General features: G+C 33.8%; 3 protein-coding genes and 2 long non-coding RNA genes across 10 annotated transcripts in view; all 5 read left to right on the top strand.

The window, feature by feature from the left end:
• LOC142223119 (uncharacterized) overlaps positions 1-473 on the top strand; it is a 33,869-nt gene extending 33,396 nt beyond the window's left edge. For both annotated transcript variants that reach the window (XR_012718581.1, XR_012718580.1), the window contains one exon: positions 1-473. This exon is cut by the window's left edge and continues 381 nt beyond it. This is a non-coding gene — a long non-coding RNA (uncharacterized LOC142223119).
• Positions 474-1,595: 1,122 nt separating this feature from the next.
• On the top strand, positions 1,596-26,003 carry Etl1 (SWI/SNF-related, matrix-associated actin-dependent regulator of chromatin, subfamily a, containing DEAD/H box 1). 2 transcript variants are annotated; one of them, XM_075295475.1, is made up of 8 exons: positions 1,604-1,736; positions 1,813-1,916; positions 1,972-2,135; positions 2,192-3,156; positions 3,213-3,480; positions 24,340-24,486; positions 24,554-24,853; positions 24,919-26,003. In XM_075295475.1, the coding sequence occupies exons 2-8, from the start codon at positions 1,820-1,822 to the stop codon at positions 25,546-25,548; spliced, it is 2,571 nt and encodes an 856-aa protein (XP_075151590.1). In that variant the 5' UTR covers positions 1,604-1,736; positions 1,813-1,819; the 3' UTR covers positions 25,549-26,003. The 2 variants fall into 2 exon arrangements, with proteins under 2 accessions (XP_075151589.1, XP_075151590.1); XM_075295474.1 differs by having other exon boundaries at positions 1,596-1,916.
• A 27,988-nt stretch (positions 26,004-53,991) lies between these two features.
• LOC142224717 (tyrosine-protein phosphatase 69D-like) lies at positions 53,992-74,274 on the top strand. The gene is made up of 2 exons (XM_075294504.1): positions 53,992-55,650; positions 74,209-74,274. Exons 1-2 carry the CDS (start codon positions 54,130-54,132, stop codon positions 74,272-74,274), a joined length of 1,587 nt encoding a protein of 528 aa, XP_075150619.1. The 5' UTR covers positions 53,992-54,129.
• Positions 59,686-105,641, top strand: LOC142225669 (uncharacterized). Of its 4 annotated transcripts, none has more exons than XM_075295481.1 (8): positions 59,686-59,950; positions 66,045-67,335; positions 73,981-74,477; positions 74,540-74,645; positions 81,426-81,742; positions 81,805-82,338; positions 104,169-104,381; positions 104,449-105,641. In XM_075295481.1, the coding sequence occupies exons 3-8, from the start codon at positions 74,322-74,324 to the stop codon at positions 104,671-104,673; spliced, it is 1,551 nt and encodes a 516-aa protein (XP_075151596.1). In that variant the 5' UTR covers positions 59,686-59,950; positions 66,045-67,335; positions 73,981-74,321; the 3' UTR covers positions 104,674-105,641. The 4 variants fall into 4 exon arrangements, with proteins under 4 accessions (XP_075151596.1, XP_075151599.1, XP_075151598.1 ...); XM_075295484.1 differs by having other exon boundaries at positions 65,790-67,335; XM_075295483.1 differs by having other exon boundaries at positions 65,735-67,335.
• On the top strand, positions 90,623-90,967 carry LOC142226019 (uncharacterized). Its single transcript, XR_012719573.1, has 2 exons — positions 90,623-90,714; positions 90,778-90,967. It is a non-coding gene; the product is annotated as an uncharacterized LOC142226019 (long non-coding RNA).
• Positions 105,642-144,179: the final 38,538 nt, after the last annotated feature.

Here is a 144,179-nt window from a genome sequence, read left to right as displayed (position 1 = left end):
GTTGGAAGAAATACAAAAATTTAAATATTTTTGACACAAGAGTGAAATTAGTCCAAAACGCTAACTATAATTGATAATTCAAAACAAAAAGTGAAATAAAACGTAATGGAAATCACAAAACTCGACTGCTTTGCAGAAAACTAAAATCATTGGATGTTATATTCTTGGAAGATGTTGACCGGTGAAAAAATGATGAAGGAAACAACAAAGAAAATATTCCAGAAAACTTGCAAAGTGCAACCAATTAAAAAAGTGCAACAATTCCTATATCAAGAACTTCTGGATGAAAATGTGCATTACATCAATTTACATTCCGTCATCAGTTTGATATTTTGTCAATTCCTCTTGATAGAATCTATTCTAACACGCAGGCCAGCAAATTCCTCGATATTAATTATTTCAAATTGCCAACATATTAATTAATAATTAATTAATTAATTAATAGTTATGTGACACCGACATTATGGAGGAAATGGAATTATACATGTAAAAAAGTTTAAGATATTTAAAGTTGTATTGATCGTTTTAGTTATTAATACGTTTAATAAGAAAATTATGTTTTAATTGGTATTATATTATTATTTTTATATATTATTAATGTTATTTTTAATATTATTATATTTTTAACGAAAAAAATTAATAAAATGTACAAAATCCCTAGAAATTTAGTGTTGACTTTCAGTTAGAACTGGGATTGACTTTCATGCAAATTGTGGTTAGAAAATATTCGCAACAATGTTAATTTTTAATTTGCCTCACATTGAAAACTTTTTGAGAAATTATTGAATAGCGATACATTTCAATTTGAGGATTACAATTGAGAGATTATTTCTATTGTGTTGAATTTTACTGTTGAGGGTAATGTCTGTTTTTTGTTGAGAACGCGATTTTCTCAACAATTTCTCAACTTGAATATTACCCTAATCCTTTGAAAAAATGTTTGAAAAATTATTGAATTTTAGTATTTTTCAAACGTTTGTGTTTATTGGGTGGTTTCACCCAAAAATCTTCATACAACTTCATTGTTTGTTTATGCTTCTTCTTATTTTTTCATGTTGCCATCACATTTGTTCGTGCAGCGTAAGGGCAAAACTTTAACGAACACACAACAAATAGACGAACCTCTGTCGTAGTGTTTATCCGACCGTCTAAGGTCCGCTTAAGATTCTTTACAAACACCGACATTCCGTCCGGAATAACTGATAGTCTGTAAAGCGCATAAAGGTATTCACTACCATATTCTGTGTATAAATCGTTGTTTTTAAGCACGGAAAATATAAATTTCATGAAATATTCTGTCTGTCCGTCTTATATTAATTCAGCTTTTGTCGTCTCTTTGTTACCGTGTTATTTTTAGCATCGTCGCTATCTTCACGCAGGTGTGTTCCACCAACTGATGGAAAGATGCAGTACTCGAACGGAGTCATTGTAAGTAAAAGACAATTCGTACGAATAAAAGTATGGTGTGAACGGCACAATACCTAGAACAATCAACAATTGCACAACAAATTCTCTCATCTGAGCGGGCACTTAGAAACATGTCAAAGTTGTAGGTATTTAAGATAAAAGCGTTGAAAATATTCATAATTCCTGCAGTTTACAACACCGCCCGTCGCATCAATACCGACTAGGAGCGGGATTCGCGATAGAAAGAAAAAACGGAGTGCGCTGGTAGAAATTGTGCATAAATATTTGCGAAGTAACATTTTCAATGAGATAAACATCTTGAAAATATTGTGAATATTGATACACAAACTTCTACTTCACATTAAGTAAGTTTTTTTTTCTCACTATTATTAATTTTTGCTCAAGTGGGAAGATGTCGGAATCCGATGTAGTAAAACCCTCCGCTAGCCTAAGTGACTTGCGGCAGTTTCGAATCAATAAAGCTGCAGCAGCTGGACAAGCAAAGACAGGTAAAAACCAAGACATTTGTTATAGGACCGTGCAATTAATGTGTACTTTCCATAGAACGCGTTCCTGGGAAGAAACGTATACAGGTTATGGCAGATAGTGATAGTGACAGTGCTGATATGGGCAATTCCCCAAAGAAAACCAAGGTTGAATTGAGCGTTAAGGAAAAAGAAGAGCGTTTCTTGGCCGTTGCCAAAATATCAACAGAGTACGATACAATGGTAAGTAATATTTGTAGGGTTGTAGTGGTCGACAGACTAACAAATTTGTATTTAAGGATATACAAGACGCATTAGTTAGATGCAACTGGACGGTATCAGAAGCTGTGGTCTATCTTAGAGAGAAATGTACACCTAAAACGTCAACATCGAACAAATCAGCACTAATTGCTACACCTGTTCCTGTTGCAAACGCAAGTTCTACGCCAAACAAACCAGCTTCTGTGACTAATGGAACCTCAAAGCATAGCACGAAGAGTAAGAAGTCGCATCATTCAGACTCTGAAGCAGATGACTCTGCTGATGAGGCATATGGTAAGGACCAGGTGTACGATAGTGACGATAGCGATACAGAAGGTTCAAAAGAAATGACAGGCCAGAGAAAAAAAGTGTTTGAGTTCATGAACACTGCCTCACTGATAGAATTGCAAACCGTAAAATCACTGTCCGAAAAAAAAGCCAGTTTAATTGTTGACTTGCGACCGTTCAAGGATTGGGCTGATCTTCGTCAAAAGCTAGTATCCAATAAAGCTTTATCCGCAGAACTGCTAAATAATGCGCAGGAACTTATCAACAAACAAAACAATGTTGCAACCATTTTGGCAAAATGTAACAAATTGGTTCAGAGGCTGGAGGCTGCCATAGAGGCGGGAGCAGGTATTGTGGAGCAGCCAAAAATACTCAATGACAAATTTAAGCTGGCCGACTATCAGCTTATAGGTCTTAATTGGCTGACCGTCATGAATAAGCAGCAGATGAATGGAATTTTAGCTGATGAAATGGGATTGGGAAAGACAATACAGGTTATTGCATTCCTAGCATATCTGAAGGAAAACAGACTTTCAAAAGCTGCCCATTTGATTGTAGTACCATCTTCCACATTAGATAATTGGGCTGCCGAAATTGCCAGATGGTGTCCAAGTCTAATTGTTGAGAAATACCACGGTTCACAAGAAGAAAGAAGGCGTATGCGCATCAGATTCGCGAAAGAGGGATTCACTGGGTTTGATGTTCTTTTAACAACGTAAGCTTTTCATTCGTTTCCTTATTCAATAACTGACTGTTTCATTATCCTTTCAGTTATCACATCGTATCAAGTACACCCGAAGAACGTAAAATGTTTCGTGTTAGTAAATTGCATTATGTGATTTTTGATGAGGCCCACATGTTGAAAAATATGACTACACAACGCTACGCAAATTTGATAACTATAAATGCTGAAATGCGTATTCTGCTTACGGGTACACCATTACAAAATAATCTTCTTGAGTTGATGTCGCTGCTCTGCTTTGTCATGCCAAGTTTTTTTGGAAAAAATGTTGAGGATATTAAAAGTTTGTTTGCTAAGGTGAGTTTCATAATCAATTTTCCCAATGTTGGGTTAAAACTAAAATTGTTTCCACGATAACTTTATTTCTATCCTGACATTTGATAGTTTGAAATCTGAAATATAAATAAGAGATAGTTGTCAGTTCTAAAACACATTTTAATTCACTTAACGTCAGTAATTTTAACTTCCGGTAGCATACATGCAACATTTCAGATTACCAGATAACATTCAACCGCTTCAAAACATTGATAATTTCTCTGTTCAGAACGTCTTAAAATCTTCCAAATAAGACATTTTGCCCATATTGAAACTATTTAACGTCAACAAAGAGATAGTATGCAGCATATTAGAGTAATATTCAAACAACCAATTTATCAATAACTGTAGAACCAATAATGAAGATGCTGGAGGATATTTTTAATTTAAAGACATTTCGCAGTTTGTCCCTCATCTTCTGTTAAGATCATCTTAAGCAACAGATTACAGAAGGTTAAGAGTAGTTTAATTAAAATGTACATTTCATAAAAATATGAATGCGAGTTTCGTTTGGCATAACACACGGATTTCTCTGATTCAAAGTTTTTTTTTCCTGGAAGTCGAATGCGTTTTGTTCTTAGAGACAGGAGATTCAACTTTAAATTAATTTTGTAATTTATATAATAATAATCAATCAGTATCCACAAGGACTACAAATTGATAGAAAATTTGGTTATATTTAAAAAAAAAAAAAAAACTATTTGTAGTGATTGGGAACAAAACCTTAATTTTATTGAAATAGTCCTTAAATTCGACAGTTCGGAAACTTCTTAGCCTAGCTCAAAAAGCCCGGTATAAACAGAAAAAGTTAAGAGTTTTGGAAACATCCATCTCTGCTATGAACACATGTTAAATTTTATTTCTCTTGTAATAGCAAAATGAAACGCTCCAACTTAGAAGGAATTGATAAAACGTTTTAACGTAATTCGAAAAAAAATTTTCAATGACTGACAATAAAAGCTTTTTCCAGAACAAACTGATATTTTTAAACTCTAATTGTATGCTAACTTGATTGAAAACAAGGTATTTCAACACCCCCTCTCAATCAACTAGCTCATTTCGCATATTCATGTATTTACTAGCATCCGTTGACTTCGTAAAAATATCAGCCAGTTGTTTTTCAGTGGTGATGTGTTCTACGGAAGTAGTTCCGTTTATAATGTGGTCCCTTATAAAATGGTGTTTCACATCAATGTGCTTCACACGTTTACTTTCTAAATTATTTGCCATGCCGATACAACCGTAGTTATCTCTTCATATATGCTGACTCTGTAACATAATGTGCATCTATTTCCATAAGATCTTGCATAACGCCCCGCATTCACACAGCTTCTGCTGTTGCCATACTGAGTGCCACATATTCTGCTTCAGATGATGAAGTTGCGACAGTTTGCTGTTTCTTGCTGCACCAGGCGACTGTACAACCAAACACTTTGAATATATATCCACTTACAGATTTTCTGTCTAGGGTTTCTGATGCCCAATCCCCATCTGCGTACCCAATAATCGGCTCAGATTCCAAATTTGTGGACGACTCACCAGGAGATATTTCGCATTCGGTCACAGCGTCATATTCTTACCCCCCTTGCTCGTGACATATTATAATATTAGTGTCGTCAGTTTTTAATTCTTGCAACCCAAATGGGTAACACTCTTCGTCAAATTTAACGTCACGTGCCACGACAACTTTTCTATTTTCGATGTCCCACAATCGGTAACCATTGGGAGCATTACCAACCATAGTCATTTTCTTCCCTTTTGGATCTAATTTCTTTCTTTTTACATCTGGCACCCAAACATATGCCTTGTATCCAAAAAATCTTATTTTTTATAAATTGGGCTTTTTACCATGCCATATTTCTGCGGGAGTTACTTTATTATCAAGAGCTCGAGTAGTTAATAATGTAGACATCTGATAGAGCAGCTTCATTCCATAAATACTTAGGGGAATTGGACTCTTATTAGCATTGATCTGATCTTTTCAGTTACTGTGCGATTAAATCTCTCAGAAACCCCGTTTTGTTGGGGTGTGTAGGCAACTGTGGGTTCTATCTGAATACCTTTTTCCTTGTACCATTTTTGTTGGTCTACAGCCAAATATTATCTACCTTGATCGATTGTAACCTTTGAAATTCTCAATTGGGGGAACAGACTTGAAGTCTATGAAGGAGACAAAATACTTGCAGCCATCCCATGAGCTGGGTGTGATAGGGCAGCATACATCAGAGTGAATTCTCTCAAGTAGTCTTGTTGACCTCTGTCTGGAATTATTAAATTGATCTCTACATTGTTTCGCCTCTGTACACACGTCACAAAAATTTAGTTCACGGGTAAGTACCCGTTCGTTTAGCATTTTCATATGTTTTAATTTTTCCATTCCAGATATCCCTATGTGACCTAGCCGTTTATGCCACAAGGTAACATCATTTGTGTTACATATCATTGCTGATTTTGAATCAAGGCTTATTGAGAGTTCATAGAGGTTTCCACGCAGATATGCAACTGCTATTTTGTCTTCCCCATTTTGAATAATGGCAGTATTATCCACAAATTTGACTACTAAACCCGCATTAGTTAGTTTTCGGACAGATAATAAATTATCTCTCAGATCTGGAGTGTATAAAACGTCTTTCGTATAGAATTTTACTCCTTTATTACTAATTCCTTTTATATCCCCTACATAATTTGCAATTATAGATTCACTATTTTTCGCTACATTTATTGTCACTTACTTCAACGTGCCGATCACAAAGTTTAGCTTCTTTGGGCATTAATCGTTCTTTTACGATATTCAGATTCAATTTCCCATTATCCATGTTTTGAAGAGCGGTTATCAAAGGGTCGTATTTTTCGGCAGTGTTAGAAACAGTTGAGCTAGCACATCTGCGTCTTCCATAGTAGCACCAGCCTATTTGAGTTGTCTCACCAAGTTTTCTCCATTATTCATACACAACATGGCTAGTTTCTTTCTTAAAAGCAATTGGTCTACCACAGACTTTTTGGCAAATGCCGCGTGCAGACTGTCCCACATATTCTTGGCACTTTCTTTATCGCGAACGAAGCTTAAACGATCCGAATGGACAAAGCTTACGATTCGGTCCATTGCTTTCTTATCCTTCTTCCTGGATTGCGTTAAGGCAGCTGCATAACTTGGAGGTATGCCGGTTAAAACATCCAATAAGCTTTGCGAGTCCAGGTGAATTTTCACACGGAACTGCCAATCATCAAATCTTTCCCCTCTGAATTGTGGTATACCGTAAGTTTCTTTTGCGTCGCCCATAACATCTTGTAATAGCAAAATGAAACGCTCCAAATTAGAAAGAATTGATAAGAAAACATTTTAAAGTAATTCGAATAAAATTTTTCAATGACTGACAATAAAAGCTTTTTCCAGAACAAACTGATACTTTTAAACTCTAATTGTATGCTAACTTGATAGAAAACAAAGTATTTCAACAGTTTCGATCTGGCAACTCCTTCATATAGAAACAGGTGTTCAAAAAAGACGCATCCGCAATTTTTTACAATGGAAAATTTGAAATGCGTGCCGTCATTAAATATTTACTAAAAAAATGTTTATCGGGACAAGAAATTCATAATGATATGGTGAATGTGTTAGGTGAAAGTGCTCCTTCATATGCAACAGTAAAAAATTGGGTTGCTGAATTTAAACGTGGTCGTACAAGCATTGAAGGTAGAGATGTGCACGTGAGTAATATTTTACTCACGCTCACGCACACTCACGACGGAAAAATCGTACTCACGCACACTCACGCACGATATTGTTTGGTAGGACTCACGCTCACGCACACTCACGAAAAGAAAATTTGTATTCACGCACACTCACGCACGAAAATGTCGTGACTCACGAAAAATACCGTGACTCACGAAAAATATCGTGACTCACGAAAAATGTCGTGACTCACGAACAATTTTTTGAGTAATTTACCTTAGCGACGTGTCTGCAAATATGAGCATTATTAAAATCGAGAGCGTTATTACACTCTTAACATCCCAGGTGTCACTAAAATTGTAAATGAATTTAACTTTTAAGCGTTTTATGTTGGTGAGCAGGATTATTTTCGTGAGCGTAAATCTTTACTCACGCACACTCACGAAGATAATATTTTCGTGACTCACGCTCACGCACGACATTTTGGTTTGTTAATCACGCTCACGCACACTCACGCCGTTGCCATGAGCGTGACTCACGACTCACGCGTGAGTCACGAAAATTTTCGTGAGTCACGACAATTTCGTGTCACGTGCACACCTCTAATTGAAGGTGAACCACGTAGTGGATGCCCAAAAACAGCAACAACAACAGAAATTGTAGCCAAAGTGCATGATATGGTATTCAATGATCGACGAATAAAAGTGCGTGAAATTGCTGATATAATGGGCATCTCAAATGATCGAGTCCATTTAATTTTGCATGAAGAACTACAGATGAAAAAGCTTTCTGCAAGATGGGTGCCGCATTTGTTAACAGTCGATCAAAAACGCATAAGAATGAACATTTCTCAAGCTTGTTTGGATCGTTTTAAGCGAAATAAAATTGATTTTAAGCGTCGTTTCATAACTGTTGATGAGACATGGATCTACCACTATACTCCAGAGACAAAAGAACAACCCAAACAATGGACTGAAGCTGGAGGAAGTGTCCCAAAGAAGGCAAAAACAATTCAATCGGCTGGTAAGGTTATGGCAACGTTTTTTTGGGACTTCAAAGGTATTTTATTGATTGACTATCTGCAAAAGGTTAAAACAATAAATTCAAAGTACTATTGCCACCTTTTGGACCAATTAAATGTACAAATTCGAGAAAAACGCCCTGGCTTATGTTACAACACAAAAAAATAATTTTTCATCAAGACAACGCACCAGCGCACAAGAGTGTTTTAACAATGGCTAAAATCAACGAATTAAAGTACTAGTTGCTTGACCACCCACCTTATTCTCCTGATTTAGCTCCCAGTGACTTTAATTGTTCCCAAATCTAAAAAAATTCCTTGGTGGCAAGCGTTTTGCCTCAAATGAAGATGCAATTACAGTTGTAAACCACTATTTTGAAGACCTTGAGGAAAACTATTTTAATCAAGGGAAAGAATTGCTAGAAAAGAGTTGGACTAAGTGTATTGATGTTTCAGGAGATTAGATTAAAAAATAAAAACATTTTTGAAAAACTAACTATTCTCTTTCATTTATAGGCTAAGAAGTTTCCGAACCGCCCTCGTATGTATGTCGTTTTAATAATTCTTTTAGGCGTTGCACATATGAAAAATCAGCAAATTCAGACAAAAATTATTTAGAAATATTCTCTTTATTTAGAAATATTCTCTTTAATGAGTTTTATTACACAATTTTTAGTGATTAAGAAAACATTCTACAAAATGACTTATAAAAGTGAGAACATTTTTGCATAACAAAAAGAGTCAATAATTACTCATGATTATAATTAATCCATAATTGAACATCAGTCGGATTCAAAAAATAGTCATTCAAATGATGCATTATCCTAAAACTCAAAGAATGTTTGGAGGGTTTCTTATGATTTTTGCCTTTTGTTTCCTTTTTGACATATATTTTGAATAGGGTATGTTATTCTGCTTTGAATAGGGTATGTTATTGACGTGTTTTGGAGGAAAACTTGTGTTTTGAACTTGTTTTTTAGTATGGAGAAAACGACTCGTTTTGAAGTGCTTATAAAGGGAAAACATTTCAAACCCCAAAACATGCTTGGTGAGAACACCGTATAAGTCTAGAATGATATTCTTAAAGTGATTCCCAAGCCACAAACAAATATAAGAACAATAAGAAAGACTATAACATGGTAAAACATATCGAAATAAAAGTATTCTCCCGGACGGCCAAGAAGTTAAATTTGGGGCCCACTAATTTATATAGTTTATATATTTACCTATGGGCGTCATATTGATATCGCCTACTACTTATCACGTGCAACCAAAAATTAATGTTTTTCCTTGAATTTGGAAAAATATCGCATTGGTGGCAATTTTGGTCCGATTTTGGAGATATGGCCCAAAATAAACTTATACACCCAGAAAAAAGTGTCTTCGAAATTAAAGGAAAAAATGTTCATCAATTTAGTTTAGCCATTTTATTTCCATTCAGTTAAATTTTTGTGTCAAATAATAAAATTTACTTGTTTCAGTAAAAAAATCCTAAACTGAAAGCAGTTAGGAATAGTTCATTAACTAGAATAAGGCATGTAATTTTACTAATACTGTTTTCTTCGCTGGGTATAAGAATTTACTACTGAACAAGAAAATTTTATTCACTGATAACAAAGCATTCGTAAAAATAAACAAAAAGCGAACTAAAACCAAGTTTCTTCAAATTTAGTAAAGTTTCTTATAAAATGATAAATTTATTTTATTTATTTATATTCCTACTATGAAGTATTCAATCCTTTCAAAACTTAAGGAAACACACTTATTAGAATATAGGAAAATTTCCTACATTTCTTTTATCTACCTGTAATCGATAACTGTCATCGATATGTTTGCGCGTGGGTTGTTTTTTAGTTGGAATCGCGTTGTTATGGTATACGGAGAGATTGTTAAAAAATAAATATAATATAATAAAAAACAAATAAAATATATAAAATATTTGTTATTTTAAATTAGTGAGAAAAATTTTCGATTTTTGAAAATTGGTTTATAAAAAAAGAAAACACCAATTCATTCGACTTCATTTTGGAATCTTCGATTATCAGGTAATATTCAGTGACGCTAACCTTTTGTGAAAAAATTGGTTTAAGATTTTTTGTTTATATTTGTAGGTATTGAAATTGTAAAAGGTGGACAAAATTGCTAGCGGCAACTTATTCAAAGTGAAAGGTACTAGAAGAAGAAAAAATGTATTTTAATATTTCAAGGTCAGTCGATGCTGTTGATTCTAAATAAATATATTTAATATATTAATAAAACATGTCTTTTATTGAAGAAAAAATTGCCTATATAAATAAATAAAATTCTATTTAAAAACGAAGATAAGCAGTTCTAATTTTGAAGTAAAAGGTTTACCACAAATATGTAAGATTTATCCAAATGAATGAGGAATGTTTAATAAAATCATTCCATATATGAATTCAATTCAGTTAAATTTTTTCATTCTGTAGTATAGTGGTACATAAATATAGGAGGATGTTAGTTAACTAATGTATGTAATGCATTCTACCTAATTTCTACGAAAATCATATCGTTCAAACAAATAAAAATGTCTTTGGCGCTATACGAAGTTCAATTTTCTTCACAATAAGTTCATTTTAACATAAAGAAGAGGTCACTTTTTTCTGGGTATACTCAGCAAAAACTAGGTAACCACATCTCATTACAATTTTCATTACCAGTTGTAAAAGTGTCATTACCCGTTGCATTACATTTCGGTGAGTTATAATGACTAACATACAATTACAATAATAAATACTTCCCGGTAATATTTGATGATTCTCAAAATGTAATCTCGCATAAATAATACTTAAACTGGCGCTTCTTTTTTTTATCGAACGGTCCCATCGCCCACTTTCCCTCCCCTTCCGACCTTGAGGGCCTCGTCCCCATGACGTAGGTTCAGCGTACACACCATGATCCGGACCATGGCGGGGTGGAGGCAGAGGGATTTGACCAGCTACAGAGAAGGACTCATCAGCCGGGTATATTAAAACACAATATCAAATATTAGGTTATTCAATAAAACTAATGTATTAGTTATCCAAATATGCTAAAATTCTAGACTTCATCATATCAATACTAAGGTTAGTGTCAACTAGATGATAGATTGAATTAAAAATAATGCACATCCTACGAATAGGCTCCGCAGAAGCATAATTCGAACGTTGAAAGTCAATGTAAAGAAACTGGTAATTCCTAGATGCCCTAAAAGGAACATTTATCCTAATCCTAAATATCAATTCCGATCATGGAATATCCCCACTAACTAAAGCCTCTTTGTAACATAAGGGTCCGAAAACTCCTTCGCCCAACGCTTTATGAATCCTAGAACCCCATACGCCTTACTCACCATCGAATCAATATGACCATTAAAATTAAGCCTACGATCCATAACAATGCCAAGATCAACAAAAGAATCAATCTCTTGCAATAACGAGCCCCGTATACTATACCGAACATCAATAGGCCTAGACCTAAAGAATCGCATAAACTTGCATTTCCTCAAGTTCAAATCCATCAGATTTATCCTACACCAATCATCAAAGCTATCCAAATCACCTTGTAATAAATGCACCTGATCAGAATTATCAAACGAGGAGAATAACTTAACGTCATCAGCATACATCAAAATCCTAGAGTTAACCACGGACTGAGGTAAATCGTTTATAAATAACAAAAATAAGACAGGCCCCAAATGACTACCCTGAGGCACACCTGATGGGATATCAAAGCGCCTTGAATAGGAATCACCAAAAGACACAATCTGCGTACGGCAATCAAGATACGACAAAATCCAAGCCAAAAGTGCACTGGCCAATCCAATCCTATCCAGCTTATATGACAAGAGCTTATGATTCACCCAGTCAAAAGCCTTACTAAAATCCGTATAAATAACATGAGTCTGATTCCCAACAACAAACTGATTAATAACATGAGAAGTAAATTCCACCAAGTTCGTAGTGTCGATAGGCCCTTACGAAAACCATGCTGGCAGGGATCCAGTATCGAAGAAATGACATGTGACAAAACATCAGTCACCATCTTTTCAAAAACCTTGGGAATAGCACTCAATTTTGCTATCCCCCTATAATTACCCACATCAAAGGGGCTCCCCGACTTATGAAGTGGTACGACAAAAGAGCTGCTCCATCTTAGAGGGAAATAACCGAACCTCAATGAACTATTAAATAACATCGACAATGGAGTAGAGAGACATTCGGAGCAAAACCTCAGAATTGTCCCAGGAATCCCATCTGGACCACCACTGGTGGACGCCTCAACCCCACGCAAATACCCAGACACAGACAGACTATCAAATAATGGAATTGCCACCCTATCAAGCGACCTAATAGAATAGGGATATGAACCATCAGCATCATAAGCACCCTTTCTATAAACAGATTCAAAATACCCCTCGAAACAGTCCGCAATGGACTGGTCTCCATAAAAGTTAACACCATCCCTCCGGATCTTCGAAGGCCTAGTCAAAGACTTACGTTTCATCCTAACAAATTCATAAAAAGACCTCGGGTTACTATGAATGTCACCTCTAACCTTATCAATGTAACGAACATAACACGCTCTTGATTCCTAGCGACGGAGTACCGAGCATAATCAAAATCAGATCCCGTCCTCTTATAACATCTAAAACATCTATTCCTATCATTCCTGAGTCTTGTCAACACAGGAGAATACCATGGCCGATTCCTAGGGAAATCCACCCTTCGCCTAGGAACAGTCCGCGACACAAAACCGTCCGAAACCTTGTAGAAATTCAACAAATCGAAATTCGTCTTCTTAAAACGTTGTGAAAATACTTCATCCCGAGCAGCAACCTTTTGAGATTCATGAGCAACATCCAAGAGCAAAGAGAGAAAGCAGGGTGATACCTATCCTCAGAATAAGAAACAGGATCACATCTGGACAAATCAAAATTTAAGGATCGCCTACAAAAACCAAATCAAGAATCTTCCCAAAGAAATTCAAAACTCCATTTATCTGACCCAAACCAGCATCAAGAAAAATATCCAAAAAAGTCGTCACCCATTCCGATCCACCAGAAGTAGTCAGTGGAGTCAACGCCTCCGTATCAGGCAAGTCGAGCCAAGACACCATAGGCAAATTAAAATCGCCCAAAACGACGATCCTGTCCGAATCATTCATTCCAGACATAATACTATTTATTGCCACAAAATGACGCTCATAGATAGAATACTCATAAGCCGGAGGAATATATGAGCATGTGACGAATAACCTAAATTACAGAACATCTACCTTTACCGTCAACATCGTCCAGAACAATTCGCTCAGATGGGAAGGTGTCAAGGACACCAATTAGCACTACACCAACAATCCTTCCTGAACACCAAGTAACGACCACAAAGAATCTCAGAATCATATACCGATGGCCTGAGCCAAGTCTCAGTCATAACCAAAACCGCAAACTCAAAATCAAAACTATCAGCATACAGCCTCGATAATTTTGTATTCAACCCTCTGACATTCTGATAAACAACAGAAAAAAAAGACACTCAGTTTTTTGGAGATGGAGGAGGCCTGCTAGGTAATCTAACTAAGTTATCAGACCGATCAACAAACTCCTTAACGAATGCCCTAGGAGGCCAAAAACGATTACAAAGCGTATCGAAGAGATCAGCATCGGCAATAATCTTAAATGAAGATCTATTCTCAGAGAACTGAGACTTCAACCTAATAGTCCTAAAACCCGATATACTATCGACCCTAGACCTAATATAACAATCAATGTCCTCAGCAGTCGTCTCCGGGGAAAACGAGAAACAAAAACTACCCTCTTTGAGGCAGCCATATTGAGTCTCTTCGAGCTTTTTCCCTTTGGTTGAGGCTGAGGGCAATCCGATAAAGTAGGCGTCGCGAAACTTATGAGAGACAAACCTGAATCAACCCCACGACCCCGCGAATAAACAAACAAGTTCCTGAAATATACTGTGTGCATACACCCTTTTATTTTAAAATATACAGAGACTTGTTGCGTAACGCATTTTATTGCTGGTATTTCTAACTGTTGCTGTTGCTGCTGTTCGCTGTTTTTGTTGTTACTTACAAAATGCCGGCTAAAAAGAACGTAATTTGTAGCACTTGTAATGAGCAAATTACTAAAACACATGGTTCTATTGCTTGTAAGATATGCTCCAGATGGATACATGCGTCGTGTGCGAGCTTAACTGAAAAAGAGCTATCGACATTTAAGTCCATAAAAGTACGTCGTTCATTTGTAGTGGATGTGAAAATAACCTTGCTGATAATCATGGCAATACATGTGTTGCAGATGACATTCGAAGCTTCAATAGGAAATTTGATGTATTCCAGGCTGAGCAAATATCTATAAAGGGTTCACTAGGTGAAATTAATTCTAAAATAGATACTTGTCTCAGCGAAATTAAAGCTGATATCACGAAATGCATAGAACGTATTACCAAGGTTGAGGCTTCCGTATGTTCGCAATATTCATCTTTAGAAATTGAGAATAACATTCTACATAAAAGATTGAATCGATCTGACTTTATTATTGGTGGACTTCCAGATGGTCTTAATGAACACCTTCCGTCATTGCTACACCCAGAAAAAAGTGACCACTTCTTTAAGTTCAAATTAACTCATTGTGAAGAAAGTTGAACTTCGTATAGGGCTAAAGACATTTTTATTTGTTTGAACGATGTGATTTTCGTAGAAATTAGGTAGAATACATTCCATATATTAGTTAACATCTTCCTGTATTTATGCACCACTATACTACAGAATGAAAAAAATTAACTGAATTGAATTCATATATGGAATGATTTTATTGAACTTTTTTCATTTATTTGGACAAATCTTACATATTTGTGGTAAACCTTTTATTTCAAAATTAGAACTTCTTACCATCGTTTTTAAATGCAGTTTTATTTATTTACATAGGCAATTTTTTCTCCAATAAAATACACGTTTCATTAATATATTAAATATATTTATTAAGAATCAACAGCATCGACTGGCCTTGAAATATTAGTTTATTATTCCACTATAACAATTTCCATGTAATGTCATCAACTGTAAAACGCATTTTTCTTCTTGTACCTTTCACTTTTAATAAGTTGCTGCGTAACGATTTTGTCCTCCTTTTTTTCAATACCTACAAATATAAAAAATCATAAACCAATTTTTTTACAAAAGGTTAGCGTCACTGTATGAATATTACCTGATGATTTAAGATTCCAAAATGAAGACGAATGAAGGGGTTGTTATTCTGTTGGTGTTTCCTTCCTTTATACACTATCACGAACATTAATAGACTTATTGTTTGTTATTTATGTTCAATAATTTAAAAAAAAAAAGAAATTTTCCCAATAAAATAAAATAACAAATATTTTATATATATATATATATATATATATATATATATATATATATATATATATATATATATATATATATATATATATATATATATATATATATATATATATATATATATATATATATATATATATATATATATATATATATATATATATATATATATATGTTCAATATATATATATATATATATATATATATATATATATATGTATATATATATATATATATATATATATATATATATATATATATATATATATATATATATATATATATATATATATATATATATATATATATATATATATATATATATATATATATATATATATATATATATATATATATATATATATATATATATATATATATATATATATATATATATATATATATATATATATATATATATATATATATATATATATATATATATATATATATATATATATATATATATATATATATATATATATATATATATATATATATATATATATATATATATATATATATATATATATATATATATATATATATATATATATATATATATATATATATATATATATATATATATATATATATATATATATATATATATATATATATATATATATATATATATATATATATATATATATATATATATATATATATATATATATATATATATATTTATTTATTATATTATTTTTAACAATCCCTCTGTATACCATAACAACGCGATTCCAACTAAAAAACAACCCACGCGCAAACATATCGATTACATCGATGACAGGTATCGATTACATGTAGATAAAAGAAATATAGGAAAATTTCCCATATTCTAACAAGTGTGTTTCCTTAAGTTTTGAAAGGATTGAATACTTCTTAGTACGAATGAAATAAAATATTTTTCTATACCAAGTGTTATTCGTATGTATGATAAGCTTTCTATAATAAAGGAAGTCAGTGTTATCGTTTTATAAGAAATTTTACTAAATTTGAGGAAACTTAATTTTAGTTCGGTTTTTGTTTATTTTTACGAATGCTGTTATCAGTGAATAAAATTTTCTTGTTCAGTAGTAAATTTTTATACCCAGCGAAGAAAACAGTATTAGTAAAATTCCATGCCTTTTTCTAGTTAATGAACTATTCCTAACTGCTTTCAATTTAAGATTTTTTTACTGAAACTAGAAAATTTTATTATTTCACACAAAAAATTAACTTAATGGAAATCAAATGGCTAAACTAAATTGATAAACATTTTTTCCTTTTCGAAGGCACTTTTTCTGGGTGTATAGGTGCTCGATTTTGTGTTACACTAGCCCAGCATGATATTAATCATGTATGCTACATAAATAAGAAAAGGAACATCCTTTTCAAACTAAATAATGTTTTTATTCGGGATACCATTATGAATGAATATTTCAAGGCCAGGTCGCTCAAAATATGCGATATTCTGCCCTCTTGCAGTGATGTGACACGTCGTGTTTACCTGAATGATCATTTTACCCCCTTGGCTGCCCGTCTTTATTCCGTGTGCTTGAAATTACGTCGCCAGAATGTAATTAGCAAATTAAAAATTCTAAATAGTGATGTAGTAAAGGCTAAGGTTGTTCTAATAGATGGTAAGGAGCTTTCTTGTGATATAAATGGATATACCAGCTTGCTTGGTAAAAACCCAAATGACATTGTACAGTGATGTGGTGATGTATATACATAAATCAATGAATTTGCACTTGTTTTCTTCTATTAGTATATTTATTTTGTACACTTTCTTTTCCTAATATTATGCGAAATTATTTGATCTCACTAGAATATTGTTCTTATTGAAATAATGATTTGATACGAATTAAGTTATGAAATAGGTAAATGAATTAATATGTATCTTGAGTATTTTGTATTCTCAACCTGATTCTTGGTTCCCCACCATTTTAAATTGATTTGAATATAACAATGTCTGATGATAACCTTGGTTCAATAGTGCACAACAACTCGTATATTACCATAATGTTAAGCCCATTTCAAGATTGTTTGAAGGTATCACATTGGAACTGCAGAAGTTTGAAGACTCCTGGGAAAATTTATGAGCTTAGGGATATTATAGGTAATAGTGCTCTCGATATATTTGCCGTTTCGGAGACATGTCTGTCCTCTGAAATTCCTGATAATGCGATGCCCATACCGGGATACAATCTCTCCAGGAATGATCACATACCTCCTAAAAGGGGAGGCGGTGTTGCTATTTATATGCGAAGAGGAATTAATTATAAAGTTGTCTGTAGAATTTCTGACTTGCAATGCGAGTCCCTCTTTATTGAAGTTAGATCTGCGGGCGTTATTTGGCGTTGTGTACCTTCCTACGGGTAATTTGGAAAAATTTGAAGAATCCCATAAGCAATTTTTTGCTGAATATTCAAATGTGGCAGTAGTTGCGGATTTTAATTGTAATCTTTTTAATTTTACAAAAGCTATTTCTGTTCGTTCTCTCTGCACGAGATATAATTTATCTATAGCTCATAATTCCAGACCAAGCCATTTTGATTTGAGCCGGAGATCAACTTTTTGATTGATTTATCCTTGTCGGTGATAATTCTATTATTCGCTATACAAATCAAGTACAATATCCGTCCGTGTCTGACCACGCTTTAATAATTGCTTCCTTGTCTCTTACTTGTCGGGACATACTGGAGTATATTGAGTACCACGATTTTAATCAGATTGATTGGAATGGGATACTAGCCTATTTGGATAACTACAATTTGGACCTGATTTACCGTTCTACTGATGTAGATACCAAATGTTCTTACGTATCTTTACTCTTGAGTGCACTTTTTTGCTTTCGTTCCTAAGGTCAGGAAGCAAGTGCGACACAATGGTGATGAATGGATGTATTCCAGGGAAGAAGCATTTGCAAGGTCATTGAGTGACTTGACATACTCTGCGTTCCAGGCTAACAGAATTGGGTAATCTACAGTAGGTAACCCAATAAGGTCATTAGGAGGGCATACTTTTGTAGGATATTTGGACGCATGGAGGCCTCGAACATGTGGAAAATTCTTAAGGATTCTGGGTGTATGGACAATGCTAGTGATTCTTGTGGATTTAATCCTGATACCGTGAATGACTATTTTGTGAACTCAAACATTGATTTTGGTGGTGGTCACTTAGAGAACTTCCTTGACTCTGAATCATATTTTTCGTTTATGTGCGTTGATGAATCTGAAATTATGGAGGCGTTAGTTAAAGTGAGATCTAGATCTGTAGGTATAAATGGTATTCCGGCGCACTTTATTAAAGTTATCTTTCCCTACATTTCTAGTGTAATGATAGATCTCGTGAGTTGCATAATAATGACTTCTGCCTTCCCTAGCTCTTGGAAATGTGCCCGGGTTGTGCCAATACCGAAAGGCAGAGCTGTAAATTGTGTTGAGGATCATAGACCGATATCGATTCTACCGGTGATTTCGAAAGTTGTGGAGCACATAATGAAGGATCAGACTCTGTCTTTTGTAAGATTAGCAATGCACTGTACGCTTTCCGACTAGGACTTAATACGACCCACTTGCTTTTGAAATTAACTGAATCTATTCGTACCCATATGAATTGTGGTCGACTGAGTGTTTTGGTGTCCTTAGACTTGTCGAAAGCTTTCAGTTCAATTAATTTTATTCGACTGGTGATGGAGTCAAACATTGATTTTGGTGGTGGTCACTTAGAGAACTTCCTTGACTCTGAATCATATTTTTCGTTTATGTGCGTTGATGAATCTGAAATTATGGAGGCGTTAGTTAAAGTGAGATCTAGATCTGTAGGTATAAATGGTATTCCGGCGCACTTTATTAAAGTTATCTTTCCCTACATTTCTAGTGTAATGATAGATCTCGTGAGTTGCATAATAATGACTTCTGCCTTCCCTAGCTCTTGGAAATGTGCCCGGGTTGTGCCAATACCGAAAGGCAGAGCTGTAAATTGTGTTGAGGATCATAGACCGATATCGATTCTACCGGTGATTTCGAAAGTTGTGGAGCACATAATGAAGGATCAGACTCTGTCTTTTGTAAGATTAGCAATGCACTGTACGCTTTCCGACTAGGACTTAATACGACCCACTTGCTTTTGAAATTAACTGAATCTATTCGTACCCATATGAATTGTGGTCGACTGAGTGTTTTGGTGTCCTTAGACTTGTCGAAAGCTTTCAATTCAATTAATTTTATTCGACTGGTGATGGAGTCAAACATTGATTTTGGTGGTGGTCACTTAGAGAACTTCCTTGACTCTGAATCATATTTTTCGTTTATGTGCGTTGATGAATCTGAAATTATGGAGGCGTTAGTTAAAGTGAGATCTAGATCTGTAGGTATAAATGGTATTCCGGCGCACTTTATTAAAGTTATCTTTCCCTACATTTCTAGTGTAATGATAGATCTCGTGAGTTGCATAATAATGACTTCTGCCTTCCCTAGCTCTTGGAAATGTGCCCGGGTTGTGCCAATACCGAAAGGCAGAGCTGTAAATTGTGTTGAGGATCATAGACCGATATCGATTCTACCGGTGATTTCGAAAGTTGTGGAGCACATAATGAAGGATCAGACTCTGTCTTTTGTAAGATTAGCAATGCACTGTACGCTTTCCGACTAGGACTTAATACGACCCACTTGCTTTTGAAATTAACTGAATCTATTCGTACCCATATGAATTGTGGTCGACTGAGTGTTTTGGTGTCCTTAGACTTGTCGAAAGCTTTCAATTCAATTAATTTTATTCGACTGGTGATGGAGTCAAACATTGATTTTGGTGGTGGTAACTTAGAGAACTTCCTTGACTCTGAATCATATTTTTCGTTTATGTGCGTTGATGAATCTGAAATTATGGAGGCGTTAGTTAAAGTGAGATCTAGATCTGTAGGTATAAATGGTATTCCGGCGCACTTTATTAAAGTTATCTTTCCCTACATTTCTAGTGTAATGATAGATCTCGTGAGTTGCATAATAATGACTTCTGCCTTCCCTAGCTCTTGGAAATGTGCCCGGGTTGTGCCAATACCGAAAGGCAGAGCTGTAAATTGTGTTGAGGATCATAGACCGATATCGATTCTACCGGTGATTTCGAAAGTTGTGGAGCACATAATGAAGGATCAGACTCTGTCTTTTGTAAGATTAGCAATGCACTGTACGCTTTCCGACTAGGACTTAATACGACCCACTTGCTTTTGAAATTAACTGAATCTATTCGTACCCATATGAATTGTGGTCGACTGAGTGTTTTGGTGTCCTTAGACTTGTCGAAAGCTTTCAATTCAATTAATTTTATTCGATTGGTGATGGAGTTAAAGGAGCAGTTTAATTTTTCCTTTTCGGCGTGTAGGTTTATACTCTCATATTTGGAAGGTAGAAGTCAATCTGTCAGTCTCAATGGCAGTGAATCCAATATCCGTCCGGTACTATCTGGGGTTCCCCAAGGGTCCGTTTTGGGGCCATTACTTTTTATACTTTACGTGGAACCTTCAAACATACACTTCTTCGAGAAACTGTGAAACATTTATGTTCGCCGACGATATTTTTCTACTATTTGAAGGCAATTCTTGCTACACTGACATTCTTGAGAGTGAAGTAAATTCCTGTTTGGACAGTTTTGCAGATTGGGCTTCTGAGAACTACCTCACTGTCAATTCGTCTAAATGTAAGGCCCTAATGTTTGGTAAGAAGCATCACAGATCATCAATGCCGAGTCTATTTCTGGGAAATGCGTCTATTGGGTTTGTAAATCGCCACATGTGCTTGGGGATTGTTCTAGACACTGAACTCTCTTTCAAGTATCATATTGACTGTTTATCTGGTAAGATATGGTCTTGCTTACGTAAATTGTTTGCGTCTAGGATATATCTTAATTTTGTCGTCAGGCGTATAGTTGCTCATGCCCTAATGATGTCCCAAGTTCTTTATGGTTTTGAGGTTTATTCGGGATGTATTAGGATGGTCCTAGACAGGGTTAAGCGTGTATTCAATGTGATTATCCGTTTTGTATACAAGGTACGTTGAAGGGTTCATATTTCGGAATTAGTGAGGAATTTTCTTGACTGTTCATTTAGAAACTTTGTTGATTACCGCAATTTATCCTTCTTTTATACTTTGATAACCAGTATCAGGTCGATTCCTCTCAGGAGTTCGTTTATTTTTTCGAGATCTATTAGGAATCCACAGATTTTTATTCCTAGAATTAGGAACAATATGTATGCTAGATCATTTTTGGTGAGAGTGGCTAGAAGTTGGAATGTTCTATCTTATGCTTTGAGAAATTTTTCCCATACTATTAATGTGTTCCGCTTGAAATTACTCCAAGCCTTTTCGGCTGAAGGTTTGTGATTTCAATATGATGATCTTGCATAGTTCTATATATATTTTTATTACCGTGGAGTTTCTGTGCTCGTGGACCACAAACTATAGGTATTGCCTTTTTATGATTTCTTGTTTACTTTTTTGTTTAATGGGTGGGGAGCCTTGTTCAGTATTGTTACGTTTTTATATTGAGGCGTATTTAATTACCCGATAATTACAACACAGTTCTTTTCAAATAACGACAATCTACAATTTATTTGTTTAACTGGTTGGTTTCACTTATTTGATCTACGATGTGTACTGTATAAACTTTAGCTTACGACTGACTTTTCAGCTCTCTCCGCTAGGGGTTTATATACCGAGATATGACGATTTCGAATGTTCTCGCTAATTGGCTTACGACCTTCTAGATTAATCTACACTATCTGGTACGCACATATTTATCGGCTTATGTTCATTGTCTTGGCTTATCTAGAACATTCTGTCGGGCGTTATTGTACAGGTGATATGGCACACATACTTTTAGGCTTATGCTCATTGTCTTGGCTAATAATCTAGTGCATTCTACTATCTGGTAGATGTCGTGCAGGCATAAAAGATTATGGTCATATTACTACAACTATAACAATAAGTAAAACAAAAGGCGTTACTTTTACAATGAACGAATTGATAACTAAGAACACAAAAGATGCTTGTGAAAGTACTAGAAAATGAAGAAATGACTAAAAAGTTATGACGTAATTTTATCGTTACAATTTGAAATTTAAATTAAAGGAAACTAATTTAAATAAACTTAAATCTAGAGATATCACATTCGTAAAAGTATTATAAGGTTTTTGTTTTTTTATTTGCTTTAGCTTTATTCTAGCTATTGAAGATATATCCAATAACTCAGATATTGTTGCTTATTGTAACATGTTGGTTTCATATTACAAATATATTCAATAAAATGAAAATGAAATGAAACGCAGATGGCTGTTAATAACTTAATAAAATATAAAAATTACATGAAAAAGAATATGTAATGTAACGGTAATTCAGAAGATTTTTCATTTAGGAGTATTCTTCATAAATATTTCATAATAATTGTGTTTTAAATACATAACCTTACCATATTATATATTAAATAAATACTTTATTAGGTATATTATAAAGTATTTCACGAATCCAACTCCCTTAGACAAACAATTTTTATTTCCATTTTAAGCGTGAATTTAGTTCGCGTTTAATTTTACTTAGATGAATATATTACCCCAAGTTCTAATATTCGGAATCGCAAGTCGAAAGAAATTACTTTTCTTATAAGAAAATAACAAGATACCCTCGGTCTTTAATCCAATTTCATTTCAAAAATCTGATTAAAGACAACTATATAATTTTTTGATTTTCTATTTCTACAAGATTCGTTCCTACTCAAGTATTGTTCATCTTACAGCATTTTGATCCAATGTAATCGGCGAGTGAAGTCATTATTTTCGAGATTATTGACTTATTGACTCTTGTAACCATACCAGAGTCAATAAGTGGTTATTTTACAAACTTTTGTATATCTACAAATAAGTCATTACATATTAGGTGAACATATGCTCTAAATGCACTACTTATTTCATGGCCGAAGGTATGCTTGGGGTGAAGTACTTTCCTCGTAGGACATGCGTATGTAAATGTAATCCGAAGCGATTTCAATTTATAAGTGGTTATTTCTTTTTGATTGGGATTACCTTCAAGATTACCGAGTAATGAGAGTTTTTGCTGGGATGACTTAAATATTTCTCAAGTCACTCAAAAGTACAATTAAAACAAAATCACCCTTATTACTGAAGTCGGCCTCCCCGTCGCTTTCGTCTGTCGCCTCTAATTGGTATTTCGTTCGTTGATATATTCTGCTATCGACGAAAATCGGCATTCCTAGTTTATATCATAGAAAGGAAACGTCACAATTAAAGTAAACGTGTTGATTTTCAATTCCATTTATTTTTAATAGAAGTCCTTCAAGGCCAATTTTTTTTAAAACTTAGATAACAATTGTGTGTTGTTCCAATTGCATGGGATTGATGTTGTTGTCCTCATGTAGATATCTAAATCATTTCTCGCCCCAAATTTGTTAATAATTTTGGTTTTTAAATTCAAGATTGGGTTACAAACAAACAGAATTTTAAACGAATTAAAATTCATTTTTGCATATCAGCTGATTGTTTTCCTTCACGATGATCCTTGGACCATTGATTCAGCTTCGTCGGAATTTTTATAGTTTTGGAAACTTACTGTCCTTGTATAGATATCCACATTTTTCCCGCGTCAAATTTAATTTTTTGTCTGGATTTTCAGTTTTAAAATTCAGAAATAAAATCATTTAAAGCTAAATACATATAGCAGCAGTTGTGAAAGAAAGATTGTGTGAAAATTAGTATTTTACAAAAATGCGTCCTATTTTTTTGCAGAAAAGTAAAGTCGAGAATGGAAACGAAGAAATGTCTCAATTCCAAGAGACTCAAGTGGAGAGAGCAAAACGTATTATGAAGCCGTTCGTTCTGAGAAGATTAAAGAAAGATGTCCTGAGTCATTTACCGAAGAAGCACACATATATTGTAAGTACTCAAAATAGTAATTAATAAAGCAAAATATATGTATTCTCTTTACATTGTTATATTGTAGAACAAAGTTCCCATGACAGAAATACAAAAGCGACATTACAACGACTTGGTTGGTTACTATTCCAGTAATCGAGCTGAAATTTGTAGTGGTGACAGAGCAGGAGTCTCAATAATGATGGAAATGCGTAAACTTGCGAATCATCCTCTTTTGGGACGTTACTATTTTGCTGATGATAAACTTCGAGAATTTTCGAAACGATTGGCCAGCGTTTCATCATATAAGAAAACAAATCCTCAATATATATTCGAAGAGCTTGCTGTGATGTCAGATTTCCAGGTGTGGCAATTGTGTAATAAACATGTAAGTATCGGATGTGGAAATATAGCTTTTAGTTTCTAGCCTTTTAAAATGGTATTTTATTTCAGGAGCTATTCGATGTCACTATACCTGACAAGCTTATCTGTGAATCTGGAAAATTTCAGGAAATGGATACCTTATTGCCCAAATTAAAGAAAGAGGGTCATCGTGTTTTGATATTCAGCCAATTTACTATGATGCTTGATATTGTTGAACGGTATCTGGATATACGCAAACATGGATACTGTCGCCTGGACGGATCCACGGCTGTGGAGGAGCGACAAGATATGATTAATGATTTCAACGCCGATTCTGATATATTCATATTCCTTTTGTCTACAAAAGCGGGTGGAGTAGGCATTAATTTAACCGCAGCTGATACATGTATCATCCACGATATCGATTTTAATCCTTATAACGACAAGCAAGCCGAAGACCGTTGTCATCGTATGGGTCAAACGAGACCAGTTAGCATATATCGCCTAATATCCGAAGGCACTATTGAAGAAGGCATGCTAATGGTAGCCGAAGAGAAACTAAAACTTGAACAGGACATCACGTCGTCCAATGAGAAAGGCGAAGTTCAGGAAACAAAATGCGTAGTGAGGCTTTTAACGATGGCTCTTGGTTTGGACAAAGACGAAGAGGAACTTCTAAATAAATCAATCAACAATTCTTTGACGTCACCATCCAAGTAAAATCATTTACTATTATTATTATTATTGCTACTGAACATATTAATTTTCAACATTTTGTATTGCTCTATTATTTATTGGTTTAAAGTCAAGTCCATTACATCCATCCACCCCCTCCATTGAACTTGTGTTGATCCGTTTTCGTTTATATATTTTTATAATTGTAATTTTTTTATGATTGAATACGTATGTTTCCAATTTGGCTGTATTGCTTTCAACGCATACTATTAGATTTCATATATACGATACATTGTTAGTATTTCCTCATACACACCTATATTTTTGCAAACACTAATTGGATATTCATCATCAATAAATATTAATGTTATCGGCTATTTTTTAATTATTCTAAATAATAATTCCACTACATGATTAAGATCGACATTTATTATAAATAAAGTATACTTAAATAGTTAAAAGGAATAAACGATATTTTCTAGATATTTCTTCAATGCTAACGTTGTAATTGTTTTATTGATCTAACGATAATCACAATTTTATCCATTCGCATTGATACTGAAACTCCAATCTTTCCAGGGAAATAGGAATAATTTTACAAATTTTTGATTTATTCGGTTTTTTATATAAATTCCTAAAAAAAATAAAAATGGAACAAAAATCACAGGTTTGGTTAGTTAAATATATTTCGAATAAAATGAGCTTTATTTCATTACAACTTTTGATTTTGTTCACGATTTACTGAATTGATATAAATTGCGATTTCCATAGAAAAGTAACATTTTCTAATGTGTAAGTGTTTGTATGTAATAAGTTAGTTTTTTATGGTTCTGTTGATGAAGAACTGAATGTTGTTTTTATGGTTTATACTAACGTATCATCTATAATACCATGAAGAGAAACCGGGCGTTTTTTCAATGGTTTGTACTTTTCCGGCGGAAAAGGGTCACTGTAAAAGATAATTTTTTTTTTTTTTGAAATTTGCCCTTTTTGCATCGATACGTTTTGAACCACTTAACTTACTACAGATCTAATTATAGACTATTGTTCGTCAACATCTATACCTTTCATTTAAGTATCAACAACGATATAATCCGACATTTCTAACTCAAGATATAAATTATTTAGTGAAACAAGAGCGAAAAATAAAAATAACGGGATATCTCAAAAAATGTTCCATAATTTTTTTTATTTTTTTTTTTTCGAATTCAGCAGATCAAAATACGTAAGAGAAGTCATCAAATGTACATGAAAAAAAAATATTTTGTAAACTAGTGAAATTGAATAATATGTAAAGTAATTGATTTGGACGAAAAACCAGCCTTCGTTGATATCAGGCTAAAATAAAAATATAAGTCCGACGTAAAGGAAAATGAAACACTGCTAATGTTGTCGATAGAATTCTTGTTGTGTCCTTGAAACCATATTCAATTAGTTATCACAGAAGTTGTTGTTGACTAGAAACAAGACATTGTGTGATCGTTCACCAATCAGAGAGCAATAGATTTCGACTTGTTTTTGCAGTAATATAGTAGCAAACCGAAATCGAAAAATAAGATTAAGGGATTGTAGCTATAAGAGAAGATGATGCACAGAGGTGGTAAAAAAATGGTTCAACTTGGAAGAAATTATTCTCGTATATAATTTTCATAGGAAATTAACATATAAGACCCAAATTGAATCTCGCCCACCCAGATCTTACTGGAGAATATGGAAATTTGCCCATTCTACAATAAATTTATTTTTTCTAGAAATAGTGAAGAAAAAATAGTGAATTTTCATTTTTGATGAAAAGTTTTGCTGGTTAATGTTTTAATCTTAATTAAATAAAATTAATTTAATAAAATGGGAACTGGTTTCTTCTATTTACATCAAGTTCTGGGGATATGGCATCTTCTTAATAACCCAGCATTTCAGTAGGATTGGAGAGGAGAGAGGAGTACCAACTGCTTACAAAACAACCGAATCAGCGCTGATTGTCGTGGGCGATGACCCGATTTAGAGCAGATTCTACACGGACGAAGAAGACTGTTTTTCATATGTTTGGATGTAAAAATTATATGTTTGGAACTCAAATTTTTAAACACAATATTTTTAAGTGCAAGCATATAATGTTCATAAACTAGCATAACATGTTTGGGACATATATGTTAATATGTTAGAACATATTATGTTTGGGACATAAAATGTTTATAAATATAATATGCTTGGATGCAAACATATATTAATTTAGATATAGACTATAAACATATATGTGTTTAGAGAGAGAGACATAAAGTAAAATAATGAAAGTAACCAATTGGCGCCTTAAAAATACTCGTTTATATACACAAAGAAAATTTCATTAAAGATTGGAAAAATACTATGTGTGAATATAAAGAAGTATAAATTTACAAAATAAGGATACTTTTAAGACACAATTCGCCTTTAAAATAAAGTTTTGAAAAACATGTCCTATTTTTTTTTAACGATTTTTGCTTTGTAGTCAAGATGCAAAAGTGCAACAAATTTAAAGACAATTTCATCAATTTTAAAGAATTTGTCTGAATTATTAAAGTCAAGTTGACCTTAGTCCAAAAATGTTTTCTTTCATGTTATAATACCCATTTTCAAGTCAAATCACTTAATTATAAGAACAACACGATTTCATTGAAAAGTTTATCGACTTTTGAACATGGAAAAAAACTTTATATTAGAGAAATGCGTCTTCTAAGCTAAGCAAAATTTGTATTCTTATTTTAGGGACATGAACTCTTTGGCCTCACGACAATATTTTTTTTTATCAGTATACTCTTTTTAGAGTTATGACAGTAAAATGAAAACAGGGGGGAAATGTGAAAAATTAAACAGTAAGATCTATAAAAACAAAGATTAGTTCCTCTTTAATAATGAGTAGTCCAAGAAGAGTTGATGGATTCTTTCGAAAATAAAAGCGGGCATTGAGTTCGAGTTTATTTCTCATTTTAGTGGCAAAACTCGAATCGGTAAAACCAAAATAACATTATAACTTTTTTCGGTAAATTGTTTTATAACATGGTGGGGATCCAAAGCAACAACATGGCCAGCAAAAAATTGTGCACACCAAAATAAATGTATGTGCTGGTTGTAAAATTACTGTTTAGAATTTAAATATAATGTGCTTTTGAATGGTTATCGTTAACCTTAGGATTCGATGGAAAAATATTTATATAAAGGGTGATACGGTCAAAAGTTGGTCAAGGGAAAACGCGTGTAAATCGGTGAAATCGTTTATTTAAAAAATCAAATTAAATTTTTTTTCAAGTTCAATTAGTATAAAATTCAGGAAAAATATTCAGTTAGGCTTTCGCTTTTCCAAATCCGAATTGCCGGGCCTCACGGTTGACACCTGCCATCCGATTTTGTACAGCCACCTTGCCCACCTTCTTCGCCGCAGAAAGCCAGTTTGCCTTGAACTGCTGCTCGTCCTTAGCAGTTTTTTTTGTCTTCTTTAGGTTCCGCTTGACAATAGCCCAGTATTTCTCAATTGGGTGGAGCTCTGGCGTGTTGGGAGGGTTCTTGTCCTTGGGAACCACCTGCACGTTGTTGGCGGCGTACCACTCCATGGCCTTTTTACCGTAATGGCAAGATGCCAATCCGTAATGGCAAGATGCCAAATCAGGAAAGGCAGCAGACGTTTATTCAAACACTCTTTCACGTAAATTTCTTGGTTGACAGTCCCGGAAGCTATGAAAATGCTGCTTTTCAAGCCACAGGTACAGATGGCTTGTGCTTGAAAATATCTGCTACCTTTCCCCTTCCTTTTGCCGTATAAAACTCCTGTTTCGGAAGCTGCTTGTAGTCGGCTTTGACGTAGGTTTCGTCGTCCATTACCACGCAGTCAAACTTCGTCAGCATCGTCGTGTACAGCCTCCGGGATCGCGCTTTGGCCGTCGTATTTTGTTTATCATCGCGATTTGGAGTCACGACCTTCTTGTAAGTCGATAGTCCGGCTCGTTTTTTGGCTCGATGCACGGTTGTAGACGATACACCCAGCTTATTTGCGGCATCTCGGAGAGAGAGGTTAGGGTTTCGCTTGAAACTACCGGAAACTCTCTTTGTCGTCTCAGCGACTTCCGGTTTTCGATTTCTCCCCGATTCAGACTTCCTGGCTGTCGACAAACGTTCCCCAAACACTTTAATTACATTTGTAACGGTTGATTTGGCAACTTTTAGCGATTTTGCCAGCTTTGCGTGCGAGTAGCTCGGATTTTCGCGATGCACGAGCAAAATTTTGATACGCTGCTCTTCTTGCTTGGACGGCATTTTGACAACTGAAGAGTGAATTCCAAAATCAAAATAGGAGCAACATTCTACACACACACCTTTAAAATGAGGGGTGTTCAGGGTTTTTAAATGCAAAATTGAAAGAAATACGTCAAGTTTATATTGACCAAATTTTGACCGTATCACCCTTTATATACTCGACTTCACGTTCTTCTTTTGTAAGAGTTTTTGAATTTCTTCGAAAATTTCAAACATGTATACAAAAACCTTTTTTTGTTAAAAATTTTTTATAAAAAAATAATATATGATTTGAACTCAATCCATTTCGGTTATATCAAGAACTGTTCTTTTCTGACTGTATGTCTTTTATAAGACACACTTTACAGTTTCGTAGTAAAAATTTAATATAATAGTATGTAATGTAATGTGGAATATATATAAAAAAATAAAAATAATAAAAAAATTGGTGTCTGTCCAAGCAGGGATCGAACCCAGGACCCTTGGCATGCAAGGCGGACGTACCAACCACTGATCCACGTCGCCAACAAATGTATGTTTAACAATGTTATGTTTGCAACGGCTCGTGGGCGCCGCAAGCTATGCTATATAAATATAACTTATAACGATAATTATCTCTTGATGATCATAACAGCTACGTAGCCTAGTGGATAGTGTGATTTTAAGGTAAAATTTAAAAAAAATTATAAAATTTAATAATTTCTTCTACAATGTTTGTATTACAGAAAAAGGTGCTAAGAACTAAAAAAACTCGTGGAAGTGAGAGAAACGTGAGGGAATATACAATTAGGCAGAATCTTCTTTGGGAGAAAATTCTTCTAAGCATATAATATTTTTGGGTTCAAAATGTTTCCAAACATATTATATGTTCACATAATAACATATAGTTTTTTGGAAGAAAACATACAATTTGGATGGAAAAATACATAATGTTTGGAACTTAGACTACCCAAACATATTATATTGTTTAGACCAATATGCTTTCAAACATATTATATATTGGAAGAAATCAAACATATAAATGTTTGGGCAATACCCAAAAATTTATATGCTTGAAGCAAAATGTATTTGGGAGTATATGTTACAGAAGCGATTATTTTTGAGGGTGTACATAGCGCTGATATAATTGCCCATTTTATAGCAATATTGCTCAGAAGTAATATATAAATTTGTATTTCCTATTTTTTAGCATTGTTGATGTGAAGGAAAATAGCATTACATTTCATGCATATATACTGCATGAATTGGTTTCAATAACGTAAACGAATGATCATAAACTAGTTTGATTACTCGTTTACGTTATTGCCACCGATTCATGAAGTGTGGATGCACTGCCTACTTTATTGTATACCAACAAGCGCAACTAAAATCTTACTGCTGACGTATTTTTTGCTGGGAAGGAAACAATAGCAAGCATAAATTAAACTCCATATGTATTCTGTAGTATTCCACACCCAGAAAAAAGTGACCCCTTCCTTAAATTAAGTTATTTGTTTCAACAATGTGATTTTCGTAGAGATTACGAAAAATGCATTCTATATATTGGTTAAAATTTCCACTATTTATGTACCACTACTACTACTATTTATGTACCACTACTACTACTATTTATGTACCACTACACTATTACAGAAAAAAAATTAACTGAATTGAATTCATATATGGAATGAATCTTACATTTTTGCGGTAAACCTACACAGAGAAAAAATTTACGAAAATTTTTCCAATTAAAATCCTAATTGAGTTTTAAAAAATATTCAATTAAAAATTTAATTGATTCAACAAATTTTTTAATTGAAATAAAAATCAATCACACAAATTAATAGTATCAATTAAGTTTTTAATTGGATCAATTAATTTTTTAATTGACTTTTTTTTTTTTTTTTTTTTTTTTTTTTTGGTTATTTTTAGATCTGTTCTAAAATGGGCTTTCAAGGTCTCTCAATATGCAAATAAAAAGACTTTATTTCATATTTACATCCGACGTTTCGTTGGTGATTTCCAACTTCTTCTGGGATGAATTTTTTATTGAAATCTGGCAACCATATTGTAAACAAAAAAAAATATAACATACAATTACTTCTATGTAGCGTATCATAAGCTAAACTCTAAACTTACATTTAGTCTTTTGTCATATTTTTTAAAATTAATTTTAAATTGTAAAAAGTAACGGCACAGGAACACCACGACATTAAACAAATATTTAAAATAATTTCAAAAATAATTACAAAACTAAATTAAAATATCACAGATGTTTTTCCTTATGACTACGATCATAGAAGATTGGACGTAAACTAAATAATAGCTAATGTATAGGCAGCATTAGTGTTATCTTTGTCTTCTTTTCTGTTTATTGCACATTGATCTCTTTGTTGTATTCTTAGACTCTCTAGAGTATAACGTTTATTCTCCTTTCTCTCTTTGTCTAAGATTTTGACACTCTCAAAGTCTGCTTTATGTCCCAACTCAATGCAGTGTTGTGCTAAAGCTGTTGTATGTCTGCCTTTTCTTATGTCTGCTTCATGTTCTGTTACTCTTGTCGCTAAGCTACGTTTAGTTGTCCCAACATAGTATTTGTTGCATGGTTGTTCATCATTGCCTATGCACTTGATTTCATATACAACATTGCTTTGTTGCGTTTTCTCTATTTTTGTTTTGGTTTGGGCGAATATCGTACTTAATGTTTTGTTGGGTTTGTGAGCGAATGTTGTTTGTTGGTCTTCTACTATTTCTTTTAGCATTGTTGTTTCTGTTAGCTTTGGGATATATGAAATGCTATAATATTTCATGGTGTTGCCAAGTGTTTTGTTATCATCCGTATTATTTCGGGATTTTTGTGTTTGTGTTGTAGACTTCTTAATTAAGTTATTTATAATATATTGTGGGAATGAGTTTTTAAGGAGAATATTTTCTACCTTTTTTAAATTGGCTGTCTGAAATTGTTGATCACTTAATTTTATTGATTTTTGGATTAGGCTCATTGCAGTATTTATCTTTTGTTTAAAAGGTTGGGTAGAATGAAAATTTATTATTCTTCCGGAAGCTATTGATTTTGTGTACCATTCTGTGGAAATTTTGTCGTTATTTCTATGTAGCTTTACGTCCAAATAAGGCAAGCAGTTGTTGGTTTCTTTTTCTATTGTAAATTGAAGTTTGTTGTGGTATTTGTTGAATGTTGCAAGTATTATATCTTCATCTTCTTTTTTAATTACCGCAAATAAGTCGTCCACATATTTAGTTATAAACTTTATTGTAATATTCCTTTCACTAATTTCTTTGATAGTTTCTGCTAACATATTATCCAAAACTATGTCGGCGATCGTTGGAGACAATGGGTTTCCCATTGGCATGCCATACGTTTGATAGTACAGAATTTCTCCATACTTAAAATAATTGTTGTCATTTAAACAAAATTGAAGTAGTTTTAAGAATTGATTATTTAATTTTTTAATTGATACTATCATTTCTGTGATTGAAGACATTTCAATTAAAAAATTAATTGGATCAATTAATTTCGTGATTGAATCAGAAAAATATTTTTTTGTGTGTATTACTTAAAAATTAGAACTTTTACGTTTTAAATACAGTTTTATTTATTTCTATAGCGCATATTTTGTTCAATAAAATACATGTTTTATGTAATATTATATTAAATATATTTTTTAAGAATTATACCACCATCGATTGGCCTTGAAAAATTAGTTAATTGTTCCACTATTTCCAATTACATGTAAAGTTACATTTTTCATCACATAAAGTAAAAAGTTGCTGTCAAACGATGTTGTCCTCCTTTTAAAAGTTCAGGCCCTTCAAATATAAGAACATCATAAACCAATGTTTTTTAACAAAAGGTTAGCGTCACTGAATGTTACCTGTTAATTGAAGATTCCAAAATGACAACGAATGAAGGGATTGTTATTCTTTTGGTGTTTTGGGATCGATTTATCTGAGGGCTATATATAACTAAAGGGTGATAAGGTCAAAATTTGGTCAAGGGAAAACGCGTGTAAATCGGTGAAATCGTTTATTTAAAAAATCAAATTAAATTTCTTTTTCAAGTTCAATTAGTATAAAATTCAGGAAAAATATTCAGTTAGGCTTTCGCTTTTCCAAATCCGAATTGCCGGGCCTCACGCTTGACACCTGCCATCAGATTTTGTACAGCCACCTTGTCCACCTTCTTCGCCGCAGAAAGCCAGTTTGCCTTGAACTGCTGCTCGTCCTTAGCAGTTTTTTTGTCTTCTTTAGTTTCCGCTTGACAATAGCCCAGTATTTCTCAATTGGGCGGAGCTCTGGCGTGTTGGGAGAGTTCTAGTCCTTGGGAATCACCTGCACGTTGTTGGCGGCGTACCACTCCATGGCCTTTTTACCGTAATGGCAAGATGCCAAATCCGGCCAAAACAGTACGGAACAACCGTGTTTCTTCAGGAAAGGCAGCAGACGTTTATTCAAACACTCTTTCACGTAAATTTCTTGGTTAACAGTCCCGGAAGCTTTGAAAATGCTGCTTTTCAAGCCACAGGTACAGATGGCTTGCCAAACCAGATATTTCTTTGCGAACTTTGACAGTTTTATGTGCTTGAAAATATCTGCTACCTTTCCCCTTCCTTTTGCCGTATAAAACTCCTGTCCCGGAAGCTGCTTGTAGTCGGCTTTGACGTAGGTTTCGTCGTCCATTACCACGCAGTCAAACTTCGTCAGCATCGTCGTGTACAGCCTCCGGGATCGCGCTTTGGCCGTCGTATTTTGTTTATCATCGCGATTTGGAGTCACGACCTTCTTGTAAGTCGATAGTCCGGCTCGTTTTTTGGCTCGATGCACGGTTGTAGACGATACACCCAGCTTATTTGCGGCATCTCGGAGAGAGAGGTTAGGGTTTCGCTTGAAACTACCGGCAACTCTCTTTGTCGTCTCAGCGGCTTCCGGTTTTCGATTTCCCCCCGATCCAGACTTCCTGGCTGTCGACAAACGTTCTCCAAACACTTTAATTACATTTGTAACGGTTGATTTGGCAACTTTTAGCGATTTTGCCAGCTTTGCGTGCGAGTAGCTCGGATTTTCGCGACGCGCGAGCAAAATTTTGATACGCTGCTCTTCTTGCGTGGACGGCATTTTGAAAACTGAAGAGTGAATTCCAAAATCAAAATAGGAGCAACATTCTACACACACACACCTTCAAAATGAGGGGTGTTCAGGTTTTTTAAATGCAAAATTGAAAGAAATACGTCAAGTTTATATTGACCAAATTTTGACCTTTATAGACCGATATGGACCTAGTTAGGCATAGTTGTTAACGGCCATATACTAGCACAATGTACCAAATTTCAACTGACTCGGATGAAATTTGCTCCTCCAAGAGGCTCCAAAACCAAATCTCGGGATCGGTTTATATGGGGGCTATATATGATTATGGAGCACTTTTGGCACGGTTGTTACATATCATATACTACCACCATGTACCAAATTTCAACCAGATTGGATGAATTTTGTTTCTCCATAAGGCACCGGAGGTCAAATCTGGGGATCGGTTTATATGGGGGCTATATATAGTTATGGACCGATAAGGACCACTTCTGACACGGTTGTAAGAGACCATATACTAACACCATGTTCCAAATTTCAACTGACCCGGATGAAATTTGCTCCTCCAAGAGGCTCCAAAACCAAATCTCGGTTTATATGGGAGCTATGTATAATTATGGACTGATATGAACCAATTCCTGCATGGTTGTTGGATACAATATACTAACATCACGTACCAAATTTCAACCGAATCGGATGAATTTTGCTTTCCAAGGGGCTCCTGAGGTCAAATCGAGGGATCGGTTTATATGGGGGCTATATAAAATTATGGACCGAAGTGGACCAATTTTTGCATGGTCGTTAGAGACCATATACTTACACCATGTACCAAATTTCTGCCGGATCGGATGAAATTTGCTTCTCTTAGAGGTTCCGCAAGCCAAATCGGGGATCGGTTTAATGGGGGCTATATATAATTATGGACCGATGTGTACCAATTTTTGCATGGTTGTTAGAGACCATATACTAACACCATGTACCAAATTTCACCCGGTTCGGGTGAAATTTGCTTCTCTTAGAGGATTCGCAAGCCAAATTTGGGGGTCCGTTTATATGGAGGCTATACGTAAAAGTGAACCGATATGGCCCATTTGCAATACCACCCGACTTATATCAATAACAACTACTTGTGTCAAGTTTCAAGTCGATAGCTTGTTCCGTTCGGAAGTTAGCGTGATTTCAACAGACGGACGGACGGATATGCTCAGATCGACTCAGAATTTCACTACGACCCAGAATATATATACTTTATGGGGTCTTAGAGCAATATTTCGATGTGTTGCAAACGGAATGACAAAGTTAATATACCCCCCATCCTATTGTGGAGGGTATAATTAACATGTAATAAAATATAATTTTTTAGCTCTTTATATTAGCTCGCCATGTTTGGAGGCATTTTATCAAATGGTGTAAGGAATTCAACTTTTCTTAGATAAACGTACCTCATAAAGTTTGTACCTGAAATAATTACGCTGAGGGGAAATATAACAAGTATATACGGCCGTAAGTTCGGCCAGGCCGAATCTTATGTACCCTCCACCATGGATTGCGTACACGGATGAAAAAGACTGTTTTTCATATGTTTGGCTATAAACATTATATGTTTGGAACACAAATTTTTAAACACAATATTTTTGAGTGCAAGCATATAATGTTCATAAACTAGCATAACATGTTTGGGACATATATGTTAATATGTTAGAACATATTATGTTTGGGACATAAAATGTTTGTAAATATAATATGCTTGGATGCAAACATATATTAATTTAGAAATAGCCTATAAACATATATGTGTTTAGTAGCTTGGAGCGCTATTTAACAGGGAGCGATATTGAATTAAGTTGGTGGTTGTTGCTTGTTATTACAAAATTAACATTTTATTTTTCCATGGGCAATTGATCAGCTACTTCTTTGATCCTTACAAACTGTGTGGTCCGCTGTTCGAATCCCCGTCCGGCAAAAGGTAAAATTAAAATAAAAAAATCATACAATTGAATAATTTCTTCTACAATGTTTGCATTACAGAAAAAGGTGCTAAGAACTAAAAAATCTCGTGGAAGTGAGAAAGATGTGGGGGAATATACAATTGGGCAGAAACAAAATTTTGAGCATTCAGGTCGAAAACCTATGTTGTTAGCACCTATATTACCTGTTTATTTTCATAATTCATTATGATTGTAAATAAATAAATAAATAAATAAAATTTTTAGCACAATATTGTTTGGGAGAATTTTTTTAAGCATATAATATTTTTGGGTGCAAAATGCTTCCAAACATATTATATGTTCACATAATAACATATTGTTTTTTGGAAGACAACATTATTGAATTTGGATGCAGAAATACAAAATGTTTATTATATATTGGAAGAGACCAAACATATAAATGTTTGGGCAATACCCAAAAATATATATGCTTGAAGCAAAATATGTTTGGGAGTATATGTTACAGAAGCGATTATTTGTGAGCGTGTAGAAACTTCTACGAAAGACTGTCATTCACAATCGAATTACTTGGGTTGTGGTATCTTAAAACTTCTTAACATCGTTTTCTAAATTGTGAGTTAGTCCATACGTGGTATATATTAGACAACAAAGTTATGTATAGTTAAGTCTACAAATAATTACGAATCGATGTGGACTTTTTGCACGGTACGTAGAGAACCAGAATTGAAATATGGGGGTCGCTTATATGGGGGCTATATACAATTATGAACTTGATATGGACCAATTTTTGTGTGATTGGAAATCGATTTATCTGAGGGATATATATAACTATAAACCGATATGGACCTAGTTAGGCATGGTTGTTAACGATCATATACTAGCACAATGTACCATTTCTACCCAATCGGATGATTTGGCTTGGTACATTGGCTCCTCCAAGAGACTCCAAAACCAAATCTCGGGATCGGTTTATATGGGGCTATATATGATTATGGACTGATATGGACCACTTTTGGCATGGTTGTTAAATATCATATACTATCACCACGCACCAAATTTCAAGCAGATCGGATGAATTTTGCTTCTCCAAAAGGCACCGTAGGTCAAATCTGGGGATCGGTTTATATGGGAACTATATATAATTATGGACTGATAGGAACCAATTCCTGCATGGTTGTTGGATACCATATACTAACATCACGTGCCAAATTTCAACCGAATGGGAAGGATTTTGTTCTTCCAACGGGCTCTGGAGGTAAAATCTGGGGATCGGTTTATATGGGTCCTATATATAATTATGGACCGATACCTACCAATTTTTGCATGGGAGTTTGAGGCCATATATTAACACCACGTACCAAATTTCAACTGAATCAGATGAATTTTGTTCTTCCAAGAGGCTCCGGAGGTCAAATCTGGTGATCGGTTTATATGGGGGCTATATATAATTATGGACCGATGTTGACCAATTTTTGCTAGGTTGTTAGAGACCATATACTAACATCATGTACCAAATTTCAGCCGGATCGGATGAAATTTGCTTCTCTTAGAGGCCTCGCAAGCCAAATTTGGGGGTCCGTTTATATGGGGGCTATACGTAAATGTGGACCGATATGGCCCATTTGCAATACCATCCGACCTACATCAATAACAACTACTTGTGCCAAGTTTCAAGTCGATAGCTTGTTTCGTTCGGAAGTTAGCGTGATTTCAACAGACGGGCGGACGGAATTTCACCACGACCCAGAATATATATACTTTATGGGGTCTTAGAGCAATATTTCGATGTGTTACAAACGGAATGACAAAGTTAATATACCCCCCATACTATGGTGGAGGGTATAAAAAGTTATCCAAATTCATTTGGGGTTACTCTGAAATTAAATATTTATTTTTTTACATTAAATAAAAACATTAAATTGGTTTCCAAAAATCTAATTAAAGAAATAATAATATGCATAAAAAAACTAAATATTCTGGTTAAAAGAATTTTAAAGAAAGCTTACCAATTCATAAAAATGTTTACAAATTGTTATTCTGAAATTAAATATTTGTTTTTTACATTAAAAATATTTAATTGGTTTCCAAAAATATTGATTATTGATTAAAGTAATACTAAAATATGGTATTAAAAACCTGTAATTTTGTAAAAAGGTCATAAAAACGTAAATATTCTAGTGAAAAGAAAGTAAATTTTTAAAAGAAAACTTACCACTTCTCTATTAAATTATACGCTGAGGAGAAATATAAAAATTTGCCCGAATCCATCTGGGGTTGCAACAAAGAAAAACATTAAACTGGTTTTAAACAAAAAAAAAAATAATTAGCAAATAATAATATACATAACAAATATTCTTTTTAAAGGAAACCCCTATTGTAGAAAGAATACTAACCAATTTATGATTAAACGATACGCTGAGGTGTAACAAAAAAAATTAAAAATTCATCTGGAGTTATTCTGAAATTGAATATTTATTGTTTACATTGAATAATAAAAATTAAATGAGATAAAACAATTCCAATATACTTTCCATTTCAGCATTTTTCCTAAATATTGAACATTCTTAATAACTTTTTTCTAAGCTACCGATCATCACTTCGCCATCGTTTATCTCATCGCTAAAATATTAATAACATTCATTTAAAAGGTTTAATAAAAAAACACCGATATATATCTCAAAAAACCAAAATATTCTATGCCTGTATATTACCTTGTTACATACCTGTTAAAAAGATGCAACAGCCCACGCCAACGCCAACTATACAACTGAAGCATGCCAAACAAAACCAAGAAAACCCAAAACATTCCTACAACAACAAAACACATGTGCCTTCAATGAAAACAACGCCTCATCCAGACAAATAAACCATTCGAGAGTAACAAACACACACAAACCACTGAAAGAACAAAAATAAAAACAACCCCACACACAGATATACACAACATCCCCATCACTCGCTACCATTTCTCATTATTGCATTGCATACTCTCACTCGCAAAAAAAAATCAAGTAGCATCATCTTTACATTAAACATATTCCACTTTACCAAGAAAGATCTCTGTACTATGAATTAGTTCATCGCATCCCAGCGGGAAAATTGCGAAGTACCGCAAAAATCATGCCTTCTTAACCCATAATTTTGGGATCCTTAACACCTTCCCATATGCCTTCTCCTATCATGCATGCTTAAATGCCTTGCACTTCCTTTCTAAAAAATGCCCGCAAACATTATTCTGTGCCTTCTTTGGGAATTGGAAAAACAAGGACCTACATTGTTGTTATAAGAATGAAAATTCAGTTTTTTTTATATAATCATCAAACAAACATTTGTATCAACATTTTTAACAGGACACGGTTTTAATCCGATTTGCCTCAAAATTAGAATTTGCTGTTATTTCGCAAGATGATTTATATTTAGATATAGTTGTTGATTTTAGTTCTAGAGCATGTAATGTGCTATTCTCATCCATTTGCCAGAAATTTGGAAATTGTTATCCCTCCCCGCCTTCCAATGTATTTAAAATAGAAAATATATTTTTTAACCCTCCACCATAGGAACAAAAAAATCAGAAAAGTGAAGTTTTGTATTCGAAACAGCATTTCTGACGATGTCTTAAAATTTACTTATTTTTGGAATTAAGTTGGACATATAGTTAGTTGTAGATCAATTTACCCACATATTCCCCATTGGTTTTACTTTATACGTTTGTTTTGATCGTGATATTTTTCTATTTGTCTTCTAACATATATTATTTGTTGTTGTTATAATACAGTTTTGTAATGTTGTTGTGAGAGCATACACACAGAATAATTTATTTGACTTCAAATCTTTTGAACTTTCCTTAAGGATTTCGTTATTGAATCTGAAATATTGTTTTTTTTTTAATATAAAGTCACTTTTGTGAAAGTTAACTAGCTCTAGATCTACACGGTTGAAAAAGACTGTTTTTCATATGTTTGGCTATAAACATTATATGTTTGGAACACAAATTTTTAAACACAATATTTTTGAGTGCAAGCATATAATGTTCATAAACTAGCATAACATGTTTGGGACATATATGTTAATATGTTAGAACATATTATGTTTGGGACATAAAATGTTTGTAAATATAATATGCTTGAATGCAAACATATATTAATTTAGAAATAGCCTATAAACATATATGTGTTTAGTAGCTTGGAGCGCTATTTAACAGGGAGCGATATTGAATTAAGTTGGTGGTTGTTGCTTGTTATTACAAAATTAACATTTTATTTTTCCTTGGGCAATTGATCAGCTACTTCTTTGATCCTTACAAACTGTGTGGTCCGCTGTTCGAATCCCCGTCCGGCAAAAGGTAAAATTAAAATAAAAAAAATCATAAAATTGAATAATTTCTTCTACAATGTTTGTATTACAGAAAAAGGTGCTAAGAACTAAAAAATCTCGTGGAAGTGAGAAAGATGTCGGGGAATATACAATTGGGCAGAAACAAAATTTTGAGCATTCAGGTCGAAAACCTATGTTGTTAGCACCTATATTACCTGTTTATTTTCATAATTCATTATGATTGTAAATATATAAATAAATAAGTAAAATTTTGAGCACAATATTGTTTGGGAGAATTTTTTTTAAGCATATAATATTTTTGGATGCAAAATGCTTCCAAACATATTATATGGTCACATAATAACATATTGTTTTTTGGAAGACAACATTATTGAATTTGGATGCAAAAATACAAAATGTTTGGAACTTAGACTACCCAAACATATATTGTTTAGACCAATATGCTTTCAAACATATTATATATTGGTAGAGATCAAACATATAAATGTTTGGGCAATACCCAAAAATATATATGCTTGAAGCAAAATATGTTTGGGAGTATATGTTACAGAAGCGATTTTTTGTGAGCGTGTAGGCTCTGTGAATTTAAAGCTAGGATACATGTCTCATTTATTGAATTTTCGTTCACGTTTTGCGATATATCAACACAGGTATACAGCTATAAATAAATTTCGAATAAAAAATACATTTTAATGCAACAAATGTTTTCGGATTTTCAAATAAATGTTTAACCAAAAATGCAAAATTCTCCAAATAAGTATTAGCCTATTTTGAAGTTTTTTTATCTTTAATACAAGGGTTCAATATCACAGTTAATTAAAAGATTATTCACTTAAATCATTTTTTTTTCTTCTTTATATTAAGTGAAATCGGCCTTACTTTAAGGTCTTATAACTTTGATATAGGCACGATCATTTCAAAGATTCGTGTACTAAATTTAAATAAAATAGATTTTAGTTTAAGATTATGAACTTTTTTCAATTATTGTTTGTTTGTATATGTGCAGTTTTATCTCTACATGGTCACTATAGTTTGTTCTCCCTTGTTTTTGAAAAATAAAATTAAAAAAAAAATAAAAAGTATAGCACTTGTTGCATTACATATCAGCCACCCTGTACATATGGGTAGGTATATATAACTCCGATCAGGTTTGAACTGAACATAGTAAAAGTGCTTGCCACTCAAAAAAATTTTTGTTCAAAATTTCAAAAAATTGGCTGAGTAATATGGGATATAAACTCAAATCGGACGATTAAATATACGGGCGCTATATATATACCTGACACGATCTCTTTGAAAATTGACAGAGATACTACTATTAACAAGAGCAAAAGTTTTGCCAAATTTCATGAAAATCGGTTGTTCCCTTGAATTAATACCAGTTTGGGGGTCAAATACCCCACTGTGCGACGGGATACTTTGTACAAGTAGCTACTATTTATGTAGGTCGGATGGTATTGCAAATGAGCTATATCGGACCACATTTAGGTGTAGCCCACGATCCTCTTGGAGGAGACAATTTTATCACATCCGTGGCCTGTAACAACCAGACAAAAATTAGTCCTAACCGATCCCCCGATTTTATTTCCTGCGCTTTCTGGAGATGAAAAATTCATTCGATCCAGTTGAAATGTGGTACGTGGTGTTAGTAACTAGCCTCTAACAACGATGCAAAAGTGGCCCATATCGTTCCAAAGATATATGTAGCCTCCATAAAAAGCAATTTCCATTATTTATTTATTATTTAATTTATTATAATTACAAATTACAATAAACTTATTTATACGGGCACTAGCAACTAGAGGCTATCTGCCTAAGCAATTTCCATATTTGGTTTCCTGCGCTTCTGCAGGGGCATATTTCATACGATCCAATCGAAATTGTAAATTTTTATGTTAACCGATCAAGAACTGATTTAGCTTATATAGGTATGTAATCTACCTCCATGTACATTAAGGCAATGTTAAGAGGTTTTAAGATACATTGTCTTTAGAACTTTCTTCGTAATACATGGTGGATGGTCCATAAGACTCGGCCTGCCTGACATTCCGGTCGTATTTACTTATTTTTATAGTGCGGTTAAATAAATAAACATAAATCTTTCTAAATAATTAATAATTAAATTAATAATAACAAAAATCTATAACTTTGCCTATGGTAGAATCTGTTCGAACCCATCAATGATCCCATACTCATTATTTGTTGCCTGCCAAGCTATTAATTTGCTTATGTCTAGTTACTCCTAACTTTGGCCTTCTAGAAGTCATTCTCTGTAACATATAAAAGATCCGATACCCATTATACGTTCACTTCCAACAGAAGGGAACGCGGAATGGCCTCACGTGTAGCTTAAGTTCACCTTTTGGTGCCCACATCACATAAATGTGTCGTAGGCCAGTGGATGAGTGTAGGACTACCAATAACGAGGACCCCGGTTCAAATCCCGACGGAGCAGAAAAATAAAAATACACTTGAGGTAAATATTAAAATCAAAAGAAGAAGATAAACTGTATAGGAAAAGTAAGTCAAATTAAATTCTAACGTAAAAGGTATGAGGGCAAATGTTCAGTTCATAGACAACCTTTCCTTCAAAATATTTATTTTTACACGCTTTCTTTTACGCCTTCCTGACCAGGCCTGTTTGAGGGCCTTCTTTGGAAGGCATGATTTTTGTACTTAGTATGAAGGCCTGATAACATGGCATCGACGACACCACCTCTAGAAGGCATACGAATAGAAGCGAGAGGCAAGGCCTTGGTCTCCAATCCAATCCAATGTTATTTTGAAATGAACACGTAATGCAGCGCCCAGGCCTTATAGCTACCCGGACAGCACTTCCATCATCGATTCCACGTCGCTTCCATTTCCCGCTGGGATCTGTCCACAATTTACTCTAAAACCAATACTCTTAAATGCATATCAGTATAAGAACGATGAAACGTTTAACTCAAAATTAGCAAAAACTTCATGAAATGATATCTCCCCATTTTTTTACGAAAATGTCTATAAATTTAATTACATGTGAACTAAAAATATTTCATTGAGAAATATTGTACCATCTATTATTAACTCTAGGAATTGCCCGTAAGAAATTGCTATCCGCTTTGCGTAAAAAATATTTTCTCATACAAAAACTCTTTATAGTAAATTGCACTTATTATTTTGAAAGTATTTTACATTTCATAAGTAGTTTTATAGTATGACTAAAGAATTTTTAACTAGCAGTTAAGAATTTTTTTAAGGAAATTTCCATCGTATTTTGTAGGCCATGAACTAAACCATACTTAAAATTTGTAAAGTTTCCTTTCGAGTAATTAATTTTCGTTGAATATACGAAAAATGAACTAAAATTCTGGAAAATTCTTGTAATAAATTATTGTAAAATCTGCTTAAATTTACGAGACACTTTTTTTTCTGTGCACGTTAATATATTTTATTGTAATTTTCAAACAGAAACTGAAAATTTTACTCACTAATTTATAACAAACAAATATTTTATTTGTATTTTTCCGACTTTTATAATTTTTTTTACAATCGCTAGATTTTATGACGCTCCGTATACCATAAAAACACGATTACAACTGAAAAAGCAACCCACGCGCAAACATATCGGACATATCGATTACAACGATTACCGGTAGATAAAAGAAATATAGGAAATTTTCCTATATTCTAACAAGTGTGTTTCCTTAAGTTTTGAAAGTATTGAATACATCCTAGTACGAGTGAACTAAAATATTTTTCTATGCTGGTCTTATTCATATATATGATAAGCATTCTATAATAAGGGAAGCCAGATTTATAACTTTATAAGATTTTTCTTTATTAAATTTGAGGAAATACGGATTTAGTTTGGTTTTTGTTCATTTTCATGAATCCGTTGTTATCTGCGAACAAAACTTTCTTGTTCAATTGTAATTTTGTATCACGATTAGTTAAATTCCATACCTTATTATAGTTAATAAACTATTTCTGTTTAGGATTTTTTACTCGAACAAGTAAAGTATATTATTTTACATAAAAATTTAACTATGTTCAATTGTTCCACTATATGTACCGCTATATTACAGAATAAAAATATAACTGAATTAATTTCATATATGGAATGATTTTTGTGAACATTTTTCATTCATGTGTTCAAAGATCTGCTTACTTATGTTTTTAAATACAGTTTCATTTATTTATATAGGCGCATAAGTTCTTCATTAAATGACATTTTTTTATTAATATATTACACTCAAAAAAAAGTGAACCCTCTATTTAACTAAAGCCAATTTAACTTTATTTTAGTTAATGGAATTGTTATGTTTGGAGAAAGTTTCCTGTACTCTAATAATTTTTTACTTACTTTAGTTAAATGAACTAAAAAACGGTAAGCATAAAGATTTACTAAATTCGTACGTCCCATAAAATAGTTCATTATTTCTGTGGATTTTTTATTTCAGCTTAAAACCATACATTGACTAAACTACAAGTGTGGCTTAACCAACAGAGGAAAAGAATGTTTGTCAAATTTATTTGGGCAAAGCCCTATAGACTGCAAGATGGTTGGATGGACGCACGTTTCGGAATTACCACATTCCTCATCAGCATCCTCTACTTGCAGCAAAAATATCAACCATTAATTCTATAAATTTGTAAATTTTACTACAAATGAGCCCATCTTGAACTTCGCATGACACTAAAGACATTTTTGCAATTTTGAACTCCAATTTTTTCCTTAAAACTAAAAAAAATTGTCTAACTAGTGAAAAAGTTAACTAACCCCAATTTTCATGAAGCTCCGTTAATGCTACGTTAGCTAACTAACTTTTAAACCGAACTATAGATGCCAGGTAGGAGCTTAACTGCTAGAAATTTTTCAGTTAAAGTTAACTGGAGAAAAGATATTTGCAATTTACTGTCTGTTAACTGGCAGTTAAAGCCTAACGGAGCTACATGAAAATGGCCGTAAGTCTAATAAATTTTCTTGAATTTGTCGAAAAATATTTACTTATTTTTGTGACATCGGCGTGATGTCAGCGTTTGTAATTCTGTTTAGTTAAAATTTTCTAAAAATAATCTAAATTTTCTAAAAGTAACGAAACTTTTTCTTCCTGGTGGGTTAACTGTTTTTTCAGTGTAAATATATTTATTAAGAATCAACACCATCTATTGGCCTTGAAATATTAGTTTATTATTCAACTATTTCCAATTTCCATGTAATGTTACTTTTTCTCAACTTTAAAAGTTAATTTTTGCAACTTCTACCTTCGACGTTTAATAAGCTGCTGCCTAACGATTTCGTCCTCCTTTTCCAATTTCATTCCATACAAATATAAGAAAATCCTAAACCAATTTTTTTGTCATAAAAGGTTAGGGGTACAGAATGTTACCTTACAATTGAAGATTCCACAATGAAGTCGAATGATGGGGTTGTTATTCTGTTGGTGTTTTCTTTCTAAATTTTTAGGTAGGAAGGTATGTTAGTTTCAAGCTATCAGGTGATTAGAATTTTTTCATTTGAGCAGAACTTTGATTGTCGGTATTTGCTTAATGACATAAGCGTAGCTAAAGGGGTTTTATGGGTTTGTCATTCCCCCTACCAAATACCATGCAGTATTTCTTCAAACTATGATTATATCACATTGAATTAAATATTCTGGTTTCTTCCCATCTACAAGAATTTATTTTTTGTCTTTTTGAGGTACCTTCACAATGAGCACACATTCTAGCTTTTAATTTTTCAATTTTTTATAACTTGTTTTTTTTTCGTACTTTTAATGGATTATTTTAACTTTTTTGTTTCAAATAGGTTAAAAACAGAGTAGGAATTCATAAAATGGTACAAATCATTTAAATTTTGTCGACAAAAATGCTAAATCCAATCTGAAAAAATTGTGAATTTTTGAAAATATTTGAGGTCAAACGTTTCCGACAAGCGTTAGAATCCATTAAAAATTATAAAAATTATTTATTTGACAAAATATCACAGAATTTTTTAATTTACATCCAAAACATTGAATTCGGATCACACGTAAAGAAGTGATGCAAATTCAGTGCAACGGCTGTTGAAATAGAGGACTTCCGTCCTATGACAAGCCCATGTTAATTTCATCGCTTCTGCACCCAGAAAAAAGTGACCCATTCTTTAAGTTAAAATGAACTCATTGTGAAGAAAGTTGAACTTCGTATAGCGCCAAAGACATTTTTATTTGTTTGAACGGTGTGATTTTCGTAGAAATTAGGAATAATGCATTCCATATATTAGTTAACATTTTCCTATATTTATATACCACTATACTACAGAATGAAAAAATTTAACTAATTTGAATTCATATATGGAATGATTTTATTGAAATTTTTTCATTCATTTCGACAAATCTTACACATTTGTGGTAAAACTTTTACTTCATAACTAGAACTGCTTACCTTCGTTTTTAAATACAATTTTATTTATTTCTATAAGCAATTTTATCTTCAATAAAAGACATGTTTTATTAATATATTGAATATATTTATTAAGAATCAACAGCATCGAATCTCTTTGAAATATTAGTTTATTATTCCACTATTTCCAATTTCCGTGTGATATTATCAACTGTAAAACACACTTTTTCTTCTTCTTGTACTTCTCACTTTTAATAAGTTGCTGCCTAACGATTTTGTCCTCCTTTTACAATTTCAATACCTACAAATATAAAAAATCATAAAACATTTTTGTTGCAAAAGGTTAGCGTCACTGAATATTACCTGATAATTGAAGATTCCAAAATGAAGACAAATGAAAGGGTTGTTATTCTGCTGGTGTTTTCTTTCTTTATACACTATCACGAACATTGATAGATTTATTTGAAAAAACGAAAATTTTTCTCACTAATTTAAAATAACAAATATTTTATATATTTTATTTGTTATTTATTATATTATTTTACCATATTATTTTTTAACAATCTCTCCGTATACCAAAACAACGCGATTCCAACTAAAAAAACAACCGACGCGCAAATATATCGATTACACCCACGCGCAAACACATCGATTACGATGACAGGTATCGATTACAGGTAGACAATAGAAATTTAGGAAAATTTCCTATATTCTAACAAGTGTGTTTCCTTACGTTTTGAAAGGATTGCATACTTCTTAGTACGAATGAACTAAAATATTTTTCTATGCCAAGTGTTGTTCGTATGTATGAAAAACTTTCTATTATAAAGGAAGTCGCAATTATCATTTTATAAGAAATTTTACTAATTTTGAGGAAACTTGGTTTTAGTTCGGTTTTTGTTTATTTTTACGAATGCTTTGTTATCGGTGAATAAAATTTTCTTTTTCAGTAGTAAATTCTTATACCCAGCGAAGAAAATAGTATGAGTAAAATTCCATGCCTTATTCTAGTTAATGAACTATTCCTAACTGCTTACAGTTTAGGATTTTTTTACTGAAACGAGTAAATTTTATTATTTTTCACAAAAATTTACCTTAATGGAAATAAAATGGATAAACTATATTGATGAAAATTTTTTCCTTTAGTTTCGAAGGCACTTTTTTCTGGGTGTGCGTCAATTTTGCACCACTTCCGGATCCAAAAAGAACATTTTCATTACTTTTTTGGCGACGCTTTTTTGCTAGCTACGCCAATGTTTAATTGACAATTGTGACAAATAAAAATAAAAAAAATAAAATTATTTTATACACTAAAAAAACAGTGAACCCTCCAGGAAGATATCACAAAAATAAGTAAATATTTTTTCGACAAATTCAAGAAAATTTATTAGACTTACGGCCATTTTCATGTAGCTCCGTTAGGCTTTAACTGCCAATTAACAGACAGTAAATTGCAAATATCTTTTCTCCAGTTAACTTTAACTGAAAAATTTCTAGCAGTTAAGCTTCTACCTGTCATATAGAATGTATAGACAAGATGACAGATATATCTATAGTTCGGTTTAAAAGTTAGTTAGCTAACGTAGCATTAACAGAGCTTCATGAAAATTGGGGTTAGTTAACTTTTTCACTAATTAGACAATTTTTTTTAGTTTTAAGGAAAAAATTGGAGTTCAAAATTGCAAAAATGTCTTTAGTGTCATACGAAGTTCAAGATGGGCTCATTTGTAGTAAAATTAACAAATTTAAAGAAATAATGGTTGATATTTTTGCTGCAAGTAGAGGATGCTGATGAGGAATGTGGTAATTCCGAAACGTGAAAATTTACTAGATATAATTAATTTTTTTCACTTGTTACAGAGAATTTTGTAGTTTGAAGGAAAAAGTTGGAGTTAAAAATTGCAAGAATGTCTTTAGTGACATACGAAGTTCATGATGGACGCTTTTGTAGTAAAATTTACAAACTTAAAGAAATAATGAACTATGTTGTGAGAAATACGAACACCCAGAGAAGGAATATGATCACCTCAACCATGTTTCGAGAGCAAAATGTTATTTTTGGACGGAAAACATTTAACATGTTTTCGGCAACCATGTTATTTTCTCAAAAGGCATATGTCTGACTTCGGCAATCATGTATATGTTTGCCGAGAAAACAACATTTTTGCGACAAAAATGTTCCATGGTCACCGTCCAAAAATAACATTTTGCTCTCGAAACATGGTTGAGGTGATCATATTCCTTCTCTGCGTGAATTTAGTAAATCTTTATGCTAGATTTGTGCACACAGAGAAGAGCTTGGTTGGAATTCGGTTGTAGCTAGGAACATTCTATATTTAGAAATATATGTAACTTGTTCATATAAATTTTCAGTATTTACATGTATTTGTTCGTACTTATAACCATTTGGTGAGATTTTCAACAGATTTTCTGTCGTGTTACAAGATAAATATAATTTTGATTCAAATTGGTTGATACAACCAACCGTAAAAACATTTCTTAACTATCAGTTAGTAGCCACCATTTTCATATAGTAGTTACAGCCTATAATAACTTTAGATTTCAATTTTCAAGTAAATCGGATAGAAATTGCAATGTCTCGATGATAAAGAACCCAATGCATGTACCGATATAGCCCATTTTCAAACTTGAACTGCCTGCAGACAAAAGAATTTCAACACGATAACTTCATTATTGAAGGCTGTAGTGTGATTACAAAAGACATTTGATCAATTGTTTTTTGATTTATACTATACATACATATATTTAAATAAAATAAAATATAATATAATATTTAATTGAGAAGAAATTGGTTTTTAATTTGGTCATGAGCACTATTAATTTCGGACAGCACAACCGAATGATGAAGGTACCAACCACCAATGTCGTCGGCTGACCCAACCAACACCATATGACATATTAGTTGTGTCGACCGAATCAGTCGGGTGGCACAACTGCCAACTGGTAGTTGCTACAACTGCCAAAATGAGGTTGCCAATAAATTCGATTGTCACAACCAATTTGTATTCTCAATTTGTATTCCGTAACACATTTCCTCATATTTTGAAGCATGCATGGATACATTTCCCGATTTCCTCTATTTCCCACTCTTTCAACAAGTGGAAATTTAATTCAATTTGACTGACAATCAAAGTTTCAATATGGCGACTGACATTTTTATTTTTTTATATACTAAAACTACCTTACTAAATCAGCCTAGGTTATTGATTTTGAATAATTTTCAAACACAAAAATTTACTTAGTCATTTAAAGAGACAAATATTTTATATATTTTATTCCAATATTTTGAAACAGTACCGACTACTATCTTATTTGTAAACAATCGCTAGATTTGTTTACCATAACAACACGATTCCAACTGAAAAAACAACCCACGCGCAAACCTATCGGAAACATTCCAGGTAGATAAAAGAAATATATAAAATGTTCCTTTATTCTAACAAGTGTATTTCCTTAACCCTTTCGACCCCGAATTTTTATAGGTATCGCTAATTTTTTTTTTACTTTTAATCATGTTGAAGTCATTTAAGAAGCGTCTAGCCAAAATTTCGGGTCGCCACGCCCATTCGTTTAGGCGGTAGAGAATGTTGCCTGTGGGCAACTTTGGGCAATTGTGACTACAAACTATTTTGTTTTGTAATGATAGACGTATTATGTTTTATTGGATTTTTGTTAAGTTTTTTTTGTTATTTTAGAGTAAATATATACTTAGATGCGCGCGTGAATTTCAATCACGCTCAAACACATTCACGAACAAATATTTGTACTCACGCATGCCACGTGGGTAAGAATTCACGGTCACGAAATAAAAAAATCATACTCGCACACGCTCACACATGAACAATGTTTATGTCTCACGCTTTCGCACGATTCACGACAATTTTCGTAATTCACGATAAATCTCGTAAGTCACGAATATTTTCGGAACACGACAATTTTCGTGGCTCAATAAAATTCTGGTAATTAACGAAATTTCTCGTGACTCACGCTATTGAAATTTTAAGCGTGATTAAATATGTAAAGGTGATTAAAATCCGTGAGCTTGAATTTAATCGTGAACGTGAATTTTTTCGTGGTTGTGACATTTTGTGCCTGTTTTACCGTGAGTGCGAATTTTATCGTGAATATGAATTTTATTGTTAAAGTGAATTTTATCTTGAGCCTGAGTTGGATCGTGAGCGTGGGTTGGATCGTGAAAGTAAATTTTTATCGGGAGCGTGATTTCGGAGAAAGTTTACTCACTCACAATCACGAACACAATTTGATTTTTACTCACACTCACGCGCCACACATTTTTCTTTAATCCCGTTCTCGCACATTCACGAGGTTTCGTTTAAATTTCATTCACGAGATTTCGTTTAAATTTCATTCACGGCTTCGCGTGAATAACGAAAATGTTTTTTTTTTTTTTTTTTTTTTTAACCCATGTCTATTTAACTGGCGGTGTAAAAAACCAAAGTATTATAAAGCCTCAATATTCGTGCTAATCCACTAGTATGTTGCCAAGAAGTGGCTTCCTCCCTTTTTACGATTCCTTCCAAATTCCCCACTGCACTGCAGATATGTTTTCCACATCATCGCCGCATTTCTCGTCACTGGGACATCCCAATTGAAGTTCAAAATTTGTTAAAAATCATTGTTTTTCAAACCTTTTTTCTCCAGGTCTTATGTTCAAAAATATGTAATTTTACTACCACAATTGCCCAAAGTTGCCCACAGGAAACTTTTCAATTTTAAAAATTTCCCATCTGTTGTTTTTTTGCAATTCTAAGATTTGACTTCCAGAAAAGTTTTATTTGACATGTACTACAATAGATTTAATAAAAACTTTCAACATTTTAGTTGTAATTTTTGAAAAAAGTCACATGTATAAAAACCTCTTTTTAAATTCGCAAATATGTTTTTCTTGAGGTACGTGCGTATTAATGAAAAAATTTTTTGCTAATTGACAACCAAATTAGCTGATTTTTCATTCAACTTGAAGAAAACACTTGTAGCTTTCGATACCGTTACAGTTTTATGAACAAAACCAAAAACAACGCTGACAGTGAGTCTCAAAACACAAAAAGTTGCCCACAGGCAACTTTAGGGTCGAAAGGGTTAAGTGTTAAAAGGATTGACTAGTTCTTAGTACGAGTGAACTAAAATATTTTTCTATGCAAAGTATTATTCATATATATATGACAAGCGTTCTATAATAAAGGAAGTCAGATTTATCATTTTATAAGAAATTTTGCTAAATTTGAGAAACCTCGGTTTTAGTTCGGATGGTGCCCATTTTTAGGAATGTTTTGTTATCAGTGTGTAAGACGTACAGTTGTAAATTCTTATACCAAGCGAAGAAATCAGTATTAGTAAAATTCCATGTCTTATTCTAGTTCTAGAACTATTCCTAACTGCTTTTAGTTAAGGATTTTTTTTTACTGAAACAAGTAATTTTTATTATTTCGCACGGAAAATTAACTTAATGCAAATAATAAGGTTAAACTAAATTGATGAACATTTTTTCCTTTCGTTTTGAAGGCACTTTATTCTTTCACTTTCTTTCATTAAAAAAAAACATCTAGTAGGTACATTAGTGGAATCATGTCCATGGAGATCCAATGGGAGATTTTTAAAATTCTTCTCAGAATATATTTGAAATAAAAAATATTATAAAATTATACATACACACAAAAAATTATCACCGAATTTTTTTCAATTAAACACTTAATTGAATTTGGAAGCGGATTCAATTAATATGTTAATTGATTCAATTAATTATTTAATCAAATCAGAATAAAATCCAATTAAAAAATGATTGATATTTATTCCGATTCCAATTAAAATATTAATTGATTCAATCAATTTGTTAATCAATCCGGAAATAATTTTCAATTACAAACGTGATTGAAAAATTGTCCGTTCCCAATTAAACATGTGATTGATTCAATCACATTTGTGATTGAAATTGAATAGTTTTGAGCGATGGAAAGAGCAAAACACGTGATGAAGGGATCAGTCTGTGGAAGTAACTCGTAACGAACGGTTGGGTTTTTGTTTTTCGCGTAAATTGAAAAACATGATTGGCGGCATTCTGTCTGCTGCGTTCGAAATGTGTGCATACATATTTTGAATACAATAACAAGTCAAACAAAAGGGTTGAAAAATAAAGTGTGCAACAACAATTAGCCATGCTTTAAAGGAATGCATTTGGAATTACCAGCGTTCGGTATTGTAAACATGGAACACAATCTACATTTATTGAAGGTAAGCAATTGTGAAATGTGAATAGAAAAATAATAATATATTTTTTTATTCATTTCCTTTAGTGATCAATTTTATATCGTCAAATTGGGCAATCCATCATTTTAATAAAAAATCGTCTATCAATCAAAAGATGGGTTATTGTATTAATCTTTTAAATTGCATTTCTGTTTTACCTGTCTTTTTTAGTTTGAACCCAAGTAGAACAGTGTATCAGACATTTCGGTCGCTATGTTTGCTAATTGAAATTATTGAATATTTTTGCAAAGTTTTACAGAAATGCTTATATTAAAACCACTTTTTAACGGAAAAATTGTGTAGAAAGTTCATTTTATGATATAAAATTTATAAAGTTGACAAAATGAGAGCGATTGAGACAGTTTTACGCAGGAGTGTGTTTTTTCTGACTTCAATAAATGTGATTTATCTTATTGTTTTTGTATTTGGTTGTGAATGTAAAAATTCTAACGTCGAAGGTCTGCTACCGGTCAAAGTTGGAGAAAATATTACAATTAATTGTTATTCAAGTTATAAAAATGTGACGTGGAAATTTAAGAACCAGATGATTGATTTAACAAAAAACAGATTGATAATTCGCAGTGTCAAAACAAATGATACGAATGAAATATCCGAAATGCAAGAAAGTTATCAAATGTCCTTGACTATTATTAATATACAACTGGAAGATGAAGGACTTTATACATGCGAAACCACAGATGATGTTGTACTTCATAAAGTTTTTATGCAACCTTATATAATGCCAAATATTGTTCATGCCAATGGGCAAAAGGTAAAGCAAAAAATTGGAAACCCAGTTAAATTGTATTGCGTAGTTGAATTATACCCACAAAATAATACACTACAAACGCAAATGAAATGGCTGAAGGATGAAAATTCTTTCAGCTTTTTGGACAAGTCTTCCAGCTACAACTTTATAAATTCGACTCATCTCAATTATACTTTGGAGCTAACAGAAGTGTACAAAAAAGAAAACGGTTCGTACGCCTGCGTTGTATACTTTACTTCCGGCGAAGAAGCAACAAGAACTAACATAGCCTTGTTGGTGATGGATGTACCAAAGGTTAGCATTGATTATGTTAAGGCAGTAGGTGCTACTAAAATTTATCTGAATTGGACCATTAACGACGGAAACGATCCCGTGCAAAAGTACTTTATACAGTACTTACAGAAAGGCAAACCTGATTTGACATACTATAAAGACGTGATTGGAGGTGGAAACACATCTTATGTCTTGGAACATTTTTTCCCAAATACAAGTTATTTTTTAAGAATGTCTGCAAAAAATAGCATTGGAGATGGAACTCCATTTCAGTATCCTTTCGAAGTACGTACTCTGGAGCAAGATCCCATTTTTATACCAAAAGTTAAAACGACAGGAAGCACGTCTTCAACTATAACAATTGGTTGGGATCCACCCCCAATAAACTTAATTCCATATGTTCAATACTATGAACTAGTTGTTTCGGAAGCAGGCGAAATTCCGAAAATAGTGGAAGAAGCAGTTTATCAACAGAATTCCCGTAATTTACCATATATGTTCGACAACCTAAAAACAGCTACCGAATATGAATTCAAAGTTCGAGCTTGTAGTGACTTGACGAAATTATGTGGGCCTTGGTCAGATATAGTTAATGGGACTACGATGGATGGTGTTTCGTCGAAACCAACTGATCTTAAAGTTGTTTGCATACATAACAACGTATCTAATATTAACACGGTTGACGTTGCATGGATGGATCCAGAAAAACCAAATGGTAAAGTAGTTTCATATCAAATTCAACTGGAAGGCACATCTTCTTATAATTACAATTACAATGAGAGCACCATTTCTAATGAGCAACAATACAAGCTCTACGTAATGGTAAAACATTTCATTCTTTTGGATTTAAAAATATACAAAATATCGGAAAATAATAAAAATATGTAACATATATTCTATTTATATTCTATATTCTACAGAATTTATAAAGTATCATCAATATGGTGTAATACCAAATATTACATTGCTTTGATATTATCTTTTCTCTGATTGGTTCAGATTTTAATGGACGATTTCAATGTGTGGACATTTTTAAATGAAATTGCTACTAAAACTAAATTAATCCGAGTCCCTTTTATGCCAAAAGGCTATAAAGGCAAATGAAGATTATAACTAAGGAACTAAGAATTCAGGTAATGTTTAACAAAAATTAACTTTTAATTAAAAAAAAAATAAGTTCTAATTATTCTGTTTACTTTCAGAGAAACTAATTTAGCTTACAGGTTGCTGACTTATTGGAAATCTAGGCACATCTACATATTAGAAAAAGCATGCTGATATGGTTATTATGATAAGAAAGATAATGCTTTATACAGTTTTTTTGTTATTTATAGTAATAAAACTAAATAAGATTTTGGGCGCAATATATATATTTTTTGATTGAAATTTATTGCCAATTTCAATTAATTATTTAATTGAATCAATCAAATAGTTGATTGATTTTTGTCGCGAAATTAATTAAAATTTTAATTGATTTAATTAAAACATTGATTGAATTTTATGTCAAAAAACAATCACTGTTTTAATTGATTCAATCACACAATTAATCGATTCCGTGACAAATGTCAATTAAATTTTTAATTGAAAATCGTGTTGGTTTTCAATCAAAATGGGTGATTGATACTATCATTTTCGTGATTGAAGACATTTCAATTAAAAAAATTATTGAATCCGCGAATTTCGTGATTGAAATAAAAAAAAATTTTTGTTTGTAATATCCACTTGCCAGTATAGCATTTAGTATTTAAGGTGGGTATTAAGTTCGAGTTTAGCTACTAAAATCGCCATTTTCACGATTACTTTCCTTTAATAATCCGTTTTAAAGAATATAACATTTATAAAAACTTGCTTTGGGCCATTCCCCATGATCAAATTTTCACAAAAAACGTATAATTTTATACTTTTCTTACTGATTTATTACGAAGTTAGTGCTCACCTTTAGGAATTGCTGTAACATAAAACAAGTAAGGAAAGTCTAAAGTCGGGCGGGGCCAACCATATTATACCCTGCACCCATAAGCGTAGGAAGGCCTCTGGGGAGGGGGCTTAGACCCCCCAGAAAAATTTTAGCCCCCCCCCCAGAATTTGAAAACCTATTTCCGATTTTACATTTTTCTAAAAATTAAACAAGTATATACAACCGCACAAAGTTCCGCTAAAGACTTTCATGCACAATCGAATTACTTTGGCTGTGGTAGCAGTTGCCGATGGCAATGTTTGAAATCTGATATTTATAAAATAAATCTGTGGTTTAACTTTTGATTTAGTTGAATAACTAAAGCTCCTTTATTATTTTGTTTAGTCTGGTTTTGTCAATTTAATTAAAAAAATAGTAATTGATACTATTCTTTCATAAATTAATATCTTAATAATGCCGCAAAAAAGCATAGCCAAAAAGAATTGAAAATGTTCTTTTTGGGCCCGGAAGTGGTGCAAAATTGACGGAGAAACGATGAATGTAATATGAAATTGTCATAGAACGAATGTCCACCGTTTCAGCAGCCGTTGCAATGAATTTGCATCACTTCTTAAGTTGTGATCCAAATTCAGTGTTTTGAATGTGAATTAAAAATGTTTGGTATATTTTCCCAAATAATAAATTTTTATATTTTTTTGTGATTTTTAATGCATTCTAACGCTTGTTTGAAACGTTTTCCCTCGAATATTTTCAAAAATTCTATAAAAATTTCTATTATGAATTTAGCATTTTTGTGGCAAAATTTGAATAATTTGTACCATTTTATTTATTCTTACTTTTTTTTTAAAAGAAAACAAAAAATTACGCATTAAAATATGAAAAAAATTAAGTAAACAACTTCCTGTGTAGTTAAAATAATTAACATCTTTGTGAGGACATTTTTGGAAGTGCTTTTAAAGTTGTGCCTTCAGAACAACTCCTATTTTTTTTGCTGGGAAAAGTGTGGAACTACTTTTAGTTGCTTTATTATAAATTAATTGTCGAGTTATTTTTGATGCCTATATTGTTATTCATTTTTATGAAATAAAACATTAATTGAACCTATAAGTTCAGTCTACAAATTTTCAGCTAGGGGGGCTATAGCCCCCCCTAGGAAAATTGTCTAGCTACGCTAATGCCTGCACCAGGGAACCACCCTGGTGCAATTGTTAGCATGTCCCCCTTGGATACACAGGGTCGTGGGTTCAAACCCAGTTTCGACCAAACATCAAAAAGTTTTTCAGTGGTGGTTATCGAACCTCATTAATGCTGGTGACATTTCTGAGTATTTCAAAGCTTCTCTAAGTGGTTTCACTACAATGTGGAACGCTGTTCGGACTCGACGTTAAGCCCTTGTCATTGAGCTTAACATAGAATCGGGCAGCACTCAGTGATAAGAGAGAAGTTCACCACGGTGGTATTACAATGGACTGAATAGTCTGAGTAAGAATGAGATATCGTGCTGTCACTATACCTAACCTATACCAAGCACCACTTTGTGGATTCATATTTTCCAGTTTGTTGCGTTATATATATAAAGGTTTATATTCCCCAAACTTTTTTAAACTCCTACAAAATCTCATGGCTTAAAATTTAAATCGGCTAATGCCCTGAGGCGAAGCACAATGTTAGTAACAAAATATGGAAAATTTTAAATCTACGGCCATTTTTATGCAATTACGCAAATTTGCATTTATGATTTATCAGTCGATAGATACATATGTATTAGTGGTATAGGAAAATTTGATTTTGGATCATTTTTACATTAGCACAAGGAAAATAGGGTTATTTTGGCTATGTTAACCCAATTCGGAAAAACATCAATGTGGGAGTTATGTCTAAATCTGAACCGATTCCAATCAAATTTAGCACACTTGACGATACTATTAATTGTACTCCTTGTGTGGTGTTGCCTGCGCACCGCACCTGAAGTGGTCGTCATCATATTTAATAAAATTTTTCTTTGTGCATTTCCATTTCCGTTTATGGTATGTATGATATTTCTGTAAATCGGTGAATAGTGTTCTGCATTGGTTTCGTAAGCACAACAAAATTAAGATAATTAGAATAACGTTTATATTGTAAGTGCTACAATAAAATATGTATTTGTTTGTAGTTGTAGATGTAAAAACCTTGACTTAAAAACCTTGACATTAACATAAAATGCTATAATTTTATTTTGTGTAACGCTTCAATGTCGATATAAATACAAAACTGTCAATTTAAGAACAAAATTTATAATTTTATGTGAGTTTTTTTCCAGTGCATAATCGCACAATAAATGAAATAAACAATGGCAACACTGACAAGAAAATTACGCTCGCTTTGAGAGAACATTTCTGTCTGATGAATGTTCGTCTTCATAAGAATATCGGTGATTGCAGAGTGTGACAACAACAAACATAGCAAAAGAACTGGCGAATGACTCATGAATGATTACTTCATTCAAAACAAAAAAATATTATTTAGAATCTTGGGCAAAAAACAAAACCAACTACAGGAGACCACACACACGACCATTGCCATGGAAAGAGCTAACTAGTTAGGGAGAGACAAACCTACATATGTACATAGTACACAAATGTATCTATGTACGTACATATGAACAACGAGACTAGACCAACATACCCAGCAACGATCTATCTCGTGTACTGTGGATAAATAAAAATGATCAAATCGCGTTGAATAGCAAAGCGGAGAGGGATACCCTAGCAAACTTAAATTGCAATATCTCCGACAAATAACTGAAGAAAAATTAATGCAAACAAATAAAAATTATATTCTCTTACACACGAACAAAAGAGAAATGTCCACATGAAAATGTGAGCCTAGTGAACTGAAAGATCCATTGCCTTCGTTGAAGCATTGCGAAACAATTGACAAAATTTCTAATTCAGTCTATCTCTGATCGCCCAATGATTAAATTTAAATAATTTTAAGTACGAAGAGTTTTTCATGACAAAAAACACAAAAGACGTTCAATTGGTCTTTCTTCAAAACGACCACCAACAAAAAAGAACTGAAACAAAAATTATATAGAAACGAAGGAATCTGTATAAGTATTCAAAAAGAATTAACAAAAAAAAAAAAACGAATATTAAAGTTTACGAAACGAATTACGTCAATTTTTTTATCATGAAACGGTTAAATAGTTAAAAATAAACGGTAGGCACAAATGTTCGCTAAAAAGCCTGATATGGGGAAAATAAATAAAAAAATGTTGACCAATATATATATATATAGTATATCTGTGAAAACTTTTTTCAAATAAACGTAGTGCAAATTAAACATACATATTGACATATGTGATCACATTTGTGGTTAATATCTAAAATTATGGATATGAATTATTAAAAAAAGATACAAACATAATAAAATTGTGAATCACTATAATAATATTGAAATGGATATTAACACAATTCTTATTAAAATTTTTAAAATACAATACATTCGCAGGTTCATGTGCAGATAGAGGCTTACAGTAGATGTATACGAATATATCACCATACATACAGTCTACCTATAATGTCTTCGTATATCAAAAATATGTACATAAATATTAGAAAAATTTATAAAGATTTCATTATAAACCATGAAGTTTAAAAAAGAATAACAACAAAAAAGTGAATTTGTAAAGTTGGTGTAGTTTCGAAAAAATCCTAACCTTTGCGATAAACTACTAAGTGTTATACACTCATATTAAAAGTCGGAAAATTATAGCAGTTATGGTAGCTCTTACTACAACTTTTGGATTCGTAAATTGTTTACACTGTAAACAGTTTCTCAACTACTTATTAAGAAACCAAACGTTATTTAGAGCTCTCTAACTTTAAGACTAAAACTTAACACATGCGATCAGCAAATAATTTTAAAAAATCCGATTTTTGAGGAAAAAGAAGATATGATCTTAACGTACTGTTTTCATTACACCGAAAGGTTAAAGTGGCACACTATTCAGTCCAAAGTCAACTGAAAGAATTTTATTCATAACAATGAGGAAATACTTTACAATTGTAATCGAAATTGAGAATATAGACTGCACAGAAATAAAATGAACTAAATTATATTCCATTTTGTGAGATGTTCATAACCTGGTGTTGAAAAAACGAGAATTGACGGCCATTTTTGGATTTTATACTGCTATTTACCAAATACTTCCTTCTTATAAAAGAAAAAATGAACTAAAAGAACTAAATCAAAAAAAAAAATCATTGACGCCAAATCATTACCATATTAACCGCCGTAGTGCATTCTTACTATTTTTTAGAAGTGTACGAAAAATCAACGAAAATTTCAAAAGCAGATTTAATTAGATTAGATTTTACTAAATTCGAATAAGAGCACCCTCAAAAAAAAATCGCTTCTGTAACATATACCCCAAACACATTTTGCTTCAATCATATATTTTTATACCCTGCTCCACACTGTGGAACAGGGTATTATAAGTTAGTGCATATGTTTGCAACACCCAGAAGGAGACGAGATAGACGCATGGTGTCTTTGGCAAAAATGCTCAGGGTGGGCTCTTGAGTCGATATAGCGATGTTCGTCTGTCCGTGAACACATTTTTGTAATCAAAGTCTAGGTCGCAGTTTTAGTCCAATCGACTTCAAATTTGGCAAAAGTGTGTGTTTTGGCTCAGAATAGATCCCTATTGATTTTGAAAGAAATCGGTTCAGGTTCAGATTCGCCCGATATGGACTTATATGGCCCCAGAAGCCAGAGTTTTACCCTAATTTACTTAAAATTTTGCACAAGAAGAACAATTAGTACTATAGTCAAGTGTGCCAAATTTTATTGAAATCGGTTCAGATTTAGATATAGCTCCCATATATATCTTTCGCCCGATATAGACTAATACGGTCCCAGAAGCCAGAGTTTTACCCCAATTTGGTTGAAATTTTGCACAGGGAGTAGAATTAGCATTGGTTCAGATTTAGATATAGCTCTCATATGTTGCTTTCGCCCGATTTACACTCATATGACCACAGAGGCTAATTTTGTGCTCCGATTTAGTTGAAATTTTGCACAGGGAGTAGAATTAGCATTGTCGCTATGCGTGCAAGATTTGGTTGAAATAGGTTCAGATTTAGATATAGCTCCAATATATAGCTTTCGGCCGATTTACACTCATATGACCACAGAGGCCAATTTTTGGTCCGATCTAGTTGAAATTTTGCACAGGGAGTAGAATTAGCATTGTAGCTATGCGTGCCAAATTTGGTTGAAATTGGTTCAGATTTAGATATATCTCCCATATATAGCTTTCGCCCGATTTACACTCATATGACCACAGAGGCCAATTTTTGGTCCGATTTAGTTGAAATTTTGCACAGGGAGTAGAATTAGCATTGTAGCTATGCGTGCCAAATTTGGTTGAAATTGGTTCAGATTTAGATATATCTCCCATATATAGCTTTCGCCCGATTTACACTCATATGACCACAGAGGCCAATTTTTAACTCCGATTTAGTTGAAATTTTGCACAGGGAGTAGAATAAGCATTGTTGCTATGCCTGCCAAATTTGGTTGAAATCGGTTCAGATTTAGATATAGCTCCCATATATATGTTTTTCTGATTTCGACAAAAATGGTCAAAATACCAACATTTTCCTTGTAAAATCGCCACTGCTTAGTCGAAAAGTTGTAAAAATGACTCTAATTTTCCTAAACTTCTAATACATACATATCGAGCGATAAATCATAAATAAACTTTTGCGAAGTTTCCTTAAAATTGCTTCAGATTTAAACGTTTCCCATATTTTTTTACTAACATTGTGTTCCACCCTAGTGCATTAGCTGACTTAAATTTTGAGTCTATAGATTTTGTAGAAGTCTATCAAATTCTTCCAGATCGAGTGTACTTGGGACAAACCTTTATATATAGCCCCCAACACATTTGACGGATGTGCTATGGTATCGAAAATTTAGATCTACAAAGTGGTGCAGGGTATAATATAGTCGGCACCGTCCGACTTTAGACTTTCCTTACTTGTTCAGGATGAAAAAGACTACAACATATTAAAATAATGGGTGTAAAAATTATATGTTTGGAAGTCGAATTTTTAGCACATTATTTTTAAATACAAGCATATAATGTTCATAAACTAGAATAACATGTTTGCGATATATATGTTAGAACATATTATGTTTGGGACATAACATTTAATATGTGTAGACATAACATTTTGTGTGTTGGGACATAACATTTAATATATTAACATAGAAATTGCCTGTGTTTAGAAAGAGAGACTGAGAGAGTATACTGGAAGTAAAAACATGGAAGTAATTAAAGAATATCAGGGCACATAAATATATGTTAGTAATATCTAAATTCGATAAATTTGTCTTCATTTCAATTGCCTTCGTCCGGTGTAGATCTCAGACGAAAAATAGGTTTCGGCCAAAAATCGATAATTAGGTTCCGCGTCAAGTGACCGATTAACCGAAGCCGAAGCGTTTTCATTAATTTATTTCATATCGAATTGTCCCAGTGTTAAATTTGTCTCAGTCAAAACACCCAGTACAAATAAAACGTAAAAAATTATAAAAAATCCATGTTTGTCATTATAATAGCAAACTACTGAATTTTGGATACTAAAAATCAGTTAGTTCTAAAAGAATATTATAAGACATGGGCTGATTTACATTTTATTGTTATATTTATGCCTTTGTTGAATAAAATATGCTAATATGTTTAATTACAAATTTCAGGCTTTTTACCGAACATCGATTTGGCCCTAAAAAAACCGCTTCGGTCGGGCTCTCATCCGGTATCAAAATTTTATGTAGATATGATATAAATACGTGCTCTATTTTACAAACAAAAACGTGAAAGATGAATAGCTTGGGTTGGATCAAGAAGAAGGTCATTCTGAAAAAAACTGTTGTTTGGCTTCAATCACTAAATTAATTGATGCAATTTATTTATTAATTGGATAATTTGCTTCAATTATAGAAAAGATAATATATTTAACAAAAAATAAAACTTGTTTATTGTAATTAAATTATTCTAAGTTATATCAAAAAATCGTACACAAATATAACGTAAATGTCTGGTATAATTATATATACTGAAATATACTAAAGTACATTAATTCAAAATTAAATGGATCAAATTACACTTGTTTAAAAATCCTATTGCAATTTAGCTATTATTCAATTTAAGAGAAACAAAGTAAAGTATGCATAGTCAATCAAATTAACATTTACCCTACGGGAAATGGAACAACCACAGGACCGGTACAGGACTAGTCCCTGGTGTGTATGGGCCAGTCCCAGTTCTGGTCAAAATGTATGGAAGGGACCGGCCACTTTAATATGGGTTTGTCATTGACGGGGTAAATTTACACATTAGAACACGTCTTGGACTCATTGCAAAGGATATGTCCTGGGACAATTTAGCAGGAACACTCCATAGACAGGTTCTCAGGACCCACACTCGGACAAACTCTTAGAAAACTGTTTCAGTTTGGGCATCCGAATTGCATTTGAACATTTGAAATATGTCGAACAATAGGTTATTCAGATAATTTTGTTTGACCAAATGTGTAGATCCGAAAAGATATTAATATCAAGCGAGTACGGAAATCAATAAATTACGACTATTGAAAAATTGCAACTAACTGGAGCACCGGTACCAGTTCTGTGATGGGTCCGTCAGTGGCAATTTGCACCAATTTCCCGTAGGTTAATGCTAATTTAATATTACTAATAACATTCTCTGAAGTAAGTGGCTAAAGCGCAAATATTTTAATGATTCATATCTCTTAAAATCGTTAATGGCTCGTCTCGAAGACAAATTATAAACAACAAATATCCTTAAGCCCATAGGCTTGAGAACGTACTGTAGATAACAGATTTAGGAAACTCAGGAAAAACGCATATTGATGTGCATTTGTTTTCTTATAGGCAATTGTTGTTCAAAAGAGGTGGCGTTTTTTTCTAAAGTTGTGTTTACACTGAAAAAAAAGCATGCCCGGTTCCAAAGATTTTGTCTTTATTTTAAAATTTTTGGTATTGATTCCGAGCCAAAGAAGCGGAGAATACAAGTAAGGATACTTTTAAGACACAATTCTCTTTTAAATTTGGGTTTTGTGTACTTGCTTCTAGGAAGCAAATTTTAATTTTTCGCTTTTTCAGCTTTTTTTTCTTCATATGCTATCAAAGTCCTTTAAAAACGAGTTAACGACAACTTTATTTTCCACATTAAGACTCGACTTCCAGTAGAAATTATGCTATGTTTCAAGTAAAAAACGTCTTTAAAATAAAGTGTTGAAAAACATGTCCTATATTTGAATGAATTTTTGCTTTGTAGTCAAGATGCAAAAAGACAACAAATTTAAAGACAATTTCATTAAATTTAAAGAAATTTTCTGAATTACTAAAGTCCAGTTGACCTTAGCCCAAACATTTTTTCTTTCATGTTATGATACCCACTTTTAAGTGAAATCACTTAATTATAAGGACAATACGACTTCATTGAAAAGTTTATCGACTTTTGAACAAGGAAAAAAACTTTATATTAGAGAAATGCGTCTTCCATGCTCAGAAAAATTTGCATTCGTATTTTAAAGACATGAAATCTTTGACCTCACGACAATATTTTTTTCAGTGTATATCCGTCGCCGACTGTTTACATATTAATTGATGAAATTTCTAAATAATACCAAATAATAATGTAGTCTTCGTAAAACAGCTTAAACTGATTCATATAATTTTTCTTTAGTGGTTTCCTTTATTTATTATTTTATCATTTGATATATGAAGCCTTTCTTTGTACACTGTATGTATGTAGCGATGTATAGATAGTTTTGTATCAGAATTGGTATTAATCGCAAGAGTTTTATTATTTTCATACTTAGTCAACAGAAACGAAAGAACTTGGAATAAAAATAAAACCTATGTCTATCCACATTCATGCATTTATGTCTGTATGTATGTTTGAAGTGAGTAGAAAAAGTGTGAAATAATTTGTAAAGTACGTCATCGTGGTATCATCAAGCCAAAGCATAAAAAATTAACGGAAGGAAAAACGGAAGAGCCAATATCAACAGAATACAAACAAAATAAAACGATCTGTAATTATCGTCCTCCGCCCCATCTTCCACGTAAACGTCAGCATTGCCGATGGAAAAGTGAAGAGTTTTGTATTATATGTTAGCTATAATACAAAGACCACGACGACGACCTCTAGAACATCACCAACTAATACCAGCAACAAACCTAAATATCTATTTTCGTTATTATTATTTCGCAGATACAATCTGTCCAACATCCAAAGCGACATATAAATAAATAATTCATACCTATCTATATATGTACTACGTGCATACATAGACATATGAATAGGCGGATGAGAAAAAGAATTAAGGAAAACAAAAAATAGAAGAAACAAATTTCATACAGAAAAGAACAACAGATCATTATTTGCCGCCCCGCAGAAACGATACTTGCTACGAGCCGCAAACAACAAAACCGATCGAACAAGCAGCTATGGTAAAACACTAGTCCGCCTACAAATGATTTTTAAGAGAATCACAAGAGAGAGAAAGAGATTAAATAATACTACTTAAGAGAGATCAAATCAGTCTCTACTTGACGATACAATAGAAAATTAAAAAAAAAAAAACTCAAAGACACCATTCGAGAGCAATTGAACCGAAGTGTTGGAAAAAATTCTTATTCGAACGAAAGAAAAGACATTTTCTACAATTTTCACTGAGCGATCTAAACGAACGAAATAAAAATTAACTAACTTAAGAAAAGAAAACAACAAAAAAGAAAAACACCAAACAAAAACTCAAAAGAAGCAAACAATAGACATACATCAATCAAAGGTAATCGCAACACCATAAACAAAAACATCAGCTGCTACCATCGACGCTGACGCCGCAATTATAAGTAATAACGATTGTAACAATAATAACAAACGTGTGAAACGAATTTTGCCAAGCCAACGCCAACACAATAGACAAGTTGTCGATCACATACAGCTCCTCCCGAATGTGGGAGACCCATTGAATATTTGTGATTAATTAATGCGAGAATATACAAACAGTCATAAGAAATTTTAATCGCACAGCAGACAAGCATCGTGCACACTATCTCTGACATAATTGTTGGGACAAACAAACATTCTCTCACACATACACCCTCTCACTCACATTTAAACTCATAACGACCGGCAAGAGTTTTCTTTATGTTTTTGTATAAATCGAATAAAAAAGAAAAACGAAATTATTTCTTAAACAATTAAACCGCGATTAAAAAAAAAATATTTAAACAAATAAATCAACATAAAATACGACTATATAATTTTTGTTCAAACTCAAATCAAACGTTCTCTGTGCTAAAATCGTTCCATTTTGGTGCCCTACCACTAACCCCGCATAAGACGACAAAATATGACAAACAACAACGGTCTAAAGAATTAAATCATAAATTTCATATAACTACGAGACAGTAACAAGTTACCAATAACGTCGAACAACAAATATCTACTTGGCGGAAACGCTGAAACGCAGACATCGCATATCCTAATATAAAAGGTAATCACAATTCAATTAAATATTCTCATGCACAATTAGAAGTTTGCTAACCAAATAAAGCTGATAGTCAAGTAGAATTTAGAATTCATACAATTTATGATTATTATCCATTCTACGCCTTAAGGCCGATACTACGTTCGGTTATCTTTGAGTTGAAAATCACGTTATTTTCACGGTTCCCTTTTTTGTATTAATTAAAAATATAGATGAAAACCAACATATTCTCATTAAATCTTAATACGTATCGTATGTGTAAAATTATCTGATTTAAAATTTATTATTTTAATAATGTAACCGCGAAAATTTCAACACAAAAATTTCAAACTAACATAGTACCGGCCTTTAACTGCGAAGAATAAATATTGTCGTCAGCACAAACACTTCATGTCCATAAAATACGTATATCCTTTTTGCGCAGCATAGAAGACACATTTTTTTGATACAAAGATATTTCACTTGATAAAAGTTAATAAACTTTTCATTGAAGACGTTTTGTGCTTAGAGTTCGGTGATTAGACTTTAAATTGGGTAACTTTATATGAATGAAAAGAGCCAGAAAAATACTGGCAACCCTGTCCTATATACGTATTAGTGACAGTTGCATTTCGCATTGGTATTACGTATACGTCAGGAGAGTGATTGAGTTTGCTTACTTGATGCTAGGAAACTAGTTTCAATTTTTTCGATTTTCAGCTCTTTTCTTCATGTGCTTTCAAAGTCTTTTAAAAACAAATTTTCAAGTAGAAATTAGCTATGTTTCAAGTAAAAAATGTCTTTAAAAGAAAGTGTTGGACGCTTTTTTGCTTTGTCAAGATACAGAAAGGCAACAAACTTAAAGACGATTTCACTAATTTTTAAGAATTTTTCAGAATTATTGAAGTCAAGTTGACCGCGAATCGAATCATTTAACTATAACGACTTCAATGAAAAGTTTATCGACTTTTGGACAACTTTATATTAGAGAAATGCGTCTTCTATGCTAAGCATAATTAGCATTCTTATTTTAAGGACATGAAATCTTTGGCCTCACGACAATATTATATTTTTTTCAGTGTGATACAAAAATATATTTTAAAGTTCGAAAGATTGCCATTAATGTGTAGAACTCAACAAAAAATTGGAATTAATTATTTTAATATACATCCAAAAATGCTCTTCCAGATGCGCTTATGCGCAAGAGGTTCATTATTTGTTTTACACTATTTAAGCAATAAATTCAAAATTTGTACATGTAACTTGATATAAAAAATAGTATGGACAAATAAAAAACTGTGAATTTCCAAAACAAGTTTGGCAGTAGCGAACCACCAACCCATTTTTACACTCTTACAAATTTATACTAAATAATTTTTATTGAAAAAGTACGCAACACACATACATTATAAAATTTCAGGCTGGAAATAACCATTCGTATGCAACCAAAAAGATCCGAAGATCTGGCCATATACATGCAGAGAAGGAAAGAATGATCACCTCCTAGAGCAAAATGTTATTTTTGAATGGGGAGAAAACAAAAAGTTTCCCCAAAAATGTTGTTTTCTGACCAAACATAAAATGGTTGTTGAAACCAGATACAAAATGTCCTAGAAAATAGCATGTTTGCGACAAATATATTACATGTACTCCGCTCAAGAATAACATTTTGCCCTGCATCCAGAAAAAGTGACCCCTTTTTTAAGTTAAAATGAACTCATTGTGAAGAAAGTTAAACTTCGTATAGGGCCAAAGACATTTTTATTTGTTTGAACGATGTGAACTCATTGTGAAGAAAGTTAAACTTCGTATAAGGCCAAAGACATTTTTATTTGTTTGAACGATGTGATTTTGGTAGAATGCATTCCATATATTAGTTAACATTTTCCTATATTTATGTACCGCTATACTACAGAATGAAAAAATTTAACTGAATTGAATTCATATATGGAATTGTTTTATTGAACTTTGTTCATTCATTTGGACAAATCTTACATATTTGTTGAAAACCTTTTACTTCAAAATTAGAACTGCTTGTCTTCGTTTTTAAATACAATTTTATTTAATTTTTTCTTCAATAAAATGCATGTTTTATTAATATATTAAATATATTTATTAAGAATCAACATCGAAATATTAGTTTATTATTCCACTATTTCCAATTTCCATGTAATGTTATCAACTGTAAAACGTAATGTTTTTCTTCTTCTTGTGCCTTTCACTTTTAATAAGTTGCTGCCTAACGATTTTGTTCTCTTTTTACAATTTCAATACCTACAAATATAAAAAATCATAAACCAATTTTTTCACAAAAGGTTAGCGTCCTGAATGTTATCTGATGAATGAAGGGGTTGTTATTCTGTTGGTGTTGTCGTTCTTTGTACACCATCACGAATATTGATATTTACGTTTAATAATTTAAAAAAAACGAAAATTTTTCTCACCAATTTAAAATATTTTATATATATATTATTTGTTATTTAGTATATTATTTTACTATATTATACCCTCCACCATAGGATGGGGGGTATATTACTTTGTCATTCCGTTTGTAACACATCGAAATATTGCTCTAAGACCCCATAAAGTATATATATATTCTGGGTCGTGGTGAAATTCTGAGTCGATCTAAGCATGTCCGACCGTCCGTCTGCTGAAATCACGCTAACTTCCGAACGAAACAAGCTATCGACTTGAAACTCTATACAAAATGTTGTCAAAAATTTATTTCTTAAGAAAATTTTGTCAAAATTTTATTTCTATAGAAAATTTTGTCAGAATTTTATTTCTGTAGAAAATTTTTTCAAAATGTTGTTTCTATAGAAAATTTATGAAGCATTTCATAATTGGAGAGGACTATTTTGCAAAATCTTCCAAAATATCAGGAATTCTACCAATCTATCAAACAGTAAAAAATCTGCCATCTTTGGTAGACTCGTGTTCATAATTGTATATAGCCCCCGTATAAAGCGACCCTCATATTTCAATTCTGGCTCTATAATTACCGCACAAAATTTCATATCGGTTCGTAATTATTTCTTCCCTTTGTTTTGTCTATTATATATCCCGCATGGACTAACTTACAATTTAGAAGATGATGTTAAGAAGTTTTAAGATGCCTTGCCATCGGCCGCAACCCAAGTAATTTAATTGTGGATGACGTCTTTAGTAGAAGTTTCTACGCAATCCATGGTGGAGGGTACATAAGATTCGGCCTGGCCGAACTTACGGCCGTATATACTTGTTATTTTTCTCTCCGTATACCATAACAACGCGATTCCAACTAAAAAGCAAATCACTCGCAAACATATCGATTACATAGATGACAGGTATCGATTACAGGTAGACAAAAGAAATATAGGAAAATTTCCTATATTCTAACAAGTGTGTTTCCTTAAGTTTTGAATTGGATTGAATAATTCTTAGTACGAATGAACTAAAATATTTTTCTATGCCAAGTGTTATTCGTATGTATGATAAGCTTTATATAATAAAGGCAGTCAGAATTATCATTTTATAAGAAATTTTACTAAATTTGAGGAAACTTGGTTTTAGTTCGGTTTTTGTTTATTTTTACGAATGCTATGTTATCAGTGAATAAAATTTTCTTGTTCAGTAGTAAATTCTTTACCCAGCGAAGAAAACAGTATAAGTAAAGTCCCATGCCTTATTCTAGTTAATGAACTATTCCTAACTGCTTTCAGTTTAGGATTTTTTTTACTGAAACAAGTAAATTTTATTACTTCAAAGAAAAAATTAACTTAATGGATATAAAATGGCTAAACTAAATTGATGAACATTTTATTCTTTAGTTTCGAAGACAATTTTTCTGGGTGTAGGAGGTGACCTATTCCTTCTCTGGGTGTAAGAACTATATCAAAATAAATATGAAACACACTTTGTAAATCTTTCTGTGGCCCCAAAATTAACCATACGATCCAAATTTTAGTCAATTCGAATGAATTTGGAGGATTCTATGCGCACAGCACAGAAACTCGGCAGTAACCATATTTTGCACACTTCTTTATGGATTCTTTAGGAAATCGTATGAAAATTTGAGGTTGGAAGAAACGCTAGATGTTTTTGGCACAACCTGAATATCAGTTTATATGTGCGTGCTATATCACAAACTTTTCTGATAGATCCATCTCGTTTTGCAATGCATGCCCAAATTTCAGAACTATAGTTTGATTATTGAAAACGGTAGCGTAAAGTCTACTGACAAATAAATCTATATCGTCTTCAAATTTGCCCTAATGAAGAATTCTTTATATACTCGTATATGATCGAAAATCGATATTTAAATATCTTACAAATGGAATTAAAAGTTATGGAGATGGGCATTAAAACGGAACAATTAATCCCATCTTTCAGACTAACTTTCTAGAAGACATAAAAACTCCTCATATTTGGAAGCTGACGCGCACCAATACACTTGGATTTAGAATTCTTTCGATGTATGCAATTCCATACATTCTAAATTGAGTATATTAACATCTTGCGAAAAAGTTTTGTTTTGTTTTAGGATACAAATTGAACTGTGTGCCCGTGTGTGTATTTCTAACTGGTCTATAAACAGAGAAGCTTGTAAAGTAAACAAATCAATATAAGACGACTATCAGGACTATTTGGCTTAGAGGAAAGTACTTTTGTCCCGAAAATGGATGGTTCGTGCGTCAATTCTCTGACGGAACCGCAGATTAAATTATATAAAACTATGATATCGAATATATGCTTATAAATTGTTTGTATTACAGAAGGGCAAGTATAGATGAAAATTTGGGAAGCCTAATTTCACAAGGTGGAGCTGATAATTAAAAAAAGCTTTTTTGTGAACATCCTTAATATTATTGTCTTTTCTGTTAAATACGTCGTTTACCTTAAATATTTTGTATTTTTCCGTCCAACAAGCCTAAACCAATTTTTCATGGTGTATATATACTGATTATTATCATAATAAACGCAATTACAATAGTAATTGATATAGGTTACAAAATTACTTAGTTCAATTACGACCGCAATTGAAAAGAATCATATACTTCAAGTACTAATGTATTTGGATTGAGTACTAGCTCAATTGGGTGTTATGACAAATTCCAATTACCTTTGTACTCAATCTTACAATTTGCGTAATTGGATTTATGATTTTCGTAATAAGCTGAAAATCAAATACAAAAATAATTGAAATCACAATTTTTGTATTTGGTTCAAATATTCAGTTATTTCTGTGATACAAACTTGTTTTTATTGTATTCGACCTGTATTTGATTTTTCCAATTATTGAATTATTGATAAAAACGAGCTCGAGGTCCGTGTGTGTTGTTAACAGGCTCTGAGTCGTTACACCCATAGAAAAAATCATGAACGGCGTGGTCATTTCAAAACGATCCGTGCATGAAAGTGAATCAAAACGCATGTGTTGTTAAATTGAGAACAGACGGGGTCAATCTGACAACGTTAAAATGACGGCATGCGTTGTCAAACCAACAACCAGCGTTCATGATCTGACAACGTAATGGTTACGAATTTATAAACAAAATTAAAAAAAGATTTCGGCTACCGTGACTCGAATCTGTGTTGTCTGCACCATACGCGTTAACAGACGCCTTAGCACATTGCACCACCGACGGAGTTCCTATAACAACGTCTAACGATTATTTTAAGACTTTTCATGGTCAAAGAAAAACGAATGCCGTTCATGAAATCGTGAACGCCCGTGGACGAAATCGTGAACATTCCATTTTGATTTTTTATGAACGTTTCCGTTTCATTTTGTCACGGTTCGTTCTCGACTGTAGAACGCAATTTTTCACTATTAGTTTTGGTTCTACTCCATAGTGGGTGTCATATTTTTGTTGTTTTCAAAAGTCTTTCAATGAAAAGACGAAATATTGAATAAAAATAAATTAAAAACACAGACCTCGAGCTCGTTTTTATGAATAATTCTTTAATTGTTTAAATATTTATTTAGTTACAAGTTACAAGAATTGTTTTTAAAACTTTGGTTTGGTGGGAGTCGGGGTCGAGCAAAATTTTTACGACTCCGGCTCCACAGCCCTGGTTGATCCTATTAATTTCGTGACTGAAGCTTTTTCAATTAAAAAATTAGTTGGATTAAGTTAATTTCATGACTGAATCCAAATACATTTTTCGTTTCGGATTATATTCTACATAAAGTTAAATATATCGGCAAAAGGCATAATAATACGACATTATAATAAAATGTTGGTACTAATTATTATTTAACATAGTCGTATTGGTAAGATCCATCCCCAATTATTGGGATCGAACTTCAAAGCTCAAAATGGGGCTTTGTCTAATGGAAGAAATAAAGTAAAAATACTTTTATTTACCAATAATAGTTAGTAATTTGCGGCAAATCATAGCCATATTAATTATGCAGTAGCTTATTCTCATTTTCTGTTAACTGATTGAAGCCTAAAGTTGAAGCTATATGAAATTGGCTGTAAATAGAGTAAAATTTTGTAATCAATATAAGTTCAAATTGCGGAATTTCTCCAGACAGATACGTCCCTTTTTGTACTCATTTATTTTCCTATTAAATATACCACAATTCCATTTCAAGTTTTCGAGAAAACATAATTAGTCTTAATTAATAATAGAATTAATAAATTAAAAGAAAAATATTCAAACTTATTTCTTTATTTGCAGGATAATTTTAAATACTCTTCGAAACAAATCTACGAAAAAAACAACAACGGAATAAACAAATTAATAATTAACAAAGGAGTCCCGTATACTGTGTATATAAAAAAGCCTAAACTATCTACTTGTTTATTTCTATAATGAAACATTGAATGTGATATTTGAAATTACAATTTTACATCCCCAAAAAAGAAAGAAGAAAACTATATTTTATACTCATACTAGCACCTACAGATATCCCTACAAGAACGCACCAGCAGCCTACAGACAATCTCATTGTTCGACACCAAAGAGTTGTGAATCCCATATAGATTTGCGAATAACCCCATCTAATAATCATCCACAATATGGCCGATAAGGTAGATCAAGCCCAGGCGATGAATAACAATCATAATGATGGACGTAAGATACGAAAATCGCCTGAATTTCAGCCTCAGCAACAGGTCATCGTTCCAGCTAGCATCACCCGTGAGAGAAGTTTCGTGCGTACATCGAACCAACAGGTAAACAACACGTTTCATATGCAGTTAAGAGAAAAACTTTATTCCTCTTATTTTTGTTACAGAATGCAAATAAACGTCGTAGTTTGGCATTCAATATTCAAAGTGGAGCCAATAATCAAGGTGGACAATTGAGAGGCAAGCCCACAATGGACATTTATAGGCCTCCGAGTAAGTACTGCTCATTCACTATAAACATTTTTATATACATTCCGCCTAAGTTGTGTGTGTTATCATTCTTTCAATACAACTTTTTTTAATATTAATAAGATCCATAGGACATTTTTGCAGCAAATGTATTGTTTTCTCGTCAAACATTATACCAAATTAGGTACATAATTTCCGAGACATGTTTGCAATATTGATGTCCAATCTTTTGCTTTGCTAGAGTTTAAAATTTTCGAAGAGAGACTCAAAATGCTACCCACACTCAAAATAAAGTGACCCCAATATGGCACTAAAGCCGATTTAATTCTATTTTAGTTCATGGAATTATTATTTGATTTGAGAAAATTTACTCGAGTTTAATAACAGTTTTCGTGCGTTAGTTAAATTAACTAAAAAAAGGGAAACAATTATACACAAATGAAGCATAAAGATTTACTAAATTCGTGTCTCAGTTCAAAAAAAATTGTAAATTTTCTCAATAATGGGCCCGTTTTGAACTTCGTATGGCACTAAAGACATTTTTGCAATTTTTAACTCCACTTTTTTCTTTCAAGCTACACAATTTTCTTTAACAAGCGAAAAAAATAATTATGTGTAAAAACTATTGTTAAATTTGTTGAAAAATATTTACTTAGTTTTGTGAAAAAGCCGTTCCTACCTGGTGGTTTTACTTTCTTTTGAGCGCAAAGAGTTTTATTTTAACTTAAATTATTTTGATATTAATTGCGAGCCAAAGTAGCGAGTGACACATTTAACACTCAATGCACTTTTAAATTTATCTTAATTCAATCGTTTTTCTGTCTGTTACCATCATGAAATATCAAAGTCCGTCCAATTCAAGTAAGTACAAAGAGTCTTTAAAATAAAGACTTGGAAGACATTTCCTATTTATTGAACACTTCTTAGCTTTGCAGTCGAGCTTTGTAGATAAAAAGTAAACTGTGTAAATTGAACTAAATTATACTCCACATTTCGAGATTTCCACAAAGCGTTGTTAAATACAGGAAAATTTAATGTCCTATTGCACTTTTTAACTTTAGTTCTCATAGAAGAAAAAATGAACTAAAAGTAAAGAAGAAATCATTGGCGTCAAATCATGACCATTTTAACCATATAGTAGTTCATTCTTACTAATTTTTGGAATCATACGAACACTTTCTTCTCCTTTAGTTCATATTGAACTTATGTGTACGGTCATTGAACTTTATACCCACGATTAGTTCATAAAATGTTTGAGACATACTTAGAAAAAGGAAAATTTCATTGGGCTGTGGAAAATTTCGAAAAAATTATAAAATTTAACTACACAAAAAAAAAAATAATAACCAAAATTTTTCAATTAAACACTTAATTGAATTTTGGAAACGGATTCAAATAATATGTTAATTGATTCTATTAATTATTTAATCAAATCGGAATAAAATCCAATTAAAAAATGATTGATATTTGTTACGTTTCCAATTAAAATATTAATTGATCCAGTCAATTTGTTAATCAATTTGGAAATAATTTTCAATTACAAACGTGATTGAAAATTTTTTCCGTTTCCAATTACACATGTGATTGATCCAATCACCTTTGTGATTGAAATTGAATAATTTTGAGCTACGGAAAGAGCGAAAAGAGAACAAGAGAATGGGTATTTATTCAACGACGTATGATGGAGAGATCAGTCTGTGGAAGTAACTCGCGTAAATTGAAAAACATGATTGGCGGCATTCTGTCTGCTGCGTGCGAAATGTGTGCATAAATGCAACAACAAATCATAGCAAAGGGTTGAAATAAATAAAGTGTGCAACCACACTGGTAGAAAAAGTGACGTTGATACGATGAATTCCTACGTTGTATTAACGAAATTCTTCATTAAAAGTCAGCATTTCATTATAACAACGTAATTTTACGTTATATTTACGAAACCCTTTATGGAATACATTTCGTAGTATTAACGGATAATTACGTTGCTATAACGTAGCCTTTTCATTGTATTAACGAAAATTATTCGTTGTATGAATGAAACTTATTCATTGAATGAATGCAGCTTATACGTTGTATGAATGAAAATCATTCATTGTCTGAATGAAAGACGAACGTTATATTAATAAAACCTAACCCATTAATGTATTTGAGTGTAGTCATTTGTAGTATATTAATTTTTGTTAAGATCTTAGAAATATAATTTATATACAGTAGGAAATAATACAATTTCTCCAATTTCTTTGCCACTAAGGTTAATTCCGGTAATTTTTACACGTTTTCATCTGAAAGTTCACTTCCCAAAATTTACACCAAATTCCTTGCAAATATAAAAAAATTAACTCACCCACGATCTATGTTTATAATTCACAACGAAACTCTAATGAGCCTGTGTACTCTTCAGCGAAAAGAACGTAAATGTTGTATAATACAAACGACCAAATGGAGGTTTGCCCATCAGACAATTTTTCAGTTGAACTTTTTACCGTTTCAAGATGCACACGGAAACATGTCCCTTCAGTTTTTTTTGGTGCCAATTGACCCCTTTTTCCAAGCAATTGGAATTTTATACCGGTCATGGGACTGGTTGTATTTAGCCAATTGGTAGCCACTTCATGAATTTGTCTCTAGACCACAATGAACCTATCCCCTAACCGGTTCAAATGTCTCTATCACAGGGTTAATTAACACATTTCTGGCCCTTTTGCATCTATAACAGGGACAGTTCTATTTTTAGATTTTTTTTTCAGTTATATTTTCCCTACATTTGTTCATTTTCTACCAATATCACAAACATTTAAATTGACGTTTCAACGCTGGGTGTTCAATGGTGTTTGTGGCTGAATGCGTTAAGGCGTTTTGTTATGCTGCCAGTAAACCCAGGTTCAAAACCTGGCCGGAGCGAAAAAGTTTTTCAAATTGTAAAAATTAGATAAAATAACATAAGACAATTAAAAAAAACATTGATAAAAATAAGAAGTAAAATTGGTGGAAAAATTTGTTTTTTTAGAACTGTCTCTCTAACATGTCTATTTGAACTGGTTAATTGGTGGGTTGAAAACAACCGGTTAAAGGATTGGTTTGTAGGTATCTATGTGGGGGTCAATTGACCCTTCCTATGACAACCCCATGTTAATTTCACCGGTCACCTAACCAGTTGAAGGACCTGTACCGGCTATAAAGGACAGGTGAATCAACCGGTTTGGGACCAGTCCCAAGAACTGAAGGGGTGCTTATTGTCATGTATACATGTGTATGTACACATTACAAAGACGCCACAGACGTATTAGAGAGATAGAGAGTATGGAGAGACGTATTAGAGATAGTATAGAGAGACAGAAATACTCAAAGTCCCATTCGTACTATTAACGAACATATCTCATTAATATGACGAAAGATACCAATTTTAAATGTATTTTTTTAACGATCCATATCGTTATATTAACGATTACATTCGTTTTATAAATGAAATTTTCAATTCCAGTTTGGGAGTATATATAAGGTGTTAAAAGCTAAAACTTTCCAAAAGTTTCTCTCTATATGCAAATGATTATAATAATTCCATCTTTGCAAAAATTTTTATTCTAATTCTCGAAAAAAAATACAAAGTTTATATTCGTAATATTAACGAAACGTATTTCATTAATATAACGAAAAACAAAAATACAAAAATGTATTTTTACGATTGATTTCATTGTATTAACGATCACTTTCGTTCTTATAACGAAAAATTTCGTTATATTAACGAAAAATATCAACGAAGCCCGTTCGTTAATAGTACGAAGCAGTTTTCTACCAGTGTAAAAACGAATAATTTTTGCAATATAAATTAAATTTAGCGTTAATTTAACTACGGAAAATTTTTCAGTGTAACTTGTTTCATGTGAACATAGAATTCTCGTACATTTGGAAGCACTTTGACCCAAAAAAATAATATATTTGGAAGTATTGTGTTCTTACTGTAATTAAAAATTATTTGTCAAATGTTGAGTATAAACATTAATTTTTTTCCATCAAAATCTATTGTTTCTATTTCTTTCTGTTTCTCTCGCTCTCTGATTAAGATATCGCAACACATATTCCCAGTATTCATAAAAATTTTAAAAATTGAACATTAAAACTACTATACCATACAAATCCTTCGATAAACTGTCAGTAAATTATTATGAATATGTTACTAGAAATGTGTTTGCATCCAAACATAAAGGGTGATTCTTTTGAGGTTAGGATTTTCATGCATTAGTATTTGACAGATCACGTGGGATTTCAGACATGGTGTCAAAGAGAAAGATGCTCAGTATGCTTTGACATTTCATCATGAATAGACTTATTAACGAGCAACGCTTGCAAATCATTGAATTTTATTACCAAAATCAGTGGCAGAAAATCCGCTTTTTTTATCGACAAATTTTGTTCAGCGATGAGGCTCATTTCTGGTTGAATGGCTACGTAAATAAGCAAAATTGCCGCATTTGGAGTGAAGAGCAACCAGAAGCCGTTCAAGAACTGCCCATGCATCCCGAAAAATGCACTGTTTGGTGTGGTTTGTACGCTGGTGGAATCATTGGACCGTATTTTTTCAAAGATGCTGTTGGACGCAACGTTACGGTGAATGGCGATCGCTATCGTTCGATGCTAACAAACTTTTTGTTGCCAAAAATGGAAGAACTGAACTTGGTTGACATGTGGTTTCAACAAGATGGCGCTACATGCCACACAGCTCGCGATTCTATGGCCATTTTGAGGGAAAACTTCGGAGAACAATTCATCTCAAGAAATGGACCGGTAAGTTGGCCACCAAGATCATGCGATTTGACGCCTTTAGACTATTTTTTGTGGGGCTACGTCAAGTCTAAAGTCTACAGAAATAAGCCAGCAACTATTCCAGCTTTGGAAGACAACATTTCCGAAGAAATTCGGGCTATTCCGGCCGAAATGCTCGAAAAAGTTGCCCAAAATTGGACTTTCCGAATGGACCACCTAAGACGCAGCCGCGGTCAACATTTAAATGAAATTATCTTCAAAAAGTAAATGTCATGGACCAATCTAACGTTTCAAATAAAGAACCGATGAGATTTTGCAAATTTTATGCGTTTTTTTAAAAAAAAAGTTATCAAGCTCTTAACAAATCACCCTTTATTATCACATGCGTCTCAAAAACTTTATGCTAATTTAAGCCCAACAAATAAGGTAGTTAAAGTTTTTTGTACTGTAGTCCGGAAATGGATCGAAACTATATTTGTCCGGATTAGCGAGGTTATACTGTTTGTTTGCACAATACAAATAAATTATTGTTTGAACAAATTCTGAAAATATATATGCTTGAATCTAGAGTTGAGCGCGTGAGTGAAATTTCACTCACACAGATTCACGAATCAACATGATTATTCACGCACGTGATGTTTGGTAACCTCTCACACTCACGCATATTCATGAAGTGAAAGCAGTATTCACATAAAATAACTACTTTTCAAGACACTCACGTAAGATTTTCCAAACGGGATTGAACAGGGAATGAACAAAATTCAAAAATAGAATATACACTAAAAAAAGTGAACTCTCTATTTCACTAAAGCCAATTTAACTTTATTTGAGTTCATGGAATTATTATGTTTGGAGAAAGTTTCTTCTACTCTAATAATTTTTGTGTACGTTAGTTAAATTAACTAAAAACGAGGAAAAAAATGTACACAAATGAAGAATAAAGATTAACTAAATTCGTGTCTTCCACAAAATAGTTCAATATTTCTTAAAATTTGTAAATTTTACTACAAATGCGTTCATCATGAACTTCGTATGGCACTAAAGACATTCTTGCAATTTTGAACTCCAATTTTTTCCTCCAACTACAAAATTTTCTTTAATAAGTGAAAAAACCTAATTATGTCTAATAAATTTTCTTGAATTTGTCGAAAAATATTTACTTATTTTTGTGATATCGGTGTGATGCTAGCGTTAGTAATACTGTTTAGTTAAAATTTTCTAAAAAATTTTAAAATTTTCTAAAACTAACCGAAAGTTTTCTTCCTGGTGGGTTCACTGTTTTTTTTTCAGTGCAGTGTAGTTACCCAGCTAAATTAATTTCAGTTATTCATATAATAGACGTGATAAGCATGCGAGTAAGAATTAAGCACGATGAGCCTTAGCATGATTTTGCAGAAATTTTATTCCCGCACATTCAGGAACCGTGTGTCACGCACGAAATATTTGTTTAGTCCCATTTACGCACATTCACGAGAGTTGCTTTGGATTTTTTCACGATACCATCCGACCTACATCAATAACAACTACTTCTACAAAGTCGATAGCTTATTTCGTATGGAAGTTAGAATAATTTCCACAGAGAACCGGACGGACATAGCTCGACCGAATTTCATCACCACCCAAAATATATATATACCGTTAGGGTGTGAGTCCAATATTTCGATATGTTATAAACGGAATGACAACGTTAGTATACCCCCATACTATGGTGGAGGGTATAAAGACGAAGAGAATTTATAAAAATGTCCTTAGGATTTTACGTGGACAAATGTGTCAAATATTAGAAAATATTGAATACTTTGTATGCTTCATTTGTGTGTTACATATTTACTCTTTTTTAGGTCATGTAACAAAAGTAAACATAAATTCTTAAAGTGAAGGAAACTTTTTCATATTGAGAAAATTTTAACTAAAACACTAAAAATAAGGATAAATTGACTTCAGAGCTTCCCTTTTTTCTATTGGTATATAGTAATATATCCTCTACTTTAAATTACGATGCAATATTCTAACAAGTCCAATGTAATTGTTATGATCTCTTTTCAGAGCTTAACTACAATCTACAACATTCATCCAGTTCATCAATGGTCTTTCCTAACTCGCCAACTGGTTTGCAACAACAAATGCAATATGTAGCGGCCAATAATGCGATGGTTAACCGACGACAAGCTGGATTATCCGTTGGTAGCCTACCATTGGGTACCATAAATCATAAGGCCCATCACATGCCTGGTGGCGGGGGTGGTCATCGACCGATACTGGTTACTCACTCTCATCCCATGCAAATAGGCCACATGACCCATGGTGGAGTTTCACAACAAGTGCCTCTAATAAATTCTCCCTCCAGTGGCAATATACTGCATGTATGCTCAAATTGGTGACAATGCGAATTTATGTTGATAACTTTGTTTTGTTTTTTCTCCAGGCAACTGCAAACCGCGTTAAATTTGCTCCCGAGCCTCAGAAGATACATCACAATAAGGGGCAAATGAATATGGTCCAAATGAACAACAATCTCAATCAGAATTATAAACAGCAAATGAACAACATGAATCCCTATATAATGGCCAACAATCAGATGAGTAATGGACCCATGGATCCTTACATTGCTATGAACATTTCTCCATTGCAACGCTCCAAGTCGCTATCATCGGCCGATGCTCTAACCCGTGGCATTGCAGGTCTCGGTTTGGGATTAGGAAACGAGGTAACCGATATAGGACCATTTCCCCCGGAAATTCAAGCATTGGTCGATACAGCCTTGGAGGATCCAAATAAGCTGAATTCGCGCAGTCTCATGGAATTGACATCACACTTCATTAAACGGGCTGTAGAGGGTCGTCGTTTTGCCTTGCCCATTGCTCGCCTTTGCCTTAACATCATAGCGAAGGAGCAAAAAGAGACATTTTTAGAGGCTTTGCTTAACACGTGTCGCCAATGGTATCAAGAAAGAGAAAAGGTAAGCATCTAAAATTCGCATCTAAAATTCGTATATAGCATTAAGGCCTGTAGTTCAACATCAGCATTGAATAGAACAATTAAAACTTAATTTCATGGAATGGTGACAATTTCTGAGTACCCTTTTTGACCATTTCTGGGTGATCTAACCCCTTTAAATGTTTTAAACTGAAAATTTTGAAGAAAAATACCGTGCGCATCATTTGAGTAAAATTATCTACCTTGAAATGAATTATTTAACTAATAATGCGACAATTTTAATTCGAACATTGAACACTGTATCGGACAATTTTCAATGACCCACCAAGGTCAAACAATAATTAGCAATTTAGCCGCAATTTTCAAAAGCTTTTAAACATAGGAAACGTCTTTAAAACGACACTCATAGAAAAAGACGGTGTAGTGAACAACAATTCGTAACATTTTTAGAATTTAAAATGTTAACCAAAAATATAGTAGTTTTTCTGAATACCAGCCCTCGAACTCTCTTAAAAGCTTCCGAAAATGACCTGCGAACATTTTTGAGCAAAGACTTATAGCAAATATATTGCAGTTAATGTTCTATAGAAACCCCAGTTTTTCTTTTGTTATTTTCAGCCAAATTTAAAAAAGTTTTGAGGCAAGTTTTAGCAAACAATGATTGCTTTCCCTTTTTCAGCAGACTTTTTTCTGTTTAGAATGCCTTTCTATTTCTATTAACAAAGTTCTTTGAGTGTATAACTAAATGATACGTTTTAGTTGAAATATTCCATTAATTATGTATATTATGTTAGTTGTTGCACAAAAAAATGTAATTCTACGAAACGAAATTTTGGACCAACGAAGTTTTCTTTAATGTTTTCATAAAACTGTAAAAGCAAAGACAACAAACTCTAGGAAGATAGGAAAGTGGCTTGCGTCACACCAAATGTTGCATTTACTATGTAAATGTAATTTTTGCATTTGTTTTTCATTTTTATTTTTTTTAAATGAAAAACTTAATTTTCTTAATGAAACAATAGGGCTATTTTCTTTCTGCACTGTTGACCAGAGCTAAAAGAAAACGCAAAAATGGTTTCAGTTCAAATTTCGATTTTGATTGGCAACACTTGGTCCCCCAGCTGTCAAAATAAAATTTATTGTTTACAAATAAAAAAAGATGGTTGAAAATTTATATTTAAACAAATAAGAGATTAATTAAAACTCAAGAGCGATTATTTCTCATTTTTATGATATCCCTACTTTAAAACCATCGATATTTTGCTTTTCAATAAGTTAATTATAATTATTGCCGGTCATTTTATTTATTTAACTCATTTTACAACCAAGCCGAAATGGCCATATTCGGTTACACGGATACTCAAAATAAAGAATTACATTAAATTTACTTTAAAAAAATATAAAAATAATTAGGACTACAATCAAGGACTGCAAAAACTTGACATATAATTACACCTTAATACTAAGTATATATTTTACTACTATATGTAGACTACGTTACAAAAACAATTTGATATATAAATATAAAAATTTAGGAATTGATTATTACTCTCAAATGCCTACTAACGCATTTTATTGAATTATTCCAAAAACAGAGAATCATAGAGACAAGGCCTGGTCGATTATCTTTGACGAATAGTCCAAATGAAAGCGTTGCCATTTCCATGAAGGTTCGTTTATTGGAAGTTGTTAGAGATGTTACAGCTAAAGTTGGGTCTCCAGATATTTCCTCATGATTCGATACAGGGGAATGTTATTTTCTTTTCATACTCTTGCGTCCACTAGCACTAATGATTAAAACAATAGCATAATTAACTGCATCTATTTTTTATCAATTTTGAGAGCTTGGGAAGAATACATCAATTTTTGTAGCGGCACGATAATATCACAAAATCCAAACAAATATTTTGTATTTGTTTATTTACTTTTTCTTTCGTTTCTTCTTCTTTTCTGTATGTGACATTCACTTGAGATGTGTTCCTTTCCCAGCATTACTTTAGTTGCCAATTTCATATTTTGACAACTAGAAAATTCGCATATCATGGTGACTCTGGTGCGACTTGCACAGATAGATGCTCTGGATAGAACACCAGTGCAACGAATCCCATACAAATGTTGCAACCAGTTCAAAAAGAAAACAGCCCTAATGTTACATTTTAGGCAACAACAAAAAATTACATTTTCCCCTTTATGGAAATTTATTTCGTGCACTTAATTTCTTTTTATTTGCATTTTAATGCTATGTCAATACTAGTCGTATACGCGTTTGGTTCGATAAACGGAAAGTATGAAACTAACACGGTAAATGGTTTGATCTCCTCAGTAGCCAATTTCCTATCTTCCTAGAGTTTATTGTCTTTGCGTAAAAGTTCCGTCTGCGACACGATCTCTAATAATGTGTTTGAGTTTATAAATTTTCAATTATGTAAATTATGGCAACACTCATTCCCCTATCGGCAGAGAGAATAAAAATACAAGAGAACGAAAAGCGCTCTTCTACAAAAAACAACAAGTGTGAACCGTATAGATGTCGCACAAGTCGCAGTTATAATTTCAAATTGTCTGCCAAAAAAATTAATAGAATGAAAAGATTTATATAAAAGAACATTTGTTATTAGAAAGTAGGTTCTAAATTAGAGGTGTGCACGTGAGTAATATTTTGCTCACGCACACTCACGACGGACAAATCTTATTCACGCACACTCATGCACGATATTTTTGGTAGGACGCTCACGAAAAGAAAATTTGTACTCACGAACGCACAAAAATCTTTTAAATGTCGTGACTCACGAATAATTTTATGAGTAATTTACCTATAGAACCTGATTGAAAACATGAGTATATATATATGTATAATATGTATACCTATATTTATTAAATTATTTTCTTTTAATTTAGGTTTATTATTTTTTTATATTGTACTAGTTTAGGTGTTTATACAGTTATAATTGCAGGATGATCTTCTAATTCAAATTATGCATTATTAGGTGGATTACGAGCTGTTGCACAAACTATTTCTTATGAAGTTAGATTGCCTTTAGTTTTATAAAGTTTTATTTTTTTAATTAGAGGTTATAACATATTAATATTTTATAAGTATCAAATAATATTTATTTGGTTTTTGTTTATTATATTTCCTATAGCATTAGTGTGATTTAAAATTATAGTGAGGAGAAGTATACCTCCTTTGACAAACCACACTTGAAATTCACAGGAAATGTAGAAGATTGTCCAACGATTTGTATACAGAACAATTAAAAAACAAAAAATTGGTTGAAAGGGAACACCCCCTACCCGACGTTTGTTAAGCCGGTCCGTTTTACATCTACATACCCGCCCTATTTCTCTATATAAACGAAAAAGCAAGTAGTCCGATTTTTTTTTTGTGAAATGTACGTGTCCCGTATGTGGAAACACGGAGTGATTAATCAGTAATTCAGTTTTTGTGCCAGACTTCCCCTGACCCTACTCTTTAAAAGAGTTCAAATCTTTTCGAATTTGTTTTCAGATAGAAGGATATGGCTTCGGGAGGCGCAGCGCATTCAATTCTTCAATCGAACAATGAAAACAAAGTCGTGGAATAAAACATTTGGCATGGAGCTCAAATTCCACAATGATATAGAAATGGTGGGTTGGCTATAATCGTATCGCAACTTCTACACCCTCAAAAAAAATCGCTTCTTTAACATATGTTCCAAACATATTTTGCAGGAAGCACATATATTATTGCATACTGCCGAAACATTAATATGTTTGTTTTATGTGAACATATTATATGTTTGGAAGCATTTTGAGCCAAAAATATTATATGCTTGGAAGAATTTTTCCCAAACACGATTGTGCTCATTCCCTAACATACTCGTAATTTTCACTTCCACGAAATTTTTTAGTTATTGGCACCTTTCTCTGTAATACAAATAATGTTGAAGAAATTATTCACTTTTATAAATTTTTTAAATTTTACCTTTCGCCTGCACGGAGAATCGAACCGAGGACCATACAGTTTGTAAGCCAACACACTATCCACTGGGCTACGTAGCTGTTATAGTCACCAGCAGTTAATTATCGTTTTAAGTTACATTTATATAGCATAGTTTGCAGCGCCCACGAGCCCATGCAAACATAACATTATTTAACAGAAACATACATTTGTTTGCCACGTGGAGCAGTGGTTAGCATGTCTGCCTTGCATGCAAAGGGTCTGCTCCGACCGAACATTTTTTTTTGTTTTTTTTTTTTTTTTTTTTAATTTACACATTTATATTTATACTATATTAATTTTTTAAAATGAAACATCGAAATGTGCGTTATTAAAGATTTATAGTCAGTAACAGTGCTTGATATAAACGAAATTGAATGATTTTTGGATAAAATATTATTTTTTATTGCAAAAATAACAATCTTGTAATAAAAAACTGTTTTTGTACAAAACTTTAAAATTTGGAAGGAATTCAAAAACTAACAAAAGAAGAACGTGGAGTCGAGTATAAACATACATACATAATTTTATACTATAAACATAAATTTATTTAGGAGTGAACAGTTTTTTACTAGCATTTAACACCATCGCTCTAAAATTCCTTTTATTTTTCTTTAATAATTCATTTTAAAGAAAATAAACTTTTTAAATTGTTTTAGCTGTAAAAGTCGAACTTAATGCCCGCTTTTATATTTGATGGTGTCCGTCAACTCCTCGTGGACTACTTTTTAATAAAGAGAAACTAAACTTTGTTTTTTTACATTTTACTGTGTATTTTTTCACTATTTCCTCCTTATTTCATTTTACCGTCCCAACTCTAAAAAGAGTATAGTGCCCTTTCGTTATTTTTATGAAGACCCCTGATTTCTTTTAACGAACCAAGAAAAAAATAATGCCAAAATGATAAACAAAACACATGTCCACACATACATAAAATGCTGCTCTCAAGGCGAAAACATAAGCTGTTTGTTTTTCAAATGTCTATTCTCTTGGTTCAGAATGTATATTCTCTTTATTCAAATTAAATAATATTTAGACTTAAACATATCAAATTTTTGGCCTTATCATAAAACAATTTTCCGAAACAACATACAAGCGGTTTTACAGAAATTGTTCTCTTTTGACTCTTTTGCTGTGTTATATTGATATCTTTCGTCAACTCTCCCGGTTTCCATCTCAATTTCTCTCTATACTCTCTCTGTCGCTTTGAATAAAATATCACAACATATGCATGTTTAGTTGAAATTTGTAAATTTATATATGTTTGTATTCACACATATGATTTTTATGAAACATTCATGCCCCAAACATAATATATTCTAACATATTAACATAGATGTCCCAAACATTTAGTGTTAGTTTAGGAAAATTACATGTTCGCACTTAAATATATTGTGGTTTAAAATCGTGCCCGAAACACATTTTGTTTATATCGGAACATATGAAAAACATATTTTTCTAACAGTGTAATGATGAAGATTTGTTTTATGGCTAGAATATGGGATGAATTGAACCATTTTATTGTCTACAATCATAACTTTGACATTTCAATTTGAAACATATTAAAATATCGACTTCAATTCTATATAGAATATGCACGCAAAAAAAAAAATATTCCTAAAGAAGTTTGTGTTTTTTTCTTAACGTGTATGTAATTTTGGTTAAGGTAAAACTAAGACGACATAGCGTCCCATCGTTCTGAGTCTTAACCTGGCATGGCAAGTGCGAAGATGGGTCATACCGTACAATTTTGTTATATAGACGTATTTCCAGTCTGGTTAATTTAGGTAATTTGTGCTTGTATGAGAAGGAAAAACTTCGTAAACGGTATTTAAGAATCAAAAGATGGTAGTAAATTTTCCTTATTTGAACAACGCATTATGGAAATTTATGGGGTACAATTTAGTTCACTTTTCGCACGCTTAGTTTTACCTTAACCAAAATTACATACACGTTAAGAAAAAACACAAACTTCTTTAGGAATATTTTTTTTTTTGCGTGCATATTCTATATAGAATCGAAGTCGATATTTTAATATGTTTCAAATTGAAATGTCAAAGTTATGATTGTAGACAATAAAATGGTTCAATTCATCCCATATTCTAGCCATAAAACAAATCTTCATCATTAGAAGTTGCGATACGATTATAGCCAACCCACCATTTCTATATCATTGTGGAATTTGAGCTCCATGCCAAATGTTTTATTCCACGACTTTGTTTTCATTGTTCGATTGAAGAATTGAATGCGCTGCGCCTCCCGAAGCCATATCCTTCTATCTGAAAACAAATTCGAAAAGATTTGAACTCTTTTAAAGAGTAGGATCAGGGGAAGTCTGGCACAAAAACTGAATTACTGATTAATCACTCCATGTTTCCACACACGGGACACGTACATTTCACAAAAAAATCGGACTACTTGCTTTTTCGTTTATATAGAGAAATAGGGCGGGTATGTAGATGTAAAACGGACCGGCTTAACAAATGTCGGGTAGGGGGTGTTCCCTTTCAACCAATTTTTTGTGTTTTAATTGTTCTGTATTCAAATCGTTGGACAATCGTCTACACTTCCTGTGAATTTTAAGTGTGGTTCGTCAAAGGAGGTATACTTCTCCTCACTATACCATCCAATAAATCGGAAAAAGTAAAAGTACTTAAAAATTGACCATATTAACATTTGTTAAGTGTTGGATACGGAGAACATGCCTCTCCCAAACATATACCGGAAAAGAAGCATCCTCTACATGGCCTGTCAACTTCATGTAAATTTAAGTTTTTTACTTAAAAAGCCTGGCAGAAGCCTGTGGGAAAATCATAAAATTATGAACATTCCCACTGTATGTACATTTCCCATTTTCAAAAAATCGGGCAAAAGGGAACCCCTCCTTCGCTCCTCTTCGACCAGATATCGTAAATTCTCGTACCCTATATTTATTTCACAAACTACCTTCACTAACTTCACTATTCCCAGACATCGAAAAATCATGTACCCTGTATAAATTTAATCATCTTCTCCCAATTTCAAGAAAATCTGTACACTTTCCTTCAAGTTACATAGTGTGGGACAAGGAAAAGGTTCCCGTCCAAATACACAAAAATCAAGTACACCATATTGATTTCATAACCTTCCCCTACGGCCTTTGTAAATGTCAAGTAAACTTAAGAATTCTAGTTTTTTTTCAGTTTTAGTGGTGGTTTCCCTCCCCGTCCCAATATCGAAAAACGATATAGCGTATATTGTGTAGACGTCCCAGAAAATCTCACGTAAATTATAAGTTTAATTTTTAAACAGCAGGGCAAGGGGGCCCCTCTTCCCTTCCGAATATCACAAAATCAGATATCCATTATAATAATATAACCTACCCCACATCCTCTGTAAATTTCAACTAAATTGGAAAAGTTTATTTGTTTCACGGTATGTACTTGAGGAGAAATGAGGTCTCCCTGTGTCCTTTTATTTTTCCCTGATCAAATATTAAAAAATCATATACCTCATATAAATTTCATAATCTCCCCAAAGTTCTCCATAAAATTTCAGTAAGTCGACAAATTTTAGTTTTTTCACTGCACTTTAAAAAAAGTCGGACATAGGGGAGGCCCCCCTCCTCGAAAAATAAAGTAGCTGCTCTTTGCATAGACGCCCCTTTAACCTTCCCTGAAAATTTCTAGCAACTCGGATAGTTTTGTTCCAATTTTCAAAAATTCCGGCAAGGGGGATGTCCCCTTTCCCATTCAAATATTAAAAAATCAGGTACCCCATAATAAATTCATAACCTCACGGCGTGTTCTCTCTAAATCTCAAGTAAATCAGAGAATTTTTCTTTTTTACTGTACTTTAAACAAAAATCGTGTGAAGGGGTGGTCTACCTCCGCGACCAAATATCGAAAAATATGTTAAAGTAGCGGGTCATTGTCTAGACATCACCCCTAACCTTCTTTGGAAATTTCACTCAAATCGGAGAACTTTTGCCCAATTTTGAAAAAGTGGACAAGGTGGATGTCCCTTCCCCCACCACACGGATGAAAAAGACTGTTTTTCATATGTTTGGCTATAAACATTATATGTTTGGAACACAAATTTTTAAACACAATATTTTTGAGTGCAAGCATATAATGTTCATAAACTAGCATAACATGTTTGGAACATATATGTTAGAACATATTATGTTTGGGACATAAAATGTTTGTAAATATAATATGCTTGGATGCAAACATATATTAATTTAGAAATAGCCTATAAACATATATGTGTTTAGTAGCTTGGAGCGCTATTTAACAGGGAGCGATATTGAATTAAGTTGGTGGTTGTTGCTTGTTATTACAAAGTTAATATTTTATTTTTCCTTGGGCAATTGATCAGCTACTTCTTTGATCCTTACAAACTGTGTGGTCCGCTGTTCGAATCCCCGTCCGGCAAAAGGTAAAATTAAAATAAAAAAAATCATAAAATTGAATAATTTCTTCTACAATGTTTGTATTACAGAAAAAGGTGCTAAGAACTAAAAAGTCTCGTGGAAGTGAGAAAGATGTCGGGGAATATACAATTGGGCAGAAACAAAATTTTGAGCATTCCGGTCGAAAACCTATGTTGTTAGCACCTATATTACCTGTTTATTTTCATAATTCATTATGATTGTAAATATATAAATAAATAAATAAAATTTTGAGCACAATATTGTTTGGGAGAATTTTTTTTAAGCATATAATATTTTTGGGTGCAAAATGCTTCCAAACATATTATATGGTCACATAATAACATATTGTTGTTTGGAAGACAACATTATTGAATTTGGATGCAAAAATACAAAATGTTTGGAACTTAGACTACCCAAACATATATTGTTTAGACCAATATGCTTTCAAACATATTATATATTGGTAGAGATCAAACATATAAATGTTTGGACAATACCCAAAAATGTATATGCTTGAAGCAAAATATGTTTGGGAGTATATGTTACAGAAGCGATATTTTGTGAGGGTGCAGATATCACAAAATGAGGTACCCTATTTTCACCACGTTCTCCGCACATTTCTCATGTGAAAAAATAAAATAATTTTATAACAAAAGCAACTGCGATGAAATCAAATTATAATTTTTTGTAATGTGCGCTGTATGGAAAAAAGATTTACCTGCTTTTCCGTTGAAACTTTTCTTGAATATACTATATATATAAACCTCACAGAGCCCGAGACCTTTCCAACGAATGCAAAACCGTGGAAATCGATTCGTTCGCAGGTTTTGTTAGCTTCGTGTTACGTAACATTTCGTTTGGTGATTAAAAGATAAAGAAAAAATTTTTATTTTGTTTTATATTTGAAAAGGAAACATTTCATTTCACAACAGTAATGAATTTATTTCGATTTCAAAAATGAAGTGTTATCTAAACGGAAGATCAGTCGGAATCATTGGTATTCGAGGAATACATACATTTCACCTGCGTACTTTCCGTTAATAGTGGTTGCCTCAATCAAACTCGACATAAGTCTTTTTACCGAAAGTCGAATACCGTTGCAAAATCGCGGTGGATTCAAATTACGCAATCATAATAACTGTTACGGAATCAACGGATTTGTATGTTACCAAATCGCCAGCAATGTTTGATTGAATGGTGAAATTCAGTGCGTGTACATCATTATTCGTGTTTGTTCTGGTACACACATGTACAATTTTCGTGTGGTGTCACACTTAAAAGGTGTTCTGGCCAACACTATACACCGTCATAGACCTGAAAAATGTACACGAACATTTCTTTTGTGTAGGCTTAGTGTACAGCCATCGTATGCCAAGTTAGAAGTTTTTATAACAAATAAATAACAGATTCTGAAACTTGAATATGTTTTTTATAAATATTTGCAAATTTTATTGGGAAAGTCACTTATATATGTCAGAAACCACGATTTTAAAAATCCATCTAAAATTTGAACCGAAATTTCCTCTGATTGGTGTATAAATTTTGGGGTTGTTTTAATCAGCTGATTTTCAGTGTGTTCGAAAGTATAATGTGGCCACAATTTTTAAAAGTTAACACAAAAAAGTTTTAAGCAAAATTATCTTTGATTTTTGTGAATACTATCCGCTTTCCTAAACAAATCAAAGGTCTTTTTGAAAATATAAGGTTATTAAATTATAACTTTTACAAAATCAATGGGCTAAGAAAAGTGAATTTTACCAAATTTATTGCATGAAAAATAGGGCATCTTCAATTCTGCAAAGTGTTCTTGGTGCACAAATCACTGAGCAAATTAAAAAAAACTAAAGCCGCCAACATCTTTCTGCACATGGAGGCCGCCACGATAGAAAATTTTTTTGCAATATTATTGTAAATATTTAAGCAATACAAATGAGAAAAACCTTAACAGAATAGTTAATTATGCCTACTATAATTAAATTTCTTTTAATGTATGAATGTTAAAAACTGTTTGACCAAAACCAAAATAAAAACTTCGCCGTCAAAAACGACACGGCGATCGTTTGTTCAGGAGTAACATTGAGGTGGGATAGAAAAAAACAAATCAAAACAAAGGTAGAAATCGCCTTCTTATTTGTTCTTGATGACTTGCTCTTGTTCTTACATTATTCACTGCTAACAAAAATCCGGCAGGCATTTTATGGCTTTGAATTACGCACTTACTTATAATTTTTTATGTTTATAAATATGTTTTGTTTATAATTTCTGTCTGGCTTGCAGAAAAAATCAGCTGTCACATTTTTCGATTAAAAGTCCGAAAAAAGTGTTCACACGTGTGACTCAGAACAACTAACTTTGTGTGTGGTGTGTAGAAAGTGTATAGTGTGGTGCACAATGCGGTGTGACCCAGAACAGACATGATTCTTTCTCGTTTACTTAACCAAGCATGATTCTGATAATTCTCACAAACGTTTGGGAAAACATTTTCAATAAGAGCTAATTGAGAGTATACAAATCGGCAAAAGTCGTTGGTAAGAGTAATTAATCCAGATGTCGCATCAACTGGGACTTTTCCATTTCCAAAAGCTAACAATTGTTTGGAAAATTGTGCAGCACTTTTATCATTCTGAAGTTGATCTCTCATATTAGTTGTTAGCAATAATGTTATTCAGTGCTGCCGCTAGTGAAAAATTGAGTGAAGTAAATTTTGGAAAAAAGTGGAGTAGATTGAATTAAATTGAAGTAGCATACATTTTTGAAAACAAAACAATAGAATTCATTTTATTATACCCTCCACCATAGGATGGGGGTATATTAACTTTGTCATTCCGTTTGTAACACATCGAAATATTGCTCTAAGACCCCATAAAGTATATATATTCTGGGTCGTGGTGAAATTCTGAGTCGATCTGAGCATGTCCGTCCGTCTGCTGAAATCACGCTAACTTCCGAACGAAAGAAGCTATTGACTTGAAACTTGGCACAAGTAGTTGTTATTGATGTAAAGGGTGATACGGTCAAAATTTGGTCAAGGGAAAACGCGTGTAAATCGGTGAAATCGTTTATTTAAAAAATCAAATTAAATTTCTTTTTCAAGTTCAATTAGTATAAAATTCAGGAAAAATATTCAGTTAGGCTTTCGCTTTTCCAAATCCGAATTGCCGGGCCTCACGCTTGACACCTACCATCAGATTTTGTACAGCCACCTTGTCCACCTTCTTCGCCGCAGAATTCCAGTTTGCCTTGAAGTGCTGCTCGTCCTTAGCAGTTTTTTTTGGTCTTCTTTAGGTTCCGCTTGACAATAGCCCAGTATTTCTCAATTGGGCGGAGCTCTGGCGTGTTGGGAGGGTTCTTGTGCTTGGGAACCACCTGCACGTTGTTGGCGGCGTACCACTCCATGACCTTTTTACCGTAATGGCAAGATGCCAAATCCGGCCAAAACAGTACGGAACAACCGTGTTTCTTCAGGAAAGGCAGCAGACGTTTATTCAAACACTCTTTCACGTAAATTTCTTGGTTGACAGTCCCGGAAGCTATGAAAATGCTGCTTTTCAAGCCACAGGTACAGATGGCTTAGCTTTGCGTGCGAGTAGCTCGGATTTTCGCGATGCGCGAGCAAAATTTTGATACGCTGCTCTTCTTGCTTGGACGGCATTTTGACAACTGAAGAGTGAATTCCAAAATCAAAATAGGAGCAACATTCTACATACACACACACCTTCAAAATGAGGGGTGTTCAGGTTTTTTAAATGCAAAATTGAAAGAAATACGTCAAGTTTATATTGACCAAATTTTAACCGTATCACCCTTTAGGTCGGATGGTATTGCAAATGGGCCATATCGGTCCACTTTTACGTATAGCCCCCATACAAACGAGAAGCAAATTTCATCCGATCCAGCTGAAATTTGGTACATGGTGTAAGTATATGGTCTCTAACAACTATGCAAAAATTGGTCCACATCGGTTAATAATTGAATGATTAAAACCGCTATGTTCATCGTAATTAAAGGAATAGGAAAACACTTATGTAATATGGGGAAAATTTAAAAAATTTGAAGCAGAAAAAATGTGAAGCAGATTTTTGGAAGAAGGAGTGACGAAGTAAATTTTGTGAAAATGAAGCAAAATACTTCTATTGAAGTAGTAGCGGCTGCACTGATATTATTACGTTATCCCATAAAGGTGATGATTCAATTCATCTGCAGGCGTTCCATGGGGAATTACTGGCAACATCTGTCTGAAATCACCTGACAACAATATCATCAAACCGCCAAAGATTTTGATACTTCGCCGAAGATCCTTCAGTGTGAAGTTAAATGCTTCAAGTGATTTCTTATATGCCATTGTGCACTCATCCCAAACAATGAGCTTGCATTGCATCAACAATTTTCCCATTACACTGTATCGGGAAATATTGCATTTTGGAGTATCAGTTGTGTTTAAATTGAGCTTCAACTTAAGCGCAGAATGTGCAGTACAACAACCATCTAGAAGAATCGCCGCAATTCCAGATGATCCTAACGTCAAAGCTATGTCACATCTTGATCGAATAGAGGCCAAAATCAATGAAATGACAAATGTTTTCCTTGTTCCTCCAGGTGCGTCCAGGAAGAATAGACTACCAGTATTATTGTCCACCGCTTGCATTATTGTTTCGCATACTTGTTCTTTCTGTTCATTCAGCAACGGCACATTATTTCGAACGAATTCCTGCAATGTATCAACATTGTATTGCATTGTTGGTTGAATGCATCGTGCATCGATCGATTTGGCGCAATCATTCCTACTTCAATCAATAGCTCGTTTGCAATAGTCCAGTATTTATCCTCAATCAGAATCAATCCTTCATTGTAGATTTCATCGGTTATTTGGATATCAGGATTATTCGTTTGAATGCGCATTTATTTTATAACAAAAACAACTGCGATGAGTTCAAGTTTTTTTTAATGTGCGCTGTATGTAAAACAAGATTTTTCCGCTTTTCCGTTGAAACTTTTCTTGAATTTTCTGAGCTATAAACCTCGCGGAGCCCGAGACCTTTGCAAAGAATGCAAAACCGGACATCGGTTCGTACGTTCCGGAGATTCATCCGAGATGGCGCTGTATAAAAAAAAGAGATTTTCACACTTTTCCGTTGCTACAAAACCTTACGGAGCGCGAGACCTTTCCAACGAATGCAAAACTATGGAAATAGGTTAGTGCGTTCTGGAGTTATTGCGTCAGGAAGGAAACCCCCTCTTATTTTTATATAGTAAAAAAGAAGAAGGTTACTTGTTTTCAGGTCCACATTGTGTTGGAAAATGTTATAACTTGGTATGCTATTAACTGGTATTTTTAACTAAGATATTAATATTAATTTTGTCATTCAGTTTGTAACACATCGAAATACTGCTCTAAAACCCCTTAAAGTATATATTCTGGGTCGTGGTGAAATTCTGAGTCGATCTAAGCATATCCGTCCGTCCGTCTGTTGAAATCACGCCGAATCACCGAACGAAACAAGCAATCGCCTTGAAACTTGGTATAAGTAGTTGTCATTGATGTTGGTCGGATGGTATTGATGGTATTGGTTTGCCGAGCCTCGTAGAGAAGCGAATTTCATCTGATCTGGCTGAAACTTGGTGGTGTTAGTATATGTTCTCCAACAACCATGCAAAAATTGGTCCATATCGGTCGATAATTATATGTATATAGCCCCCATATAAACCGATCACCAGATTTGACCGTCGGACCCTCTAGGAGTAGCAAAATTTATCCGATCCGGTTGAAATTTCATATGTGGTGTTAGTATATGGTCTCTAACAACCAGGGATCCGGAGCGGTCCATTTTTTTCGCTCCGCTCCGCTCCCGCTCCGGAGAAAAAAAAACCGCTCCGCTCCTCGCTCCGCTCCGAGAAAAAAAAAATCGCTCCGCTCCGCTCCACGCTCCGCTCCGCTCCTCTTCGAGAAAATTATAGTACAAACATTGTATTATTTGTTCAATTGAGTTTTATTTTATTTAGAAAAATCGGGCGGTACATATATGGGAGCTATAGCTAAATCTGAACCGATTTCGATGATTTTTTGCACATATAGTTAGTGCTATAGAAGATTACATTTCGCCAACTTTGAGTAAGATCGGTTGATAATAAGGGTTTTATGACCTAATTTGACAAAATCGGGCGATACATATATATGGGACCTATATCTAAATCTGAACCGATTTCGATGAATTTTTCAGACCTAAAGGGTGATACAGAAGATTATTTTGTGCTAAATTTGACGACGATCGGTTAGTAAAAAAAGTGCAACGTGACCCCATTTGTCGAAATCGGGCAATACATATATATGGGAGCTATATCTAAATTTGATCCGATTTCTTCCAAATTCAGTAACGTTCGTTCTTGTGCCCAAAAAAACTCCCTGTACCAAATTTCATCAAAATCGGTTAATAATTGCGACCGAAATCCTGTAAACAACAAATACATGGACAGACGGACGGACGGACGGACGGACGGACGCCAAGCGCTAGATCGACTCAGGAGGTGATTCTGAGTCGATCGGTATATATTTTATGGGGTCTAAAATCAATATTTCTGGTAGGCAAATTTTTTGGCAGATCAAACTTATTATACCCTAACCACTATGTGGTTTAGGGTATAATGACTTTAAAACAATGTGTTGAAATATTTTATTAATTTTGAAGATTTTTTCAGAAATATTAAATCCATTTTGACTTCATTAAAGGAAGCATTCTAGGAAGCATATGTTAATTTTTCATTTTTTTAGATTTTTTTCGTCAGTTGTTATCAAAATCCTTTAAAAACGAGTTAACGAGTTATTTTTTTTCCATATTAAGACTCGACTTCCAGTAGAAATTATGATATGTTTCAAGTAAAAAGCGTCTTTAAAATAAAGTGTTGAAAAACATGTCTTATTTTTTAACGATTTTTTGCTTTGTAGGCAAGATGCAAAAAGGAAACAAATTTAAAGACAATTTTATTAATTTTAAAGAATTTTTCTTAATTATTAAAGTCAAAAATTTTATCTTTCATGTTATGATACACATTTTTAAGTAAAACCACTTAATTATAAGGACATTACAACTTCATTCAAAAGTTTATTGCCTTTTGGACAAGAAAACAAGTATATACAGCACTAAGTTCGGCCGGGCCGAACCTTAAATACCCACCACCATGAACCAAATATTAGTGTTTCCTTTGAAATTTTAGGAGGGCTTGAGGACTTGAGGACACTTCCCGAAGATAAATTTAAAGATTTCACCTATGAGGACTATATCAGATTCTGGATTTATAAGAACCACTTTTGTTTGAGTTTTAGAGGAATCATTAACATCTCTTGTAAGTGTGCAAGAAAATTATAAAATAACGTCTTGATTTGAAATCTTAAATATGTAGAAGTAAAATCTGGAAATTTTACATTGAGTTTCAAGCAATTCAAGTGAAGTCGGTCTATATGGAGGCATTACCAAATGGACCGAGCCTAAAATACCAGAATATTTACAATTTCAGGCAAATCAGATAAAAATTACGGTTTCTAGAAACCCAAGGAGTTAAATCGGGAGATCGTTCTTATGGGGGCTATACTAAAACATGGACCGCTACTCGCCGTTTTCGGCACACCTCTTTATGACCCGAAAATACCTCTAGATTTCCAATTTCAGGCAAATAGGATAAAAACTTCGGATTCTAGAAGCCCAAGAAGTAAAATCGGGAAATCGGTCTATATGGGGGCTATACCAAAATATGGACCGATACTCACCATTTTCAGCACACCTCTTTATGGTCCGAAAATACCCCTAGATTTCCAATTTCAGACAAATTGGATAAAAAATACGCTTTCTATAAGCCCAAGACCCCAAATCGGGAGGTCGTTTTATATGGGGACCATACCAAAACATAGACCGATACTCACCATTTTTGGCACACGTATTTGTGGTCCTACAATACCTCTAGATTTCCAATTTCAGGTAAATTGAATAAAAACTGCGGTTTCTATAAGCCCAAGAAGTAAAATCGGGAGATCGGTCTATATGGGGGCTATACCAAAATATGGACCGATACATACAATTTTTGGCACACGTATTTGTGGTCCTACAATACCTCTAGATTTCCAATTTCAGGTAAATTGAATAAAAACTGCGGTTTCTATAAGCCCAAGAAATAAAATCGGGAGATCGGTCTATATGGGGGCTATACCAAAACATGGACCGATACTCACCATTTTTGGCACACCTCTTTACGGTCATAAAATACCTCCAGATTCAAATTTCAGGCAAATTGGATAAAAAATACGATTTCTATAAGGCCAAGACCACAAATCGGGAGGTCGGTTTATATGGGGACTATATCAAAACCTGGACCGATATAACCCATCTTCGAACTTGACCTGCCTGCAGACAAAAGACGAGGTTGTGCAAAATTTCAGCACGATTGCTTCATTATTGAAGACTGTAGCGTGATTACAACAGACAGACGGACAGACGGACATCGTTATATCGTCTTAGAATTTCTCCCTGATCAAAAATATATTTTATATAGTCGGAAATCGATATTTCGATGTGTTACAAACGGAATGACAAACTTATTATACCCCCGTCACCATTCTATGGTGATGGGTATAAAAAACTTTATTTTAGAGAAATGCGTCTTCCATGTTAAGCAAAATTTGCATTCTTATTCTAAGGACATGGAATCTTTGACTTCACGACAATATTTTTTTCAGTGTAGAAAACTAAAAAATTAAATATAAATAAGATCGTTTAATTGCATTTATTTGACGTTCATTACAAACATCTTTGTAGTAATACGGGATGAAATTGATCGAAAGTACTGTTGTTACTTTTACAACACATACTAGAGATATATTTTGACATTTGCCGTTTTTGAAAACAATTACTAAAAAACACGTTGTGTTTTCCCCAATGTACGTACGTACAAAAATACATATCGTACATTTTAAACGTTTACTCACACTACGCTAAGTACTAGCTAAATTTGAAATTACCTACACAGTGTAATTTCAAAGTTACACATTTCATTCAAGTAATATTTTATTCGGAGCGGAGCGGTTTTTCATTTGGAAACCGCTCCGCTCCCGCTCCGCTCCGGATTTTAGAAATGCCGCTCCCGCTCCGCTCCCGCTCCGCTCCCGCTCCGGCAAAAAAAGGGCTTGCTCCGCTCCGCTCCACGCTCCGCTCCACGCTCCGCTCCGCTCCGAATCCCTGCTAACAACCATGCAAAACTTGGTCTATATCGGTCTATAATTATATATATCCCCCCCTTATCCTTCTAATGCCCGAATTTTTTTGCCAGCGGATTAAATATTCAATGTTAACGACACAAAAAGAAGAAAACTAAACACGAACAAATTATACGGTAAAATTCAGCAAAGCCGTTTGAATAGTTTTAACTAAGTTTTCATTTTATTTTATTAATTTTTGTTGTCGTAACGTGCGTTTTACTAAAAGCTTGCTGATTTAATGAAGCCCGCCTAAAGGCGGGATTGGGCATTAGAGGGTTATAAACCGATCCCCAGATTTGACCTCAAGAGCCCTTTGGAGGAGAAAAATTTATCCAATACGGTTGAAATTTTGGGCGTGGTGTTAGTATGTGGTCTCAAACAACCATGCTAAAATTGGTCCATATCGGTTCATAAATATATATAGCCCCCATCAAGGCCGTAGCCAGGATTTCAATTCGGGGGGGTTCAACTTTAAAAAAAATATTCATATAATCTGATGTGTAGAAAATTTTATTTATGCATAGGTATGTATACAATATTTTTATACTATTAAATTGAGCCGACGGGCATTAGCGTAGCTAGACAATTTTCCTAGGGGGGGCTATAGCCCCCCTAGCTAAAACTTTATAGACTGAACTTATAGGTTCAACTAGTGTTTTATTTCATAAAAATGAATAAAAAAATAGATATCAAAATAACTCGACAATCAATTTATAATAAAGCAACTAAAAGTACCCTGCGGGAAATTGGTGCAAATTGCCACTGACGGACCTATCACAGAACTGGTACCTGTGCTCCAGTTAGTTGCAATTTTCACATTTAGTGAAATAAAATTATCAGAATAACCTTTTGTTCGAGATATTTCAAAAGTTTTTTTTTTTCATTTCGGGTTCGATTAGGAGCCCAAATTGAAAGAGATTTCTAAGAGATTGTCCGAGACTGGTTCCTGAGGACCTGTTTATGGGTTGCTCCTGCTAAATTGTCCCAGGACGTGTTCTTTGGGATGAGTCCAAGACGCGTCCTATAATGTAAGTTTACTCCGTCAATGACAAACCCATGTTAAAGTGGACGGTCCCTTCCATACGTTTTGATCAGAACTGGGACTGGCCCATACACACCAGGGACTAGTCCCGTACCAGTTCTGTGGTTGATCCATTTCCCTTAGTGTAGTTCCACACTTTTCGTAGCAAAAAATTGGGAGTTGTTCTAAAGGCACAACTTTAAAAGCACTTCCAAAAATGACCTCACAAAGAAGGTTACTATTTTAACTACACAGGAAGTTTTTTTACTTCATTTTTTTATATTTTAATGCGTAATTTTTTGTTTTCTTTTTTCAAATAGTTTAAAAAAAGTTTAAGAATAAATAAAATGGTACAAATTATTCAAATTTTGCCACAAAAATGCTAAATCCATTATAGAAAAATCGATAATATTTGAAAAAACGTTTCAAACAAGCGTTAGAACGCATTAAAAATCATAAAAAGGAAAAAAAATTATTTATTTGGGAAAATATCACAAAATTTTTAATTCACATTCAAAACACTGAATTCAGATCACACCTTAAGAAGTGATGCAAATTCATTGCAACGGTTGTTGAAACGGTGGACATTCGTTCTATGACAAGTTCATATTACATTCATCGCTTCTCCGCCAATTTTGTACCACTTCCAGACCCAAAAAGAACATTTTCACTTCTTTTTTGGCGACGCTTTTTTGCAGTATTATTAAGATATTAATTTATGAAAGAATAGTTTTAATATCAATTACTATTTTTTATTCAACTAAATACAACTAAAATAAAGCTGTGGTTTAACTTATGAACCACAGCTTTATTTCATAAATATCAGACCAAAGTAATTCGATTGTGCATGAAAGTCTTTAGTGAAACTTTGTGCGTTGTACGAGTATATACACCCTCAAAAAAAATCGCTTCTCTAACATATGTTCCAAACATATTTTGCAGGAAACACATATATTATTGGATACTGCAGAAACATTAATATGTTTGTTTTATGTGAGCATATTATATTTTTGGAAGCATTTTGAGTCCAAAAATAGTATATACTTGGAAAAATTCCCCAAAGAAGATTGTGCTCATTCCCTCACATAATTTTCACTTCCACGAAATTTTTGAGTTCTTCGCATCTTTTTCTGTAATACAAATATGCTGTTTTTTTCAAATGTCTATTCTCTTGGTTCCGAATGTCTATTCTCTTTATTCCGAATACTCATTCTAATATTCAAATTAAATAGTAATTAGTCTTAAGCATATAAAATTTTTGGCCTTATCATGAAACAGTTTTCCGAAACAACATACAAACGGTTTCACAGAAATTGCTCTCATTTCATTCTCTCGCTGTGTTATGTTGATATCTTTTTATTCAACCCTCCCGGTTTCCATCTCTATTTATTTCTCTATACTAACTCTCTATCTGTCGCTCTCTGAATAAAGTATCACAACATATATATGTTTACTCGAAATTTGTAAATTTATATATGTTTACATTCACACATATTATTTTTATGAAACATTCATGCCCCAAACATAATATGTTCTAACATATTAACATATGTGTCCCAAACATTTTGTGTTAGTTTAGGAACACTACATGTTTCCACTTAAATATATTGTGTTTAAAAATTGTGCCCGAAACACATTTTGTTTATATCGGAACATATGAAAAACATATTTTTCTAACAGTGTACTTGTTTAGTTTTTATAAAAATGTAAAATCGTAAATAGGTTTTCAAATTCTGGAGGGGGCTAAAATTTTTTTGGGGGGGTCTAAGCATCCTCCCCAGTGGCCTTCCTACGCTTATGCCGACGGGCTTTTTGGGCAGCAAATAAATCAATGACTTCTTCAGTCGGCACATTTATTCGGCGATGAACCGACATTAATGCCAATCCTTTGAGTCTACTCTCGCTAGTCGAATTTCTAAGATACGTCTTTAATCTCTTCATTGTTGAAAATGAACGTTCGGATGAGCACGTAGTAACTGCAGGGATGGAAAATGCAGTACTATAGTACTTTTTTCAAACCTTTTTCACCACGGTCATTACCGTAGTACCCCCGCGAATAATTTAGTACCTTTTGTGTAGACATTTTTGAGTCGATATGAGATTTATGGTACAATAGCTTTGACAAAATATTTTAATATTTTGAGAAAGTCTTTATCAACCTTATTTGCTAATAGTCTTTTACAAATATGGCAAAACAGACATGTTCATGTGGGAAGAAAATCTCGATTTTGTAAAAGACATAGTCAAAAACAGGATTTTATTGAACTTCAAGAAAGTTTTAGTCGAAAAAAGAATGCGATTCTATATTATCGATTTTTTATTTCGGTAGAAAATGTTGTCAAAATTTTATTTCTATATAGAATTTTTGCAAAATTTTATTTTTATAGAAAATTTTGTAAAAAATTTATTTTCTTTAAAATTCAGTCTCTTGACAATAATCTTCCAGTGAAATTTTTGTTGAAATTTAGTAAAAAGTACCTTTCCGCTCAAAAAATACCTTTTTTGTACTTTCTTAAAAATTGTATTTTCCATCCCTGCACCCTCACAAAAAATCGCTTCTGTAACATATACTCCCAAACATATTTTGCTTCAAACATATACATTTTTGGGTATTGCCCAAACATTTATATGTTTGATCTCTACCAATATATAATATGTTTGAAAGCATATTGGTCTGGAAAAAGTTTACTTAAACAGTCTGCTAATGTTTTTGGAACAATAAGGTTGGTTCAAGAGAAGAAACCAATCGGGTGGGTTCAACGGTAAAAACTAGAAGTGCCTATATGTAACAGGTACTTTAAGTTAAGGTAGTATCAAAATGGACTGAATAGTCTAAGTGAGCCTAAATCAAATCGGGCTGCCTAACCTAATGTAATGTCAGAAACAGTGTTTGATATAAACGAAAGTAACTGTGATTTTGGAATATTTTTTTATTGCAAAAATAAAAATGTTGTTACAAAAAAAATCGTTTGGGGATAAAAGTTTTAAATTTTTTCGGTGTAGCCACTTGAAAGGTTTATACTCTAAAGAAGTTGAATTTACCACATTTTGATTCTTCAAACCAGTGTTTTTTATATCCTAATTGTTTATTTCGTTTTAATTCTAATATAAATATTGGACTCAGAAATTTACCTTCGAATTGGCTTACCATTGCTGGATAAACAAATAAATAAATATTTTTTTTTACAAATTTTCAGCTCTTATTTACAATACAAGGTATGAAATCTCCATCAAGGGCTCGCTTTACCGCTTTCATGGCATTTCTAACGGAAATGTTTTGTCAATTAAAGCGGCGTCAGCTTCAACTGCGCACTCATTGCGAAGGCGCTCCTCCGCCATTGGTGCTATTAACTCTATTGTCAAAATGTTGCGAAGATTGTGTTAAACCGCCAGTCAGATCTTTATCAGAGGTAATTGCAACCCAGACTATTCGCATCCTATGCTAAGCGCCCGCATGTTTTTTTGTTTGTTTTTCAGATCGAGTGCTTGTTCTACGTGCTAACTTGCATTGGACAAGATTTAGAAATGCAACTACCGCAGCAGTTGGAGCTGTTATTGTCGATGATACGTGATGCGTTTTTGAATGCCAGCGATTCAGCTCCAGCAATAAGACGAACTCTGCTTCAGTTGATTGAATTGCAGGCTTCGCATTGGCAATTACCGGGCAATACGGTCCTATATTACTATCCTTCAAATAAGTAGACCAAAATGCTGGATCGCCTTTTGGGCCACAAAAGAGAAACAAAAAATAGAAACTCTATATATTTATTACTCATAATTCTATATCATCATATAATCTCTCATGCCTGACCAAAAACATAGATATGATGCATTTATTTGGGATGCAAAAATGTTTTGTTGGAACGACGAATGATCAAAAATATCCTTCAAACAAAGGCAATTGAGAAGGGATGATGGGAAATTAGTAACTGCGACTTTTAATACCACTGACGGTGCTAGAGCCCAACTTGTTCTATACTAGTTTTGATCCACATAATAAACTAACAACAATACGAAATAAGAGATGGAAAATATTTTTGTTTTTGTGAGTTTTTATTAACAATTGCAAATTAAAAAATGCAAAATGGTATGGACCGAGTGCCGTAAATGCAACATATTTTAGGTAGATCCCGCAAGGTAATTTCCCATCTTCTTTAATCAGTTGTCTTTGCCTTCAATACATTTTCCACATAAACACACACCTACATGTTATATAATTTAAGTATTTAATGTTTCTTCTTCAAAATTGACTAACAATATTGACATTAAATCAGAAGAACTATTGTCCATGCGATCGAGATGACTCTATCCGATTATCAATGTATCGTTGGGCTTTGATAGTTCATGCGTAGTATTTAATAACAACTCTATTATAGATATTTATACATCAACATATTTATGAATTTTCAATTTAAGTTTCTAAGATATATATCACCATGGAATATACATACATATATATGGGCGATATTCTCTCTCTTAAACGTGGAGGCATTTCGAGCTCAAAATTATTCTGTTCACAAAATTCAAATTGAGAGCTTAAAGAAGAAAACTGAAATAAAATTTACTAATCCAAAATTTTATTAAAATGCTAATACTAGTCATCAAAATATATTTTTAAATAAAATAATAAAAAAAACATAAATATATACATAAAAAATCAAGGCTCATAATTACTCGTTTGGTTTTACTTTGTTTTCTTAACTTGGCAAGGCTGTAACTTTAGACTGTCGACTAAAAAAATTAATTCCGTCAAAGAAAAAATCGAAAAATTTCCTTAACCCTTTCACTACCGATGTCCACTTAGAAGGACATTCGAAAAATACAACAAATTCTATTATTCCACTTAGTTTCGATTTATTTCTCGATGTTATTGTAATGTAGAGGCTTTAATCTAAATAAGCTATAAATATTGTCTATATTGGTGAGGTCTAAAATACATTTTTATAAAATTCTTTAACAATAAACGAAAAATACGAAAATTGGAGAAAATTTTTCTACTGTATGTTTCTAGTAAACGGACATTTATACAAAAACTATAGCTGCTACTTTTACGGGTTATTTTTTGTATTTTTTTATCACACTTTGAAAGATATTATAGGCCAAAAAGCGCTTATTTTCGTAAGGTCATTTGGTCACAATTCAAGAATCAAGTTTTCAGAACAAGCTCGATTTATTTCTCGATGTTATTGTAATGTAGAGGCTTTAATCTAAATAAGCTATAAATATTGTCTATATTGGTGAGGTCTAAAATACATTTTTATAAAATTCTTTAACAATAAACGAAAAATACGAAAATTGGAGAAAATTTTTCTACTGTATGTTTCTAGTAAACGGACATTTATACAAAAACTATAGCTGATACTTTTACGGGTTCTTTTTGTATTTTTTTATCACACTTTGAAAGATATTATAGGCCAAAAAGCGCTTATTTTCGTAAGGTCATTTGGTCACAATTCAAGAATCAAGTTTTCAGAACAAGCTCATATAGCTCATTAAGTAATTGAGGTGGTTTTCAAAATGACAATTTTTGTTCTATATGCTGTTAGTACAAGTAAAAACAGAAGAAACATAAAAATTTTTAACATTAGGTTTATTTCGGTAGTGAAAGGGTTAAAAAACTTGCCTCAGTAGCATTTATTCCCAAACATACACTGAAAAAAAGCACGCCCGGTTCCAAAGACTTTTTCTCTACTTTAAAAATTTTGGTATTGATTCCGAGCCAAAGAAGCGGGTAATACAAGTAATTTTTCGCTTTTTCAGCATTTTTATACCCTCCACCATAGGATGGGGGTATATTAACTTTGTCATTCCGTTTGTAACACATCGAAATATTGCTCTAAGACCCCATAAAGTATATATATATTCTGGGTCGTGGTGAAATTCTGAGTCGATCTGAGCATGTCCGTCCGTCTGTCCGTCTGTTGAAATCACGCTAACTTCCGAACGAAACAAGCTATCGACTTGAAACTTGGCACAAGTAGTTGTTATTGATGTAGGTCGGATGGTATTGCAAATGGACCATATCGGTCCACTTTTACGTATAGCCCCCATATAAACGGACCCCCAAATTTGGCTTGCGGGGACTCTAAGAGAAACAAATTTCATCCGATCCGGCTGAAATTTGGTACATGGTGTCAGCATATGATCTCTAACAACCATGCAAAAATTGGTCCACATCGGTCCATAATTATATATAGCCCCCATATAAACCGATCCCCCGATTTGGCTTGCGGAGCCTCTAAGAGAAGCAAATTTCATCCGATCCGGCTGAAATTTGGTACATGGTGTTAGTAGATGGTCTCTAATGACCATGCAAAAAATGCCGATCACCAGATTTGACCTCCGGAGCCTCTTGGAAGACCAAAATTCATCTGATTCAGTTGAAATTTGGTACGTAGTGTTAATATATGGCCTCAAACACCCATGCAAAAATTGGTCGAAATCGGTCCATAATTATATATACCCCCCATATAAACCAATCCCCAGATTTGACCTCCAGTGCCTTTTGGAGAAGCAAAATTCATCCGATCTGGTTGAAATTTGGTACGTTGTGGTAGTATATGATATTTAACAGCCATGCTAAAAGTGGTCCATATCAGTCCATAATCATATATAGCCCCCATATAAACCGATCCCTAGATTTGGTTTTGGAGCCTCTTGGAGGACCAAATTCAACCGAGTCAGTTGTAATTTGGTACATTGTGCTAGTATATGGCCGTTAACAACCATGCCTAACTAGGTCCATATCGGTTTATAGTTATATATAGCCCTCAGATGAATCGATCCCCAATCACAAAAAAGTGGTCCATATCAAGTTCATATTTGTATATAGCCCCCATATAAGCGGCCCCCATATTTCAATTCTGGCTCTCTACCACGTATGGACTAACTCACAATTTAGAAAACGATGTTAAGAAGTTTTAAGATACCACAACCCAAGTAATTCGATTGTGGATGACAGTCTTTCATAGAAGTTTCTACGCAATCCATGGTGGAGGGTACATAAGATTCGGCCTGGTCGAACTTACGGCCGTATATACTTGTTTCTTCATATGTTATTAATGTCCTTTAAAAACGAGTTAACGACAACTTTATTTTCCAAATTAAGACTCGACTTCCAGGAGAAATTGTGCTATGTTTTAAGTAAAAAACGTCTTTAAAATGAAGTGTTGAAAAACATGTCCTATATTTGAACCATTTTTTGCTTTGTAGTCAAAATGCAAAAAGACAACAAATTTAAAGACAATTTCATTAAATTTAAAGAATTTTTCTGAATTATTAAAGTCAAGTTGACATTAGCCCAAACATTTTTTCTTTCATGTAATGATACCCATTTGTAAGTGAATTCATTTAATTATAAGGACAGTACGACTTCATTGAAAAGTTTATCTACTTTTGGACAAGGAAAAAACTTTATATTAGAGAAATGCGTCTTCTATGCAAAGCAAAATTTGCATTCGTATTTTAAAGACATCAAATCTTTGACCTCACGACTATATTTTTTTAGTGTATTCTGCTTTGCAAACATGTCTGTGGCTTGGTGCTAAAAGGGCCAATGTCAATATTATGCTGTTTTGAGTTAATCATTTCATTAGATTTCTTTTTTTGCTCTCTTTCATAATTATAAAACAGTCAATCTTAAATTTTACCCAGAAGGGGTTAAATAAGCATAAAGCTGGCCAATGTCATTATGAACTCATCTATTTGGGCATCCCAATCGAACCCGAAATGAAAAAAAAACTTTTGAAATATGTCGAACAATAGGTTATTCTGATAATTTTATTTCTCTAAATATGAAAATGCTTGATATTAAAATCTTAATGGATCTTAGATTTTAATATCAAGCGAGTACGGGGATAAATAAATTACGACTGAAAAGGCGGGGAATTAAATAAAATAATTTATCAATGAGGGGGAAAACAAATAAAAACGCAACTTTTGGTTTTTTTTTAATAAATTAAAATTGAATTTATTTGGCGGGGGTAATCGTACCTTCGGGTATATGAGAGAGAGAGAGAGAGAGTGAGAGCAACTTTCGTTCAATTATATGCCATTTTTTCAAACATCGTTATAAAGTGCAGGGGTGTATTTTACAATTCATAAAAACTTAAATCTAACAGGGTGTCAACCTGAACAACGACTATTTAAAAATTGTAACTAACTGGAGCACAGGTACCAGTTCTATAATAGGTCCGTCAGTGGCAATTTGCACCAATTTCTCATAGGGTGACTTTAGGAATTTTATTTTTTTCGTTTTTCAGCATTTTTCTTCATATGCTATCAAAGTCCTTTAAAACAAGTTATCGACAACTTTTTTTCAAAATTCAGACACGACTTCCAGTAGGAATTATGCTATTTTTCAAGTAAAAACGTCTTTAAAATAATGTGTTGAAAAACATGTCCTATTTTTGAACGATTTTTTGCTTTGTAGTCAAGATGCAACAAGACAACAAATTTAAAGACAATTTCATTAATTTTAAAGAACTTTTCTGAATTATTAAAGTCAAGTTGACCATAGTCCAAAAATTTTTTCTTTCATGTTATGATACCCATTTTTAAGTCCAATCACTTAATTATAAGAACACGTCTTCATCGAAAAGTTTATCGACTTTTGGACAAGGAAAAAACCTTTATATTAGAGAAATTCGTCTTCTACGCTAATCAAAATTTACATTCGTATTTTAAGGACATGAAATCTGTGGCCTCACGACAATATTTTTCTTATGTTAAAAACAATTTTCTTGGACTACTCAGTTGAAGTTTTAAACAAATCCAAATATTTTGATCTTCCGTTAAGAATTTTGGTTTTGATATTGTTACGAATTTGATAATTATAGATATAAGTTTATTTAAATTGGTTTCCGTTAATTTAAAATTTCAAATTGTAACGATAAAATTTTGCTATCACTTGTTGGAATCATCTATTCATTTTCTAGTATTTTCCTGAATTTCTTTTATGTTCTTTTGTTTGCTTACCGAAATGTTAGTTCTTACTCTCTCATAGAATAGCAACCCCTTTGCTTTGTTATTCTGCATTCTCATTTCATCTCATTGTCTATTGTCATTATTGTTGTTGTTGTAGTAATGCGAGCATATATCTATGTGAGTGTGTATGTGTTTGGCAGCCACCAGGTAAACAACTTAATGGTCGTAGATCCTTCTAGCATATCTGGCGTTGCCAGAATATTGTAGTGCTACCAGAATGTTCTCGTATTGCCACACCGTCATATATAAAAGCGCTCGCATGCTGCTAACGAGTCAGTCTTAATTAAAGCGTCAAACGAATAACTTCAGTGTGAACGAATTGTAAAGTGTGAAGTCATAGTAAATAAATTGTAGATTGTCGTTATTTAAAAGAACTGTGTTTTAATTGTCGGGTAATTAAAAACGCCTAAATATAAAAACGTAACAATTGGTGTCAGAAGTGGGATAACGGAAAAAAAATCTACAATGAAGTTCAATGAGCTTCGTGTGGAAGACTTAAAAAAGGAATTGAGCAAACTGGAGCTGCCGACAACAGGCAATAAGGCCCAGCTTCAAAAGCGTCTACTGGAAGAGTTTGAACGGCGTAATATGGACATTGCGACGCATGAGTTTGATTATAAGGAAGACATTGATGAATCAATACTCGTCAATACAAGCAGTGTAGAAACTCCATCTGTGGCTTCGAGTGTCGTGGATTACACATCAATGCTCAATGTTTTGAGCAAAATGATGGAAGAAAACTCTAGAAAAATCATGGATGAGAATTCTAGAAAAATGGAAGAAAATGCTAGAAAAATGCTGAAAGAAAATGCCCTACAAATGGAAGCAAATTCTAGAAAAATGGAAGAAAATTCTAGAAAATTGCTGAAAGAAAATGCCCTACAAATGGAAGCAAGTTCTAGAAAATTGGAAGAAAAATTCGACGAAAATTCTAGAATGGTCAACGAAAAATTACAACAAATTTCTGAAGGCATGGAAAAACGTGTGGACCATATAGAAAATCAAATTGTGGAATTGGATAAGAAAGTCCTTTCTGTGGATGAGAAAATTATGGTTCATGATGAGAAGTTTCTGCACATCGAGAAAAAAATGTCAGAGTTGGAAATTAAAGGTGGTCCAGTGCGCGTCATCGAGGGCTCAAAAATCAAAACTCCTGTTTTCGATGGCTCAACGTCATTTGATGTCTTCAAATTCCAATTCGAAATGGTTGCTTGTAGAAATTTGTGGAATGACGATGATAAAGCAATTGAACTTCTATTGGCATTAAAGGACAATGCTGCTGATGTGATACAAAGCATTCCCGCTGCTTCTAGAAATAACTATAATGAAGTAATGGCGGCACTTCAACGCAAGTATGGTGGAGAGCACAAGCAGGACATCTTCAGAATGGAATTGAGAGGCAGAATCCAGAAATCGAATGAAACCCTACAAGATTTCGCAACAGAAGTTGAGCGGCTAGTGCTTTTGACATACCCAGGTGAGAGTCATCCTCTTGTGGACCGCATCAAGATTGAAACCTTCGTCAATGGAATTCGAGACCCAGATATAAAATGTGCAACATATGCGTCACAAAAGGCTACATTCGCTGAAACAGTAACATTCGCACTTGCACAGGAGACTGCGAGATTGCTAGCGCGGCCTCAAATTCACAAGGTACGTAAAGTAGAGACAGAGTGTGACGAATCAAAGTCCGTTATTGAGTCGATGAAAGAGGCCATGAAGCAGGCTATGCAAGAAATGAAGCAAGAGGCAAATAAATCCCGGATCAAATGCTATAACTGTGATAAGCCGGGACATCTAGCTCGAGAATGCAAAGCACGACGCAAACGGTCAAGATCCACATCACCATCTCCATTAAACAATAGCCATAAGAAGGTGACCCCACAGTCAAGTGAGTCACCTTTAAACTAAATCGAGCTAGTTCAGCGGGGCAAGAGCTGGCTCCCACAGACGATGGCCCCACCATCTCCATAGCAATAGTTCAACAGAAAAATAACAATTTAACTATTGCGGGTGTTATTAATGGCGAAAAGCGTACTTTGACGTTGGATACTGGTGCATCAAAATCTATCATTAGATCCGATTTAGTAAAAGGAAAAGTTACACCACTGATTGGAGGCAAGCTACGCACGGCTACAGGTGAACCCGCAACCGTATATGGAAAGGTCGCCGTAAAATTAACTATTGCTAACAAATCCGTTACTTATGATTTCATTGTGGCCGATATAGTAGACGAAGTTATAATTGGAGCGGATTTCATGATTGCTTTTGGCCTCAATTTGGATATGAAGCGTCGTGTAATGACATGGTGCGATGCCGAAATAACGGTAAACGTGGGATACGACGAGAATACACCTGTCAGACGTTTGACAACGAGCCAGTCAGAGTCTATACCACCGAATGCCGAAGCAATTATATGGGTTTCTATGGATGGAGATTGTGAAGTCGGCCAATTGTGGGTTGTTGAACCAGCAGAAAACAAAAGCAACAACATCTTGATAGCAAATGCCCTGATAACAACGAACGAAGAGAGACTAATACCAGTTCGTGTCTTGAACTTGTCTGACAATCATGAGCAAATTATAAAATTTTCTGATATTGGAAAATGTACACCAGCCGAGGCAATAGTCAATTTGGAAGGCAACTCATCAAAGACACATGGAGCTGTGAGAAAACATCTAGAAGGGTATTTCGAGGCTTGGACACGTCATCTATCGCCGTCAGAGAGAAATAAAGCCAAGCAATTGTTGTGGAAAAACGCCTCTGCTTTTGCTTCTGAAAAGGGAAATCAAGGAAGAACATCTGTAGTGAAACATGAAATTAAAACCACAGAAGAAAGGCCCATAAAACAGGCACCACGAAGTGCTCCCCTGGCAAAAAGAGACGAAGTTGAAAAGCTCATAAATGAAATGGCGGAGAGTGGTGTGATCGAGCCATCATCAAGTCCTTGGTGTTCCCCAGTTGTGCTGGTCAAAAAGAAAGATGGAAGTACCCGATTCTGCGTTGACTACAGAAAACTGAATGATGTCACCAAAAAGGACAGTTATCCGCTTCCACGCATTGATGACACGTTGGACACACTAGCCGGAACAACATGGTTTTCTACGCTCGATTTGGAGAGTGGATATTGGCAAGTAGAGATCGCCGAGAAAGACAAGGAAAAGACGGCTTTTGGCGTTAATGGCGGTCTCTGGCAATTCAATGTAATGCCGTTCGGGCTCTGCAACGCTCCGGCTACCTTCGAAAGATTGATGGAGCGGGTACTGAAGGGGTTGCACTGGAAGTCGTGCTTGATATACTTGGACGACATCATAGTGATGGGCAAAACATTTGACGAGCACCTTAAGAACGTGAAAGACGTTATCCAGCAATTGTCAGCCGCTGGTCTACGCCTTAACGCAAAGAAATGCTCCCTTTTCCAGCGGGAAGTTAAATACCTGGGTCACCATGTGACTGCAGAGGGCATATCCACCGATGAAGACAAAATCCAAGCTGTCAGAGATTGGCCACGACCCCGAAATCTCCACGAATTAAGATGTTTCCTTGGGTTATGTACATATTACCGACGATTCGTCCCAAACTTCGCCAGCATCGCCGCTAGTCTCCATAAATTGACGCAAAAAGGTCAGAAGTTCCAATGGAGCGACGAACAGGAGGATTCATTCCAACATTTAAAAGAAGTTTTATGTTCAGCTCCTGTTCTAGCGTATCCTATTCCGGGCGAAAAATTTGTTTTGGATACAGATGCTAGCGCGCATGGTATTGGAGGTGTGCTATCCCAACAGATAGACGGCAAGGAGAAGGTTATCGGATATTTCAGCCGAACGTTGTCCAAGCCCGAAAAGAACTACTGTGTAACACGACGAGAGCTGCTAGCCGTCATAGAGAGTGTAAAACATTATCATAAATATTTGTATGGACAACACTTCTTGCTCAGGACTGATCACTCAGCTCTACGATGGTTGCTCCAATTCAAGAATCCGGAAGCTCAACTGGCACGTTGGATCGAGAGGCTCCAAAGCTATGATTTCAGTATCGAGCATAGAAAAGGTGGAAAACACGGTAACGCTGACGCTTTGTCACGTCGACCTTGCAGTATAGAATGCAAGCACTGCTCGAAAGCTGAACATAAGGAGGAGATTGTTGATATTCGGCTGTTACACATCGAATCTGGAGTGGACTGGCCAACAGAACAGCGCAAAGATCCCATTTTGAACAAAATTATTTCGGCAAAGGAAGAGAACGAGAAGCCCAGTAAGAAAGACATCGCAGCCGAAAGTCCACTTATGAAATCATACTGGGCTCAATGGGATAGTTTAGTTCTAGTCAATGGATCCCTGCAACGTAAATGGGAAAGCGAAGATGGCAAGAGCAGCCGAAATTTGATCATCGTCCCAGATTCCAAAATAAGAGACGTTTTGGCGGAGTTCCATAATGGTCCCAGTGGAGGTCATCTGGGAATAACCAAAACCGCCGAGAAAGTGAAGCAACGATTCTACTGGGTTGGATGCCAGAAATCAATTGCTGAATGGGTAGCCAATTGCGAGAAGTGCATGAAGGCGAAAGGTCCAACAAGGAAAAGTCGAGGTCCTATGCAAGAATATAGACCAGGAGCCCCGTTCGAAAGAATAGCAATGGACGTGGCAGGCCCTTTCCCAGTAAGTGATTCTGGAAACCGTTATGTCCTTGTGGTCATGGATTACTTCAGCAAATGGCCGGAGGTGTATGCAATTCCAAACCAAGAGGCAAAAACGATTGTGGATGTGGTCAACAAAAACTTGATATGTCGCTACGGTGTGCCGTCCGAGATTCACTCAGACCAGGGAAGAAATTTTGAATCGGCCATATTCAAAGAGATGTGTGAATCCCTTGGTATCAAGAAAACGAGGACTACACCATTACATCCACAATCCGATGGCATGGTAGAAAGGTTTAATCGCACTCTGGAGGAACATCTTCGAAAAGTAGTGGACAACGGCCAGAGGGACTGGGACGAGCATATACCAAAGTTTTTGCTGTCGTATAGATCTGCCATTCATGATTCCACCTCTCGAACACCGGCCAATATTCTATTCGGAACTGAGTTAAAGTTGCCTGGAGATCTGATATTCGGCGCTAAACCTAATGAGCTCGCCATGGAAGAAAATAGAAACGACATCCCAAACACTTTCGGTGAAGTTCACGAATCAGTGCGCAACAAAATAAAAATGGTCAGCAACAGAATGAAGGCGAGATACGATCGTGCTGTAAATACTGAGGGCTTCCAAGAAGAAGAATTGGTTCTGCTATTTAACCCGCAACGAAAGAAAGGATTGTGTCCTAAACTGCAAACACAGTGGGAAGGTCCATACAAAGTCATCAAGAAGATCAATGATGTTGTATACCGGATTCAGAAGGACGACAGCCCTAGATCAAAAATGAAAGTTGTACATCTGGAACGATTGGCTCCTTACGGAACAGGTTCTGTGCCTGTTCGGGACGAACAGGCTTAAGCGGGTGGCAGTGTTACGAATTTGATAATTATAGATATAAGTTTATTTAAATTGGTTTCCGTTAATTTAAAATTTCAAATTGTAACGATAAAATTTTGCTATCACTTGTTGGAATCATCTATTCATTTTCTAGTATTTTCCTGAATTTCTTTTATGTTCTTTTGTTTGCTTACCGAAATGTTAGTTCTTACTCTCTCATAGAATAGCAACCCCTTTGCTTTGTTATTCTGCATTCTCATTTCATCTCATTGTCTATTGTCATTATTGTTGTTGTTGTAGTAATGCGAGCATATATCTATGTGAGTGTGTATGTGTTTGGCAGCCACCAGGTAAACAACTTAATGGTCGTAGATCCTTCTAGCATATCTGGCGTTGCCAGAATATTGTAGTGCTACCAGAATGTTCTCGTATTGCCACACCGTCATATATAAAAGCGCTCGCATGCTGCTAACGAGTCGATATTCATCTGGCAACGACGTAAACAACAAGACGTATTTTTTTTCTCAAAATAATTGTTCTACATCTATTATTAAATTATTATACATAGTTGACGTTTTCGGGCATCAAATTGCAATTCTATGCAATGAAGGTGCCTGGTTCTTTGCCGCCTGACATGGACTGCGATGTAGTAGAGGAGGAGGTGCCCACAACATCTCAACTTAAAACATCTTCAACAACAATTGGCAAATTAGCCATGCAAACAAAAACAACACCCATTACTAATGACCGCAAAAGACAACGCATAGAAAATATTATTTCGCCCATCAATATAGATATTTCCACCTTATCGAAAAGGCTAACAAATCATAACCCTAAAGACGGAAACCAATTCGGTATTTTAAGTGTCTTGGCAGATATTGATATTCAAAGCTCCAATCCACCAGCATCAAAACCGATTGTTAAAGACAACAAAAAATCAAACAAAAATGAGAATAATGAAACTGAAACACGAATAAAATGGTGTCCACCTATATTTGTATACAACGTCAACATTAAAACGTTGGTAGAAACATTGAAAACCACAGTTCCTGAATTTACATTTAAGATCAAGAACGTGAATAAAAATAAGAGCAAGCTATACTTTGCTGATCCAAATGTACATGCGTCAATGATGGAACTTTTGAAGGCAAAAAACATCCATTCATACTCCTTTACCCCTAAGGAATTCAAAAGGGATTCAGTAGTGATAAGAGGTTTATATCCAGATACAGATATCAACATGATTAAAGAGGAACTTAATAAAAGGGTACCGCTAACAGTTGCAGACGTAAGTAAATTTAAAACCGCTGCTTCAATCAAAAATAATACCGACACTTCTCTTTTCTTGGCAACTTTGCTTCCGGGGAAGAAAATTGGTGACGTATCTCATATCACAGGTCTCCAAAACCAAGTAATTGTTTGGGAAAAACCCAAAAAAAAGACACTGAGATTCAATGCCGTAGGTGTCAACGTTGGGGTCATAGTGCCCGCAACTGCAATTCGGCATACAGATGTGTGAAGTGTGAAAATAATCATGGACCGGGTGAATGTCAGAGGCAGAGATCTGACACGTCAGAACCATATTGTAAAAACTGCAATAAACCTGGACACCCAGCTAATTGGAGAGGTTGTCCTACTTACAGAAAGTATGTTGCTGCTAAGAAAGAACGGTTACATACAGCGTTGGAACAAAAAGCCATTGCAGCTAACAACGTAAAAAGAGCTCTGAATTACTCCGTCAGAACCTCAAGCAAATCATTTGCTAGTCTTTTCAAACCAGCCACTTCGGAAGAAAGTGGCAAACAAAATAAACCAAGTTTTGTTGAAGACTTCCTGAAACTAGCCAACTACTTCTTGGAACCCCAAGAACTGACCCTAGAGCAGGAGATATGTATTTTTATGAACGAATTTCAAAATATGCCAAAAGCTGATGCAAAAACCGAATTTTTGCGTCTTTTCAACAAAGTTAAAACACAATATGGCTATGGACCATAGATCATTAAACTTTTTAACTTTCAATGTCCGATCTCTGATCGATAAAAGTAGACAAATTGAATTACAAAAAATTCTACAAAACAAAAACATCGACTTTGGATTCATACAGGAGTGTCGTCTCCGAAGGAACATGAGACCAAAACTTGAAGGTTACTATTTCATTCATGACAATTCGGCGTTAGGGACTGCTATTGCCATAAAAAACTCATACAAATACGTCCGCACGACTCTTAATAGTGTTGGAATCAAATCATGTTTAGTGCAAATTGAATCATCGTCCAACAATGGAAACAAAAGGTACTTAGTTGGATCAGTTTACATTCCATGTAGCATCAACATACACTCTCTGAATTCCGATCTTCAGAAATTACTACAACTATGTGGTAATTACGATGGATTTGTTCTAGGCGGTGACTTGAACGCAAGAAACATGGTATGGGGTGATAGTTCAGATAACCCGAATGGTAAAACTCTGTCGAAATGGCTAGATGATAACAGCATAGATATTACTCGCCTATGTGATACTTCACCATCTTATCCAAACGGGCAATCCTTCCTGGATCACTTTTTAATAAGTGCTAACCTCATTGACAGAATCAGCAGTAACTTCGAAATCTCATCCCTTTCAACCTTTTCAGATCATTTTCCACTTTTGCTGAAATTAAAAATGTGTTCAGATATTATAATGGTTTCACCGCGAACCTTTATTTCATACAAAAATACGAATTGGGATAATTTTCGCAATGATTTGGATAGCGTGACGCGTCAAATTACTCCAGAACACTCAATTAATCTCAATAATCAAGAGATTGATTCTCTCATAACACAGTTCAATAGTGCTTTCACCAATGTACATAATAATCATTCTGCCAAAACAGTCATCAAAGATGGCAAACCTCCCCTGTCGGAGAAAGCTAAAAAAATACTAAAAATCAAACATCAATGGCAAAAAGAGCTTAAGAAGATATTTCACAGGCATGGGAACAGACTTAGTAGCCAGTATAAGATTTTATCTAAGCAAATTCAACTTTTAAAGATAATTTTAAAAGAAACAATAGCATTGGAAAGCGCTCAAAAGTTCAGAAATAAACTGGCTAACATAAAACCAGGTCCTTCAGCGTTTAAAGATATTTATAGTATATCTGGTAAAAATAAATCTCCTTTTTGCAATCAACTATGTGCCAATGGCACAATAATTACAAGCAGCAGTGAAATAGCAGATCAATTCAAAAACTTTTATTCATCAATATTTCGTGAAACCATTCCATTAAATCCAGTACCTGATCTGGACAATAAGGTGACATCTTGCGTAGAATCCATTCCAGAACACATTTACACTTTTGATCAACATTTTCGCTCTCTTGACAATCCGGATGACTACCACTTCACAAGTCCTGAAAAGGTTAAAGAGGTTATTAATGCACTGAATAATAAAAGATCCTGTGGTATCGATGGAATTTCAAACTTCATCATTAAGAAATTTCCAGATTCAACAATAAAGTTATTTACGTTAATATACAATCACTGCATCAACAACGGGTATTTTCCAACAGATTGGAAAATGGCAAAAATCATACCCATTAAAAAGAAGCAAGACGCTATGACAACTGCTGATTTTCGTCCAATTTCTTTACTGTCCAATGTTGGGAAAGTAATGGAACAATTAGTGAAAGATAAAATCGAAAAGGAGCTTATTATAGATCCTATATCAAACTTTCAATTTGGATTTAAACGAAAACACTCAACCCAACATGCTCTACTAAAATTTCACAATGACATCATTGCAGGACTACGATACCAAACTTGCACAGTGGCAATCTCTTTGGATATAGAAAAGGCATTTGACTCTGTTTGTCATAAAGGAATTCTCTACAAATTGACAGGCCTTGGTATCGATCCTTATCTCATCAAGTTGATCATGAGCTATTTATCAGCACGAAAATTTCTAGTCTCTGTACAAGACACGTCGTCTACAACAGGAATGATTAGTAGTGGGGTACCACAGGGAAGTGTCCTTGCTCCATTCCTGTTTAACCTCTTCCTTCACGATTTCCCACACACTACTAACTATTCCAAAGCCATTCTATATGCTGATGACTGCATAATATACTCGCATCATAAATCACCATGCCAAGCCTTACACAACGCGTCAAACCATCTGAACATTATCAGCAATTTTTATAAAACGTGGGGCATCAAGATTAACGCTGCAAAATCCGAAGCCATTTGCATCCGAAACGCGTCCGGAAAATGTCCGAAAAATGTTGTCCCAGAAAGTAAGACACTAGCCGCCTTCCTAGATGGAATTGAAATACCATTTAAAACATCTTTCAAATACTTAGGAGTATCATTTGACAATCTATTGAAATTCAACTCGCATGGAAGAACAACACTACAAAAAGCAAAAAGAATAGCTGGGTCTTTTTCATTTCTATTTAACAACAAATACTTACCCATGCAAACAAAACTGCTCCTATACAAGGTGGCGATTAGGTCCGTGCTATTATACGGATTCCCTATATGGTTCACTATATCCCCAACAGTAGCCAAAGAGGTGGAAATATTTGAACGGAAAATCCTGTGTGAACAAACACTATGCACACAGGACAAAGAAATATTCCAATACTTATATATATGAAAACTCAGGAGTTGAGCCATTTTGCACATACGCTCTTCGACATCAAAAACTTTTTGCCGAAAAACTGCAAAACCACGAAAATATCCTAATGAACGAAATCTATGACATTGAAAGACAAACTATATGGGCTGAATCAACTTACCTTTCCTCCGTTGGAATCCTCAATGAAATCCTCAGCAACTCAACGATCCACGATCTGCCTCCTCTCTACAAAAAAAACAACATCTGGCTCCCACAGGGGCTAAAACACATAAAAAAAGAAAATAATTTAGTATAAGTTTTAAACTAAATCCAAGACAACAAAAAAAAAAAACAAATTTTACAAAATCTTGGTATCAAATACCACAGTTCAAAATGTACCTGAACGACCGCTTCAATTGTAGTCACTTTAAATACTATAACATCAAACTGTGATATATACAATTATGTTACCATATACAAGTACACACATACATTCACTTAAGAAAAATTACATATCTATATTGTTTCATGTATTCTGCAATCGTATTATATAGCAGACACTTAAACACTCTTGTTATCAGCAGACACTATGTTTGCTTTCGTTATTTAGTTTGTAGACTGTTGTTTTGTTTTTATATTTATTATTTATTTATGTTTGACAGCAACCATTGCCTGTCAGGTCTCTGTTAAGGCCGCGAGCAAGCCTTATTGTCTAGTCAATATGTATGTTAGTTAACATATACTCCATCTCAATCATGCTAGTAGCATTTCTCACACATCATCGTGTATTAGAATAAGACGAAGATAGTTCTAAGTAGACAATACATTCTTCTGTAAAGAATATTCCTATGTAAAAGAAAGAAAATAAGCCTCAATAAAATTTTATTCTATTCTATTCTATTCTGCTAACGAGTCAGTCTTAATTAAAGCGTCAAACGAATAACTTCAGTGTGAACGAATTGTAAAGTGTGAAGTCATAGTAAATAAATTGTAGATTGTCGTTATTTAAAAGAACTGTGTTTTAATTGTCGGGTAATTAAAAACGCCTAAATATAAAAACGTAACAATATTGAGCCAAAGATTCGGCTTCTTTAAAAAAACATTTTTGATGGACCTATCTGGCTTTAAATCTACACCAAAGAAATTTGTTAGTAGATACAGCAGAAAAGTTGCTAAAACAGCAAAAAAGGAAAGCAGTCACTGTTTGCTGAAATAACAAACCTTTTCTGCTATTTTTTAAGCTCGATTACACTAAAACATATTTTAGTTTGGCTAAAACAAATAAATATGTCAACTTAGACGATATGGTAACAGAACTAAAACAATATTTTATGAATATCTATAGTATTTTTCCAAAAAACAGAATATTTATCAAATTGAGGCATAACGTCAAACAAAATGATTGCTGATCGCATTTAGGAGCTTGTTAGTATATAACAGGGCAAAAATATACCAAAAACTACTTTTGGTTCTTAAATATGCTTTGAGGAAAACGTTAAATGTGTAGTAAAAATTCAAATTATAACATTTAATTTAAGGTAAAAAGGGACTTCTTAATTCCTAAAACACTTTAAACCAAAGATCCAAATACTTAAAATAAGTATTAGCCTATATTTAATGCGTTTTTATCTTAAAGCAAAGATTACAAACTTTCTTTTAAATGAATTTTTCCTTAACATTTTTTAAATTGTAGGTTACATAATCTTCCGTATAGAGACTTACTTCGTTGCTTTCATCCTTTTCTACCTGCACTCCATTCTTTCGGTTTTTGGTTCTGACAAACGAATTGTCAGAACCACTACTGAAACCATAAGGAACCAGTCCAACAATCATCATGAAATTCTACCCCACACTGAAAAAACAATGAACCCACCAAGAAGAAAACTATCGATTAATTTTAGAAAATTTTGAATATTTGTAGAAAATTTTAACTAAACAATATTACAAACGTTTGCATCACGCCGATGTCGTAAAAATAAGTAAATATTTTTCGACAAATTCAAGAAAATTTATCAGACATAACTAAGTTTTTTCACTAGTTAAAGAAAATTTTGTAGTTTGAAGGAAAAACTTGGAGTTCAAAATTGTAGGAATGTCTTTAGTGACATACGAAGTTCATGATGGACGTAGTTTTGGTAAAATTTACAAATTTAAAGAAATTCTGAACTATTTTGTGGAAGACACGAATTTAGTTAATCTTAATGCTTCATTTGAGTATATTTTTTCCTCGGTTTTAGATAATTTAACTAACGTACACAAAAAATTATTATTAGTAAAGGAAACTTTTTCCAAACATACACACAAAAAAATTTTGTTCTGATTCAATCACGAAATTAATTGATCCAATTAATTTTTTAATTGAAATGTCTTCAATCACGAAAATGATAGTATCAATCACAGTTTTAATTGGAAATTAAAAAAATGCTTCATTAAAAAATTAATTGATTTTATTAGCAATTTTCAATTACTTTTTAATTGATTCAATTAAAAATTTAATTGATGTTGAATGCAAAACTCAATTAATTTTTTCCATTAAAAACGTAACTATTTTCAATTACTTTCTTAACTGTCTTACAGCCATTTTCATGTAGCTCCGTTAGGTTTTAACTGCCAGTTAACAGAGAGAAAAATGAAAATATCTTTTCTTCGGTTAACTTTCAACTGACAAAATTTCAGCAGTTAAGTTTCTAGCTGGCATACGCAAGATGACAGATATGTAGATATCACGGTATAAAAGTTCGTTAGCTAACGTAGCACTAACGGAGCTTCATGAAATTGGCGTTCAGTGTTTTAATTTGATTAAAAATGGATAGTTTGATATAAATTTTTAGTTTAAAATTAAAAAAATGTCAACCATTTTTTTAAGTGACTTAGTCTTCCGAGTTTGATTAACAAGTTAATTGTATCAATTAATTTTTTAATTAAAAATTTTAAAATCATTGGTATAATTAGCTTAACGGTTCTATATTGATTAAAAAGTTAATTGTATCAATTAATTTATTAATTGAAAAAATTTTCAACTTCAATCAACTTTTTAATTGGAAATATTTTGGTGATATTTTTTCTGTGTAATAATTCCATGAACTAAAATAAAGTTAAATTGGCTTTAGTGAAATAGAGAGTTCACTTTTTTTTTGAGTGCAACAGAACCGCAATCGATGTAGACAGGTGATTGTGATCCAACGTTAGTATTGTCATCGAAATCCATGGAAATCTTCTAATAAATAACGTTTTTTGTTTTGTTACTTATTTACTAAAATTGAGTAATAGTAGTTATACCTAAACTTTGACTTAGCACTCGTATTTTAACAGGTGCGGACTTAACACTTTTACACGTCTTTACCAAACAAATATATTTAATATATTGTTTTGTTAAACTATGTATTTTTGATTTATCTGTCGAAATGCATCTTAATCGTTTTTTTATAAAAGGTTGACTGAATAAAATCATATGTTTGTAATTTATTTGAATATTAGACACCACACATTTATTTATATACGCAGGGACGAAACGACTGTTTTTCATATGTTTCGGTGTAAAATTGTATGTTTCGTACTCAAAGTGCAAACATATAATGATCATAACATGTTTGGGACATATATATTAATATGTTAAAACATAACATATTATGTTTGGGACATTACATTCTCTTAAATATAATATCTCAGAATGCAAACATTTACTAATTTAGAAATTTTGTATAAAAAATATATGGTTAGAAACGTCAAAGAGAGCGAGAGAGAGAGAGGGAAATGATATGGAGATAGATAACGAAAGTCATTTAAAGATACGTAATAAAAGATATACTTATGTTGAAACATAGTATGTTTGAACGGTGCAAACAATTTTTTGTTTGAACACATTCTGAAAATATTTATGCTTGATGCAGAATATGTTTGGGAGTATTCGTTACAGACGCAATTTATTTTGTGGGTGCAAAATATTTACTCACACCCAGAAAAAAGTAACCACTTCTTTAAGTTAAAATGAACTCATTGTGAAGAAAATTGAACTTCGTATAGCGCCAAAGACATTTTTATTTGTTTGAACGATGTGATTTTGGTACACTCGTAGAAAAATATGTTTTTCATATGTTCCGATATAAACAAAATGTGTTTCGGGCACAATTTTAAAACACAATGTATTTAAGTGCAAACATGTAATGTTCCTAAACTAACACTAAATGTTTGGGACATCTATGTTAATATGTTACAATATATTATGTTTGGGGCATGAATGTTTCATAAAAATCATATGTGTGAATGCAAACATATATAAATTTACAAATTTCGACTAAACATACATATGGTGTGATATTTTATTCAAAGCGACAGAGAGAGTATAGAGAAAGAAATAGAGATGGAAACCGGGAGAGTTGACAAAAGATATCAACATAACACAGCGAAAGAATCAAAAGAGAACAATTTCTATGAAACCGCTTGTATGTTGTTTCGGAAAACTGTTTTATGATAAGGCCAAAAATTTGATATGCTTAAGTCTAAATATTATTTAATTTGAATAAAGAGAATGGACATTCGGAACCAAGAGAATAGACATTTGAAAAACAAACAGCATATGTTTTCGCCTTGAGAGCAGAATTTTATGTATGTGTGGACATGTGTTTTGTTTATCATTTTGGCATTATGCCCACAATTTTTTTCTTGGTTTGTTACAACAAATCAGGGGTCTTCATAAAAATAACGAAAGGGCACTATACTCTTTTTAGAGTTGGGACAGTAAAATGAAATAAGGAGGAAATAGTGAAAAATTACTCAGTAAAATGTATAAAAACAAAGTTTAGTTCCTCTTTATTAATAAGTAGTCCACGAGGAGTTGACGGACACCTTCAAATATAAAAGCGGGCATTAAATTCGAGTTTTGCTAAAACAATTTAAAAAATTTACTTTCTTTAAAATGAATTATTAAAGAAAAATAAAAGGCATTTTAGAGCGATGGTGTTAAATGCCAGTAAAAAACTGTTCACGCCTAAATAAATGTATGTTTATATTATAAAATTATTTATGTATGTTTATACTCGACTCCACGTTCTTCTTTTGTTGGAGTTTTTGAATTCCTTCCAAATTTTAAAGTTTTGTACCAAACAGTTTTTTGTTACAAAATTGTTATTTTTGCAATAAAAAATAATATTTTATCCAAAAATCAGTCAATTTCGTTTAAATCAAGCACTGTTACTGACTATAAATCTTTAATAACCCACATATAAATATAAATGTGTAAATTAAAACAAACAAAAAAAAGTGTTCGGTCGGAGCAGAGATTGAACCCACGACCCTTTGCATGTAAGGCAGACATGCTAACCACTGCTCCACGTGGCAAACAAATGTATGTTTCTGTTAAATAATGCTATGTTTGCATGGGCTCGTGGGCGCTGCAAATTATGCTATATAAATGTACCTTATAACGATAATTATCTGCTGGTGACCACAACAGCTACGTAGCCCAGTGGATAGTGTGTTGGCGTACAAACTGTATGGTCCTCGGTTCGATTCTCCGTGCAGGCGAAAGGTAAAATTTAAAAAATTTATAAAAGTGAATAATTTCTTCAACAATATTTGTATTACAGAAAAAGGTGCCAAGAACAAAAATATTTCGTGGAAGTGAAAATAACGAGTATGTTAGGGAATGAGCACAATCGTCTTTGGGAAAAATTCTTCCAAGCATATAATATTTTTGGGCTCAAAAAGCTTCCAAACATATAATATGTTCACATAAAACAAACATATTAATGTTTCGGCAGTATCCAATAATATATGTGATTCCTGCAAAATATGTTTAGAACATATGTTAAAGAAGCGATTTTTTTGAGGGTGTATAAATTAGGTAGAATGCATTCCATTATACTACAGAATGAAAAAAATTAACTGAATTGAATTCATATATGGAATGATTTTTTGCATTCATTTGGACAAATCTTACATATTTGTTGAAAACCTTTTACTTCAAAATTAGAACTGCTTACCTTCGTTTTTAAATACAGTTTTATTTATATATAGGCATTTTTTCTTCAATGTAAGACATGTTTTATTAATATATTAAATCTATTTATTAAGAATTAACAGCATCGACTGGCCTTGAAATATTAGTTTATTATTCCACTATTTCCAATTTCCATGTAAAGTTACCAACTGTAAAACGTAATGCTTTTCTTCTTCTTGTTCCTTTCACTTTTAATAAGATGCTGTGTAGCGATTTTGTCCTCCTTTTACAATTTCAATACCTACAAATATAAAAAATCATAAACCAATTTTTTCACAAAAGGTTAGCGTCACTGTATGAATGTTGCCTGATAATTGAAGATTCCAAAATGAAGACGAATGAAGGGGTTGTTATTCTGTTGCAGTTTTCTTTCTTTATACACCATCACGAACATTGATAAATTTATTGATAGACTTATTGTTTGTTATTTCAATAATTTTGAAAAAAAAAAAACGAAAAATGTTCTCACTAATTTAAAATAGCAAATATTTTATTTGTTATTTATTATATTATTTTACTATATTATTTTTTAACAATCTCTCCGTATACCATAACAACGCGATTCCAACTAAAAAAACAACCCACGCGCAAACATATCGATTACATCGATGACAGGTATCGATTACAGGTAGATAAGAGAAATATAGGAAAATTTCCTATATTCTAACAAGTGTGTTTGCTTAAGTTTTGAAAGGATTGAATACTTTTTAGTACGAATAAACTAAAATATATTTCTATGCCAAGTGTTATTCGTATGTATGATAAGCTTTCTATAATAAAGGAAGTCAGTGTTATCGTTTTATAAGAAATTTTACGAAATATGAGGAAACTTGGTTTTAGTTCGGTTTTTGTTTATTTTTATGAATGCTTTGTTATCAGTGAATAAAATTTTTTTATTCAGTAGTAAATTCTTATACCCAGATAAGAAAACAGTATTAGTAAAATTCCATGCATTATTCTAGTTAATGAACTATTCCTAACTGCTTTCATTTTAGGATTTTTTTACTGAAACAAGTAAATTTTATTATTTCACACAAAAATTTAACTTAATGGAAATAAAATGGCTAAACTAAATTGATAAACATTTTTTCCTTTAGTTTCGAAGGCACTTTTTTCTGGGTGCAGCACACTACACTTTTATTTGGTGTAATTAAACTTGCAGGTTTTCATATCTTTACATGTATTTCGTTATCCATCTCCGTCGCCACCTAATATTTTTTCATTATTCTATCTCTCTCTGAATATTAAGGACAAATTTCTTTAAAATAATGAAAGTTTATTTAAAATAAAGTTTATAATCTTTGCTTCAAAAATTTTTTCATTAAATTTAGGACACAAATTTTCTAAATTTGCGTCCCTCCGTTAAAATCGCATGTCTTTGAACTAAGGCTAATTTTCCCTAAAGTAAAGAAACACATTTTTGATTTAAAGAAATTGTCCTTAAATTAACTGAAATATTGAAACTTTAGATTTAAGATATAAACGCGTCAATTATAGGCTTAGACTTATTTTGAGGATTTAGCGTCTTTGGTTTAAAGTTTTTTTTTTTGGAATTAAGAAAACATTTTTTACTTTGAAGTATCCGTAACAACATGGATTTTTAAACTGGCATTTGTTTGTATGAGAGTACCTTTATTAATAAACCGCGAAAAGAGAATGAAAATTTGATAAATGAGATCGGTATCCTAATTTTAATTTTATTGGTCCTACATTTAAAGCCAGATAGGTCGCTTTTTGACCATTTTTGTCGAAATCAGAAAAACATATATATGGGAGCTATATCTAAATCTGAACCGATTTCAAACAAATTTGGTACGCATAGCTGCATTGCTAATTCTACTCCCCGTGCAAAATTTAAACTAAATCGGCGTTAAAAATTGGCCTCTGTGGTCATATGAGTGTAAATCGGACAAAAGCTATATATGGGAGCTCTATCTAAATCTGAACCGATTTCAACCAAATTTGGCACGCATAGCTGCAATGCTAATTCTACTCCCTGTGCAAAATTTCAACTAAATCTGAGTTAAAAATTGGCCTCTGTGGTCATATGAGTGTAAATCGGGCAAAAGCTATATATAGGAGATATATCTAAATCTGAACCGATTTAAACCAAATTCGGCACGCATAGCTATAATGCTAATTCTACTCCCAGTGCAAAGTTTCAACTAAATCGGAGTAAAAAATTGGCCTCTGTGGTCATATGAGTGTAAATCGGGCGAAAGATATATATGGGAGCTACATCTAAATCTACTACTTGTACTCCTAGTGCGAAATTTCAACCAAATTGGGGTAAAACTCTGGCTTCTGGGACCGTATTAGTCAATAGCGGGCGAAAGATATATATGGGAGCTATATCTGAATCGATTTCAATAAAATTTGGCACACTTGAATATAGTACTAATTGTTCTTCTTGTGCAAAATTTTAAGCAAATTAGGGTAAAACTCTGGCTTCTGGGGCCATATAAGGCCATATCGGGCGAAATATATATATGGGAGCTATATTTAAATCTGAACCGATTTCTTCCAAAATCAATAGGGTTCTATTCTGAGCCAAAATACATACTTGTGCCAAATTTGAAGTCGATTGGACTAAAACTGCGACCTAGACTTTGATTACAAAAATGTGTTCATGGACAGACGGACATCGCTATATCGACTCAGGAGCCCACCATGAGCATTTTTGCCAAAGACACCATGTGTCTATCTCGTCTCCTTCTGGGTGTTGCAAACATATGCACTAAAAATTGCATACCATCCGGTCATGCGTGCGTACGTTATATTCGAATGCGTTGACGAATACGATTTTTCAATTGAGTTACACAGCATGCGGAACGCCAATATGCAAAGCCGAGGAATGCAATTTGCTGATTACATTCCTAGCCTCTTCATGTTTTTGCTTTTTGGGACTTCATGTTTATTAAATTCCTAAATAATTCCAACACCCTCAAAAAAAATCGCTTCTCTAACATATGTTCCAAACATATTTTGCAGGAAGCACATATATTATTGGACACTGCCGAAATATTAATATGTTTGTTTTACGAGTATGTGAACATATAATATGTCTGGAAGCATTTTGAGCCCAAAAATATTTTTTTTTTTTTTTATTATTTTCATCTATGGATTAAACCCTTACAGACTAACAGTAATAAAGGGTGATTTGTTAAGAGCTTGATAACTTTTTTTTTTTAAAAACGCATAAAATTTGCAAAATCTCATCGGTTCTTTATTTGAAACGTTAGATTGGTCCATGACATTTACTTTTTGAAGATAATTTCATTTAAATGTTGACCGCGGCTGCGTCTTAGGTGGTCCATTCGGAAAGTCCAATTTTGGGCAACTTTTTCGAGCATTTCGGCCGGAATAGCCCGAATTTCTTCGGAAATGTTGTCTTCCAAAGCTGGAATAGTTGCTGGCTTATTTCTGTAGACTTTAGACTTGACGTAGCCCCACAAAAAATAGTCTAAAGGCGTCAAATCGCATGATCTTGGTGGCCAACTTACCGGTCCATTTCTTGAGATGAATTGTTCTCCGAAGTTTTCCCTCAAAATGGCCATAGAATCGCGAGCTGTGTGGCATGTAGCGCCATCTTGTTGAAACCACATGTCAACCAAGTTCAGTTCTTCCATTTTTGGCAACAAAAAGTTTGTTAGCATCGAACGATAGCGATCGCCATTCACCGTAACGTTGCGTCCAACAGCATCTTTGAAAAAATACGGTCCAATGATTCCACCAGCGTACAAACCACACCAAACAGTGCATTTTTCGGGATGCATGGGCAGTTCTTGAACGGCTTCTGGTTGCTCTTCACTCCAAATGCGGCAATTTTGCTTATTTACGTAGCCATTCAACCAGAAATGAGCCTCATCGCTGAACAAAATTTGTCGATAAAAAAGCGGATTTTCTGCCAACTTTTCTAGGGCCCATTCACTGAAAATTCGACGTTGTGGCTCGTTAGTAAGTCTATTCATGATGAAATGTCAAAGCATACTGAGCATCTTTCTCTTTGACACCATGTCTGAAATCCCACGTGATCTGTCAAATACTAATGCATGAAAATCCTAACCTCAAAAGAATCACCCTTTATATTACATTATATACATATTGTTTGTTAATATATCAAGTATTTAATAATAATGTTATCTTTTTCTTTACATTGTATTTCTCTTCTGACAAATCAAGATAATAATAAAATTTATTGAATTCTTTACAAAGACGGCGAAGTGGATCGTTGTTTTCAAAGTTCGTTCGAAAGTATTCAATGTGGAGCAGTTCAAAGTTGCGGGTAGGTCTAAAGGGTACATTGAATGATATGCTGTTAATAAGGAAGTCAGATTTAAATCTTCCGTTAATTAAATCAGCCATAAAACAGATATTCAGCATGGTACGTCTACTTTTCAGTGTAGGTAATTTGATGAGCGATAGTATTTCTGTGTAAGACGGCAAGGTTTGAGGTGTCCAGTTATTCCGACGTAAACAAAACAGTAAAAATTGTTTCTGAACAGATTCAATACGATTGCAATGAATTTGGTACTGTGGGTCCCAAATTACAGATCCATATTCCAGGATAGGACGCACAAGTGAAGTATATAAGTTTCTTGTAACAAATGGGTCAGAAAATTCCTTACTCCAGCGCTTGACAAATCCAAATGATCCATAGGCCTTATTTACAGTCATAGAAATGTGAGATCTAAAATTTAGCCTGCGATCCAAAAGTATTCCAAGATCTTTAAAGGATTCAACAGTTTCAAGCGTTGTGCCATTCAAGTTATAATTCGTGTCGATATAATTTAATCTATAAAAAGAGATATGCTTGCATTTCCTTATGTTCAGTTCCATCATATTTGATGAGCACCATCTGTACATGCTATTCAGATCAGATTGGAGTAGGGATTGGTCATCACTATTCCGAATAACCTTTATAATTTTAACATCGTCAGCATACATGAGAGTGTAACCATATTTAATGGCTGATGGAAGGTCATTTATAAATAAGCAGAACAATAGAGGGCCAAGATGACTGCCTTGTGGAACACCAGAAGACACATGTATTGATTTTGAAATAATGTTATCAAATACTACAAATTGTGTACGATTCTTTAGATAACTTTCAAACCAGGATACCATTAATTCACTGAAGCCCATGCGATGCAGTTTGTACAGTAAAAGTGAATGGTTTACTTTGTCAAACGCCTTACTAAAATCAGTATAAATGACATCAGTCTGTAAACGATATCTAAAGCCTTCATTAACCATTGTAGTCAATTCCAAGATATTTGTTATGGTCGAACAAGATTTACGGAAGCCGTGTTGTTTAGGCGATAGAAGAGAGGAGACTTGATGATTCAAACTATCAGAAATAATTTTCTCCAACAGTTTTGGAATAGCACTTAATTTAGCAATGCCTCTATAATTCGTAATATCTGACTTGCTTCCATTTTTAAATAGCGGAATGATAAATGAATTCTTCCACAATGTAGGAAAGTGACCTGTGCGCAAAGATTCATTAAACAGAAATGAAAGAGAATGAGCACAATATTTGAGGATGTTACTGGGAATCCCATCAGGGCCCGGGCGATATGAACATTTTATCTTTTCCATATAACTCATCACAATATTAGGAGAAATAAATGGAGTAGTGAATGTCGAATATTCCTGTATCTTATATGGGTACGCATCAGATTGCTTGAAATCCTTATGGCAGTAAGTTGTTGCAAAGAACTTTGAAAACAAATTACATATAGATTCATTATCATCCCCTTCAACAGCACCATAGTGAAGGGTTCTTGGATACACATTTGATTGACGTTTAGAATTAACAAATCTGTAAAATGACTTTGGATTAAGCTTCAGTTCATTTTTAATTTTCGATAAATAATTGTTATAGGATTGTTTATTCCACAGGTTGTATTCTGAACGAGCAATTGAGTAGTTTGCATAGTCAGTCACAGATCCAGATTTTTTATACTTTTTATAAAGTTTATTCTTTCTATTCTTCAAGTTACGTAATTTACTGTCATTCCAAGGTGGACCAGTGTGAGAAGTTATTCGAATTAATGGAACAGATTGGGCTATGAATGAATTCAAAGTTTCATAAAATGTATTTATTGATTCATCAAGATTTCTCGCTGGTAAGATTTTATTCCAATCCACATTTAATAGTAATGAGTTCAGTTTTTCATAATCAGTTCTATTAAAAGAGAATATTTTATCAGTTTTCAATACGAGTTTATTTCGCATAGATCTCGAAAAAGACATATTTATATCCATACAGACAGTGGGATGATGAACATCTTCAGGATTTACAACGGCATTGACGCGTGATAAAAACACATCTTTTAGTTCATTTGTAAAAAATAAATCAAGTAATTTATTATTCGAATTTTGTATGTTGCTAATTTGAAAAATGCATGGAATAAATTTGCCCAAAGAAGATTGTGTTCATTCCCTCACATATACGCAAAAAAATAATTCTTTCCTCCCAAACAAAATTTTAGACAAACAAAGCTCGTTTCTCATTTGCTTTTTGCTTTAAGGAAGTTTATTTGGTAGAAAAGTGTATACCTTTTGTGATAAAAGTTTATTATTTTCCAAGATGTAAAAACAATTTCATAAAGACTAACTCAAAAAAGAACAAATCTTTTCTGGCTAATTGCATTTTCCCTCACATCTTTCTCACTTCCCCGAGGTTTTTATTTCTTAGCGCCTTTTTCTGTAATACAAACAATGTAGAAGAAATTATTCGATTTTATAAATTTTTTAAATTTTACCTTTTCGTCTGGATGGAGAATCGAACCGCGGACCATGCAATTTGTAAGCCAACACACTACCCACTGAGCTATGTAGCTGTTATTGTTATCGATAGACAATTATCCATATAAGATATATTTATATAGCATAGCTTGCGGCTCCCACGAGCCGATTAAAAAAAAACTTTATTTAACAGAAACATACATTTAGTTGGGCACCGTGGAGCAGTGGTTGCTACGGCCGCCTTGCATGCCAAGGGTCCTGCTTCGACCGATCATCAAAAAGTTGTGTTTTATACATATATTCCAGATATGTTCGCAAGATTCCGAAAAGGTGTTCAACATTACGTACTACTATATAAAATTTTTATTATGAAACTGTAAGAGACTTAAAGTCAGAAAAGAACAGTGCTTGATATAAATGAAATGGATTCTGTTTGGTTCAAAAAAATTTTTTTATTTATAAAAATTTTGTAACAAACGAATTTTTTTGGTGATAAAAGTTCAACATTTTTGAAGAAATTCAAAAAACTCTAACAAAAGAAAAACGATTTCGGTACACGGTTTCCAAACTTTTTTTGTGTGTAATTTTTACTTCCACGAATTTTTTTAGTTCTTGGAACCTTTTTCTGTAATAGAAATAATGTTGAAGAAATTATTTAATTTTAAAAATATTTTAAATGTTATCTTTCGCCTGGACGGAGAATCGAACCGAGGACCATACAGTTTGTAAGTCAACACACTATCCATTGGGCTACGTAGCTGTTATGGTCATCGATAGACAATTATCGTTATAAGTTATATTTATATAACATAGTCTGCGGCGCCCACGAGCCGATGCAAACAAAACATTATTTAACAGAAACATACATTTGTTTGCCACGTGGAGGAATGGTTACCATGTCCGCCTTGTATGCAAAGGTTCGTGGGTTCAATCCCTGCTCCGACCGAACACTAATTTTTTATTTTTATTAATTATTACAGTCAGAAACAGTGCTTGATATAAACGAAATGGACTGAGCTTTTGGATAAAATATTATTTTTTATTGCAAAAATAACAATTTTGCAACAAAAAACTGTTTTTGGTATAAAAGTTTGAAATTTTTGAAGGAATTCAAAAACTCTAACAAAAGAAGAACGTGGAGTCGAGTATAAACATTCATAAATAATTTTATAATATACACATACATTTATTTAGGCGTGGACAGATTTTTACTAGCATTTAACACTTTTAAATGCATTTAAAACTTATGGTGTTTTGTACTTAATTTAATTTTTACCTTTAAGGCCGGTATTAAGTTGGCATTATCGCTCTAAAATGTTTTGCCTTTTACTTTTCTTTAATAATTCATTTTAAAGAAAATAAATTTTTGCAATTGTTTTAGCTGCAAAACTCGAACTTAATGCCCTCTTTTATATTTGAAGGTGCCCGTCAACTTCTCTTGGGCTAAATATTAATGAAGGGGAACTAAACTTTGTTCTTATAAATTTTACTGTTCAATTTTTCACTGTTTCCTCCTTTTTGTATTTTACTGTCCCAACTCTAAAAAGAGTATAGTGCCCTTTTGTTATTTTTATGAAGATCCCTTTGTAATTTTTGTATATTTTCCACCGTTTTTTTTAATTTCCTTTGCCTGAATATTTTGACTTACTCCTCGTGCATTCCGATTTCTTTTATCGAACCAAGAAACAAAATTGTGCCCATAATGCCAAAATGATAAACAAAACACATGTCCACATATACATAAAATGCTGTTCTCAAGGCGAAAACACATGCTGTTTTTTGTTCTATTATCTGTATATTCTCTTGGTTCCGAATGACTATTCCCTTTACTCCGAATACTCATTCTAATATTCAAAATAAATAATATTTAGACTTAAGCATATCACATTTTTGGCCTTATCATAAAACAGTTTTCCGAAACAACATACAAGCGGTTTCACAGAAATTGCTGTTTTGATTATCTCGCTATGTTATGTTGATATCAACCCTCCCGGTTTCCATCTCTATTTCTTTCTCTATACGCTCTCTCTCTCTCTGTTGGTCTCTGAATAAAATATCACAACATATATATGTTTACTCGAAATTTGTAAATGTATATATGTTTACATTCACACATATTATTTTTATGAAACATTCATGCTCCAAACATAATATATTCTAACATATTAACATATGTGTCCCAAACATTTAGTATTAGTTTAGGAACATTACATGTTTGCACTTAAATATATTGTGTTTAAAAATTGTGCCCGAAACACATTTTGTTTATATCGGAACATATGAAAAATATATTCTTCTAACAGTGTAGTCCATATTTTATATTGTTTTGTGTTTGTTGATTTGTTTACATGTTGTCAACGCACCCGACGCATTGAAAAGCTAACTTCATGCGCCATATGCATCTGTTACGTTGTCGTGTAACACAAACAATAGTATTTCCCACAACTTTTTCTAATAATTGGTACCTTAATACATTTACACGTTTGTAGTTGGACAAAATTACCAAAATTTGTGATTAATTATTATAAACTTTCTTTTAATTAAAATAGCATTATTTAAGAAATTTGTCTTTAACATCCTAAAATTTATGTTGTGTAAACTTTTATTTTTTTATTTATTATTTTTTTTTCAGTGTACCATTTGTAATTTGCATTGTGAAGTGAAAAATGGCTGGTCGTGGTAAAGGTGGCAAAGAAGGCTATTAAAATTTTTTCACACAAGAGACAGTGCTGAAGTGTCTGAATTTTAATTCAATGAAATTGAGAAATTTTTCTCTAAGTGTATCGAGAAATCTTTCTCAGTGTACCAAAAAATTTGTTCTCTAGTGTAAAGCCAATTTTTGCTCGAGTGTAAGAAGCGGAAATTTTTTTCTCGAGTGCGGTTTTGAGGAAAATTTTTTCCTCGAGTGTAAGGGTAAAATTTTTCTTACCCTACTCCACCTCGTTTTGAAACAAAATTTTTCTCGAGGGAAGACGAGCCATTTTTCCCTTGTGCCTTTATAAAGGCAATTGTTTGAAACGAGAAATTAATCTCGTTTTGGCTGGTTACAGTCGTTAATTTTTTGCTCGAGTGTAAGAAGCGGAAATTTTTTTCTCGAGTGCGGTTTTGAGGAAAATTTTTTCCTCGAGTGTAAGGGTAAAATTTTTCTTACCCTACTCCACCTCGTTTTGAAACAAAATTTTTCTCGAGGGAAGACGAGCCATTTTTCCCTTGTGCCTTTATAAAGGCAATTGTTTGAAACGAGAAATTAATCTCGTTTTGGCTGGTTACAGTCGTTACTTAGCTGGAATTTTGAGAAGTAATAGTAGGCACTTAAGTTCAAAGACTTAAGCGACAAACATTACTTAAAATCAATTTCAAAATTTAGGTTTTATTGGTCAATATTTTCTTGAACTAATACTGCTGAAACGTGTATACATAGTTACTTTATTTAGCGAATAAATAATACTTTTCTAAATTTATCTATATAATACAGGATACGTCTTAAACTATTTATTTTAGCTAGCCACTATTTCAAATTCTCTACATTAAACAAAATTTCATTGAAAAATTACTACTATAACGTTTTTATTATTATTTCACTTAAAACTAGTACTTAAAACTAAAAATTCAAAAATATTTACAATTTCCCTAAGAGCTACTATTGTGCTAAACTGTAAACAGTGTCGTCCACGTCTAGCGTACCATGACGTCTATGATAGAAAACGAGCCTCTCATTCCTAAAGAGAAGTCCCTGTCTATCTAACTGTAATAAACATATCGGCGGTCGATATGTCAAATGAGGAAGATTGGTCGGACTGATGTCCTTTACTAAGCAACCCCTGACTAACGCATTATCTACAAAAGATGCCCTATCAAGGAAATTTAATGCATTTCTAATCAGAAATACATCAATCCTATCAAATCCTGCAGAGTCGTAGATAGATTGGTTGAAGGTCTCCGCCATATTCCATCTTCTCCTCTAACAGGCCCTAAACCTACACAAGAAGCTAAAATCTTCCTCTCCCATACCCTGAGCAATTCCATTTGGTGGGAAGAAATTCTATACCAAATTGGAAAGGTGTTGGCTATGATTGACCTAATGATTTGTCCATAAATCAATAGTCCTTACTCAGGCCATTTGAGCGTCGAAAGACCTGTTGCCTTTGAAGATCACACCCTCACACTTGTCCACATTAAGCCTTAGTCGCCACATATTAAAATATGTAGATAGTTCCCCCAAGTAATGATTTAATCTGTCATTGACAACCGATGTATCTGCACCCGATGCCGCAACAAATATGTCGTCAGCATATATCAAAAGTAAATCCTCAGATGGTGGTTGCGGTATGTCACTAATAAAAATGTTGTATAAGACCGGACCCATTAGAGAACCCTGGGCTACACCAGTCCTTACAACCCCATCACTAGAGTAGTCTTCGCCTACTCTAACCCTAAATGTCTTGTCCCTATGAAAGTCCGCGACGATCCTACATAAACGACGATCCTACAAATGCCCTAGAGAAGTTGAGACTAACGGCGATAGTCACGCGACGTCTATTAAGCGACCTAACCACATGATCTCCGATCACAGTCAGAGCATGTGTTGTGGAGAGCCATTGCCTAAAGCCAAATTGGCTATCAGGCTAGATCGACCTATCGCCTAGCGTCCCCCTAATACTGTCGAGTATGAAATACTCGAAAAGTTTACCTAGCGATGACAGTTAACTAATTGGTCTATAGCTACTGCTACAACTTGGATCCTTTCCTGGTTTTAGGATGGGGACTTTGATCGTCCTCTTCCATAAAGCCGGAAAACATCCAATGTTTATGCAGTGGTTATATAAAATCGCGAGAAATTCCCATGTGTGTTGGTCAGTATTCCTTAACACCACATCAGGAATTTTATCCTCGCCACAAAATTTGAGATTTTTCTAGATCTCAAAGCTGTCCTAACCCTATTACACGAAACGAACCTATTTCTATTCGCGGCGCTAACATCCCTTATTTCGCCATCAGCCGTAAGATACGCAAAAAGTGAACTAAGGAATTTCTATCGACCAAGGAAAAAATATTTTCCCTAACGGTCGCATCAATCGGCATGTACCACGTCGGCCAAGAGATCAGCTTTACGACAATACTGCGAAACTATCAATCCCTCATCTGTTTTCAGATCACGAATTGATGTTTTTCGATTTAAACCGATAGGAGATTTAATTCTTTAACGCGGATACTACGAAAAAAACGAATGTTTCGCTCTTCTTCATAGTCCCTAATAGCCGAACTAATTACCGCGTCTAGTTTCCGCTTTGAGTATATCATACCTCAAAGGATTAACCGTTCTATGAAGATTTCTTCTCAGCCTCTTCTTTCGAGCTAGTCGCATTTCGATCCACTGGCAGTTGACATCCCTCTAATGCCCTATTCAACGACCGATTAAAACGTCGCCTATCCATACGCCGATAATTATATACTAACGTGCGTTCCCTATCAACCGTTTTGCTGCTAGATATGATTATCTCTAGAGCTCTGTGGTCAGACTCGTAGTTTAACGTCCTAGCATTGGGAATAATTATTCCAGCAGATGATATACAATTATCGATAAAAGAGCTGATGCTCCTACCGATTCTTGTTGGCCCTTCTGTTGGTATTATCCTTAAATCAGGACAACTCAACAGAAAATCACAAACTAACCTGCCTCTAGCGCATGTCGTGCTTCCTCCCCAGTCAATGTTTCTGGCATTGAGGTCATAGCTAGATAGCATAGAGATGGTTACCGCCATTCTATGTATCTTAACACAAGTTCCCTCTATCGAACCTAAATCTATTTCTATTCGTTCGCTCCTAATTGAGTCTCTAACTAACACGGCCGTACCGCACCCTCCACGATCGCGCCTAATATGAGTATATATCGAATACCCATCCATATCAAATGTTCTGAATTCAGATAGTGTCTCTTCAGTCGTAATACCACTGAATTGACATTTGCAAAAATAATTTCAGTTCCCTAGTCATCGCATAACGAGTCTACAACTGACATCATAGTGCCGTATATGTCCCATTTCTCCATTAACGCTCTTACGTCACCTATACTTGCACAGGCAAGGAAATCCTTGCCAAAGGTCTCCCGACATTTTTCATCAAAACTGGCAAATAAACCCGCTGTTGATGTAAGGGTCGACGAGACGTTGCTACCTCTGTTACCTGTGGTAAAAGCTGCACGCGGTTTTATAGCGGCCGAGTAGGAAATTCCCGCGCGAACGCTGCAGCTACCTTGTTTGCTGTCCGCGGTTTCGAATCACCTATAGGTATGGTGCATTTACCGGCATGTTACAACCGTTCGCGGTATGGCCATTGGCAATTGAAACATTGCGTGTCTTTTCTCACGTAGACACGATGGCTCATGAGTCTTTTCACTCCATAGAACGCGTCGATATCCTATTCCTTATCGAGGTAAATTAGCCATTTGCCCTCACCATTTAATCACGACGCGTTTAATCACGAGATTAAATGGAAGGGCGCTTAATGCACCCTTCACATCACTCGCGTTATATGATGACGACAGGCACTCTGTCCTTTCGGGGAGTAGGTTATCGATGATACCCTTTTCCTTTATTAACTTTAGAATGCAGAACGCAGAATGCTCTTCTGAAGTTAATACGCGAGCACTTATTCCGTTTCGTCCGAGCAATGGCAAAGTAAATTTGTCATGGCATAATATCGTCTTTAAATTCTCACCGAACTCGCGAATATTAGTATTATAAACTTCTTCTCGCGTTTTTCCGTTGACTCGCGTTTACCCCTATTCTCGCGTTTGTCACACTCGCGATTGTCTGTCTTTACACTATTTACATTGTTTACATTTTGCACTGATTTTCCTGTTTTCGTAGACGTTTTGCCTCTTCCGGCGTTTTAAGGTAATTATCGTAGCCAGCACAGAGCACCATGGCCTTCCTTTTGGTGACGGTGGTCCACTGGTTTTCTTCTCCGTCTGGTTGTGAAGCCGGCGTATCCTTCACTACTTCCTTCTTCTCCCCGAGCATTGGCTTCGTGCACCCGGGCTGGTGCACCGGAGTTGTGCCACCACTAGCCTTCAATCGGCTTATTTCGTCATTCATGGAGTTCATCTGTGTCTCCATCCGCTGGATGATGCGACGGCAGATGACATTGTCTTTTACTGCTTTCTGGCATTCTGCCAATTGGGCAAGGATGCCGTCAAAGTCCTCCTTCTTTATGGTCACGTATCCAATTTCAGTGACGATTTAGATGTTATATTAAACTTCCATGTCCGCGATACCTGTAACTGGAGATGCGGTGGCTTCAATTACGGCGGCGTCAGACATGTTTTCTTCACTTTAGTTCACTTTAATCACAAACTTTACTTCTTTGGTTTCTGGTTTGGTGACTAGCAAAACTGAGAATATTTCTGACTCGGTAAGTAATTTTTCATCACAGTACGCCTAGTTAGTGGCTGCTATGATGGAAAAAACTTACTCGAGAGCGGGGTGATGGGTCTATTGACGGTTACCCCGAAAAGAGAAAGGCGACCGAAAGTGACCCTTTCACTGTGGCGAGCATTAGTGGATGTTGGATTGCATGGAAGATATCGGGTGCCATTTTCACCAGCTGGGGTCCAGGGAAGAATGCTACAAACGAACTGTGGCAAGATTGGAGAAGGAGCTGGAATCCTATAGGAAGTAGCGGAGGAAGTTACTGGTACCATGCAGTCCATCATGATATACGAAGTCGCTGCCCAGGAGATACATAATCTTCTAAAGGTAAATATGGTAACGCAGGGTTTCACCATTCGTATGGTTAGGAAATGTCTTTTGAGTGTAGGATTGAAGGGATTAGAGTCGTGTGAAAAAGTTCGTGATCTACTTAGGGCCAGGGGCTATAAGTTCACGACGCACACTCCGCGTCCTTTGGTGCCGCTTTCTCTTATTATTGAGGGACTTCCTAGGGGGTACTCGGTTGAGGAGGTTAGGGCGGAGTTAGTTAAGGTCTGCGGGTTCACCTTGGACATTCGGGGTCTGGCGAACATTGCGGAGAATATGTAGCTTTTGCGGTTTGGCAAAAGCACAGAGGTAGAGAAGCTCTTTAAGGTAAAGGTTTTGTTGGATTTTAAGGTCGTGTTTCGCAGGGATACTGGCCAGGATCCAGTTCAGTGCTACAATTGCAAAAGATTTGGTCACGTAAAAGTGAACTGCGGGTTGCAGTCCCGCTGCGTGAAATGCAGCCAACCTCATGGCAGAGGGGAGTGTCGGATGCATCCCAAGGCATTGAACGGAAAGGATGTCGTCGACGGGGCGACTGGCCAGATGGTTAGGCATGAAGTTCTTACGCGCTTCTGCGTAAATTGCGTGGTCGGACATGGCGCGGGCTAACGGGAGTGCCCTAAACGGGTTGCTCTCGTTGACAAGGCAGCTGAGCGCAGGGCTGTGTAGATGCTGTACGCAATTCATACAACATAAAAATAAAATTTATAACACAGAACACATGATAGATTTGAATTTGAAGTTTGCTAAAACACAAAAAATTATACCATATTTTTTTCGTTATTTTTTCTTTGTTCTAATCGAACACAGAAAATATAATTTTATCAAAAAAAGTTAGAAGCCGATTTTTATTTAATTTGGTAACCTGCCACTACAGGCTGAGGTAAAGGCTAAGGGGAAATCTAGGTCAGATCGGATTGCAGGGCTTTCATACGCCGCTGCAACAAGTTCTGGGGTTCGACCTATCACCCGTGGGGTGGCCCTGGGGGTTGGGCTCCAGCTGGGACCACTTCGGGTCGACATGTTCGAGAGTTGACAGAGGGTCTTCGGCGAGGATTTCGTCAGCATTTTTGTTAGCATGAGACAACTTAAGCCAACTATCGGGAGGTTGGTTGCTGAGAAGGGGGAGACTGGGGCCTTGACGGGTCTTCTGCGCGATTTGTGTAATATCTAGGCCGCTGATCTGTGTCCTTGTTAATGCCAATTCTTGTGTTTCCGTCACCAAGAGACTATATTACGGTTTTTATTGAGCAACATAAGCCTGATGTTTTGCTTATTGCGGAACATAACCTTATGACGCGTCATAGGTTTGAAGGCTTTCGCTCAATGTGTCGAAGCGTTCGGCCATGGTGTTTAGGGGTCGTACGGCGATGTTTATCCCAACGTTAGGACCTTCAGGCCGACGTTGATGGTCGGCGGGGTGGTATTGAGTTAGCTGATATAATAAACTACCTGGGGGTGGTATTTGATGGCAAGTTGGAGTTTCACAAGCATGTTGATCATCCGCTGTCCAAGGCGAAGAAGGTGTACTTCGGGTATAACCATCTGCAACATAATCTCCTTGGTGGCTTGTCCAAGGAGATTATGTTGCTCATCTACCGTCAGGTGGTCAGGGCTACTATAGCTTACTCTGCTCCAGTGTGGGCTGGCATTTCATCCTGTCCTGTCTGGGGCCTCGGAGTAGGGCGTTGGAGGACGGTTCTTTCTGGTATTCGTCTAATAGGGAATTGTATGATGCTGCGGCTTTTCCTAGGTTTGAGGTCGGACTTGCCTTGGGGTTTCTGCGCGGGTGTGGGGGCGTCGACAATAGGCTCGTTTAGGAGTACTTGACCTGTGGGGATGACGTTGAGACGCTGTTGGACAGGAGGCACCTGCCACCAGCGGCGCATCTTAGGTTGGAAGAGGCGGGCAGGTTGTATGATGGTGAGACCCTGCTCTTTTATCATAGAAGGAGTGGTACGTTGGATACGACGGACACTGTGTACCGCACAACACAGTGAAAAGAATGCGTATATAGTTGATATACAATTGCATATCTTGTAAATATTGTACATATTGTTAATTTTAAGTTTTACTTATTCATTTACTTTATAACAAAAGAAAATTGAAGCTGCTCTTTTTTTATTTTTCCTGATTTATGGAGCCCATTGTATCGAAGTAAAAAATTGTTAGAAGCGGAAATATCAGCCACAATGCTGAATTAGAATTTAAGTGGATGTTGTAGATGCAGGAACTAGTAGAGTACTGTATAGGTTTATGTAGGAATTTAAAAGTAAGCTACCTTTTGTTTTAGTATGTAAACCTTTAAGGGTCTTACCCCCAATGAAAACCATTTTTGCTGCCCGTTTTGCTCCAGAAACAACATTTCTACATAAAATCAAAACTGAATGCAAATGTAAACATTAAGGTATCTAAACTGCAATTTGTAGAGAGGAGGAACAAGTCGTCATTCAAAATTTTCGTACCTGAGGACATTTTTGACACAGTGGTCAATCCGGAATTTTGGCCTTACAGAGCTGTGGTGCATGAATTTGTTTTTAGAGATAGAGTTGCCCGTTTACCTGCACGTCCCGTTGAGCAATCAAAAAACTGAATAAAACCCTGCCTGATACGAATTTTACTTTAGTTTATCAGAATGTTAGGGGACTTAACACAAAATTATGCAACCTATATACGGATAGCTTTGGCTTTGATTATGATTTGATTATATTTACTGAAACCTGGCTTCAAAGTAATATCTTAAATACTGAAATCTTATGCGACAAGTACCAAATTTATAGATGTGACCGCACAAATGGTTTGAAGAAATCTGGTGGCGGCGTCCTAATTGCTGTTTCTTCGAAATTTGCTTCATCAAAAATTGATATTCCAAATGAACTTCAAATTGAATATTTAGGAGTGAAAATAAGGTGCGGCCATAATTCATTGTTTGTGACTTGCTCCTATATTCCTCCTGGTTCTTGTAACGATGTTTATAATGCTCATTTGACTGCTATCCAATCGGTCCTATCTACTGCGAGATCCTCTGATTTGATTGTTTTGTCTGGTGATTTTAACATTCCATCTATTACATGGAAATATTGTGAGGAAATGAATTACTCCGTACCAATGCTGAGAAATGGATATCAATCTGAATTTGTGGAAAACTTGTTAAAAGATGGTCTTTTTCAAATTAGCAACATACAAAATTCGAAAAATAAATTACTTGATTTATTTTTTACAAATGAACTAAAAGATGTGTTTTTATCTCGCGTCAACGCCGTTGTAAATCCTGAAGATGTTCATCATCCCACTGTCTGTATGAATATAAATATGTCTTTTTCGAGATCTATGCGAAAAAAACTCGTATTGAAAACTGATAAAATATTCTCTTTTAATAGAACTGATTACGAAAAACTGAACTCATTACTATTAAATGTGGATTGGAATAAAATCTTACCAGCGAGAAATCTTGATGAATCAATAAATACATTTTATGAAACTTTGAATTCATTCATTGCCCAATCTGTTCCATTAATTCGAATAACTTCTCACACTGGTCCACCTTGGAATGACAGTAAATTACGTAACTTGAAGAATAGAAAGAATAAACTTTATAAAAAGTATAAAAAATCTGGATCTGTGACTGACTATGCAAACTACTCAATTGC

The sequence above is a fragment of the Haematobia irritans genome, chromosome 2 (genome assembly GCF_050003625.1).
Source record: "Haematobia irritans isolate KBUSLIRL chromosome 2, ASM5000362v1, whole genome shotgun sequence".
Lineage (NCBI taxonomy): Eukaryota > Metazoa > Arthropoda > Insecta > Diptera > Muscidae > Haematobia > Haematobia irritans.
The sequence above is the reverse complement of the archived record's forward strand: the minus strand, read 5'-3'. Positions and strand labels throughout refer to the sequence as shown.

Excerpts from the sequence above, each read along its gene's own strand:
- Etl1 (XM_075295474.1), top strand. The coding sequence starts at position 1,820 with ATGTCGGAATCCGATGTAGTAAAACCCTCCGCTAGCCTAAGTGACTTG. Across the intron at positions 1,917-1,971 it reads AGCTGGACAAGCAAAGACAG|AACGCGTTCCTGGGAAGAAA; the intron begins GTAAAAACCAAG and ends TACTTTCCATAG. Across the intron at positions 24,854-24,918 it reads GGCAATTGTGTAATAAACAT|GAGCTATTCGATGTCACTAT; the intron begins GTAAGTATCGGA and ends ATTTTATTTCAG.
- LOC142225669 (XM_075295481.1), top strand. The coding sequence starts at position 74,322 with ATGGCCGATAAGGTAGATCAAGCCCAGGCGATGAATAACAATCATAAT. Across the intron at positions 81,743-81,804 it reads CCAGTGGCAATATACTGCAT|GCAACTGCAAACCGCGTTAA; the intron begins GTATGCTCAAAT and ends TTTTTTCTCCAG. Across the intron at positions 82,339-104,168 it reads GGTATCAAGAAAGAGAAAAG|CTCTTATTTACAATACAAGG; the intron begins GTAAGCATCTAA and ends ACAAATTTTCAG.
- LOC142224717 (XM_075294504.1), top strand. The coding sequence starts at position 54,130 with ATGAGAGCGATTGAGACAGTTTTACGCAGGAGTGTGTTTTTTCTGACT. Across the intron at positions 55,651-74,208 it reads AATACAAGCTCTACGTAATG|ATATCCCTACAAGAACGCAC; the intron begins GTAAAACATTTC and ends TAGCACCTACAG.